The 120,000-nt window shown below is 40.0% G+C and overlaps 3 protein-coding genes across 8 annotated transcripts in view; 2 read left to right on the top strand and 1 right to left on the bottom strand.

The window, feature by feature from the left end:
* The first annotated feature begins 12,497 nt into the window (after positions 1 to 12,497).
* Positions 12,498 to 77,184, top strand: LOC133638233 (KAT8 regulatory NSL complex subunit 1-like). Of its 4 annotated transcripts, XM_062030621.1 has the most exons (16): positions 12,498 to 12,557; positions 13,007 to 13,051; positions 17,425 to 18,769; positions 55,193 to 55,334; positions 55,398 to 55,460; positions 55,531 to 55,604; positions 55,662 to 55,773; positions 70,032 to 70,191; positions 70,260 to 70,415; positions 70,498 to 70,644; positions 70,706 to 70,815; positions 73,785 to 73,909; positions 73,969 to 74,026; positions 74,088 to 74,200; positions 74,271 to 74,523; positions 76,319 to 77,184. In XM_062030621.1, exons 3-16 carry the CDS (start codon positions 17,493 to 17,495, stop codon positions 76,502 to 76,504), a joined length of 2,976 nt encoding a protein of 991 aa, XP_061886605.1. In that variant the 5' UTR covers positions 12,498 to 12,557; positions 13,007 to 13,051; positions 17,425 to 17,492; the 3' UTR covers positions 76,505 to 77,184. The 4 variants fall into 4 exon arrangements, with proteins under 4 accessions (XP_061886605.1, XP_061886606.1, XP_061886608.1 ...); XM_062030622.1 differs by lacking the exon at positions 12,498 to 12,557 and having other exon boundaries at positions 12,985 to 13,051; XM_062030624.1 differs by lacking the exons at positions 12,498 to 12,557; positions 13,007 to 13,051 and adding an exon at positions 15,716 to 16,128 and having other exon boundaries at positions 73,788 to 73,909.
* A 39-nt stretch (positions 77,185 to 77,223) lies between these two features.
* Positions 77,224 to 100,285, bottom strand: LOC133638238 (microtubule-associated protein tau-like). Of its 3 annotated transcripts, XM_062030636.1 has the most exons (11): positions 99,823 to 100,285; positions 98,823 to 98,895; positions 96,189 to 96,223; positions 96,067 to 96,127; positions 95,708 to 95,964; positions 93,614 to 93,706; positions 93,454 to 93,546; positions 87,731 to 87,812; positions 86,591 to 86,697; positions 79,498 to 79,598; positions 78,860 to 79,027 (listed from the first exon to the last, which is right to left on the bottom strand). In XM_062030636.1, exons 2-11 carry the CDS (start codon positions 98,881 to 98,883, stop codon positions 79,009 to 79,011), a joined length of 909 nt encoding a protein of 302 aa, XP_061886620.1. In that variant the 5' UTR covers positions 98,884 to 98,895; positions 99,823 to 100,285; the 3' UTR covers positions 78,860 to 79,008. The 3 variants fall into 3 exon arrangements, with proteins under 3 accessions (XP_061886618.1, XP_061886619.1, XP_061886620.1); XM_062030634.1 differs by lacking the exon at positions 79,498 to 79,598 and having other exon boundaries at positions 77,224 to 79,027; positions 99,823 to 100,281; XM_062030635.1 differs by lacking the exons at positions 79,498 to 79,598; positions 98,823 to 98,895 and having other exon boundaries at positions 77,224 to 79,027; positions 99,823 to 100,279.
* Positions 100,286 to 119,540: 19,255 nt separating this feature from the next.
* LOC133638231 (PH and SEC7 domain-containing protein 1-like) overlaps positions 119,541 to 120,000 on the top strand; it is a 50,634-nt gene continuing 50,174 nt past the window's right edge. The window contains exon 1 of the mRNA XM_062030619.1: positions 119,541 to 120,000. This exon is cut by the window's right edge and continues 957 nt beyond it. The gene's annotated coding sequence lies outside the window, so the exon portion shown is untranslated.

Raw genomic sequence — 120,000 nt, 5'->3', positions numbered from 1 at the left:
CAAACGCTGGGCGGGGTCAGGACTTGACTGACTATTACTCCCAAATATCATAGAACCAAACGCTGGGCGGGGTCAGGACTTGACTGACTACTACTCCCAAATATCATAGCACCAAACGCTGGGCGGGGTCAGGACTTGACTGACTATTACTCCCAAATATCATAGAACCAAACGCTGGGCGGGGTCAGGACTTGACTGACTATTACTCCCAAATATCATAGAACCAAACGCTGGGCGGGGTCAGGACTTGACTGACTACTACTCCCAAATATCATAGAACCAAACGCTGGGCGGGGTCAGGACTTGACTGACTACTACTCCCAAATATCATAGAACCAAACGCTGGGCGGGGTCAGGACTTGACTGACTACTACTCCCAAATATCATAGCACCAAACGCTGGGCGGGGTCAGGACTTGACTGACTACTACTCCCAAATATCATAGAACCAAACGCTGGGCGGGGTCAGGACTTGACTGACTACTACTCCCAAATATCATAGAACCAAACGCTGGGCGGGGTCAGGACTTGACTGACTACTACTCCCAAATATCATAGAACCAAACGCTGGGCGGGGTCAGGACTTGACTGACTATTACTCCCAAATATCATAGATTACCCACAATTCCTGCTGAAGATGACCCCTGCCCTAGGGCCAGGAGCTCAGGTAAAGACCAAGGACCAGGTCAAGGATTGAAGTGTCACAAGTGACTTGTGTCTGGGATGTACCTGAGAGATGGGGGCGGGGCTAACAGGTGAGTTAGATACAACACCTCCTGGACACCTGAGGAACATTAAACATTATATAAACATAAAGATAAACATTATATCATTTTGCAACCGTTTATATAAGTTGGTATGTGACACTTCTTATCTCTTAACATGCTACTGTTAGCATGCTAACATGCTCAAAACGGCATTCTATCTTTTTCCGCTATTTTGACCCTTTTTTCTCTAATTCCACAGCCTGAGAGTCACATACTGTACCTGGCTATGTAGCACATGCTAACTCTTTTGGGCTAATTCTGCAACCGTTTACCCCAAAGTCATGCAACTAACGTAAGCATGCTAGCATTAAAGAGCTAACTTGTTCCCAGCTAATTTGACACGTTCCTCTGTAATGACACTGTCATACACCTTAGAGTCATATAACATGCTAACTCTGTAATGACACTGTCATACACCTTAGAGTCATATAACATGCTAACTCTGTAATGACACTGTCATACACCTTAGAGTCATATAACATGCTAACTCTGTAATGACACTGTCATACACCTTAGAGTCATATAACATGCTAACTCTGTAATGACACTGTCATACACCTTAGAGTCATATAACATGCTAACTCTGTAATGACACTGTCATACACCTTAGAGTCATATAACATGCTAACTCTGTAATGACACTGTCATACACCTTAGAGTCATATAACATGCTAACTCTGTAATGACACTGTCATACACCTTAGAGTCATATAACATGCTAACTCTGTAATGACACTGTCATACACCTTAGAGTCATATAACATGCTAACTCTGTAATGACACTGTCATACACCTTAGAGTCATATAACATGCTAACTCTGTAATGACACTGTCATACACCTTGGAGTCATATAACATGCTAACTCTGTAATGACATTGTCATACACCTTAGAGTCATATAACATGCTAACTCTGTAATGACACTGTCATACACCTTAGAGTCATATAACATGCTAACTCTGTAATGACACTGTCATACACCTTAGAGTCATATAACATGCTTACTCTGTAATGACACTGTCATACACCTTAGAGTCATATGACATGCTAACTCTGTAATGACACTGTCATACACCTTAGAGTCATATAACATGCTAACTCTGTAATGACACTGTCATACACCTTAGAGTCATATAACATGCTAACTCTGTAATGACACTGTCATACACCTTAGAGTCATATAACATGCTAACTCTGTAATGACACTGTCATACACCTTAGAGTCATATAACATGCTAACTCTGTAATGACACTGTCATACACCTTAGAGTCATATAACATGCTAACTCTGTAATGACACTGTCATACACCTTAGAGTCATATAACATGCTAACTCTGTAATGACACTGTCATACACCTTAGAGTCATATAACATGCTAACTCTGTAATGACACTGTCATACACCTTAGAGTCATATAACATGCTAACTCTGTAATGACACTGTCATACACCTTAGAGTCATATAACATGCTAACTCTGTAATGACACTGTCATACACCTTAGAGTCATATAACATGCTAACTCTGTAATGACACTGTCATACACCTTAGAGTCATATGACATGCTAACTCTGTAATGACACTGTCATACACCTTAGAGTCATATAACATGCTAACTCTGTAATGACACTGTCATACACCTTAGAGTCATATAACATGCTAACTCTGTAATGACACTGTCATACACCTTAGAGTCATATAACATGCTAACTCTGTAATGACACTGTCATACACCTTAGAGTCATATAACATGCTAACTCTGTAATGACACTGTCATACACCTTAGAGTCATATAACATGCTAACTCTGTAATGACACTGTCATACACCTTAGAGTCATATAACATGCTAACTCTGTAATGACACTGTCATACACCTTAGAGTCATATAACATGCTAACTCTGTAATGACACTGTCATACACCTTAGAGTCATATAACATGCTAACTCTGTAATGACACTGTCATACACCTTAGAGTCATATAACATGCTAACTCTGTAATGACACTGTCATACACCTTAGAGTCATATAACATGCTAACTCTGTAATGACACTGTCATACACCTTAGAGTCATACAACATGCTAACTCTGTAATGACACTGTCATACACCTTGGAGTCATATAACATGCTAACTCTGTAATGACACTGTCATACACCTTAGAGTCATACAACATGCTAACGTTAGCTTGCTTGCATGCTAACATTAGCATGCTAACTTTTCAAGCTAGTTTTGCAATCATTTACCCCAGAGTCATATAACTTGGTATGTGGCACTTGTTAACTGTTAGCATGCAAACATTAGCATGTAAGTATTCTAACATTAGCATGCTAATTTTACACTGTTTTCTCTACTTTCACAGTCATACAATTTGCTATGTGACACATGCTAACTGTTAGCATGCTAATGTTAGCTTGCTGGCATGCTAACATCACCATGCTACCTTTTTGAGCGAGTTTTTTAACCGGTTACCCCAGCGTCATACAACTTGCTATGCAACATTTGTTGACTTTTATCATGCTACCATTAGCACGATAGCATGCTTACATTTTCTGCTATTTTTACACTTTTTCCTCTATTTCAGCAGACATACACCTTCGAGCCATATAACTTGCTCTGTAAAACATGATGACTGTTAGCATGCTAACGTTAGCACACATTCCCAAGTGTTAGTATTTGAAAGTAAGCATGTTAATGTTTTAGGCTAGCTCTGTAGCTCATTATGTACAGTTACACCTAATCATTATGTACAGTTACACCTAATCATTATGTACAGTTACACCTAATCATTATGTACAGCTACACCTAATCATTATGTACAGTTACATTACATTACATTATACATTATACATTATACATTATACATTATACATTACATTACATTACATTATTTACAGTTACAGTTACATTATGTACAGTTACATTACATTACATTATACATTATACGATATACATTATACATTACATTACATTACATTATTTACAGTTACAGTTACATTATGTACAGTTACACCTAATCATTATGTACAGTTACATCTAATCATTATGTACAGTTACACCTAAAACTCACGGATTCAGACACTCGGAAGCGTCTTCAAAGTACGCTGGCTTCCGGCCCATCAAAATTTCCGCTGTAATCTACAAGTTATTCTTATTTTTACACAACTGCAATATTAACTGATGTTATTCATGTCATTCTTAATATGTCAGTAAGTAGTATGCTGCATGTATAAGCAAAACAAATAAAAGATGACAACAACAACAGCAAAATATCAACTACTTGTTCAGCAAACTGTCTGCAGCGCTAGGCCTTCTGGGTAATGTAGTTTATAAACTTATACTTCTGAGTTGACATTCAACATTTATTTATGCAGAGTGAGACCATGAAGAACATATTTTCCTTTTTTAGCAAAGAGGCAGCATTGACATGTTAGAGATGTTGAAGTGTGATGATGTTTGCCAACCACAATGAGCGCTCTAGAGATGTTGAAGTGTGATGATGTTTGCCAACAAAAATGGCTGCCAACGCTGTTGTTGACGTTCGGCACTAAAAGTGTTGGACCATGAAGACGGTCTATTCATGTGACCTTGAGCTTTGCTTGTGGACCTTCACTGCCCCCTAGTGTCTACTGGTAGGTCTGCGCTATAAAACAAGTAAAACATCAACACAATATTTGTTTCCAAATTGTTTGCCAACAAAATGTTTGCAAGCAAATTGTCTGCTAGAAAAATGTTTGTTAGCAAAATGGTTTCCAGTAAAAATGTGTGCTAACAAAATGTATGCTAGCAAAATGTTTATTAGCAAAATGTTTTTTCTAGCTAAAAATTAGCTAACAAAATGTTTCCTAGCAAATTGTATGCTAGCAAAGTGTTTATTAGCAAATTAGTTACCAGCAAAAATATTCTAACAAAACGTATGCTAGCAAAATGTTTGTTAGCAAAATGGTTTGTAGGGTAAAAAAAAAAAAAGATGCTAACAAAATGTTTGCTAAAAAAATGTTTGCTACTAAAATGTTAGCTAAAGAAAGTTTGCTAGCACAAAGTGTAGCACTTGAGTCACTATTTGTCTGTGGCGCTCCTTGTGAGAAATAAAAGTGTTGCTGTCAATCATGTCTTCTTTTATTCGCCATCGACCTGCAGGACCCCAGAGAGCAGAGTCCACCTTCCAAGCCTTTTAGCATCCTCGGAAGCTTTGACTCCTTTTCTGTTTTCTGACCAATCAATGAAGAGAACAGCAGAAGACTTTTAGTCTGTCACTTCTTGCTGAACCTTCAAGAGGCCCCTGGGGGACACGGGGCCCCACTGACCACTTTTAAACTCATCTGGCTTATTCCTTATAATATTCATCATTGTTCTTTAAAGTCATTGTAATTATTGTTTCAAATAATTGTACTTATTGTTTGAAATAATTATGATTATTGTTTAAAATAATGATAATATTGTTTAAAATATTGATGACTATTGTTTAAAATAATGATAATATTGTTTAAAATATTGATGACTATTGTTTAAAATAATGAGAATATTGTTTAAAATATTGATGACTATTGTTTAAAATAATGAGAATATTGTTGAAAGTGATGACAATTTTTGTCTGCAATATTGTGGTTTTGAATAATTATTGTTGTAAATCATGCTAAGAAGTCTTCTTGATGGACAATCATTTGACGATGTGAAGCACGTGACAGGAAGAAGAAGCACGTGACAGGAAGTACAAGACAAAGGTGTTTTCATGTCGGCAGGAAGTAACAGGAACATTCTGTTTTTGTGTTTAGTTGTACATCACCGCCACCTTGCGTCACTTAGTGGGACTACATCATGAGTGACGTCATCGTTCATCTCAGCACAGTCAGTGACAACAAAAATAATCACAATAATTATTATTTGTGTTCATTATATTATATTATATTTAATCAACACTTTGTTTGTTTCTCTTATCTACTATAATATGTCACACATTGTAATATTACATGTGTATGTAGTATATATTTACCCTTTTATATATACCGTATACATATATATATATATATATATATATATATATATATATATATATATATATATATATATATATATATATGTGTGTGTGTGTGTGTGTGTATTAGCAGTACTGTGACTTGAAAAAGGCATTTGATTGAATAGACAGAGGTATAATGCTGAGAATCCTCAAGGCTTACAGGGTCCCCCCAGATCACAGAGGTCATGTACAAGGGCACAAGAGCCAAGGTGGTAACCCCAGATGGCATCAGCGAGGAGTTTGAAATCCTGGCAGGGGTGCAGCTTCCTCTTTATCATAGCTCTGGACTACACGCTCAGGAAAGCCATCAACAGGAGCTTGGCCTCACAATTCCACCAAGAAGGTCTAGAAGAACTCTGCTGTAGCCCTGGCAGACCTGGACTAAGTAGAGGACATGTGTCTGCTGGCTGATGGCACAGGAACTCCTGAGCAGAGTGCAGGTGGAATGTGCCAGGGTTGGCCTCAGACTGGAACGCCAAGAAGACGGAGGTAGTCACCTATAACCTACAGACAGACAATAACAACATCAGATGGCAACGCTCTGCCAGAGGTCAATGACTTCAAGTACTTGGGATCCTCCTGGATGAACTCCACAGAACAAGACCTTAAGGTCAGGAAGGCACTAGCATGGAGGCCCTGAACGGTAGGTATGTCAAGAGCAGACCTGGGCATTCATCCGGCCCTTTGTGCGTCCCTGTCCGGCCCGCGTGAGGCCAATTATAAATTACAAAATCAATTTCAAAAAGTATCTATGTCGAGTGTGCAATACAACGGTGCTGCTTTTGTTTTGAAAATCGTTATTTGTATTACTTCCGTGTGGACGTATGCGTGTGTGTGATTGTGAGTGAATGTGAACAACTGCAATTACAAAATAAAGTTGAAAAAACATCTATGTCCTGCGCGCAATACAACTGTGCTGCTTTTATTTTGAAAAGTATTATTTATGGGCGTGTGTCCGTGTGTAACCTGCGAGTGAAGGTGCACATGCAGCGACAAGTGATGCACGCTTTACACCCGAGACGCCAAAAAGAGAAAAGTTGATGAGGAATGGCGTGTTTTCAACAAGACATGGACTGCAAAGCAACGTCCCCTCACCTAAGGTGCGTGCCTGCGCAATTGCGCACTGCTCAAGCGTCCGCTGCGCGCAGCAAGTATATGCCGCGCACCAAATCAAATCCCATCTGAATTATAAACATCCATCCATCCATCCATTTTCTACCGCTTATTCCCTTCGGGGTCGCGGGGGGCGCTGGAGCCTATCTCAGCTACAATCGGGCGGTACAAAAGAAACATATTTATTCTATGTAATTTTGCAATGCAACTTTGAGTGACAGTGACAACAAGCGGCCCTAACGGTGTTCGTCAACACCGTTCAATTGAACACCGTTCAATTATTGTAACGTCTATCGAGATGCTTCGAGGACAGGAATTATATCGATCACTTTATTGAGCAAAACTGTTTATATTTGGACATAACCACACCAAAAACATGAGTAAAACACTTCTATCTGGAAAAACTAGTCATTTTCTGCCGTACAAAGCAGGCCAAAAGCAACTTGTCATCTGTCACCAACACGCATAGCACTAAACCACTGGTGCGTTTATGGCCACACAAAAAGTCGGACAACTCAAACACCACACAAAGTTACACTATGACTCCTCAGTCATACGTGTGCTTATTTTACTGTCATTTATTATTAATGTTAATTTATATATATTAGTAATGGAATGCTGTTACACACACTATGTTGAAGTATTACTATTATTATTAATTATTATTATTATTATTTATCTTACGGTATATATCAAAAATAATATTGAGCAAAATTTAATTGAAATATTGTGGATGTGGCCCTCCAGCAGTGCTCGGGTAGCTCATGCGGCCCCCGGTAAAAATTAATTGCCCACCCCTGGTCAAGAGTGTGGTGCTGGAATATCCCCCGACACATAAAGCTGAGTCTATTCCACACCACTGTGGAGTCTGTCCTCCTGTATGGCTGCGAGAGCTGCACCCTGACACCCACCCTACACCACAATGATACGAGCTGTGGACCAGAACATCCACACCACCAACAAAGACCTGTACGGGCAGCTGCCCAGGCTCAGCAAGAAGGTAACAGCTAGGATACGGGTAGCTGCCCAGGCTCAGCAAGAAGGTAACATCTAGGATACGGGCAGCTGCCCAGGTTCAGCTAGAAGGTAACAGCTAGGATACGGGTAGCTGCCCAGGCTCAGCAAGAAGGTAACATCTAGGATACGGGCAGCTGCCCAGGTTCAGCTAGAAGGTAACAGCTAGGATACGGGCAGCTGCCCAGGTTCAGCTAGAAGGTAACAGCTAGGATACGGGTAGCTGCCCAGGCTCAGCAAGAAGGTAACAGCTAGGATACGGGCAGCTGCCCAGGCTCAGCAAGAAGGTAACAGCTAGGATACGGGCAGCTGCCCAGGCTCAGCAAGAAGGTAACAGCTAGGATACGGGCAGCTGCCCAGGCTCAGCAAGAAGGTAACAGCTAGGATACGGGCAGCTGTCCAGGCTCAGCAAGAAGGTAACAGCTAGGATACGGGCAGCTGTCCAGGCTCAGCAAGAAGGTAACAGCTAGGATACGGGCAGCTGCCCAGGCTCAGCAAGAAGGTAACAGCTAGGATACGGGCAGCTGCCCAGGCTCAGCAAGAAGGTAACAGCTAGGATACGGGCAGCTGCCCAGGCTCAGCAAGAAGGTAACAGCTAGGATACGGGCAGCTGCCCAGGCTCAGCAAGAAGGTAACAGCTAGGATACGGGCAGCTGTCCAGGCTCAGCAAGAAGGTAACATCTAGAAGGATGAGGCAGGTCGACCACTGCCACAGACATGGGGAGGTGCCAGCCAGCAGGCTGCTCCTATGGCAACCAACACACGGGCATCCATCGCCAGGACGTCCTGCACTAAATGATTCCCGGGCGCGGCCACCGCTGCTGCTCACTGCTCCCCTCACCTCCCAGGGGGTGATCAAGGGTGATAGGTCAAATGCAGAGAATAATTTCGCCACACCTAATGTGTGTGTGTGACTATCATTGGTACTTTAACTTTATTTATAATGCAGTCTTATTAATGATAATATTTACTGTAATACAGGCTTTAACTTTATTTATAATGCAGTCTTATTAATGATAATATTTACTGTAATACAGGCTTTAACTTTATTTATAATGCAGTCTTATTAATGATAATATTTACAGTAATACAGGCTTTAACTTTATTTATAATGCAGTCTTATTAATGATAATATTTACAGTAATACAGGCTTTAACTTTATTTATAATGCAGTCTTATTAATGATAATATTTACAGTAATACAGGCTTTAACTTTATTTATAATGCAGTCTTATTAATGATAATATTTACTGTAATACAGGCTTTAACTTTATTTATAATGCAGTCTTATTAATGATAATATTTACAGTAATACAGGCTTTAACTTTATTTATAATGCAGTCTTATTAATGATAATATTTACTGTAATACAGGCTTTAACTTTATTTATAATGCAGTCTTATTAATGATAATATTTACAGTAATACAGGCTTTAACTTTATTTATAATGCAGTCTTATTAATGATAATATTTACAGTAATACAGGCTTTAACTTTATTTATAATGCAGTCTTATTAATGATAATATTTACAGTAATACAGGCTTTTTCAAACTTTTTTGAGGCAAGGCACATTTTTCAAATGAAGACATCCAGAGGCACACCACCAGCAGAAAACATTAAAAAATGAAACTCCACCAGGTCGTCGTGCCTTATTTGGAGTTTGTTGGTGTTTTCCTGTGTGTAGTGCTTTAGTTCTTGTGTTGCGCTCTTATTTTGGTGGCTCTTCCTGTTTTGTTGGTGTTTTCCTGTGTGTAGTGCTTTAGTTCGTGTCTTGTGCTCTTATTTTGGTGGCCCTTCCTGTTTTGTTGGTGTTTTCCTGTAGCAGTTTCATGTCTTCCTTTGAGTGCTATTCCCCGCACCTGCTTTGTGTTAGCATGCAAGACTATTTCAGTTGTTGCTATCCTTCTTTGTGTGGATATTGTTGGTTGTCATGTCATGTACGAGTGTACTTTGTGGATGCCGTAAGTTTTTGCTGTCGTCCAGCATTCTGTTTCAGTTTACTTTGTAGCCAGTTCAGTTTTACTTTCGTTTTGCATAGCCATCCCTATGCTCCGTTGCCTTTTCCTTTCTCTTTTGTTTATTTTCGGTTGAAGCATTACATACCTTTTTACCTGCACGCCATCTGTGCTCTGCATACTGGGATCACCACAAACCATCCTCGTCTCACCTGACACATTCTGACTTTTACAAGGCAATGAACTACCTGCTGCCACCTACTGACATGGAGTACTACGTGGTTACCCTGCTGAGCGCCACACCGCACAGACACTAAGCAACACCACATTATTTGTACATTAGAATTATTGATTTGCAAAAAATATTTTGTGGACCAATTAGGTGAAGTTGCATCATTTTCCACGGCAAACCAGACAATATCTCACAGTGGTTGAAAAACACTGCTGTAATATATATTTAAAATAACTATGTATACAGTCTAACTAATGTACATATTTCCTGTAATATATATTTAAAATAACTATGTATACAGTCTAATTAATGTACATATTTCCTGTAATATATATTTTAAATAACTATGTATACACTCGAATTAATTTACATATTTCCTGTAATATATATCGGGACCCGGGGTGGACCGCTCGCCTGTGCATCGGTTGGGGACGTCTCTGCGCTGCTGACCCGTCTCCACTCCAGATGGTCTCCTGCTGGCCCCACTATGGACTGGAATCTCACACTATTATGTTAGATCCACTATGGACTGGACTCTCACACTATTATGTTAGATCCACTATGGACTGGACTCTCACACTATTATGTTAGATCCACTATGGACTGGACTCTCACTATTATGTTAGATCCACTATGGACTGGACTCACACTATTATGTTAGATCCACTATGGACTGGACTCTCACACTATTATGTTAGATCCACTATGGACTGGACTCTCACACTAATATGTTAGATCCACTATGGACTGGACTCTCACTATTATGTTAGATCCACTATGGACTGGACTCTCACTATTATGTTAGATCCACTATGGACTGGACTCTCACACTATTATGTTAGATCCACTATGGACTGGACTCTCACTATTATGTTAGATCCACTATGGACTGGACTCTCACTATTATGTTAGATCCACTATGGACTGGACTCTCACTATTATGTTAGATCCACTATGGACTGGACTCTCACACTATTATGTTAGATCCACTATGGACTGGACTCTCACACTAATATGTTAGATCCACTATGGACTGGACTCTCACACTAATATGTTAGATCCACTATGGACTGGACTCTCACACTAATATGTCAGACCCACTCGACGTCCATTGCATCCGGTCTCCCTTAGAAGGAGGGGGGGTCACCCACATATGCGGTCCTCTCCAAGGTTTCTCATAGTCATTCACATCAAAGTCCCACTGGGTTGTGAGTTTTTCCTTGCCCTTATGTGGGCTCTGTACCGAGGATGTGGTTGTGGCTTGTGCAGCCCTTTGAGACACTTGTGATTTAGGGCTATATAAATAAACATTGATTGATATGTATACAGTCTTATTAATGATCATATTTACTGTGGCATATATTCCAAATAAGTCAATATTTCCAGCCACTTTCTACAGATGTTGTTATTTCTTGTCATTGATGGAACAATAACTTCACAGGTAAACAAACATGGCGGGCACCGCAACACCGTTGCCATGGAGACGGCAGCGGGGGTCAAAGTTGGCACACCTGAGAGGATGACGTCTCATGGTTTTTTGATGGAGACTTTTATTAGTAGGTTGCACAGTGAAGTACATATTCCGTACAATTGACCACTAAATGGTAACACCACAATAAGTTTTTACACTTGTTTAAGTCGGGGTCCACTTAAAGTGATTCATGATACAGATATATACTATCATATATACTATCATCATAATACAGTCATCACACAAGATAATCACATTGAATTATTTACATTATTTACAATCAGGGGTGTGGAGGGGGGGGGGGGGATATGGACATCAAGTAGTGGACATAGAGAGAGAGAGAGAGAGAGAGAGAGAGAGAGAGAGAGAGAGAGAGAGAGAGAGAGAGAGAGAGAGAGAGAGAGAGAGAGAGAGAGAGATCAGAAGTCATAATAAAAAGTATCTCGCATTTGATTGTTTACATTTGATTATTAGCAATCAGGGGAGGGTGTTAGTTTAGGGTTGTAGCTGCCTGGAGGTGAACTTTTATTGCGCTTTTGAAGGAGGATAGAGATGCCCTTTCTTTTATACCTGTTGGGAGCGCATTCCGCATTGATGTGGCATAGAAAGAGGATGAGTTAAGACCTTAGTTAGTTGGGAATCTGGCTTTAACGTGGTTAGTGGAGCTCCCCCTGGTGTTGTGGCATCTTGAAGGAAACAAAAGTAAGAATTGGTGCAAAATAATCAGTCAAACATGACACAGACACTAGCAGTCCGATCAATACGAGGTTGATTGATTGGAGTGCTTATCAATGAGAAACATTCCCAAAGTGTACATTTATGATGATGAAGTTTTGTACGAGCAACTTTCGTCCGCACTTCCGCTGTACGGCGTTATCAACAGATTGACATCCGCGGGGGCCAATAGGAAGCCTGAAATGTTGGCGCTGGCCAATAGCAGCGCGGGGGCGGGGCCAAGCAGTCGTAAAGCGTTAGTAACAGAGCGAGCAGGTAAGTAAGAATTTCTCCTGATTTTGTCCAAACAAATGAACAACACAAGTCTCACAGCGAGACAAAGCTTTGCATTTGCGAGCGTTGAACTGGCCGACTTCAGCATCTTTCATTCAATTCTCCACTTTTCAGCCTGCTTCGCCAGTCATTGAGGAGTCAGTGGAACAAGCTAACTAGCGTTAGCTTAGTTTAGCCTGCTAGCGAGCATTAGCATGCTAGCATTAGCATGTGGTTATTCCGTCAGAAAGTCTTCCGAATGTCCTTCAAGTCCACAAAGGAAGCATTAACCCCACACATGAATCACACATTAACCCACACATGAATCACACATTAACCCACACATGAATCACACCTCCAACTTGCTAGTCAACAACTTTTTCATCTCCATCATTTCTCACTCTTGTTAAAACATTTTGTGTGTGTGTGTCTTGTTGTTGTTGTTGTTGCAGGCTGACTGACTGACTGACTACCATCATCCTGACATGGACGTCAAGGTATTATTTACTACTCTAGTATTACTCATAACAACTAGTAGTATTACTCAAAACAACTAGTAGTATTACTTTTAACAACTAGTAGTATTACTAATAATAACTATTATTACTAATAACAACTATTATTGCTAATAACAACTATTAGTATATCTAATAACAACTATTATTACTCATAACAACTATTAGTATTACTCATAACAACTATTAGTATTACTAATAATAACTATTAGTATTACTAATAACAAAAATTTGTATTACTCATAACAACTATTAGTATTACTCATAACAACTATTAGTGTTACTAATAATAACTATTATTACTAATAACAACTATTAGTATTGCTCATAACAACGATTATTACTCACAACAACTATTAGTATTACTAATAACAACTATTAGTATTACTAATAACAACTTATTACTCATAATAACTATTAGTATTACTCATAACAACTATTAATACTCATAATAACTATTAGTATTACTCATAACAACTATTATTACTCATAACAACTATTAGTATTACTAATAACGATTATTACTCACAACAACTTAGCATTACTAATAACAACTATTAGTATTACTAATAACAACTATTAGTATTACTAATAACAACTATTATTGCTCATAATAACTATTAGTATTACTCATAACAACTATTAGTGTTACTAATAATAACTATTATTACTAATAACAACTATTAGTATTACTATCAATAACTATTATTACTAATAACAACTTGTATTACTAATAACTATTTGTACTCATAACAACTACTAGTATTACTAATAACTTTTATTACTAATAACTTATTACTAATAACTATTGGTATTACTAATAATAACTATTATTATTAATAACAACTATTAGTATTACTAATAACAACTATAAGTATTACTAATAATAACTATTATTATTGTGTGAATGCTCCAAAACATATAGTTTTCTACACCAAAATTCATCTATTTATTATTATTCTTCTCCAGATTTTGGCGCGCTCTACCTTCCACATGTTTCACCCGATTCAAAGCGTTCCAACTTCAAACTGTTCAGCCTATACGGGAATTGCGGGCTTTCCCTTGACTAATTCCAAAAATTCCCAGATTTCCCAGAATTCCAGGTTTTTCGGGACATTTTCCCCATTTAAAATGAATTGGCCATTTTTCAAACTTCCACCATTTCCAAATTTTTCAACCTATTCAAAGCATTCCACTTCAACACATTCAATTCATCCTGGACATTTAAACTATCATTTTTTACACATTCCACTCATCCTGCACATTCAAACTAGCATTTTTTACACCTTCAAAAAAATTCCTTAATACCATTGCTTAAAAATGGTACTACTTCCACATTTCTCGACCAATTTGAAAAAATCCAACATGATACTGAAGAAATCTGATGATTATAATGAATATATTGGTTAAATATTAAGATACGAGATCAATATAATCAAGAAGATAGTAAATCATTATAATTGTGAATATATTGAATGAATATAATCATAAAAATAATAGATACATACAATCATGAAGTTATTATATAAATATAATCATGAAGAAATGTGTTGAATATATATATATAATATATACTATAACCATGTTTACTATATAATATAATATATACTATAACCATAAGGTGATGATAATAACTGAATATGATTATGAAGATATTAGTGAATTACTTCATGAAAAAGAAGATATTGGATGAATATGAAGAAATTAGATGAATATGATCATGAGTTTACCATATAAGATGTACTAAGGTGATGATATCCAATGAATATGATTACGAAGATATTAGTGACTCGCATCGTGGTTGAGAATAAGTAGAATGAACATGATTATGAAGATATTAGTGACTTGCATGATGGTTGAGAATAAGTAGAATGAATATGATTATGAAGATATTAGTGACTTGCATCATGGTTGAGAATAAGTAGAATGAATATGATTATGAAGATATTAGTGACTTGCATGATGGTTGAGAATAAGTAGAATGAACATGATTATGAAGATATTAGTGACTTGCATCGTGGTTGAGACTAAGTAGAATGAACATGATTAAGAAGATATTAGTGACTTGCATCATGGTTGAGAATAAGTAGAATGAATATGATTATGAAGATATTAGTGACTTGCATCATGGTTGAGAATAAGTAGAATGAACATGATTATGAAGATATTAGTGACTTGCATCGTGGTTGAGACTAAGTAGAATAAACATGATTAAGAAGATATTAGTGACTTGCATGATGGTTGAGAATAAGTAGAATGAACATGATTATGAAGAGATTTGAGACTTGCATCGTGGTTGAGACTAAGTAGAATGAACATGATTAAGAAGATATTAGTGACTTGCATGATGGTTGAGAATAAGTAGAATGAACATGATTATGAAGATATTAGTGACTTGCATCGTGGTTGAGACTAAGTAGAATAAACATGATTAAGAAGATATTAGTGACTTGCATGATGGTTGAGAATAAGTAGAATGAACATGATTATGAAGAGATTTGAGACCAAGTAGAATGAATATGATCAGGGCCAAATGAATAGAGTGATTTCTTTAAAGGCTTTATGGCGTTTCTCCCCCTGGCGGTGAGCAGCGGAAGTGTCTCCCGCCTACTGGCAGTGGCAGTCGCGCATGCGCACATGGCTGACGCGCAGGCGGTGTGTTTGTCAGCCTCAAAGCCTCATAGCGCGAGCTGCTAGCCGCCATTTTCTCCGCGTCTCTCCCTAAAAGCCCAGAAAAAGACTGGCGTCGAGCCGCCCTCCGGACTGCCTTTCGCCCGTCGGAAATGGGGGATTGTGCCGCGGGTCGCCGCGAGATGTCGTCCATTTGAGCAAGTTAGTGAGGGAAAGCAGTGTTTGACGAGCAAGGTGGAGATCGCTGATTCGTCCATTGCCTCAATCCGGAACGAAGCCCTTTGGCGGCCCTTTGGCTCCCCACTGGCCTCTGTTGGGACACATTCATGGCATAGGAGGCCATCTCGCCACCGCGCACTTGTTTTCCGCCACCAAAGTGTCGGGGATTGTCAACCAAATTCCCTGGGATAGTGCGAGCTCGTCACGTGGTAGGTTCCTCCTTTTTCTTTGTTAGCAGCTAGCCTGTTAGCATCCCCAGCAGGCTCACAACACAAGCCGCGTCCCCGCGCCCTGTTTGCGGGCTTCCTGGCGAGGAGAACCATTGTCATAGTGTGGCTTCCACTGTGGGCGGGCTGAAGTGTTGGACACGCAGCCAAGCTAAACAAGCCTGTGTTGGTTGCATCAGCACAGCTAGCAGCGCTAACGTTAGCCTCCCTGACATGTCATACATGCTGTCATACATGTCCTCCGCAACACGCCTGGGAGACATTTCCATCAAAATGGACGCGGTGTCTCTTCTCATGCCAGCCGGTGTGTAGGACGAAGGTGTTCGGAGCTCAGATGCATTACATAATGTGCCTCGGAAATCCCAACATGGCGTAGTGGCGCTGACTAGAAACTGCAGTGAAATAGTGAGAGGCCCATTCACATCCGCCTTCATCTTTGCTTTGAATGTCCAGGACACACTCTTGTCTGCCTCCCTAGGAAGAAGACACACGTTTGACCTTTGCACACCTCCTGAAGACTGACCAACCCCTAGTTCAAGTTGCACGCCTTTATCTGACACTTAGACCCATATGACAACATGGCACCATTAGATTGTGGTACAAGGATAAACACACTTACTGTAATTGAACACAAACATATGTTTTTAAGCGTGAATAGTGTGGGAACATCCTCGTTGAGTGTCTTTAAAGTGACAATGTAAACATTTAGTGTAAATCAATGTTCAACGTTTACTTTCTGAGAAGCACAGTCCTCAGCAGTGGACATTTTTATATCCGTTTGGAAAATGCTGTTCCTCCGAAAAGTTAATTTCACTTATTTGATCATGTTAATACCTCGACTCGCTGGCTTCAAATATCTTTTACAAGTGATGGTTTATCAAGTATCCTCTCATATTTGTTGTGCCTTTGAAACTCTCGAAAGACTGTAATACCTCTGCCAAAGAGGTTATGATTTGGCCAGGGCGTGTCTGTTTTTTAGCAACACAACTCAAAATGTTTGTGATGAAATGTCCACAAAAACAGTTCCTTGAGGACACACTCGTCCTGGATGCTTCTCCCTATACGGCGTTCCACACCCCTATATAGCTGCGCTGAGGATTGTGGGAGATGTAGTTTATTTTCAGACTACAGTTTGATGGCAAGGACCTACTATACCATCACATCTCTAATACCATTGAACACACTTGCCCAGATGCTGCGCTTCAAAAAGCTCATGAGGGGTGTGCCAACGTTGCAATTGTTACCAGTGTTTGAACTAACTCTGTCTCTTGTACCCAGGCTGTCCTGCGGGGGGGCAGTAAGCGGGTGGTGTGGAGAAGGCCGCGGCGCCCGTCTCTCTGCACTGCATGGCTGCGATGGCGCCCGCTCTCACCGACGCCCCAGCCGAAGCTCACCACATCCGCTTCAAACTGGCTGCCCCGTCATCGAGTCTGTCCGCAGCCGGCGCCGAGAACAGCGGTAACGCCAACAGCATCCTCATCCACAGCGGCGGCCCCGCCAAGTGTAAGGTCGGGTCTGAAGAGAAGTGTCCCCTTGTTGAATTCTGCGGCGGAGACCAGGACCAGCAGCAGCAGTCCCAAGCCGACTCTGTGGCCCAGGCGTCGGCCCTGGGCAAGCTCCAGCCTCTGGTGGCGTCCTACCTCTGCTCTGATGTAACACCTGTCCCCACCACCAAGGAGTCAATCACTCTTCAAGGAGTTTTCCTCAAAAGCCACAGAATATTGCCCAGCTCCTTGCTCAACGGCGGAGACTTTCTGTTGAGGAAGCGGCACGCCATAGAACTCTCCGGAGGCCAGCTCAAAAGCCTCATGAGTGGCACTAACGGTGGGGGCCAGCCTATGGCACCCGTCAACGGCCTGGCCAAGAAGCTGGCCAACATGTCTGGCTCTGGCCGTGTGATGGCAATGAACGGGGATAAGCCTCCTGCCTCCACGGAATCCCAGACTTTGGACTCAGACCCCCTGACGGGTCATATTCCAGTGAAAGGAGCCCTCAAACACAAGCATTCCTCTGGAGTTTGTCCCAATACACAACCCTCAGATTGTCAGTCTGCGGCACTTTCCTCCTGTTGTCATGGCAGCGTAGAAGTGAAATTGGAGGAGACGGACACACAAACTACAAGTAGAAGTTCAGACCGGGAGAAAGCAGGTTGTAGCCAGCAGGGTTCCCCTTCTTTGGACATCCTTGACACTCAGGTCGGGGAGCGCACACGTCTCAGCAGCAACCGCCAAGTGGAAATCGAAAGTCGCCTACGGCGGCTGCGCAAGCGCCTTCAGGTGGTCCAGGCCAAGCAGGTGGAGCGACACATTCAGCAGCAGCTGGGCGGCTTCTTGGACACCGCCGTCAGCCGCCTGTTGGCGGGGAACCGCAAAGAGCAGTCCACGGCAACATGGAGGACAGGGCGCCACTCTTCTTCAAACAACAGAGACAGTTTGGGACGCTTCCTGAAGAGCGGCTCCATGCCTTTGGAGCTGGAGAGGTTGTATCTGAGCGGCTCAGCCAACCTGCACTCGGCAGAGACCGCCTTCGACTCGGATGTTACGGAGAGCAGTTCTGGGGGAGACTCGGACCTGGAGGAGGAGGAGCTGACCCGGGTGGACATTGATCAGCGCCATGTCAAAATGTAAGTAACAAGAAACATTCAAATCACATTCTGAGTCCATCCAAATGTTCAAAGGTGGATTTTCAAAGTGTTTTTCAAGCCATCGCTGTGCTTACAAGCTGCCTGTACTATGTCAGGTCAGCACCTCCACAGTGTTTAGTTTTACCTGGGGCTCATGTTTCTGCAGGAAGGCCAAAGAAATAGTCAGCACATAGGGTTTAACAATTACGCACAGAAATATAATCATCTCTAGAGCTTTGTCCAGAGAGTTTCATCCCAAAGTATTAAAACAATCCACATGTATCCTGCATCCTCACTGAGACACTTGGTAATCACAGTATGTCTTTTAAGGTGAAGCAAGAAAGAACAAGCACAACACAACCACTGTCAAGCCTGTTCCGGCCTTCACAATAAAAGCACTGCATGTTACATCCTCTCTGCCTGCGCTAATAAAAAGGGTTTCAGAAAAATTACCTACGGCATGTTTTCTATATTTTATATATATATAATATATCATCTCATACATACAGGGTTTCCCCTTAATGTAATTGTGTGGTGCACCGCCACAGCATTTTAATTACCGCCATACCTTGAAAGTAAGGGCTTTTTTTGTACTTGAAAAGAAATTAAAGTAATACAGTGCAGCCCCTAGAAGAAATCACACAAAGTTCCCAATTGTTATGATAATAAACGACGACACAATTCCAACAGGTGTTACCTGCCATGAAAACACTTTAGTCTCCTTGAGTCTTCACTTCCCCGGACACACAACACTTCATCATCCTCTGCCAATCACCTTTCAGACACGGTGTGTTTGTAAACGTGGGAAAAACTGACATCAAATCCCAACCACACAAACATAAAACATTAACATTAGCAGGTCGTTACAGTATGAATTGATATATATAGTCTATTTGTACTCTACTGACAAGTGATGTAGTGAAAACTTGACCGCCAAAAAAATACTTATCACCAATAACTGCACTACCGAGACCGGATGTAAACAAAACACACACCATTGTCTGGAGCGTTGTCAGCATGTCTGTGATGTTTATATATATTGCAGATATACCCGTGGACAGCCATCTTCAAAATGTGCAAATATTAAGTGGACAGTGGCGACTTTTAAGAAGACAAAGTCCAACTGGAGCAACAGCACCAAGCAAGTGTGATGTCATGCTATTAACACCAGAACAAGATGCAAGATTTGTTGCTAGTTATTTTTAGTATAAAACAGTCATTAAAAGTTTGTCAACACTTGAAAAAATTTCAAAAGTACCTTGTACAAAAAACAGCAACATTGAAAATATGTCAAAACAATAAGAAAAATATGTTAATACTGATGAATAAAAACAGATTTGTTTTAAATACATGTATACATTTTTTAGCCTTTTTGAAAAGAAAATCATAGCAAAATATGCAAATTGCTCAATGACGGCATTGTGACCACGCCTCCACCGCCACAGGTATCATGGCAGTTTTGGGGAAACCCTTATATATATATATATATATATATATATATATATATATATATATATATATATATATATATATATATATATATATATATATATATATATATATATATATATATATATATATATATATAGTATATATATATATATATATAGTATATATATATATATATATATATAGTATATAATGTACCTATAGATGAATCATCTAAATCATTACACCAACTTTAGAGCTGTTTATTTGAAGAGGGGAGTTTGCCAAATATGTAAACATACAGTACAACCCTCAAAGCCCTATTTTCCTGAAAAGGTGTCAATATGCTGTCATATGGTACACGCACACACACAATCTCACACAACCCTTTTTTTCCTCGCACAGCACCGCGCTAACCTAACTAATATTTTGTGTGGGCTTTTTATCTATTTTCTGGCTGTCAAGTACAGGAGACATAGTTTAGGGACCCCTGCTACGACCAACAGCTTGTATTCAGTCACCTGACTTTTGAACTAAGTGGTGGTCCACCAAACCAACATGGCTGCAAACAGTGAACACAGCGAACAGTGCGCAAACTATCCAAGTGCGCAAGGGGTCTAGATCTTACCACTAAAAGCAGATACGAGCAAAAAAAGCTAACAATGCAATGGAATAGATCCCTATACTTTATTAAAAAAGATTTGGGGAGTGATATCAAGGATCATTGGGGACGGCGTGGCGCTGTTTGGAGAGTGGCCGTGCCAGCAACCTGAGGGTTCCTGGTTCGATACCCACCTTCTACCAACCTCGTCACGTCCGTTGTGTCCTTGGGCAAGACACTTAACCCTTGCTCCTGATGGGTCGCGGTTAGGGCCTTGCATGGCAGCTCCCGCCATCAGTGTGTGAATGGGTGGATGTGGAAATAGTGTCAAAGCGCTTTGAGTACCTTGAAGGTAGAAAAGCGCTATACAATTACAACCCATTTATCATTTATTATACGTTGGTGGCGTTCCCAGACGTGGAACTATTGTGCTCCAGACATCATTCTACACCACAGAACAGATGGAAATGTGAAAAGCATGGAGGTCTACAACTTGTATGTGTGTGTCTGGGTCTGGGTCAGGGACATCAATCAATCAATGTTTATTTATATAGCCCTAAATCACAAGTGTCTCAAAGGGCTGCACAAGCCACAACGACATCCTCGGTACAGAGCCCATACGGGCTCTGTACCCATACGGTACTGTGCCCATACGGGCAAGGAAAACTCACCCCAGTGGGACGTCAATGTGAATGACTATGAGAAACCTTGGAGAGGACCGCATACCGTATTTCCTTGAATTGGCGCCGGGAATATAGTATTCGCCTGCCTAGAATTACAGCCGGGTCAAACTCGTTTCGCAAAATAATTAGCGCATGCTTGGCACTTCCGCCGGGTCAAATATGAGTCATTAAATGACTCCCGCCTCCAGGTGGTAGAGGGCGCTAGTGATCCTTCTTGCGACTACCAGTACTGCAGGAGACAGGTACTGCAGAAGAAGACAGCAAGCAGCAAGCATGCAGCAATTGTTTGCTTGCACTTTTAACATGGAGGATTACATATCTAAAATAAAACCGTTTACTAAACTGGACTTTCAATCGAAGCAGGAGGTAATAATTAAAGGAATATCTCCAGAGACTTTTAAAATTGAAGAAAGATGAGAAAGACTGCCTTTGATCAGAAGCAGCTGCACATGGACCCATCTACAAGTAAAGGTAAGATCATAATAACGTTTTTTTTATTAAATGTGTTTTTAATGATAAGGTATGCGCCGGAGTGAGAAGAGGTTTTAAAATAATTAGAGCATGCTTGCTCATTCCGCATGGTTTTGGTAACCGCAGGAGTGAGAAGAGGTTTTAAATTAATTAGCGCCCCTGCGGCTATTCAAGGAAATACGGTATGTGGGTAACCCCCCCGCCCCCCTCTAGGGGAGACCGAAAGCAATGGATGTGGAGTGGGTTTGACATAATATTGTGAAAGTCCAACACATCAGCGAAAGTCCAGTCCATAGTGGGACCAGCAGGAACCATCCCGAGCGGAGACGGGTCAGCAGCGTAGAGATGTCCCCATCCGATGCACAGGCTAGCGGTCCACCCCTGGGTTGGGAGCAGAGTAGAAAAGAAAAGAAACGGCAGATCAACTGGTCTAAAAAGGGAGTCTATTTAAAGGCTAGAGTATACAAATGAGTTTTAAGATGAGACTTAAATGCTTCTACTGAGGTAGCATCTCTAACTTTTACCGGGAGGGCATTCCATAGTATTGGAGCCCGAATGGAAAACGCTCTATAGCCCGCAGACTTTTTTTGGGCTCTGGGAATCACTAATAAGCCGGAGTTCTTTGAACGCAGATTTCTTCCTGGGACATATGGTACAATACAATCGTCAAGATAGGCAGGAGCTTGACCGTGTAGTATTTTATACGTAAGTAGTAAAACCTTAAAGTCGCATCTTAAGTGCACAGGAAGCCAGTGCAGGTGAGCCAGTATAGGCGTAATATGATCAAACTTTCTTGTTTTTGTCAAAAGTCTAGCAATGATAGACATTGCTATCAAGACTCTCCTGGGTAAATATGTATTGTTTTTGGAAGGGTCAGGTTGCATTTCATGATTTAACTTTGTGTCTTGCAAGGACGTGTCCTTGTAAACAAACTAGCACTTCATAGCCTTGATTGACTGTTTTTCATGTTGCCATTATGTTAAGCACTAGTAAAGAAAACAGACACCACTGAAGACCTGCAAGGCTGCTGACATTTTGCTTTGTTGTTGCATGCATCGTTATGACTACACATGTTTCCGGTCTTTATAAAAATATAACTATAGATGTCAACATTGTGTATGTGCTGATAGATTCACTTATGATTGTTTATCAAAATATAACTATAGATGTCAACATTGTGTATGTGCTTTGATTGATTGATTGGAACTTTTATTATTGGTTGCCCAGTGAAGTACACATTCCGTACAATTGACCACTAAATGGTAACACCCGAATAAGTTTTTCAACTTGTTTAAGTTGGGGTCCACTTAAATGGATTCATGATACAGATATATACTATCAGATATATACTATCATCATAATACAGTCATCACACAAGATAATCATCAGAGTATATACATTGAATTATTTACATTATTTACAATCCGGGGAGTGGGATGTGGAAGGGGGGGGGGTTAGGTTTGGTTGCTGATAGATTCACTTATGATTGTTTATCAAAATATAACTATAGATGTCAACATTATGTATGTGCTGATAGATTCACTTATGATGACTGCCTTTGGTAAATATTAACTCTTTTAGGTTTTGATCACATTTTATTTAGACTTGCCGATTTGGGGCTTAACGAAACACACATAGCAAAAATGTGTTAAGAAGTCTGAAAGAAGATAAAATACAAACAATATCAAGATGAACCTAAATGGGAAATACTAAACATTAAAAGTATATCAAACAAAGCTTTATCAAAGTGATCACTGCAAACTCTTGCGTTCTTCGTCTTTGCTCCCTTGGACCGATGTGTATGTTCCATATGGGGACACTTCTCATCGTTTTGTCAAATCTTGACATCTTTCACCCTTTTTGATTACCTCTCAAAGAACTCTAAAGAACCTTTTATCCTTTTCAGGATTTTACCACAATTTGTAGTATCACCTGTAACATGTTTAAGATATCATTAATATGACAAATAATATAATAACTACATGAGGCAATTCCTGAAGGAATTGCGTGTGAATGCTGAAGTTGAAGTGAAATGCTGACATAATGTAGTATGAATGTTGGAATGGATTCAATGTTGAGGAGTTTGAATTTCCAGGAAAACTGGAATTTGGTTTGGAACTTGGGAAAGTGTTGGTTTGAATGTCCAGGATGAGTGGAATGTGTTGATGTTGGAATGTTTTCAATATGTTGACAAACGTGGGAATTGTGCAACTTGGAAAAATGTCCCATTCATTTCAATGAAAACTTCTCGGAAATGTTGGGAAAACTGGGATATTTTTGAAAATGATTAGGAGTATGAATGTCCTGAATGAGCTGAATTGGTTGGTGTTGGAATTGTTTAAATCGGTCAAGAAATGTTGAAGTAGTAACAGTATTTGAATTGAAAAATGGTATTACGGAATTTCGGGGAAACCGGGAATTTTCCAAGTTCTTAAACAGAATTGTTTTTTTGTCCTGACTAAGAGGAATGTCTTGACAGTGGAATGGTTGAAATGGGATGAAAAATGTGAAAGGAGTGATAGTACTAAAAAAGGTTGGAAATAGGGTTAGTAAGAAACAGGAATTCCTAGAAATGTGTTGAATGTGGAAAAATGGTTGTTTAAATGTCCAGGATGAATTGAATGTGTTGAAGGTGGAATGGTTGAAATGGGATGAAAAATGTGAAAGGAGTGATAGTACTAAAAAAGGTTGGAAATAGGGTTAGTAAGAAACAGGAATTCCTAGAAATGTGTTGAATGTGGAAAAATGGTTGTTTAAATGTCCAGGATGAATTGAATGTGTTGAAGGTGGAATGGTTTGAATAGGTTGAAAAATGTGGAAATGGTGGAAGTTTGAAAAATGGCCTATTCATTTTAAATGGGAAAAATGTCTCGTAAAACCTGGAAATCTGGGAATTTTGGGGAATTTGTCAAGGGAAAGCCCGCGATTCCCTAATAGGCGGAACTGTTTGAATCGGAGAAGAAGAATAAATAGATGAATTTTGGTGTAGAAAAGTATATATGTGTGAATGTTTTGGGAAAACATTCACATATATATATATATATATATATATATATATATATATATATATATATATATATATATATATATATATATATATATATATATATATATATATATATATATATATATATATATATATATGTTATCACAGGAGGATGCAATAACATATATATGTGTGAATGTTTTCCAAAACATTCACACATAATATACAGTATGTTGTCACAGGAGGATGCAATAACATATATATGTGTGTGTGTGTGTGTGTGTGTGTGTGTGTGTGTGTGTGTGTGTGTGTGTGTGTGTGTGTGTGTGTGTGTGTGTGTGTGTGTGTGTGTGTGTGTGTGTGTGTGTGTGTGTGTGTGTGTGTGTGTGTGTGTGTGTGTGTGAATGTTTTCCAAAACATTCACACATATGTGCTGTCACAGGAGGATGCAATAACATATATATGCGTGAATGTTTTCCAAAACATTCACAGATATATATGTTGTCACAGGAGGATGCAATAACATATATATGTGTGAATGTTTTCCAAAACATTCACACATATATACAGTATGTTGTCACAGGAGGATGCAATAACATATATATATGTGTGAATGTTTTCCAAAACATTCACACATATATGTTGTCACAGGAGGATGCAATAACATATATGTGTGAATGTTTTCCAAAACATTCACACATATATATGTTATCACAGGAGGATGCAATAGGGCTGGGCGATGATATTATAGTTGGATGACAGTGATCGTCTGTTGGCATATTTCCTCCATCAAACATGGCGGAACTGTCAGAAGTTAGCAGTAAACAGTAGGGATGCTGGGTATAATCCTGCACGGAACAATCCACCTTTTATTGACCATGATCCTGTGTGTGTCTGTGTCCATGGCAAAAGTCAGGCTTGTCATGACAAACATAATGTTGTGGCTCGTCCCCTTACACGGATGGAAGTGCAGCCCAGAAGAAATATGACTAACACTAGCATAGAAGTTGAAACACAACATTGAGAAGAAGCTTTAGTTTCACTGCAGCACACCGGTAGTACTCCTGCCCTCAATGTGGATTTGCAAGCACTTTCACAATGTCTTTGTGACTGAACTGCGGTGTGGTAGAATAGACACACCCACTCATTTAATCAGAAAAAGGCTTTTTTTCCGTTTAAATATTTTAAAATCTGATTTTTTGTTTATGTCTGCAAAGATTCCTCTGACATGACATGTTGTAAAACATTCTGCACACTGACACTTGCTGTTCAAATCACTTTTAAAAAACATTTTGTTCCTGAAATAATCATTCAACTTGTTTTATGTGTTGCTACACATTATTTTGTAGTACCTCAAATTCACATTTCATGTTCTTTTATTAAATATAAGATACAGTAGTTGGGTTTGAAAAACTCCACAGTCTGAGTCACTTCTTGTTGTTTACCAAAACACTGGTGAGAAGTACTGATGTATACAAGTCATTAAATACAAATAATAAATAAAACACTGGTGAGAAGTACTGATGTATACGAGTCATTAAATACAAATAAATAATAATAAATAAAACACTGGTGAGAAGTACTGATGTATACATGCCATTATATACAAATAATAAATAAAACACTGGTGAGAAGTACTGATGTAAACAAGTCATTAAATACAAATAAATAATAATAAATAAAACACTGTTGAGAAGTACTGATGTATACAAGTCATTAAATACAAATAAATAATAATAATAAATAAAACACTGGTGAGAAGTACTGATGTATACAAGTCATTAAATACAAATAAATAAATCACTGGTGAGCAGCACTGATGTATACGAGTCATAAATACAAATAAATAATAATAATAAATAAAACACTGGTGAGAAGTACTGATGTATACATGCCATTATATACAAATAATAAGTAAAACACTGGTGAGAAGTACTGATGTATACAAGTCATTAAATACAAATAAATAAATCACTGGTGAGCAGCACTGATGTATACGAGTCATAAATACAAATAAATAATAATAATAAATAAAACACTGGTGAGAAGTACTGATGTATACATGCCATTATATACAAATAATAAGTAAAACACTGGTGAGAAGTACTGATGTATACAAGTCATTAAATACAAATAATAAATAAATCACTGGTGAGCAGCACTGATGTATACAAGTCATTAAAAACAAATAAATAATAATAATAAATAAAACACTGGTGAGAAGTACTGATGTATACAAGTCATTAAATACAAATAATAAATAAAACACTGGTGAGCAGCACTGATGTTTACAAGTCATTAAATACAAATAATAAATAAAACACTGGTGAGCAGCACTGATGTTTACAAGTCATTAAATACAAATAATAATAAATAAAACACTGGTGAGAAGTACTAATGTATACAAGCCATTAAATACAAGTAATAAATAAAACACTGGTGAGAAGTACTGATGTATACAAGTCACTAAATACAAATAATAAAACACTGGTGAGAAGCACTGATGTATACAAGTCATTAAATACAAATAATAATTTACTTGTTGAAAGTGTTGCATGTAAAGTTAGTATTCAGTACACCACTGATACTTGTTTTACTGCAGAATGTTTGTGATGACAAGCAAAAAAAACTAAAGAACTTTGAGAGGGGGAAAAAATTGTTCTTTACACCCACAAAATGTGCTGAAAAAAGTCAAACCGTGGTCCTAAAACCAAGTACGGACTGTAGACTGGGTTATCTGTCCTGTTGTTATAATAATAATATATATAAATAAATAATATAATTTAAAAAAAAAAAATAGAACATAATAATCCTGCACGGGACCACTCGACTTTAATTAAAGAAAAATAATCTGTTAATGGGGTGATATTTCAAAATGACCGGTGATAATGTTTTTGGCCATACGGCCCAGCCCTAGGCTGAAATATATATCACATTGTTAGGGATGATGTTTGATAAGAAATTATCGAGTCCAAGCCTATTATCGAATCCTCTTATCGAAACGATTCCTTATCGATTCTCTTATCTAGTCCAGATAGGTTGTTGTATATGGAAAAAAACACACAATATTTGGTTTAACAAAAGCTCACTTTTATTATATAAGAAAAAAATTAAATCTAATAAATAAATAAATATTGACTGTTACCACCCTAAAAAAATAAAATAAATAAATATTGACTGTTGTTACCCAAAGTATATTAAGTGGGATTTTTCAGAAAAACAAATATATACAGTAACACAAAAACAACCTGTCTCTGTGATCACTATAGGTGTATAAATAATAATACAGTGTTAAATAAAATCAGTCCCTTGGGCACAAAACTGAAAATATTACAGCTCTCCAAAAAGTGCACTTCTGCTGCTATTTGACATAACTGTTTGTTATGATGCTTTGACATTTTTGCACTTGATTTCTTTATTGAAAGAAAATTCTATGAAGAGAAAAGTTGTTTGCAAATGTGGTTACAATGCTAAAAAATGAAAAGTTAAAGCTAAAAAAAAGAAATACACTTAATTGAGTTAACATTATTTCTTTATAGGATAGATAGATAGATAGATAGATAGATAGATAGATAGATAGATAGATAGATAGATAGATAGATAGATAGATAGATGTTATGTTATGAGCTAGGGAATATAACAACTACATTACCCAGCATGCAACGGGAGTGACGAGCATGCGCGGTAGCCCCAAAAGTGTTGTTGCATGATGTCACCCGGCAGCTAAGAATGAGGTTATGAGCACGCTGTGAAAGTAAACGTCAAGAACTCAGCCAACACGCCTCGTCTGCATTATTTATAATTAGACAGACAACACATATACAGTGTGATTTTGTTTTGTTTACAAGGAAAGAAAAACAAAAGTTAAAAAGGGAGATGTCATATATGTATGTGCTGCGGTTGCTTTAAGAAGGTTGTGACAGCTGCCGTAAAGGAGGTGCGTTGCTAGCCTGGTTGCTATGTTTCCGCTTGGTCGTAAAAGTGTTCGTCATGTGTTTGTACCCTGCTCAAATCACTGAGTAAAGTTATTCATTGGATTATACCTTTTGTTTTGAACTTTATTACACCTTGGAGCACTTTTTCTGGTCCATTGTTTTTCCTGCTTTCCCTATCTGCGATTATGACTGAGCTACGTGACGTCATTTCTTGTGATGTCCCAAGGGACATTTCTGGTCGGGACGTGATTCGTTCCCAGCGATTCGAATAAAGAACCAACTCTTTTTCTTTACTATAGTGGTCTCGATAACGGGTACCGGTTCTCAAAAAAGGATTCGAGTCCGAGGACTCGGTTCTTTTCTTATCAAACAACCGGGAAAACCGGTTTCGAGTATCATCCCTACACATTGTAGATTATATGTCACCCATCACTAATGGTGAGGGTGGCATCCTCTTCAATGGTGAATCCATTCTGAATGGAAAATACCAGAAGATGATTTGGTACTAAATACTAGATGGGTGGTACAACGTCCACGCCAGTGGCCCTAACGGAAAAAGCCCAGTGTGGTTTATCAGCACAACATGTTTCCACAAGATGAAACCACAGAGGGTGGGGACATCATGGTCTTCAAGTAAAGTTACTCAACTTAGACAAGAATACTGCATTTTGTGATCACTTCTTTGTCAGTGTCTGACCCAAATATCTGCAGTGTATGTGTTGTGTACATGACCTACATCTGACTCTCTAACCAAAACACTTCATCTTTTTACCTCCACTGAAGGGTGATTTCAAGTAGAGATGTGCCAGTGCTTCAGTATGAATTCCTGCCCAAGGAGGGCTGGGTGACACAATCCATTAAAGGCCTACTGAAACCCACTACTACCGACCACGCAGTCTGATAGTTTATATATCAATGATGAAATCTTAACATTATAACACATGCCAATACGGCCGGGTTAACTTATAGAGTGACATTTTAAATTTGCCGCTAAACTTCCAGTTCGAAACGCTTCTGAGGATGACGTATGCGCGTGACGTAGCCCGGCGAACACGGGTATGCCTTCCACATTGAAGCCAATACGAAAAAGCTCTGTTTTCATTTCATAATTCCACAGTATTCTGGACATCTGTGTTCGTGAATCTGTTGCAATCATGTTCATTGCATTATGGAGAAGGAAGCTGAGCAAGCAAAGAAGAAAGTTGTCGGTGCGAAATGGACGTATTTTTCGAACGTAGTCAGCAACAACAGTACACAGCCGGCGCTTCTTTGTTTACATTCCCGAAAGATGCAGTCAAGATGGAAGAACTCGGATAACAGAGACTCTAACCAGGAGGACTTTTGACTTCGGTACACAGACGCCTGTAGAGAACTGGGACAACACAGACTCTTACCAGGATTACTTTGATTTGGATGACAAAGACGCAGACGTGCTACTGTGAGTATGCAGCTTTGGCTTCTAAACATTTGATCGCTTGACCGTATGTGCGCAACTTTTTTTTGCGTATGTACGTAACTTTTTTAAAATATATAAGCTTTATGAACCTTGGGTTAGGTGAACGGTCTTTTGGGCTGAGTGATTGTGTGTGTTGATCAGGTGTTTGAATTGTATTGGCGTGTTCTATGGAGCTAGGAGCTAGCATAGGAGCTAGCATAACAAACACGCAGGTGTTTTTATGCAGGATTAATTTGTGGCATATTAAATATAAGCCTGGTTGTGTTGTGGCTAATAGAGTATATATATGTCTTGTGTTTATTTACTGTTGTAGTCATTCCCAGCTGAATACCAGGTACCGTGAGTATGCAGCCTTGGCTGCTAAACATTTGATAGCTTGACCGTATGTGCGCGTCACGTACGTAACTTTTTAAAAATATATAAGCTTTATGAACCTTGGGTTAGGTGAACGGTCTTTTGGGCTGAGTGATTGTGTGTGTTGGTCAGGTGTTTGAATTGTATTGGCGTGTTCTATGGAGCTAGGAGCTAGCAGAGGAGCTAGGAGCTAGCGTAACAAACACGCAGGTGTTTTTATGCAGGATTAATTTGTGGCATATTAAATATAAGCCTGGTTGTGTTGTGGCTAATAGAGTATATATATGTCTTGTGTTTATTTACTGTTGTAGTCATTCCCAGCTGAATATCAGGTCACCCTCACAGCATCTTCCCTATCTGAATAGCTTCAACTCCCCACTAGTCCTTCACTTGCACTTTACTCATCCACAAATCTTTCATCCTCGCTCAAATTAATGGGGAAATTGTCGCTTTCTCAGTCCGAATCTCTCTCACTTCATGCGGCCATCATTGTAAACAATAGGGAACTTTGCGTATATGTTCAACTGACTACGTCACGCTACTTCCGGTAGGGGCAAGCCTTTTTTTTATCAGATACCAAAAGTTGCAATCTTTATCGTCGTTGTTCTATACTAAATCCTTTCAGCAAAAATATGGCAATATCGCGAAATGATCAAGTATGACACATAGAATAGATCTGCTATCCCCGTTTAAATAAAAAAAATTCATTTCAGTAGGCCTTTAAGGGTGGATATCTTTTGAAGTTTTAGCAAAATCCATTCTCTCAGCCTGATATCAGGTATTGATTGGTCTGCCAAAAACGTGTCTATCATTTTCACCACTAAGATACAGTAGACCCACCATCAGCTGTTGTTGTTAGTGGTGTTCATGTGGATTGCCACAACATGATAGATTAGAAGACCAATACTGCTTGTAGTACACATTACAAATCATTTAATACCAATTACTAGGGATGTAACAGTAACCTCTTGGTACGATATTACGTTATTAAGGCCACAGTACAATATTATTGCAGTGTATGTCCAAAATAGACTTAAAAATGTTATGTTGTGTCAGGAATTTTTATGATAAACACACTTACTGTAATTGAACACAAACATAACATCACTACAAAGTATTTGTAAGTGCAAATAATTGTTTAGGAACATCTGTTTACAGCAAATATTACAAATAATAACTTACAGTTGATGTCTTTAAAGTGACAATGTAAACATTGAGAATGTATAAAGTAGCTTTTTAGTTTACTCGTATTTCCCGCGTTTAACGTTTTTTTTTGTGATTTCCCGCCGTACAGCTCAGTCTCGCCTTGGAAATACTCCAAACAAAAGTGGTGCACTTTGCCTTGCAGAACGCAGACTTTTTTACCTTAGGTTATGTTTTGGCCTGTTAGCAACATAACTCTACCAGTTATGGACATATTTCACTTCTGCTTACAGCAGTCAACGCCCCCACCTTGCCGGTTTTGCGCTGCGCAGAGGATTCTGGGAAATGGTGTTTACAGACCCAATGCTAAAACGCCAGAAAAAACCTCCACTCAGCGAGTTTGGGTTTGATACGTCACAGTATTGTTGACAAGACTTTGAAACTGAGTGTTTATAATACTGTTACAATTACTACTAACACAGATTTTATAGGAAATATATGCATCATCAACACTTCTGCAAATGATGTAATGTCACATATTGGCAAGCTGGGGGAGCCCTGACTCGGGCCATGTGATTACTGCGTCAATGTAAAATGTAATAAAAGAGAATAATTATATTTGAAAGATTACAATGTGATAAAATGAAGACATGTGATTTGAATGGGCAGCATAAAACTTAGATTGGATTATGAAGTGCTAGTTGCATTTGAACTCTTTCATATATATATTTGATATGAATACAGAGTAGGATACAGGTGATATGGCAAAAAAAAGTAATCAATGAATTTTTTCATATAATTTGATCTGGATTAACATCACACATTTGTATTAAAGTAGGATTGTCCCGTGCAGGATTCTGAGTACTACTGCAGTATCTTGTAACAGACATCAAAGTAATTTATGCTAACATTTATTCATTAGTATGATTGTGTTTACTACAAAGTAAGCCAGGCTACAGTCTGTACCTTTGTTTTAGCCTCATGGTTTTGCTTCTTTTTGTATACCTTTTGTGAGGGGTAAACGCAACCATTTTTTCCTTTCAAAATTATTTTATTTTGAAGGTCATCACAAACTTCATTCTGCAGTAAACAAAGCGTCATGGTGTACTGAATACCCAAAGACTTGTATTTCCAATTAACATTTACTAAACATGACTTTCAAGTGGAAAATAATGATTATAGATCATTGCCAGCCCTAATACAGAGCAGGGCTGGGCGATGATATGAGTTGGATGATGGTGATCAGCTGTTAGCATATTTCCTTGATCAAACATGGCGGAACTGTCAGAAGTTAGCAACAATGCTCGGTATAATCCTGCACGGAACAATCCGATTTGAATTTGAAAAACAACCAAACATGATAGTAATGGAGATCAGATGATATGACAAAATGAATGGTGATCATGTTTTTGCCATATCGCTCAGCCATACTGTACATCACCAGCTGCATTGTGGGTAATACTGCTCCTCTCCTTCCTTTCCATACCTTTCAGCTGACTGTGTAGAACATCAGTGTGATGCTGAATGACATTGGAATAAAACACCTGCTTGTGGAGAGGAACTTGTCCTCCATGTTTGTGAGAAGATGATGCTCATGTCCAAACATTCCTGTTTCATGTAATGACTGCTGTGACATCTTGACTTCCATTTGGTCTTGTCTGCTACTGACACTTTCATTTTGTGTGTGTGCATGGAGTGCTGCACTTTGATGTTTTTACCCATTCCTTTCTCTTTTTCACCTTTTACATAGTTTTTACAAGTGAAACCTTTCATTTTAAAGGCCTACTGAAAGCCACTACTAGCGACCACGCAGTCTGATAGTTTATATATCAATGATGAAATCTTAACATTGCAACACATGCCAATACGGCCGGGTTAACTTATAAAGTGACATTTTAAATTTCCCGCTAAACTTCCGGTTGAAAACGTCTATATATGAAGACATATGCGCGTGACGTCAATCGTTGAAACGGAAGTATTGGTACCCCATTGAATCCAATACAAAAAAGCTCTGTTTTCATCTAAAAATTCCACAGTATTCTGGACATCTGTGTTGGTGAATCTTTTGCAATTTGTTTAATGAACAATGAAGACTGCAAAGAAGAAAGTTGTAGGTGGGATCGGTGTATTAGCGCCTGGCTGTAGCAACACAACCAGGAGGACTTTGACTTGGATAGCAGACGCGCTAGCCGACGCTAGCCGCCGACCGCACAGATGATCGGGTGAAGTCCTTCGTCCTTCCGTCGATCGCTGAAACGCAGGTGAGCACGGGTGTTGATGAGCAGATGAGGGCTGGCTGGCGTAGGTGGAGCGCTAATGTTTTTATCATAGCTCTGTGAGGTCCCGTTGCTAAGTTAGCTTCAATGGCGTCGTTAGCAACAGCATTGTTAAGCTTCGCCAAGCTGGGAATTATTAACCGTGTATTTACATGTCCATGGTTTAATAGTATTGTTGATCTTCTGTCTATCCTTCCAGTCAGGGATTTATTTATTTTGTTTCTATCTGCATTTGAGCCTGATGCTATCACGTTAGCTCCGTAGCTAAAGAGCTTCGCCGATGTATTGTTGTGGAGATAAAAGTCACTGTGAATGTCCATTTCACGTTCTCGACTCTCATTTTCAAGAGGATATAGTATCCGAGGTGGTTTAAAACACAAAACCGTGATCCACAATAGAAAAAGGAGAAAGTGTGGAATCCAATGAACCCTTGTACCTAAGTTACGGTCAGAGCGAAAAAAGATACGTCCTGCACTGCACTGTAGACTTTCCTCATCCACGAATCTTTGATCCTCGCTCAAATTAATGGGGTAGTCGTCGCTTTCTCGGTCCGAATCTCTCTCTCTGCATTGTAAACAATGGGAAAATGTGAGGAGTCCTTCCTCCGGTGACGTCACGCTACTTCCGGTATAGGCAAGGCTTTTTTTTTTTTATCAGCAACCAAAAGTTGCGACCTTTATCGTCGTCGTTCTCTACTAAATCCTTTCAGCAAAAATATGGCAATATCGCGAAATTATCAAGTAGGACACATAGAATGGATCTGCTATCCCCGTTTAAATAAAAAAATGTCATTTCAGTAGGCCTTTAACAATTCTATTCAACATTTGCGGTTGTTTTCTTTACTATATATATTAGGGGTGTAACGGTACACAAACATTTCGGTTCGGTATGTACCTTGGTTTAGAGGTCACGGTTCGGTTCATTTTCGGTACAGTAAGAAAACAACAAAATATAAATTTTTTGGTTATTTATTTACCAAATTTGTAAACAATGGCATAACATACATATATACACACAGGGTCCATTGCCAGGGTTAATGTAGTCAACAGATATAAAACAAAAACTAAATGAGATAAGGCTCAGAATGGTTTCTTAACAAAACCTTTCTACATATAAAGTGCTTTTTTTGATTGATTGATTGATTGAGACTTTTATTAGTAGATTGCACAGTACAGTACATATTCCGTACAATTGACCACTAAATGGTAACACCCCAATAAGTTTTTCAACTTGTTTAAGTCGGGGTCCACGTTAATCAACATTAAACTGCCTCAAGTTGTTGCTCAGATTAAATAAAATGACAAAACCTTTCTTCTACATGCAAAAAGTGCAACATTAAACAGTTTCAAGTCAACTCAGCCTCAGATTAACTTTTCTTCCCCCCCCCCCCCAGCCTGGCTAACTTGGCAGTAAGAGGATATATGGGGCTCATTGTTCTTCCACCATAGAAGTGGGTCAAAATCTAGTTTTTAATGCAATATGGACTTATATCTGCTGCTATAAAAACATTTGTTATTGCTTTAGCGTTGCCTGACTTGCCGAGTAGAGGCTGCTTGAATGCGGTGGTGGTGCTTCAAATGGGTTAGCATGTGTTACGAGAGTAGCGTGTGTGTGGCCCTTTAATATGTGACAGCATGTGAGGTGAGTGTGGGCGAGCGAGCGGTTGCATGAGTGTGGGGAGTGGACAGTGTTTTGTTGGATTGGCTGTGTGCAAGACCTCAATAAAGCCACGATTTGCAACTAATCGCCGGACTCGTCATTCACCCTGGAGTCCGGAGCTGTGGAGACCCACTGCCGGGTAGAGTGAAGGGTGTTGCCCCCGAGAATACATCGGCCCTGGAGGAGTGTCTCCCTTGCGCTCCTCGACTATGGTTGTATCGCGCAGCCAAAGTGTTCCCAAACGGGAGATCTTAACGAGGCAGGAGGGTCTTCCAGCTCTGGCTTTTACATGTTGTCCTAGCCCGGTCGCTGCTAGCATGTGTACTTGTTCAGTACACCTCCGAACCGAACCGGTTCAATACAAATACACGTACCATTACACCCCTAATACATTATTATTATTTTTTTCTTTTTTAAACGATATGTTCCGAAAAGATTGAGTGAGCTGAAATGGATTGTGTTACTTTTTATATCAACAAATCAAGCAGTGAGTGTAAAATAGATATTGGACACTGCAGGTAGGGGTGTAACGGTACGCAAAAATTTCGGTTCGGTATGTACCTCGGTTTAGAGGTCACGGTTCGGTTCATTTTCGGTACAGTAAGAAAACAACAAAATATAAATTTTGGGGTTATTTATTTACCAAATTTGCAAAATCTTACACCAAAAATATTTTTCTTAGTGTAATATTTGATGTGAAGTAATGGGAACCTTGGATAGGTCAATAATTCATAATAACATTGATTTTGATTCAATATTATGTTTTGAGCAATGACAGTTTGAAAGAAAAAAACCAGCTTTGTTTTATTAGTCAACATTGCAACTTTTTCTAAATTACATTTAACCTTTAAGCTTTGTTATTTCACTTTTGTTATGTTTGTTTATTTTAATAGTACTTTTAGAATGTGCCGTGAGCCTTTAAAACAGCCGTGGGCCTTTTTGAAATATTAGCTGTGGGCCGCAAATGGCCTCCGGGGCACACTTTTGACACCCCTGCTATAGATAATAAAAAATTTAATCTGATAAATCTATGGATAAAAAGCAGAGCCTGGCGACACATGCACATTTATCACAACTCTCTCTCGCTCTCTCTGTCTCTGCCCCTCCCTCACCAATGCTGCTGCTCACACAATTTGTTTTGTTTTTAACCCCTTCTTAACCCTGAACGTACATTGTTAATACACGCAACCCTTACTCAAAATGCCGGACATTTGAGGCATTTAAGAAACTCCGCCCTGACAGCTCCGCAAAAGAGGACATGTCCGGTGAAAAGAGGACGTATAGTCCAGACCTGGGCATTGTGCGGCCCGCGGGCCGCATCCGGCCCTTTGTACATCCCTGTCCGGCCCGCGTGAGGCCAATTATAAATTACAAAATACATTTTAAAAAGCATCTATTTCGAGTGTGCAATACAACGGTGCTGCTTTTGTTTTGAAAAGCGTTATTTGTATTACTTCCGTGTGGACGTATGCTCGTGCGCGCAGCGGCAATCTCAAATTACAAAATACATTTAAAAAAACATCTTTGTCGTGCGTGCAATACAACTGTGCTGCTTTTATTTTGAAAAGTGTTATATGTGCGTATGTCCTGCGAGGGAAGGTGCACAGCGACAAGTGATGCCCGGTTATCCCCGAGACGCTAAAAAGAGAAAAGTTGATGACTAATGGCGTGTTTTCAACAAGACATGGACTGCCAAGTAAAGGTAAAGCTGTGTGCTTATTTGTGGTACACACGTTGCTGTGTTTAAAGAATATAGTGTAACCACCTGCTGAAGTAGATGTTGTCTTCTTGAGTTGCGTAAATGAGGAGTGAGGAGACGTGCGTGTGGAAGGAACGAGATATGTTGAGCTGTGTTAGTATAGCTTGCTCAATAAAAGTTTAAAAAGAGCGTCAGACTTGATGTGCACTTCTGGACGCTACAATTGGTGGCAGAAGTAAAACTTTGCGCATACTGCACTGTTTGTGTGCTACGTCATCGGGAGGTACGTGCCACGTGAGGAGCTCGCCGCAAAGAGAGAGAGAGAGAGAGCGTTTACAGGTGCAGCCACGCTGCTTGCCACGGGGGGAATTCCGCCCTCAATGAAGACTCCCAGGTTTGATGGCAAGGCGAACTGGGAGGCATTTCATCCCACTTCTGACATCAATTGTAGCGTCCAGAAGAAGTGCACACCAAGTCTGATGCACTTTTTAAACTTTTATTGAGCATGCTATACTAACACAGCTCAACTTATCTCGTTCTTTCCAAAAGGAAAACCAATTCTCACTCCTCATTTCCGCAACAGCAACGCTTCCTCCTTCTTCGCCAATCACCTTACAGGCGTGCTACGTTCACAACGTTTTCTTATCTGGTTAAATAAAGGTTCTACAACAAAGAGGATGCAGGATAAAGTGACAGAAATTGAAATTTTTGTATTGTAATATACATCAGGAAGTGTTGTGTAAGAAAGTGTTAAAAATAAAACCATCAAAAGCCATCTGCTTTTGTATAAAGATAAGTTAGGTTAAATTAAAATATTATTATTATTATTATCTATCTTACGGTATATCAAAAATAATTTGAGCAAAATTTAATTGAAATATTGTCAGTGTGGCCCTCCAGCAGTGCTCGGGTTGCTCATGCGGCCCCCGGTAAAAATTAATTGCCCACCCCTGGTATAGTCAGTCTATCCTAGCCCGTTAGCTGCTAGCATGCCATGTGTTGTGCCTCGGTGTGCATTGTTTACACAACGTGCGTTTCGCTACTTAATATGTCCATGTGGAAACTCGTTCGGTACACCTCCGAACCGGAACCCCCGTACCAAAACGGTTCAATTCAAATACATGTACCGTTACACCCCTAACTGCAGGTGAAGTTTGCTATATTCTTGTTATTTCTCGTTAGGGAATGATGTTTAAATTAATGATGATACAAGTAAACAATATTAGTTGTTGTCGAAGAATGATGTATACATGAATTATGATACAAACAAGTAAACAATATTATTTCTTGTAGGGGAATTATGGATAAATGAATTATCATACAAACATGTTATTTCTTGTAGGAATGTTGTATAAATGAGTTACGATACAAACAAGTAAACAACAATGAATGTTATTTATTGTAGGAATGATGTATGGATGTATTATGATACAAACAATATTATTTGTTGTGGGGGAATTGTGTAAAAATGAATTATGATACAAACAAACAATGTTATTTCTTGTAGGAATGTTGTATAAATGAGTTATGATACAAACAAGTAAACAACAATAAATATTATTTCTTGTAAGGCAATGATATATAAATTAAGTATGATACAAACAAGTAAACAACACATAATAAACAATGCCTTCACATCTTATTTGAGGAAACTTTTCCTGAATACAAACAAGTAAACAACACATAATAAACAATGCCTTCACATCTTATTTGAGGAAACTTTTCCTGATCACATTTTCAATAAAATTACGGTGTACAACATTTTAACAGTACTGTATTTTCTGCACCATAGGGCGCACTGCCGATGAGCGGGTCTATTCAGGTCTATTTTCATATAAAAGGTGCATTAAAGGAGTCATTTATGATTTGTTTCTGAATGTAAAAGACTTCCTTGTGGTCTACATAACATGTGATGGTGTGTTGCATAGATGTTTTGCACATCTTCAAGTCACTTTTTGACAATCTTTTCAGGATGCGCCATTTTGTGAGGGGTCTTATTTATGTGCCTCCACTTGGACAGCATCTTCTCCCCGTCATCTTTGTTGTAGCGGTGTAGTGTGGAAGAAGTGTCAAAAGATGGAGCTAACTGTTTTAATGACAATCAGACTTGACTTCAATCAATAACGGAGCAGCATCTCCTCATCACTTATTGTGACCAAAATAATCATTATTATCCCAGTATTGTTGAATGTACTGAAAGTACTTTAACATTTTTAGTTAAGTTTCATTAAAAGTAAAAAAAAAGTTAAATATTCGCATAGAATACTTTTCTTAAAAGAAACTAACTATTTCTCTGGCTTCTCCAGCCATATTAATACTTTGTCTTCCATTTTGAATTTGTAAAAGTTTGTTAATGATTAAGACAAAATGGGTGTTTGGTTCCTGTTGTGTCCTAGTATACATTTATCACTCTACTAAAAGATCACAGCCTGTAGGTTCAATGTGCACAGTTCAATAGCTTAGTTCTGTGTGTTTACTTCCGTTGCCTTCCTCAAATCTTGTCCCTTTTTTGGAATGTTGCCTATGGTTCACAATCATCATGAAAGACATGAAAAATACACAGTTGACTTTTCTCTCTATTTCATTGTTGCTACCTGAGCAAACAACAGGAAATACCTGCTAGTTTTTCCAAAAATGTTTTGTTGACATCAAGATTATGGATTGGAATGCCTTGAACTGGATATTTCTATTTGCCCATAATTCATGTTTGGTATGCGTGTAATGAAAAAGTAAACATTGTTCTGACGTGATAACATTACATTTTCTTTTCACCATGCAAAGCTTCCATCTGCATGGCATGCTAATGGTTTAAAAAGTTGTGTTAGTGAATTGTATCGTAACCCAGGTATGGAGATTCATATGGAGTCGCCATTTATATATTAGCCCTGCAGTTAATACCGCTTTCTTTTGTTGTGACTTTGTTACGGCCGTTTGAGTCTGGTGTGGCGCGCTGCCGGCAGGCACCGTAGTCCACACCCGCACTGTTGCTCCTCTTTATTAACCAGAGTTAACAAAAGCCAGTGAAAAGATTCAACAGAACAGCCGTCAGACGACAAACTATACCTCTGCTAACTACTAAAGCTAACAAATACAGCTCAGCCGAAACCCTCGCTGACATCACACGTTGCTTGGCAACAGATACTGCCTTTTAAAGGTACACACGCTGCGCTCATGTCAATCTTCTCTCAACTGTAATGCATTAATTAATTTCTGTAGTAACTAATTACATTTGTTAAAGAGTAATTCCATTAGTAATTGAATTACTTTTTGGTTAAATAGCTGTAATTATTTTTAAAAGTTATTTTCAGTAACGGTAATGTAGTGAGTTTAAACTAAACACTTTGCAGGATTTGTTGAAAGTACTGACATATGTATCGCCATTCGGCCTAAAGATACTAAGATATCCCTTTTAAAGTAACTGTAACTATTTCTGAAAGTAATTTCAGGAACACTGGTAGTTACAGTAATGTGGTGTAGACACCATTTGTTTAAAATGCTGATATATATTGTACATCACCATTTGGCCTAAAAATAGGATATCAGTTGTGTAACTGTATATATGTGTGTGTGTGTGTATATATATATATATCTATCAGAATCATATATATATATATATATTAGGGGTGTAACGGTACATGTATTTGTATTGAACTGTTTCGGTACGGGGGGTTCGGTTCGGAGGTGTACCGAACGAGTTTCCACATGGACATATTAAGTAGCGTACCGCACGTTGTGTAAACAATATTCAAAATGCCGGACATTTGAGGCATTTAAGAAACTCCGCCCGGACAGCCCCGCAAAAGAGGACATGTCCGGTGAAAAGAGGACGTATGGTTAGTCTATCGTAGCCCGGTCGCTGCTAGCATGCTAGCAAAAGAGGACATGTCCGGTGAAAAGAGGACGTATGGTTAGTCTATCGTAGCCCAGTCGCTGCTAGCATGCTAGCAAAAGAGGACATGTCCGGTGAAACCGATCGCTGCTAGCAGCTAACGGGCTAGGATAGACTGACCATACGTCCTCTTTTCACCGGACATGTCCTCTTTTGCAGGGCTGTCGGGGCGGAGTTTCTTAAATGCCTCAAATGTCCGGCATTTTGATTTAGGGTTGCGTGTATTAACAATGTACGTTCAGGGTTAAGAAGGGGTTAAAAACAAAACATATTGTGCGCGCAGCAGCATTGGTGAGGGAGGGGGAGAGACAGAGAGAGCGAGAGAGAGTTATGATAAACGTGCATGCGTCGCCAGGCTCTGCTTTTTATCCATAGATTTATCAGATTTAATTTTTTATTATCTATAGCAGGGGTGTCAAAAGTGTGCATTTTTGTAACATTTTCCTTGTTTTATTTGACAAGTTGAAAGAACATGGCGCCAGTATGCTGTTTTTTTTCAATAAAATACTGGAAAGGATAGAAATGTAGTTTGTCTCTTTTATCCGATTATTAATCGAAGTAATAATTGACAGATTAATCGATTATCAAATTAATCGTTAGTTGCAGCCCTAATATATGTATATATGTATATGTGTGTGTGTGTGTGTGTGTGTGTGGTGCTTAAGGAACATGAAGCACCATGTTGCTACAATGATTTAGTGGGCCAATATTGGTGACATGCAAGCGAGGAGAGGAGATGAATGATCATGACTAATGTAGAGGGGAAGGAAGGGATGGGGGAGGATGTCTCCAAGCTGAAAGAGTCCTTTTCTCCTGGGATTCCCTCTCTTTCCTCTTGTGTTGATCCCACTCTGACCATGCTGGCTTATACTTGCTCCTGGCTGCACCAGAGACTGTCTATAGTCACCCATGATGTTGTTATTGGCCTGACTCCTCACAAATAGTCCTTTTAAGAACTCCTTCATTCCACACGCCATCCAGCTGTATAATCACTCGCCATACCGCAATAGATGACATCTGACTTGTTAGCTACTTCTCTTTGTTTATAATGTCTATTTTCTATTTCCTGCTGGATCTACTCTCTATTTTATGCTGCTGCTGTCACATATACTGTTTATACTGTAATATTGTACATGGTCATTGGTATATATTGTATATATGTTATAGACATGATATAATATATCTGTAGATATATTATTCTGTACACATATGTATATATTCGTATATATGTTAGATTTTTTATCGCTATATTGGTCTATTTATACCTGCATTGTCCTTTCCATCCTTGCACTTTCCATCATTGTAACTGAGCTACTGTGTTGAACAATTTCGCTTGTGGATCATTAAAGTTTGTCTAAGTCTAAGTTTAGTGCAAAGCAACTCATCCTTTTCTCCAAGCTCTTCACAGCAACACAACAGATGACATGTGTTGTGTGTGTGTTTGTACATTGATGTTACATCCATGATGTCCTTCACAACAACACAACAGATGACATGTGTTGTGTGTGTGTTTGTACATTGATGTTACATCCATGATGTCCTTCACAACAACACAACAGATGACATGTGTTGTGTGTGTGTTTGTACATTGATGTTACATCCATGATGTCCTTCACAACAACACAACAGATGACATGTGTTGTGTGTGTGTTTGTACATTGATGTTACATCCATGATGTCCTTCACAACAACACAACAGATGACATGTGTTGTGTGTGTGTTTGTACATTGATGTTACATCCATGATGTCCTTCACAACAACACAACAGATGACATGTGTTGTGTGTGTGTTTGTACATTGATGTTACATCCATGATGTCCTTCACAACAACACAACAGATGACATGTGTTGTGTGTGTGTTTGTACATTGATGTTACATCCATGATGTCCTTCACAACAACACAACAGATGACATGTGTTGTGTGTGTGTTTGTACATTGATGTTACATCCATGATGTCCTTCACAACAACACAACAGATGACATGTGTTGTGTGTGTGTTTGTACATTGATGTTACATCCATGATGTCCTTCACAACAACACAACAGATGACATGTGTTGTGTGTGTGTTTGTACATTGATGTTACATCCATGATGTGGTTCACAACAACACAACAGATGACATGTGTTTTGTGTGTGTTTGTACATTGATGTTACATTCATGATGTCCTTCACAACAGATGACATTTGTTGTGTGTGTGTGTGATTGTTGTTAGTGAGTGTGTGAAGTGACAGTTGTGTGTGTGTCACAGAGTGCTAGCAAGCAGATTATTTTACCAAAAATGTTTCTTCTCCTCACAATGACATCATTTCACTTACATTTATGTCAATTTTTTGATATTATTCTGCATTTATGAGCGGATTCCAATTTATTGGCCAATTATGTGACTCTGTTGGCAGTTAGGTGAATGCAGAAAAGATATTCTATTGATTATTGATTAGACATACTAGTGATGTGTCAAAGTATCTATCACAATGACAAACTTCTAGTAGACCTGATTTTTTTATTCATTCATTTTCTCCTCATCTGCTTTACTGCGAAGGAATTTGCAAGCACGTTGCACGGCCTATTCATCTTTTTCTTTTATTATTAAAATGTCATAATGGTGAAAAGCCATAATCAAAGTCTAAATTAAAATGTGATAAATGGTCCTGCCCTACTTTGCAGATGCTCTGTAACACCTTTGGAATATAAAGAATTTGTCTGGTGACATCCTGATTGAAGAAAGTGGAGAATGACATCCTTTCTGCTTGGCAGCTGTCTGCATTCATAACACACACACACTCTTACAATAACAATGTCACTACAGTTGGGTTATTATACAGGTTACAGAACGTAAATGAAGTATTGTTGCCCGTTTTTGAATACATTTTTGAAGTGATTTAGAGGTAACATTGATTGCTAACATTAGCTGCATTGCCAGCTGTCAAGAACAAGACCATTTTTATGTTAGAAAGCCTTTAGTCTTCTTGTCTCTCATGATTGTGAACGGGCAATAGTATAGTATATCTCCATATATTTGTACTTCAACTGGATATTCCATATATATCTCCATATATTTGTACTTCAACTGGATATTCCATATATATCTCCATATATTTGTACTTCAACTGGACATTCCATATATATCTCCATATATTTGTACTTCAACTGGATATTCCATATATATCTCCATATATTTGTACTTCAACTGGATATTCCATATATATCTCCATATATTTGTACTTCAACTGGATATTACATATGTATCTCCATATATTTGTACTTCAACTGGATATTACATATATATCTCCATATATTTGTACTTCAACTGGTTATTACATAAATATCTCCATATATTTTCCAGTGAAAGTATACATATAAAGATATTAATTTCTGAGCCAGATTCAGTTAAATTAAAGTGAAGGGCAACTACTGTAAACACTTTTATTAACCAGTTAGTCAAGATGGGTATTAACAGTACTTTTATTAACCAGTTAGTCTAGATGGGTATTAACAGTACTTTTATTAACCAGTTAGTCTAGATGGGTATTAACCGTACTTTTATTAACCAGTTAGTCTAGATGGGTATTAACAGTACTTTTATTAACCAGTTAGTCAAGATGCGTATTTAAACTCGCTTGTCGTCCGCATGTTAACAGTGTCTGTCCTTACGAGCAGATATTGGAAAACTACCTTGTCGTCTGCATGCTAACAGTGTCCATGATGTCATACGTGTGTGACAGTCCGTGACGTCATACGTGTGTGACAGTCCATTACATCGCCTACTGAGAATTAAAAAGTGCCTTTTTTGATACATGTTGTATTATTCGCACAGCTATGTTATTTCTTCTATGTGGAAATAATATTTTAATGTCAGGACAGACACTGTTAGCATGCGGACGACAAGCTAGTTTTCCAAAATCTATTTGTATTGACCGACACTGTTAGCATGCGGACGACAAGCTAGTTTAACAAAATCTGCTTGTAAGGACAGACACTGTTAGAGTGCGGACGACAAGTCAGAATGCAGAAAGGCATGCCTTTTTCCAAATCCCCTCCATCATGATGGAAAGTGAGAGGCAGCCATCAGTGCAGTGGAGGCTGCATGCATGCACACAGTGTTGTTTGAGCGTCTCCATGGAGACACAGATGGCATGCATCAAGCTGTGTGGATGAGGGAAGAGACATTGTGAGCAGCATGCCTTGATATGGAACATCCATCAACATCTGCTGGAAATAAATCATCTTATCTTCCCAAACAATGACTTTTGTATTGACATGCTAGTCAAGGAGACTCAGCTCATACCTGAAACTTGTATTGACAAACATGTCATCAGCACATTTGACCACAATAGAATGTGTACAAGACATCTGCTCCACACTGGGCACCATTACAAAGTAATACAAGTCATCAAAGAGATTGTGTGAAAATGAAGGCTTTGAATGGCATTGAAAGTAGAGAGGCAGTACATAGTCAAGTCAATGAATCCAACTAGGAATGAGACATTCTCAAAGTTTGCCATCAATTGTACGTCTATTGTTGCTTGGAATGGTGCATCCTGTCAACCTCCTGGTCTTTAAGCTCTTGACTGACTACGTATCATAACTGTCTGCATGAAATGTATTGGAAGACACATTGTGGCTGTGTCCACATTGTTGCTAGCTACTAAAGTCACTTCTCCTCAGTCAGCCCTGGACACTGTAAACACACCACATCATCATTTCACTATTCTTTCATATCACAACCTCTTTCATCAGGGACTGCACTTGTTTGGGAATGTTGCCTGTCATTCACAATCAATGTCAAATCTAATCCGTAAAATATGGCGAGTAGGAGGCAGCTAACAATGTAGCTAAGGGGAGTAGACTATTCCGCTCACAAAGCCCATTAAAAGACATCTGAGAAACAGCAATATACATGCCGTGACCTAAATATTAACACTAACACAGAGGAACTACTTTTAGCGGCGCTGTGATCACAGAGCGCTAACTAGCTTATGCTGCTATATTGGCATATTGAGCTGCTGCATGGCCTCTGAGTTGGTGAAAGTTAATTGTAGATGATAAATCATGCCTCCCACATGGTTGTGGACATAAACCCACAAGCCGGTCAACTTTGACATCCAACTTAGACCCGGAGATGGCTAGAAAGACACACTAATATATATTTTTAAACCTGCGTGAGGATTATAATGAATTGTTGATGTAAAAGGAAAGACATAAACATGCCATCAGGCTTTATCCCAGTGAGAGCAAACATTGTTTTATTATGTTTGTATATCTTGTTTAGCACTTAGCAATACTGCTACTTGATGCTTAGTGTTTAGCACACAGCTTCTAAAATGTGTACATCATCCTCCTTATATTCAGGCTTAAAAATAGAAGTTTGTGGATCATCATGTGTCCCCAATTAGTCTTTGTTGTCTCTCATCAAGTCTGCCATGATTAGTAGTCTTGTCGTTTTTGAAGGGTAAAGTGAATGTTGTGATGCGTCTGTGAAATTAATACGCTGCCGTATGCTTATAATGATCAAAATACGTAAATATTACATGTTATTATGAATGTTACTAGATATTACATACTGTATATACTTATTTAAATGTTACTAGATATTACATACTGTATATACTTACATCATGTATATATTATATGTTATTATGAATGTTACTACATGACATATATACTTACATCATGTATATATTACATGTTATTATGAATGTTACTACATGACATATATACTTACATCATGTATATATTACATGAATGTTACTACATGACATATATACTTACATCATGTATATATTACATGTTATTATGAATGTTACTACATTACATATATACTTACAGTGTGTATATATTACATGTTATTATGAATGTTACTACATGACATATATACTACATTACATATATACTTACATCATGTATATATTACATGTTATTATGAATGTTACTACATGACATATATACTTACATCATGTATATATTACATGTTATTATGAATGTTACTACATGACATATATACTTACATAATGTATATATTACATGTTATTGTGAATGTTACTACATGACATATACTTACATCATGTATATATTATGTGTTATTATGAATGTTACTACATGACATATATACTTACATCATGTATATATTACTTGTTATTATGAATGTTACTACATGACATATATACTTACATCATGTATATATTACATATTATTAATGTTACTACATTACATATATACTTACAGCGTGTATATATTACATGTTATTATGAATGTTACTACATTACATATATACTTACAGCGTGTATATATTACATGTTATTATGAATGTTACTGCATGACATATATACTTACATCATGTATATATTACATATTATTAATGTTACTACATTACATATATACTTACATCATGTATATATTACATGTTATTATGAATGTTACTACATGACATATATACTTACAGCGTGTATATATTACATGTTATTATGAATGTTACTACATTACATATATACTTACAGCGTGTATATATTACATGTTATTATGAATGTTACTGCATGACATATATACTTACATCATGTATATATGACATGTTATTATGAATGTTACTACATGACATATATACTTACATCATGTATATATTACATGTTATTATGAATGTTACTACATGACATATATACTTACATCATGTATATATTACATGTTATTATGAATGTTACTACATGACATATATACTTACATCATGTATATATGACATGTTATTATGAATGTTACTACATGACATATATATTTACATCATGTATATATTACATGTTATTATGAATGTTACTACATGACATATATACTTACATCATGTATATATGACATGTTATTATGAATGTTACTACATGACATATATACTTACATCATGTATATATTACATGTTATTATGAATGTTACTACATGACATATATACTTACATCATGTATATGTTACATGTTATTATGAATGTTACTGCATGACATATATACTTACATCATGTATATATTACATGTTATTATGAATGTTACTACATTACATATATACTTACAGCGTGTATATATTACATGTTATTATGAATGTTACTACATTACATATATACTTACAGCGTGTATATATTACATGTTATTATGAATGTTACTACATTACATATATACTTACATCATGTATATATTACATGTTATTATGAATGTTACTACATGACATATATACTTACATCATGTATATATTACATGTTATTATGAATGTTACTACATTACATATATACTTACATTGTGTATATATTACATGTTATTATGAATGTTACTACATGACATATATACTTACATCGTGTATATATTACATGTTATTATGAATGTTACTACATGACATATATACTTACAGCCTGTATATATTACATGTTATTATGAATGTTACTACATGACATATATACTTACATCATGTATATATTACATGTTATTATGAATGTTACTACATGACATATATACTTACATCATGTATATATTACATGTTATGAATGTTACTACATGACATATATACTTACATCATGTATATATTACATGTTATTATGAATGTTACTACATGACATATATACTTACATCATGTATATATTACGTGTTATTATGAATGTTACTACATGACATATATACTTACATCATGTATATATTACATGTTATTATGAATGTTACTACATGACATATATACTTACATCATGTATATATTACATGTTATTATGAATGTTACTACATTACATATATACTTACAGCGTGTATATATGACATGTTATTATGAATGTTACTACATTACATATATACTTACAGCGTGTATATATTACATGTTATTATGAATGTTACTACATGACATATATACTTACATCATGTATATATGACATGTTATTATGAATGTTACTACATGACATATATACTTACATCATGTATATATGACATGTTATTATGAATGTTACTACATGACATATATACTTACATCATGTATATATTACATGTTATTATGAATGTTACTACATTATATATATACTTACATCATGTATATATTACATGTTATTATGAATGTTACTACATTATATATATACTTACATCATGTACATATTACATGTTATTATGAATGTTACTACATGACATATATACTTACATCATGTATATATTACATGTTATTATGAATGTTACTACATGACATATATACTTACATCATGTATATATTACATGTTATTATGAATGTTACTACATGACATATATACTTACATCATGTATATATTACATGTTATTATGAATGTTACTACATGACATATATACTTACATCATGTATATATTACATGTTATTATGAATGTTACTACATGACATATATACTTACATCATGTATATATTACATGTTATTATGAATGTTACTACATTATATATATACTTACATCATGTATATATTACATGTTATTATGAATGTTACTACATTATATATATACTTACATCATGTACATATTACATGTTATTATGAATGTTACTACATGACATATATACTTACATCATGTATATATTACATGTTATTATGAATGTTACTACATGACATATACTTACATCATGTATATATTACATGTTATTATGAATGTTACTACATGACATATATACTTACATCATGTATATATTACATGTTATTATGAATGTTACTACATGACATATATACTTACATCATGTATATATTACATGTTATTATGAATGTTACTACATGACATATATACTTACATCATGTATATATTACATGTTATTATGAATGTTACTACATGACATATATACTTACATCATGTATATATTACATGTTATTATGAATGTTACTACATGACATATATACTTACATCATGTATATATTACATGTTATTATGAATGTTACTACATTACATATATACTTACAGCGTGTATATATTACATTGATGGATGTTTTATATTTGGATGATTTTTAGTACACTTTATAGGCGGAATAGAGCGACTCATTAACTCCATTGTTAAAGATAATAAAAACGCTTTCAAGATGCAGCTAATGGAAATGTTGTTTTGGAAGCCCTCTCAACCTGCGTCATGGTTTCATATACAAGTAGGGATGAACCCATTCCACCAGTAGAGAAGTGGTGGGTTCCAGCCTCTTCTATGGATAAGGTTGAGTTGTTAGCGTGCAGAAAGAGCCGTTAGGTGACTGGAGAGGTCATCTTTAAAAGAAGGCCAGAATCAGGTGAACACACTTTGTGCTGTGCAATATTGTAATGGACACTTTCTTTTTCATTTCTCACAATGCAACCTTCTTCAACCACGTGCTCAGTCACTTGCCATCCTTCCAAGTCCTTGTCCATCACCACTCTGCTGGAAACAACTCTGGGGATACATGTTGTATTAATAATGTGTGTTTTCAAATTGAAGACCTCACAAATTCTTTAGTCCAGCTCCAGTCTGCATGGTACTACAGGTCCACTACACTTTAGGGATGCACCATAATCAACATTGGATCATTTTCACACCTTCAAACAGACTAGGGTAGTGTGGTATACTGCTACTAGTATAGTATCACAGTACTAATTCATCATATTCAGTACTATACTCTGTTTGAAAAGTACCACTTCCCCATATTTATTTAGTTTTTTAACAGGCATGAAGGCCTGTCGTCGTCACGTGGTGACATTGCTGGTTTTACCAGCAGAGGAGCATGTTCACACACACGGAGTACTTACAAGCAGACACAGTGTGTAGACAGAAAAGGGAGAATGGACGCATTTTGGTGTAAAAAGTAAAGATAAAGGTGAAGTTATAACACTGAAACACCATCAGGAAGAGCTGCTTTAAGACATGGCTCGCTAGCTAGCAGCTAACATCCATCCACAGTGTTTTAGCTACTTCTAAATCACTAATCCTGGTCTCCATGGCGACAAAGTACGTTTTTTACAAGTAACATTATCACTGGAGGACGAGGAATAGCTAAACCATGCTTCACTCACAATCTTTTTTTCTTTAAAAAAAAAAATGTATATAAAGTCAGTAAACATGTCCCTGGACACATGAGGACTTTGAATATGACCAATGTATGATCCTGTAACTACTTGGTATCCGCTCCATACCTAAATGTGTGGTATCATCCCAAACTAATGTCAAGTATCAAAGAAGAGAAGAATAAGTGGTGGCTACAGTTTCCATGTTAAAGGTTTTAAAAGCAATCATTTAGAGACGTCCCATGGCTGTCGTAGGGGAAGAAGAGCACAAGTCTTTATTATCATTTTATCTCTTGACTTTTCATGACCACAATTATCAACATGACGTAGAGTTGTCCTGATACCAATGTGTTGGTACTGCTTCCAAAGTGTATTACAACACTCTTGGATACTTTTCAAAATAACAGACTGCCACAAAAACTGTCGTTATTGCTTAATTTGAACAGAACTGGTGCAATACATTAATTATGTGTGTTATTGCAATCAAAGAACAATTTAGTCCTTAAATAAAATACTAGACAACTTGTCTTTTAGTAGTAAGTAAACAAACAAAGACTCCTAATTAGTCTGCTGATGTATGCAGTAACATTTTGTGTCATTTTATTTTACTTTATCTACTTTCCTGTTAATATCTGCTTACTTCCTATTTGAACATGATTTATCTAGTAATAATCACTTCTTTGATACTTGACATTAGTTTTGACAAATGTGGTATGACCAAGTAGGTACAGGATCATACACTGGTCATAATTAAAGTTCTCGTGTGTCCAAGACGTCTCTCCTGACTTTATAAGCAATTAAAAATGACAAAAGATTTTGTGATAATAAAAAATATTGATGTAATCATTGATACAGCTCTTGTACTTGGTATCATTACAGCGGATATTTGTATCCACTGTACAATATTCAATCAATCAATCAATTCCTTTATTGTCATTGTCATAATAACACTTAAGTCATACTTGTCAACGAGATTTTGTTAGAGCTTTGTCTAGCGGCATAGAAACTGCATTGAAGTGCAGGTTGACCATAGTTTACAGTTTAGCATTGTCAAGAAGATTGCGAATAGAGAGGCAACAGTCAGATGTCTGACTGTTTATTTGACACAACAATCCCACACTGTAATGGTAAAATAAGTGTAAAGGGTATGAAAAAAGAATTACAACGGAAAAACTGAATAATTGTTTTTATATTGCTATTAATTTAAATGTATTATTATTATGACTATTGTTATTTTACTTGTTGTGGTTTATTTGTTACTAATGTTGGTGGTACAATAAATACTCATGTTTTCAAATGAATGGACAAGCGTGTTGTTAATCGTGATTACAATATCAATCCAAACATTCCTCATTAGTTTTGCCATAATTGTCCAGCCCTAAGATCTACCCATTCAGTGTTTCCCATAAACTGCCAAGATACCTGTGGCGGTGGGGGCGTGGCTATGGGCGTGGTCACCATGACATCATCGAGTAATTTGCGTAATTTACTACAATGATATGATTTTCTCTAAAAAGGCTCAAAAAATGTATATTTACTAATTAATAATAACAGTTTTGTTTTAAACATCCATCCATCCATCCATATTACAATATAATTACAACACTTTATGTACATATTTATATACAGATTTGAACAATAAGTTATTCACTGAAATATATTTTTTAATTGTGGTTCTTACAAAAAATATATCTTATAAAATATAAAAGCTGAAATGTCTCTTAAAGCTCTGCCCCTTTAATTAGTGCATACTAAATAATTTAACTTTAGCCTACTACTACAACCATATTATTTACCAGCAACATAAAGTGAAACAGAGGCAGAGGTGTCCTGCCACAGTCAGTAAAAAATAAACAGAAAACAGTAGTGGTCAAATACAAATAAGGCAACAAGAGAAGTATCCTACACTTCTCTTTTGTAAAGAAAATCTAAACAGCCTATATGGGCATCTACATCAACTATATGATCATCTACATCTACTATATGATCATCTACATCAACTATATGATTTGCCTGAGAAGCTGGACAGGACCAAAAAAAAAATAATAATAATAATAATTTTTATTTTCTTTTTTAAATTTGTGGCGGACGTAATTCTGTCGTGGCGGGCCGCCACAAATAAATGAATGTGTGGGAAACACTGCCATTAGCTTTTGTATCATTTTACGGTGTGTAGTGAAGCATGTTTAGCTAGTCCTCGTCCTGCAGGGATGATACTTGGAAGAAACATACTTTATTTGTCGCCATGGAGGCCAGGATTAGTGATTCACAAGTAACTAAAACACTGTGGACGGATGTTAGCCACGAGCTAGCTATGTTTAAAAGCACTGCTTGCAGAGCGGCTCTTGAGCGTTAATAGCTTCACCTTTATCCTTTACTTTTTAAGACAAAATATGTCTCTTCTGTCTCCACACTGTTTCTGCCTGTAAGTGGTCTGTGTGTGTGTGTGTGTGTCATCCCGGTGCCATCATGTCAAAAAAAAGTACCGGTCAAAGGCAGTATGGTACCTACCGTATTTCCTTGAATTGGCGCAGGGAATATAGTATTCGCACGTCTAGAATTACTGCCGGGTCAAACTCGTTTCTCAAAATAATTAACGCATGCTTGGCCTTATCGCCGGTTTATTATTGAAGCTGGATCAAATTCGTTTCGCAAAATATTAATTTTATTATCGCATGTCTGTAATTTTCGCCGGGTCAAACTCGTTTCGCAAAATATTTAGCATATGGCTAGAACTTCCACCGGGTCAAATTCGTTACGTCACGAGTGACGCATCTGTCCTCATTTTCAAAATGGAGGAAACTGCTTTCAGTAGTTTACAATCGCACAAAGGAAAAAAGATAAAGAGCTTTTCAGTAGGATTTAAGGTCCAAGCTATTGAATACCTGTACAGTATGCTAAAGAGAACAGTAAGCAGCTATGTTTTATTAATATACCGTAGCTGCGTGTGTGAAATACTGTATAAGTCATTAAATGACTCCCGCCTCCTGGTGGTAGAGGGCGCTGCCGCGCTAGTGATCCTTCTTGCGACTTCCGGTACTGCAGAAGAAGTGAACACACGCAGCAAGAGATTTTTTTTTCTGTCCTCTGCCTGAACTTTTAAAATGGAGGATTACATACATAAAATAAAACAGTTTTCTAAACTGGACTTTCAATCGAAGCAGGAGGTAATAATTAAAGGAATATCTCCATCGAAACAGAGACTTTTAAAACTGAAGAAAGAAAATAAGGAAGACTTCTATAAACAAGTTATCGATGCTTTTGGTCAGAAGGAGCTGCAAATGGACTCCATTTATAAGTACAGGTAAGACCATAATAACGTTTTTTTAAATTAAATGTGCTTTTCATGATGGTATGCTTACATCACACTCAAAGCGCACGCCTAAATTTTATGGATTCCTTTTGGTAAACGCCGGAGTGAGAAGAGGTTTTAAAATAATTACCGCATGCACGGCCATCCCGCCGGTTTCCGGTAAACGCAGGTGTGACAGGAGGTTTTAAATTAATTAACGCCCCTGCGGCTATTCAAGGAAATACGGTATTTTAAATCATTATTAGTACTGGTATATTGTACAACTCTAGTGAGGACTGGAGTTGTATTTGTCACCTTGGAGGCCAGGATGGGTGATTGAAGAAAAAAAAAAACAACAAACAAAAACACTGTGGTGAGACGTTAGCGGCTAGCAAGCTATGTTTTGAAGCACTGCTTCAGCGTTAATAGCTTCACCTTTATGGTTAGCTTGTAAGCCTAAATACGTCTCCACACTGACTGACATTCATATTAGCAGCATGAAATAGGACCACAAGCCTTACGTGCCGTCACGGGTTGATCATTAGCGTTAAGATGCTGTTGCTTGTGGTCCTCAGATGGAAGCGTGCGGAGAGTCGCTACACGCTGGAGAGGGCGGCCATCATCAGTCACTGGAACTGGCTGCAGGCTCACATCTCTGACTTGGAGTACCGTATCCGCCAGCAGACGGACATCTACAGACAGATCCGTGCTAACAAGGTGGGCTGTCGCTCGGCACCCTGCTGTGAAAGAAGGTGCTGATTGACCCACTTGACTCCACAGGGCCTAGTGGAGCTGGGAGGTGTCGGTCCTCAAGACGTCAAGACGGAGCCCGGAAACAGCCAAGTAATTCAAGTCTTGGTGGGCGGAGCAGGAAGAGGTCAGAGCTGTAAGATGTGTGCTGTGTTTGCCGCAGGACGCAGAGCACCCGGCCACAGCAGAACCTTGGAGAGGGCAGAACGGGCAGCCGGTCAACGGTGTCCTGAGCAGGTACAGGTGACATGACCATGACATCCCTTCAAGTCCTAGTTTGTCTTGTCACGGCAGGATGGCAGAGTGCGTGGACAGCAGCTGTGTGGCAGCACGCACACGCCCCCTCCTCAGCTGGCGCCGGCGAAGACTCATTCAGCCCAACACTGTGGCCAACCTGACCGCCAAGGTAAGGACAGCTTTCTTACCTTGCAGCTTCCGGGCTAAAAACTTTCAAAATAAAGTTCCCCCAACCCATAGAGCAGTGGTCCCCAACCACCGGTCTGGGGACCGGTACCAGACCGTGACGCATTTGCTACCGGGCCGCAGAGATGTCGTCTATAAAATAATTTATAGACGACTGCTTTTTCTCCGATTTAACTTTGGCCTGTCCCACTTGACACACCAATAAGCTCGTTTATAGATGTATAATACAAGTCCATTTGCCATTTGTTAGAACTTTGTGACATGATACAATGCACATTAATGAACATTTAAAATATAAATGTGACAGATTGTAGCCAAAAGCTGATTTCCATCCACATCTCATTTCAAAGAAACAAGCCCAGGGCTCCCACTAAGTCAACGTTATAGTGAGTTGTATTTTTCATGCACTTATTTTTGCTGTATTTATCTGGCACAAGTGGAAATAATGCCTACATAAAACCAGTCCGTAGTGCAAAAAAGGTTGGGGACCACTGCCATAGAGGAAGGTTCCATGTTTGCTCTCTCGCTTCCTGGGTTCATCCATCTTATTTATTTCTCATCTTCCTCTTCCTGCTCATTTCTTCTTCTGCTCCAGGCTCTCCAATATGTTTTTGTCTGGTGTCATTTGTGGGTACGAGTCGCTTTATTTGAAAGTGCAGCAGGCGAGAAAGCTCTCTTACACAAGAATGTTGCACGGGTCTTATCACAGCTTAGTGACACAGCCCAGACCAGGTGATTGATCATATATATCATTTATATTGATTTATTTATGAAAGAGAGGTTAACAGTGTTTAATGATAATACAAGCATGTTTCTTTCATGAAGACAAGAATGTGAGTTGGTGTGATTGTGATGACTTGCATTGATTGGAATCAGACAGTAGTGATGACAACCTCCACATTTTCAAATGGAGGGGAAAAAAAGTCCTCTTTTCAGTCCAATACAACATGAAAGTTTGTCCAGCTTTCATACTCCTTTGTATACACTTTACAAGAAATACAAACGCCCTAGCTTGATAGCTTGTGTGCGCTAGCTTTCTGAGACTCTTATTTTGTTAGCGCAGGCAAGATGAAGCAGTGCTTTTATTGTGAAGACAGGAACTGTGCAGTCAGTTGTGATGAGTCCGTTGAAATAAAAAGTGTTTCTGGCCTTCCTGTCGGTCATTTTTTCTTAATAATGATGTGGCAGCAGCCAGCGTCATCTCACAAGACCCTCGGGTGCCGTGAATGTCAATCAAGTGACCAAAGTCATGTCTTGGTGAAGATTGATGATGCATCATTTTTAGCTCTATTTTTTAATTCCTGGCTGGTGATGGACTGACACACCCTCCACCATCCACCTAATGGCCACCCAGAATATCATCCACATACCACTTGAAAACTGAACTCTGCTAAGCAATGTGCTCTACATACAACACACAAAGACAAAGATATGTTCCAAAGGCCAATTTATTTCAGGCCAGAACAAATCGACAAAAGTATTTTAAATAGCTGCAACATAACATACATAATTAACAAACAGCGTAATAACATCAAAGCTGTAAACCTGGCTTCATCTAAGGAAGGCACACGTGACATACACAAACCTGGCTTCATCTAAGGAAGGCACACGTGACATACACAAACCTGGCTTCATCTAAGGAAGGCACACGTGACATACACAAACCTGGCTTCACCTAAGGAAGGCACACGTGACATACACAAAACCTAACCAGGCAGATTTGAATTGTTGTTTTGGGCAGCAGACGGGATCTTTGATCAAAGACACAACTTATATTTAACTAAAATGTTTTTTTCTTTGTGCTCGACAAAAGAAAAGAAGTGAGAATATCTCATACTTGCCAACCCTCCCGAATTTCAGTGCCTCTCCCCGGGACAACCATTCTCCCAAATTTCTCCCGATTTCCAGCCGGACTTGAGGCACGCCCCCTCCAGGTCCATGCGGACCTGAGTGAGGACAGCCTGTCGTCACGTCCGCTTGGCCAACCAAAAAGTAACCACAGAACACTATACCGTGTAGTGTTCTGTGGTTACTTTTTGGTTGGCCAACGGTTTTGGTTGTATTGCGCACCCCCCTCCCCTCCGCTCCCCTTCCCACACCCACACCCAGAGCGTGCCTCTTGTGACACAAGAGATTCAGAAGAACGACACTGCAGCTCTGCAATAAAACACACTCAGATCTTCTGTTTCTAGCCGATACTACATAAAAAAAACAAAACGCAGTAACGCATCATGTAGTAACGGTAACTGAGTTACTGAATATAAAAAATAACGCGTTAGATTACTAGTTACCGCCGAAACTAACTGTGTTACAGTAACAGTGATGTAGATGATCATATAGTTGATGTAGATGATCATATAGTTTTTTTGTTGATTGATTTAGACTTTTATTAGTAGGTTGTACAGTGAAGTACATATTCCGTACAATTGACCACTAAATGGTAACACCCCAATACGTTTTTCAACTTGTTTAAGTCGGGGTCCACTTAAATTGATTCATGATACAGATATATACTATCAGATATATACTATCATCATAATACAGTCATCACACAAGATAATCACATTGAATTATTTACACGGGGGGGGGGGGGGGGGGGGGGGTGTTAGGTTTGGTTGTTATCATCAACAATTGAGAACAGAGAAATGGATATTGGAACAGTGTAGGTCTGACTTGGTAGGATATGGAGAGAGAGAGAGTTAAGGAGGTAGTTTGATTATATAGTTGATGTAGATGATTGATTATATAGTTGATGTAGTCAATGATATTTGCAGTTAGATACACATGTATTAGATGTAGTCAATGATATTTGCAGTTAGATACACATGTATCAGAGATGTAGTCAATGATATTTGCAGTTAGATACACATGTATTAGATGTAGTCAATGATATTTGCAGTTAGATACACATGTATCAGAGATGTAGTCAATGATATTTGCAGTTAGATACACATGTATTAGATGTAGTCAATGATATTTGCAGTTAGATACACATGTATCAGAGATGTAGTCAATGATATTTGCAGTTAGATACACATGTATCAGAGATGTAGTCAATGATATTTGCAGTTAGATACACATGTATCAGAGATGTAGTCAATGATATTTGCAGTTAGATACACATGTATCAGAGATGTAGTCAATGATATTTGCAGTTAGATACACATCAGTGTTTCCCAAACATTCATTTATTTGTGGCGGCCCGCCACGAAAGAATTACGTCCGCCACAAATAGATTTTTCGGCTTTTGACTCGCTCGACCGCTCATAAAAGCAATGGGACTCTGTCTGTGACTGTAGCTTGTAGTTACAATTCCAGTGCAGTAGGTGGCGGTAGCCTACTATGCATTGTAACTCCCCCAATAGCACTTAATTCACCTGGTGGGCCAGAAGAAGAAGAAGAAGAAGACTACGACGACGAAGAAGTAAAAGAAGAACGGACCGACCGGATCAAAATACGAGGGTAAGACGTCTTTGCAAACAAGTTCAAGTTTTCTGTTTATTTGTTACTTTTGTAAAATATTGTAGTATAGTTTCAAGTAAAAACTAACAAAAAGAGCTGAGCCGAGCCAATGCACCTTATCTGGATGACAAGGAGTGGTGGCAGCGCTCCTCTTCTGTCCAGCAATACACACTTGAAGCTTCTCTTTTAATACAGACTAACTAACGTGACTTTGTGAGCATAGCGAGTGAAAGAGTCGGAGCAAGAAGATGCGCCAGCAGTGTTGTATAGGTGCTGTATGGGACCGCGTGTGTGTGATGATCGCGATCGCGGCCTATTAGCGCGTTCAGCTTTTATTAGCTCCAGTGTCTCCCTCTTCTCTGGAGGAGGGTCTGGCGAGCGAGACTAGCTCCAGTGCGACCTGTTCAGCAGCAGCAGCAGGAGGAGGAGGTTGACTGACTGTGGCAGGACACCTCTGCCTCTGTTTCACTTTATGTTGCTGGTAAATAATATGCTTGTAGTAGTAGGCTAAAGTTAAATTTAGTATGCACTAATTAAAGGGGCAGAGCTTTAAGAGACATTTTAGCTTTTATATTTTATAAGATATATTTTTTGTAAGAACCACAATTAATAAATATATTTCAGTGAATAACTTATTGTTCAAATCTGTATATAAATATGTACATAAAGTGTTGTAATTGTATTGTAAAATGGATGGACTTTTAAAACAAAACTGTTATTATTAATTAGTAAGTATACATTTTTTGAGCCTTTTTAGAGAAAATCATATCATTGTAGTAAATTATGCAAATTACTCGATGATGTCATGGTGACCACGCCCCCACCGCCACAGGTATCTTGGCAGTTTATGGGAGACACTGCACATGTATCAGAGATGTAGTCAATGATATTTGCAGTTAGATACACATGGATCAGAGATGTAGTCAATTATATTTGCAGTTAGATACACATGTATCAGAGATGTAGTCATTGATATTTGCAGTTAGATACACATGTATCAGAGATGTAGTCAATGATATTTGCAGTTAGATACACATGTATCAGAGATGTAGTCAATGATATTTGCAGTTAGATACACATGTATCAGAGATGTAGTCAATGATATTTGCAGTTAGATACACATGTATCAGAGATGTAGTCAATGATATTTGCAGTTAGATACACATGGATCAGAGATGTAGTCAATTATATTTGCAGTTAGATACACATGTATCAGAGATGTAGTCAATGATATTTGCAGTTAGATACACATGTATCAGAGATGTAGTCAATGATATTTGCAGTTAGATACACATGTATCAGAGATGTAGTCAAATTATATTTGCAGTTAGATACACATGTATCAGAGATGTAGTCAATGATATTTGCAGTTAGATACACATGGATCAGAGATGTAGTCAATTATATTTGCAGTTAGATACACATGTATCAGAGATGTAGTCAATGATATTTGCAGTTAGATACACATGGATCAGAGATGTAGTCAATTATATTTGCAGTTAGATACACATGTATCAGAGATGTAGTCAATGATATTTGCAGTTAGATACACATGTATCAGAGATGTAGTCAATGATATTTGCAGTTAGATACACATGTATCAGAGATGTAGTCAAATTATATTTGCAGTTAGATACACATGTATCAGAGATGTAGTCAATGATATTTGCAGTTAGATACACATGGATCAGAGATGTAGTCAATTATATTTGCAGTTAGATACACATGTATCAGAGATGTAGTCAATGATATTTGCAGTTAGATACACATGGATCAGAGATGTAGTCAATTATATTTGCAGTTAGACACACATGGATCAGAGATGTTGGTTCTATGGAGGGATGTAGTCAATGATATTTGCACTTAGATACACATGTATCAGAGATGTTGGTTCTATGGAGGGATGTAGTCAATGATATTTGCACTTAGATACACATGTATCAGAGATGTTGGTTCTATGGAGGGATGTAGTCAATGATATTTGCACTTAGATACACATGTATCAGAGATGTTGGTTCTATGGAGGGATGTAGTCAATGATATTTGCAGTTAGATACACATGTATCAGAGATGGTGGTTCTATGGAGGGATGTAGTCAATGATATTTGCAGTTAGTGTGTGTGTGAATGTGGAAATAGTGTCAAAGCGCTTTGAGTTCCTTAAAAAGGTAGAAAAGCGCTAGACAAGTACAACCCATTTACCATTTAGATACACATGTATCAGAGATGTTGGTTCTTTGGAGGGATGTAGTCAATAATATTTGCAGTTAGATACACATGTATCAGAGATGTTGGTTCTATGGAGGGATGTAGTCAATGATATTTGCAGTAAGATACACATGTATCAGAGATGTTGGTTCTATGGAGGGATGTAGTCAATGATATCTGCACTTAGATACACATGTATCAGAGATGTTGGTTCTATGGAGGGATGTAGTCAATGATATTTGCAGTTAGATACACATGTATCAGAGATGTTGGTTCTATGGAGGGATGTAGTCAATGATATTTGCAGTAAGATACACATGTATCAGAGATGTTGGTTCTATGGAGGGATGTAGTCAATGATATCTGCACTTAGATACACATGTATCAGAGATGTTGGTTCTATGGAGGGATGTAGTCAATGATATTTGCAGTAAGATACACATGTATCAGAGATGTTGGTTCTATGGAGGGATGTAGTCAATGATATCTGCACTTAGATACACATGTATCAGAGATGTTGGTTCTATGGAGGGATGTAGTCAATGATATTTGCAGTAAGATACACATGTATCAGAGATGTTGGTTCTATGGAGGGATGTAGTCAATGATATCTGCACTTAGATACACATGTATCAGAGATGTTGGTTCTATGGAGGGATGTAGTCAATGATATTTGCACTTAGATACACATGCATCAGAGATGTTGGTTCAATGGAGGGATTTAGTCAATGATATTTGCACTTAGATACACATGTATCAGAGATGTTGGTTCTATGGAGGGATTTAGTCAATGATATTTGCAGTTAGATACACATGTATCAGAGATGTTGGTTCTATGGAGGGATGTAGTCAATGATATTTGCAGTTAGATACACGTGTATCAGAGATGTTGGTTCTATGGAGGGATTTAGTCAATGATATTTGCACTTAGATACACATGTATCAGAGATGTTGGTTCTATGGAGGGATGTAGTCAATGATATTTGCACTTAGATACACATGTATCAGAGATGTTGGTTCTATGGAGGGATGTAGTCAATGATATTTGCAGTTAGATACACATGTATCAGAGATGGTGGTTCTATGGAGGGATGTAGTCAATGATATTTGCAGTTAGATACACATGTATCAGAGATGTTGGTTCTATGGAGGGATGTAGTCAATGATATTTGCAGTTAGTGTGTGTGTGAATGTGGAAATAGTGTCAAAGCGCTTTGAGTTCCTTAAAAAGGTAGAAAAGCGCTAGACAAGTACAACCCATTTACCATTTAGATACACATGTATCAGAGATGTTGGTTCTATGGAGGGATGTAGTCAATGATATCTGCACTTAGATACACATGTATCAGAGATGTTGGTTCTATGGAGGGATGTAGTCAATTATATTTGCACTTAGATACACATGTATCAGAGATGTTGGTTCTATGGAGGGATGTAGTCAATTATATTTGCACTTAGATACACATGTATCAGAGATGTTGGTTCTATGGAGGGATGTAGTCAATGATATCTGCACTTAGATACACATGTATCAGAGATGTTGGTTCTATGGAGGGATGTAGTCAATGATATTTGCAGTTAGATACACGTGTATCAGAGATGTTGGTTCTATGGAGGGATGTAGTCAATGATATTTGCAGTTAGATACACGTGTATCAGAGATGTTGGTTCTATGGAGGGATGTAGTCAATGATATTTGCAGTTAGATACACGTGTATCAGAGATGTTGGTTCTATGGAGGGATGTAGTCAATGATATTTGCAGTTAGATACACATGTATCAGAGATGTTGGTTCTATGGAGGGATTTAGTCAATGATATTTGCACTTAGATACACATGTATCAGAGATGTTGGTTCTATGGAGGGATGTAGTCAATGATATTTGCACTTAGATACACATGTATCAGAGATGTTGGTTCTATGGAGGGATGTAGTCAATGATATCTGCACTTAGATACACATGTATCAGAGATGTTGGTTCTATGGAGGGATGTAGTCAATGATATTTGCAGTAAGATACACATGTATCAGAGATGTTGGTTCTATGGAGGGATGTAGTCAATGATATCTGCACTTAGATACACATGTATCAGAGATGTTGGTTCTATGGAGGGATGTAGTCAATGATATTTGCAGTAAGATACACATGTATCAGAGATGTTGGTTCTATGGAGGGATGTAGTCAATGATATCTGCACTTAGATACACATGTATCAGAGATGTTGGTTCTATGGAGGGATGTAGTCAATGATATTTGCACTTAGATACACATGCATCAGAGATGTTGGTTCAATGGAGGGATTTAGTCAATGATATTTGCACTTAGATACACATGTATCAGAGATGTTGGTTCTATGGAGGGATGTAGTCAATGATATTTGCACTTAGATACACATGTATCAGAGATGTTGGTTCTATGGAGGGATGTAGTCAATGATATTTGCAGTTAGATACACATGTATCAGAGATGGTGGTTCTATGGAGGGATGTAGTCAATGATATTTGCAGTTAGATACACATGTATCAGAGATGTTGGTTCTATGGAGGGATGTAGTCAATGATATTTGCAGTTAGTGTGTGTGTGAATGTGGAAATAGTGTCAAAGCGCTTTGAGTTCCTTAAAAAGGTAGAAAAGCGCTAGACAAGTACAACCCATTTACCATTTAGATACACATGTATCAGAGATGTTGGTTCTATGGAGGGATGTAGTCAATGATATCTGCACTTAGATACACATGTATCAGAGATGTTGGTTCTATGGAGGGATGTAGTCAATTATATTTGCACTTAGATACACATGTATCAGAGATGTTGGTTCTATGGAGGGATGTAGTCAATTATATTTGCACTTAGATACACATGTATCAGAGATGTTGGTTCTATGGAGGGATGTAGTCAATGATATTTGCACTTAGATACACATGCATCAGAGATGTTGGTTCAATGGAGGGATTTAGTCAATGATATTTGCACTTAGATACACATGTATCAGAGATGTTGGTTCTATGGAGGGATGTAGTCAATGATATTTGCAGTTAGATACACGTGTATCAGAGATGTTGGTTCTATGGAGGGATGTAGTCAATGATATTTGCAGTTAGATACACGTGTATCAGAGATGTTGGTTCTATGGAGGGATTTAGTCAATGATATTTGCACTTAGATACACATGTATCAGAGATGTTGGTTCTATGGAGGGATGTAGTCAATGATATTTGCACTTAGATACACATGTATCAGAGATGTTGGTTCTATGGAGGGATGTAGTCAATGATATTTGCACTTAGATACACATGTATCAGAGATGTTGGTTCTATGGAGGGATGTAGTCAATAATATTTGCAGTTAGATACACATGTATCAGAGATGTTGGTTCTATGGAGGGATGTAGTCAATAATATCTGCACTTAGATACACATGTATCAGAGATGTTGGTTCTATGGAGGGATGTAGTCAATAATATTTCAGTTAGATACACATGTATCAGAGATGTTGGTTCTATGGAGGGATGTAGTCAATGATATTTGCACTTAGATACACATGTATCAGAGATGTTGGTTCTATGGAGGGATGTAGTCAATAATATCTGCACTTAGATACACATGTATCAGAGATGTTGGTTCTATGGAGGGATGTAGTCAATGATATTTCAGTTAGATACACATGTATCAGAGATGTTGGTTCTATGGAGGGATGTAGTCAATGATATTTGCACTTAGATACACATGTATCAGAGATGTTGGTTCTATGGAGGGATGTAGTCAATGATATCTGCACTTAGATACACATGTATCAGAGATGTTGGTTCTATGGAGGGATGTAGTCAATGATATTTGCACTTAGATACACATGTATCAGAGATGTTGGTTCTATGGAGGGATGTAGTCAATGATATTTGCACTTAGATACACATGTATCAGAGATGTTGGTTCTATGGAGGGATGTAGTCAATGATATTTGCACTTTGATACACATGTATTAGAGATGTTGGTTCTATGGAGGGATGTAGTCAATAATATCTGCACTTAGATACACATGTATCAGAGATGTTGGTTCTATGGAGGGATGTAGTCAATGATATTTCAGTTAGATACACATGTATCAGAGATGTTGGTTCTATGGAGGGATGTAGGCAATGATATTTCAGTTAGATACACATGTATCAGAGATGTTGGTTCTATGGAGGGATGTAGTCAATGATATTTGCACTTAGATACACATGTATCAGAGATGTTGGTTCTATGGAGGGATGTAGTCAATGATATCTGCACTTAGATACACATGTATCAGAGATGTTGGTTCTATGGAGGGATGTAGTCAATGATATTTGCACTTAGATACACATGCATCAGAGATGTTGGTTCAATGGAGGGATTTAGTCAATGATATTTGCACTTAGATACACATGTATCAGAGATGTTGGTTCTATGGAGGGATGTAGTCAATGATATTTGCACTTAGATACACATGTATCAGAGATGTTGGTTCTATGGAGGGATGTAGTCAATGATATTTGCAGTTAGATACACATGTATCAGAGATGGTGGTTCTATGGAGGGATGTAGTCAATGATATTTGCAGTTAGATACACATGTATCAGAGATGTTGGTTCTATGGAGGGATGTAGTCAATGATATTTGCAGTTAGTGTGTGTGTGAATGTGGAAATAGTGTCAAAGCGCTTTGAGTTCCTTAAAAAGGTAGAAAAGCGCTAGACAAGTACAACCCATTTACCATTTAGATACACATGTATCAGAGATGTTGGTTCTATGGAGGGATGTAGTCAATGATATCTGCACTTAGATACACATGTATCAGAGATGTTGGTTCTATGGAGGGATGTAGTCAATTATATTTGCACTTAGATACACATGTATCAGAGATGTTGGTTCTATGGAGGGATGTAGTCAATTATATTTGCACTTAGATACACATGTATCAGAGATGTTGGTTCTATGGAGGGATGTAGTCAATGATATTTGCACTTAGATACACATGCATCAGAGATGTTGGTTCAATGGAGGGATTTAGTCAATGATATTTGCACTTAGATACACATGTATCAGAGATGTTGGTTCTATGGAGGGATGTAGTCAATGATATTTGCAGTTAGATACACGTGTATCAGAGATGTTGGTTCTATGGAGGGATGTAGTCAATGATATTTGCAGTTAGATACACGTGTATCAGAGATGTTGGTTCTATGGAGGGATTTAGTCAATGATATTTGCACTTAGATACACATGTATCAGAGATGTTGGTTCTATGGAGGGATGTAGTCAATGATATTTGCACTTAGATACACATGTATCAGAGATGTTGGTTCTATGGAGGGATGTAGTCAATGATATTTGCACTTAGATACACATGTATCAGAGATGTTGGTTCTATGGAGGGATGTAGTCAATAATATTTGCAGTTAGATACACATGTATCAGAGATGTTGGTTCTATGGAGGGATGTAGTCAATAATATCTGCACTTAGATACACATGTATCAGAGATGTTGGTTCTATGGAGGGATGTAGTCAATAATATTTCAGTTAGATACACATGTATCAGAGATGTTGGTTCTATGGAGGGATGTAGTCAATGATATTTGCACTTAGATACACATGTATCAGAGATGTTGGTTCTATGGAGGGATGTAGTCAATAATATCTGCACTTAGATACACATGTATCAGAGATGTTGGTTCTATGGAGGGATGTAGTCAATGATATTTCAGTTAGATACACATGTATCAGAGATGTTGGTTCTATGGAGGGATGTAGTCAATGATATTTGCACTTAGATACACATGTATCAGAGATGTTGGTTCTATGGAGGGATGTAGTCAATGATATCTGCACTTAGATACACATGTATCAGAGATGTTGGTTCTATGGAGGGATGTAGTCAATGATATTTGCACTTAGATACACATGTATCAGAGATGTTGGTTCTATGGAGGGATGTAGTCAATGATATTTGCACTTAGATACACATGTATCAGAGATGTTGGTTCTATGGAGGGATGTAGTCAATGATATTTGCACTTTGATACACATGTATTAGAGATGTTGGTTCTATGGAGGGATGTAGTCAATAATATCTGCACTTAGATACACATGTATCAGAGATGTTGGTTCTATGGAGGGATGTAGTCAATGATATTTCAGTTAGATACACATGTATCAGAGATGTTGGTTCTATGGAGGGATGTAGGCAATGATATTTCAGTTAGATACACATGTATCAGAGATGTTGGTTCTATGGAGGGATGTAGTCAATGATATTTGCACTTAGATACACATGTATCAGAGATGTTGGTTCTATGGAGGGATGTAGTCAATGATATTTGCACTTTGATACACATGTATTAGAGATGTTGGTTCTATGGAGGGATGTAGTCAATAATATCTGCACTTAGATACACATGTATCAGAGATGTTGGTTCTATGGAGGGATGTAGTCAATGATATTTCAGTTAGATACACATGTATCAGAGATGTTGGTTCTATGGAGGGATGTAGGCAATGATATTTCAGTTAGATACACATGTATCAGATATGTTGGTTCTATGGAGGGATGTAGTCAATGATATTTGCAGTAAGATACACATGTATCAGAGATGTTGGTTCTATGGAGGGATGTAGTCAATAATATCTGCACTTAGATACACATGTATCAGAGATGTTGGTTCTATGGAGGGATGTAGTCAATAATATCTGCACTTAGATACACGTGTATCAGAGATGTTGGTTCTATGGAGGGATGTAGTCAATAATATCTGCACTTAGATACACATGTATCAGAGATGTTGGTTCTATGGAGGGATGTAGTCAATGATATTTGCACTTAGATACACATGTATCAGAGATGTTGGTTCTATGGAGGGATGTAGTCAATAATATTTGCAGTTAGATACACATGTATCAGAGATGTTGGTTCTATGGAGGGATATAGTCAATAATACCTGCACTTAGATACACATGTATCAGAGATGTTGGTTCTATGGAGGAATGTAGTCAATAATATCTGCACTTAGATACACATGTATCAGAGATGTTGGTTCTATGGAGGGATGTAGTCAATGATATTTGCAGTTAGATACACATGTATCAGAGATGTTGGTTCTATGGAGGGATGTAGTCAATAATATCTGCACTTAGATACACATGTATCAGAGATGTTGGTTCTATGGAGGGATGTAGTCAATGATATCTGCACTTAGATACACATGTATCAGAGATGTTGGTTCTATGGAGGGATGTAGTCAATAATATCTGCACTTAGATACACATGTATCAGAGATGTTGGTTCTATGGAGGGATGTAGTCAATAATATCTGCACTTAGATACACATGTATCAGAGATGTTGGTTGTATGGAGGGATGTAGTCAATGATATTTGCACTTAAATACACATGTATCAGAGATGTTGGTTCTATGGAGGGATGTAGTCAATAATACCTGCACTTAGATACACATGTATCAGAGATGTTGGTTCTATGGAGGAATGTAGTCAATAATATCTGCACTTAGATACACATGTATCAGAGATGTTGGTTCTATGGAGGGATGTAGTCAATGATATTTGCAGTTAGATACACATGTATTAGAGATGTTGGTTCTATGGAGGGATGTAGTCAATAATATCTGCACTTAGATACACATGTATCAGAGATGTTGGTTCTATGGAGGGATGTAGTCAATAATATCTGCACTTAGATACACATGTATTAGAGATGTTGGTTGTATGGAGGGATGTAGTCAATAATATCTGCACTTAGATACACATGTATCAGAGATGTTGGTTCTATGGAGGGATGTAGTCAATGATATTTGCACTTAGATACACATGTATCAGAGATGTTGGTTCTATGGAGGGATGTAGTCAATGATATTTGCAGTTAGATACACATATATCAGAGATGTTGGTTCTATGGAGGGATGTAGTCAATGATATTTGCAGTTAGATATGTCAGACCCACTCGACACCGAGGATGTCGTTGTGGCTTGTACAGCCCTTTGAGACACTAGTGATTTAGGGCTATATAAATAAACATTGATTGATTGATTGATTGATTGATAGATACACATGTATCAGAGATGTTGGTTCTATGGAGGGATGTAGTCAATAATATCTGCACTTAGATACACATGTATCAGAGATGTTGGTTCTATGGAGGGATGTAGTCAATAATATTTGCACTTAGATACACATGTATCAGAGATGTTGGTTCTATGGAGGGATGTAGTCAATGATATTTGCACTTAGATACACATGTATCAGAGATGTTGGTTCTATGGAGGGATGTAGTCAATAATATTTGCACTTAGATACACATGTATCAGAGATGTTGGTTCTATGGAGGGATGTAGTCAATGATATCTGCACTTAGATACACATGTATCAGAGATGTTGGTTCTATGGAGGGATGTAGTCAATAATATCTGCACTTAGATACACATGTATCAGAGATGTTGGTTCTATGGAGGAATGTAGTCAATTATCATGAAGAATGGAATGGTTCCCTCCAAGAGTGGGGCCAAAGAGTGGAGTGAAAATGTCTGCCTTACCTGTGTGCAGGTGTCCAGAAGCATGGCGTGCACGTGCAGAGTCAACCCCAGCTGCGTCATGTGCGGTGGCCGGCCCACCCCCAGAGAAGACCCCCAGTATGAGCTGCCCACCCTGGAGCGCCTGTCAAGACTGGACCTTGGCGTCCACCCCGTCCTCTCCTTCCCCGATGGTGTGTGGGCACATGTTAGTGTGACACAGGTGAGGGTGACGCTGCTGATGCTTTCTTGTGCCCAGCAGACGTCTGTATCGGCCTGCGTCTGCAGCAGGTGATGAAGAGCTCCCTCAGCAGCCGCTCGCTGGAGAGGAGTAAGCCTCTGAAGAAGCTGTCGCTCAAGCACAAGCTGTCCTCGTCCAAAGAGAAGCACAAGTTTGCCAGCTCGCTGATGGCAGTCCGTGAGTGCAGGCGCTCCCGCAGCATGCTGGCAGACCCTGGCACTGACCTTGACCTTGACCCTGACCCTGCGCTCACTTGCAGGACTGGGACACTACAAGAGTCGTGCTGACAAGCTGAGGATGCTGGAGAGTGGCGCCGCCTGCAAGACGGAGCGACTACACGTCACGCCCTACGAGAGGAACTACAGCCGCAAGAGACTGCGAGAGCCCTCGTTGGACAGGAGCGACTGTGAGTGCCAGCCAGCACACCCTCTGTAATGTCAGGGTGCTGACCTTCTTTTCTTCTGCAGCCTCACCCAAACTCTATGTGGACACCAGCACTCCTTGTCCATCTCTGCACAGCCCCGTCACACGCCAGCTGTCCACCTCCTCAGACATCACCACGCCACTGGGCGCCGCTGTAAGACCTCTATCCTGACATGCACTCATAGCATGTGGCTTCTAGTCTGTAGTACACAACACACACTGTGGCTTCTAGTCTGTAGTACACAACACAATCTGTGGCTTCTACTTTGTAGTACACAACACAATATGTGGCTTCTACTTTGTAGTACACAACACAATATATGGCTTCTACTTTGTAGTACACAACACAATATGTGGCTTCTACTTTGTAGTACACAACACAATATGTGGCTTTTACTTTGTAGTACACAACACAATCTGTGGCTTTTACTTTGTAGTACACAACACAATCTGTGGCTTCTACTTTGTAGTACACAACACAATATGAGGCTTCTAGTCTGTAGTACACAACACAATATGTGGCTTCTAGTCTGTACTACACAACACAATCTGTGGCTTCTAGTTTACACAACATAATCTGTGGCTTCTAGTTTGTAGTACACAACACAATCTGTGGCTTTTAGTCTGTACTACACAACACAATCTGTGGCTTCTAGTTTACACAACATAATCTGTGGCTTCTAGTCTGTAGTACACAACACAATATGTGGCTTCTAGTCTGTACTACACAACACAATCTGTGGCTTCTAGTTTACACAACATAATCTGTGGCTTCTAGTTTGTAGTACACAACACAATATGTGGCTTCTAGTCTGTACTACACAACACAATCTGTGGCTTCTAGTTTACACAACATAATCTGTGGCTTCTAGTTTGTAGTACACAACACAATCTGTGGCTTCTAGTCTGTAGTACACAACACACACTGTGGCTTCTACTTTGTAGTACACAACACAATCTGTGGCTTTTACTTTGTAGTACACAACACAATCTGTGGCTTCTGGTTTGTAGTACACAACACAATCTGTGGCTTTTACTTTGTAATACACAACACAATCTGTGGCTTCTACTTTTTAGTACACAACACAATCTGTGGCTTCTACTTTGTAGTACACAACACAATCTGTGGCTTCTGGTTTGTAGTACACAACACAATGTGATAGGACAGCAATCTGGCTTTTAGTTTGTAGTACACAACACAATGTGACAGGACAGCAAAACATGATCATATTACAGCATGTGTCAAGTATTGTTTCATGTTTTATTACCTTTATTTCAGTTATGCCTAAAATGACCAAAACGTGGTCAATATTGTACAGATGACATATTGATGTGTGTTACTGTATGTATACACACATTTATGTGTATGCATTTATGTATGTATACACACATTTATATGTGTATGTATACACATTAATGTGTATGTATACACACATTTGTATGTATACACACATATAAATGTGTATGTATGTATACACACGTGTATGTATTTATGTATGTATACACACATTTATGTGTATGTATACACACATTTATGTGTATGTATACACACATTTATGTGTATGTATACACACATTTATGTGTATGTATACACACATTTATATGTGTATGTATACACACATTTATGTGTATGTATACACACATTTATGTGTATGTATTTATGTATGTATACACACATTTATGTATGTATACACACTTATGTATGTATACATATTTATGTATGTATACATATTAATGTATGTATACACACATTTATGTATGTATACACACGTTTATGTATGTATACACACGTGTATGTATACACACATTTATGTATGTATACACACGGTTGTGTATGTATACACACGTTTATGTATGTATACACACGTGTATGTATGTATACACACGTGTATGTATACACACGTTTATGTATGTATACACACGTTTATGTATGTATACACACATTATGTGTATGTATACACACATTATGTGTATGTATACACACATTTATGTGTATGTATACACACGTGTATGTATGTATACACACGTGTATGTATACACACGTGTATGTATACACACATTTATGTATGTATACACACGTTTATGTATGTATACACACATGTATGTATGTATACACACGTGTATGTATACACACGTGTATGTATACACACATTTATGTATGTATACACACGTTTATGTATGTATACACACATTATGTGTATGTATACACACATTATGTGTATGTATACACACATTTATGTGTATGTATACACACGTGTATGTATGTATACACACGTGTATGTATACACACGTGTATGTATGCACACATTTATGTATGTATACACACATTTGTGTGTGTATACACACGTTTATGTATATATACACACATTTGTGTGTGTATACACACGTTTATGTATATATACACACGTGTATGTATGTATACACACGTTTATGTATGTATACACACGTTTATGTATGTATACACACATTTATGTATGTATACACACATTTATGTATGTATACACACATTTATGTATGTATACACACATGTATGTATGTATACACACATTTATGTGTATGTATACACACATTTATGTATGTATACACACTTATGTATGTATACACACATTTATGTATGTATACACACATGTATGTATACACACGTGTATGTATACACACGTTTATGTATGTATACACACATTTATGTGTATGTATACACACATTTATGTGTATGTATACACACATGTCTGTATGTATACACATATTTATGTATGTATACACATATTTATGTATGTATACACACATTTATTTGTATGTATACACATGTGTATGTATACACACATTTATGTGTATGTATAGACACATTTAAATGTGTATGTATTTATGTATGTGTATACACATTTATGTATGTGTATACACATTTATGTATGTGTATACACATTTATGTATGTATACACACATTTATGTATGATGTATACACACATTTATGTATGATGTATACACACATTTATGTATGATGTATACACACATTTAATTGTGTACGTATAGACACATTTATATGGAGGGTTATTGGTGACTTTCATCAGCTAACAACAAGTCAATGATTGTGAGTGAGAGGCAAGATGACATGTGCTTGTGCTCCAGCAGCTACCCATCAAGAGGCGGCGGGGAGAAAGCTCCTTTGACATCAACAACATCGTCATTCCCATGTCGGTCGCTGCCACCACGCGAGTGGAGAAGCTGCAGTACAAGGAGATCCTCACGCCAAGGTATGTTCCATGGCCATCTTGACCGCTGCCCCCGTTGACCTGCTCCCCGCTGTGTGCAGTTGGCGAGCTGTGGATGTCCTGGCTCAGCCGGCGGCAGAGGACGAGGACGAGCGTGAGGTGAGTGGTTAGCGGGCGGCGGACGCTAACGAGGTCTCTGATGGCGTGTGTGTGCGTGCAGGTGGAGGACTTGTCGGACGCCGCCTTCATCCAGCTGCATCAGCCCTACGAGGACCAGGAGCGCTCTCGCTGGACCTGGATGGCCTTGGCTCCGGCCAAGAGGAGGGGCAGCAGGTGATGACACGCTGCGGTCCGCTCGCCGGTCCAGGTACGCCGCTGACGCCGCTGTCCTTGTCGCCGTCAGGTCCTACAAGTCTGTGGACGGCCGCACCACCCCGCTGTTCTGCGGCACCAACCCCTCCACCCCTCAGCCCGCCTCGCCCGACCCCAGCCACTACCCCATGCTGCACGACTACGGCCATGTGCCGTCACCCTTGAGTCCCGCCAGCCCCGACACCGCCTCCAACCCTCACACGCCGTGTTCCAGAGACTCCCATCGACTTCTGTCCAGCGAGGACACGCGCTGCTCAACGCCAGACTTCACCTTCGAAGAAAGGGTATGTCTCCAGTTGATTAGACCTGATCAGAGTCATTACATGGATTTAGCCTAAATCTAGGCCTAGTCCACAGGCCTTAAGAACTTCAACATTACAAGTTGGCCATCATTTTTCTGGTGTGACCAACGAAGCAACATTTGTTGTCGCCATCACACCACCACAACTGGCAGCTGCTGCTACCAATACAGAAAAAGCTGTTAAAGTTAATGGTTAACTATAATCTTCTTTAGAGGCTATCTTTTTTTTACGCGTAATTAACGTTTTGACCCTCGGCCCGTTCCGTAGATTGAGGAAATGTAATGTCGTCCAGTTGCTGTGGAGCCACTAGCACAGACATAGAGCTGCACAAAGAAAGAACTGGACCCACTAGCACAGACATAGAGCTGCACAAAGAAAGAACTGGAGCCACTAGCACAGACATAGAGCTGCACAAAGAAAGAACTGGAGCCACTAGCACAGACATAGAGCTGCACAAAGAAAGAACTGGAGCCACTAGCACAGACATAGAGCTGCACAAAGAAAGAACTGGAGCCACTAGCACAGACATAGAGCTGCACAAAGAAAGAACTGGAGCCACTAGCACAGACATAGAGCTGCACAAAGAAAGAACTGGAGCCACTAGCACAGACATAGAGCTGCACAAAGAAAGAACTGGAGCCACTAGCACAGACATAGAGCTGCACAAAGAAAGTGGGACATTGTAGACATGTCAGGTCCAAAGCCATGACAAGTCCTTTTAAGGACAAGACAATTTTATCTGCAATCACCGTGACGACGACGACATTGGAACAAACGCTGCTGGCGAACTTTGTCGCTTGTTCACGTCCATGTTTGCAGTCCAAACATTCAATGGAGATTGTTACTTGAACTGCTTTATTAAGAGGGAATAAAAGCTCTAAAGTCACTTTAATCGTCCAAATACGTCCAGTCTTTTCTCACACGTCCAGCTTCACAATAGTAGTGCTATGCGTGACGTCCGCTCTAACCAACAAAAAATAGTCTGTTTTGCAATATAATCTGTGATATTTCTACCTAAGTAAACGTAGATTGAAATAAAGTGTACTGTAATAGCTGCAGTAGACTGTCTTTGAGCAAGGCATTCTTTTATTTATGTGGACAAATAGCACTGTCCTACTAAACAGACAGAAGTGACATCCTCAAACACTTTCTCTTCTTCTTCTTCTTCTTCACTCCCACTGAGACTAAGTTTAATACTGCAGGCATGCCTGCTGCTGCCCTCTGCAGCCCACATGGGGTCATTACAGTTGACTACACAATATCACCATCACTGCAGTCGATTCTTTTAGAACCTGTTCTGATTGATGGTCCGTAATTACAAAACAGGATAAGCATGACATTTTATTAAAACATTGTCATGCAGAGATATGAAGACCATGAACTTGTACAAGATGTAATGTACACAAGCAGGTACATTAGCAAACCCCTTTGACACAGTACGATCGTAACAATGCACATTTTGTGTTATTAATGCCTGAAACTGCTATCTAAACATTGAAGCGTAGCTCCTCCTCTGAATGCAAGTGCTCCTACAGCAGGAATACAAATTTGCTATTCCTGCAAAATACAAAATCTAGCAGATGCAGGTATTTGTTCTAATTCTTTTTTTGTGTTGAGCTGTTTCAAAAACATTTAATTAAAGCAAACAAATTGTCCAGTCATGGTATTAAAACACACCTATCAATGATGAAAAGTGATAGTTATCTATAACAAATACATTCTCAGATGATGTCACATCATTTTCAGCTGTCTTGTTGTCATGAACTCCTGTTTCCAGACTGTGGCGCCGTGGGAGCGACGAAACTTCCCCTTGCCCGAAGACCCCGCCCCCGAGCCCGAGACGGAAGGCGAGCACCCCAGCAGGCCCAGGATGCGAAGCATCTCGGGCTGCCGAGCGTACGGCCGCACGGATTCGGACGAGGGCGACTCGCTCTGCGAGGACAAATCCTCGGGCCAGCGGTGAACCTGAGCGGACTCGGAGTGGCTCCTGTTGTTTGATATTCAAACATCAGTCTAATTCTTTCACAGTTTTTAGTGAACACGACGCAGATAGAAGCCTTTCCCGACATGTTACAGTATGGTTTGTGTAGTATGTACTTGGAGGCTTAGTGGTGTTCATACGTGCTGTGTACACGCCTAGCGCACTATGTAGCGACTCCTCCCAATATGGCCAAAGGGTGTTTTTCTATCATTAGTTTGCTTGTAATTCCCATGTACATTTTAGTGGAGTGACAAATAACAAAATAATAAAAAAAAACACCACATCCCTCCCCCTCATCTAAATAAACAGCTGCATTTAGGATGGTGCCCCGCCCCTTTGGAGGTGGCCTGACGTCAGAGCACTTGTTTAGTTTTCTTTGTCCACTTTGTGTAACGTCTTGGCCGTGACCCATTCCTCCCGTGATGCTCGCCATGCCACACCAGCGGAGTTCAGGTTGCTCAACCAAGGGAAATTTGCGCTCCCGTCAACTTATTACTATGCAAAACTTAAAAAAAAAAAAAATCCATCCTTTGCTTTTGCCACAGCCAATCACTGTTGTCTCGTCAGTTGTGACGTCACACCTTGATGTACCTGTTTGATTGTTGCAGCAGTAAATTACTATTTTCATTTTGTAAATAGTTCATTAAAACATTTATGTTTAACATTGCTCTGCTTATCTGTGCTGACAAAAGAAAGGAGGCTCAGTGACTTCGCCTTTATTTCCAAACATCCAGCAACAAGTCATTAGTGGAGTCACAACAATCACATTGGCAACACGCTGTGTACAAAAGGTGAGTCACGTTCCCAGGAGTCAGCATGCACCTCCTCTCTTCTAAACACTACTTTTGTCACCCATGCAGGAAGTGACGCAAGAGCGGGAACTTCAGTGGTTAAAAACGCTTTTTAGAAAGACCGACGAATATGCTTCAAATAAAAGGAAATGTGCCACACGGAACAGTAGGTAGCTCGTCAATTAGCCAGTGTTACTACAGGAAGTAACGCAAAGGAAGGTACCGCCCCCTGCTGGACGGAGAGGGAGGTTACTTTCGCTAGCGAGGGTGAAGTACTGCACCCTGCTGGACGGAGAGGGAGGTTACTTCCGCTAGCGAAGGTGAAGTACTGCCCCCTGCTGGACGGAGAGGGAGGTTACTTTCGCTAGCGAGGGTGAAGTACTGCCCCCTGCTGGACGGAGAGGGAGGTTACTTTCGCTAGCGAGGGTGAAGTACTGCACCCTGCTGGACGGAGAGGGAGGTTACTTTCGCTAGTTGGCATTCTCCGTCCACCCAAGTAGCACCGAAACACAAGTCAAACAACTTTCACCATAAAAACACTTTTTGTCGTCATGGCGACCTTAAATGTGCCCCAAGACGACATGCTCTTCAACACGTGTACACAAACTGGAGCCAACTTCTGCCCGCGGGATGCGTCTAACAGCTGGATGGCGCACAGTAGGACTTGATAGGGACAGTCGGGGATGCGTCTAACAGCTGGATGGCGTACAGTAGGACTTGATAGGGACAGTCGGGGATGCGTCTAACAGCTGGATGGCGTACAGTAGGACTTGATAGGGACAGTCAGGGATGCGTCTAACAGCTGGATGGCGCACAGTAGGACTTGATAGGGACAGTCGGGGATGCGTCTAACAGCTGGATGGCGCACAGTAGGACTTGATAGGGACAGTCGGGGATGCGTCTTAACAGCTGGATGGCGCACAGTAGGACTTGATAGGGACAGTCGGGGATGCGTCTAACAGCTGGATGGCGTACAGTAGGACTTGATAGGGACAGTCGGGGATGCGTCTAACAGCTGGATGGCGTACAGTAGGACTTGATAGGGACAGTCGGGGATGCGTCTAACAGCTGGATGGCGTACAGTAGGACTTGATAGGGACAGTCGGGGATGCGTCTAACAGCTGGATGGCGTACAGTAGGACTTGATAGGGACAGTCGGGGATGCGTCTAACAGCTGGATGGCGTACAGTAGGACTTGATAGGGACAGTCGGGGATGCGTCTAACAGCTGGATGGCGTACAGTAGGACTTGATAGGGACAGTCGGGGATGCGTCTAACAGCTGGATGGCGTACAGTAGGACTTGATAGGGACAGTCGGGGATGCGTCTAACAGCTGGATGGCGTACAGTAGGACTTGATAGGGACAGTCGGGGATGCGTCTAACAGCTGGATGGCGTACAGTAGGACTTGATAGGGACAGTCGGGGATGCGTCTTAACAGCTGGATGGCGTACAGTGATGGCGATGACAAAAAGTCCAGTGAGGAGACGAGGAGGAGGAGGAAGGCAGGCCGACGCTCACAGACCCTGCTGGGCCAGCGAGGCGCTCACCTGGTCGGCCAGCGTGGAGAGCTGCGGGGGGTCGGCCATGTTGAGACTTCCGGAGGAAGACACGGTGCTGAGCTGCTGGGGGGAGTCCTCCAACGACACGATCTCTGCGCCGTGGTCAGTGCGGGCCTTGGCGCTCTCACGGAAGGTCAGTTTGTGGCTCTCGATCTGTGCACAGGTATGGACACGTGACGCCATCTAACATCTACACTCTTCACTTCCACTGTAAACATCTACACAGGATCATACTCCAGACATAACACTTAGGGACGTATCAAAATGTCACACTATATGTATTCTAATACTGCTATACTGTACAACCCTGGTGTGTACATATATATATTTGTATATAGATATATAAATATGTATACATGTGTATGTATATGTGTGTATATATATATATATATATATATATATATATATATATATATATATATATATATATATATATATATATATATATAAATCATTGTATTTATACATATTTAAGGCATCCAACCTAGGTACTGCCCCCAACTGTCCAGCCAAGGAACTGCATGGACGAAGGTGTGTTAATGAAATGGAAGGACAAAGGCTGGAATGACAAAACGTAAGAAAAAGATGTCATGGGGGTGAAGTGAAGACACGTTGGTACTTACTGCTCTCCTCCATCTTTGGGGGAAGGGGGGGCTTCAGTCTGGGGTGACAGAGGGGGGGAGGGGATGGAGGGGCTGCACTCGCCTGGCGTCCCCTTCGCTCGCTACACGGCGCCAGGAAGGGGGAGGGGCGTGCAACAAAAACAAAACGTGATGGAATCAAACACTGACAGAAATCAACTGAAAGTGAAACTGAAAATAGAAAGTAGGACATGAAGAAATCATAACAAGTCATGCATGCTCATAGGAAGTGGTGCATGAAATAAACAATTAAAAAAGTGGTACATGAAATAATAGTGTTAGATGAAATAAACAATAATAAAAAGTGTTACATGAAATAAATCAACAATAAGTGTTAGATGAAATAAATAAACAATAAAAAGTGTTAGATGAAATAAACAATAATAAAAAGTGTTAGATGAAATAAATAAACAAAAAGTGTTAGAGGAAATAAATAAACAAAAAGTGTTAGAGGAAATAAATAAACAATAAAAAGTGTTAGATGAAATAAATCAACAATAATAAAAAGAGTTAGAGGAAATGCTAATGGTGAGTGCAGGAAGTGAGAGAGTCCAGTAGTGATGAACAAGATGAGGGAAACTTTTCCTTCTATGATGTAATCCTTCTTTAATGACTATAATATGATGTAGTCTTTACACTCACTCCTTCTTTAATGACTATAGTATGATGTAGTCTTTACACTCAATCCTTCTTTAATGACTATAATATGATGTAGTCTTTACACTCAACCCTTTAATGACTATAATATGATGTAGTCTTTACACTCAATCCTTCTTTAATGACTATAATATGATGTAGTCTTTACACTCAACCCTTCTTTAATGACTATAATATGATGTAGTCTTTACACTCAACCCTTTAATGACTATAATATGATGTAGTCTTTACACTCAATCCTTCTTTAATGACTATAATATGATGTAGTCTTTACACTCAACCCTTTAATGACTATAATATGATGTAGTCTTTACACTCAACCCTTTAATGACTATAATATGATGTAGTCTTTACACTCAATCCTTCTTTAATGACTATAATATGATGTAGTCTTTACACTCAACCCTTCTTTAATGACTATAATATGATGTAGTCTTTACACTCAACCCTTTAATGACTATAATATGATGTAGTCTTTACACTCAATCCTTCTTTAATGACTATAATATGATGTAGTCTTTACACTCAACCCTTTAATGACTATAATATGATGTAGTCTTTACACTCAATCCTTCTTTAATGACTATAATATGATGTAGTCTTTACACTCACTCCTTCTTTAATGACTATAGTATGATGTAGTCTTTACACTCAACCCTTCTTTAATGACTATAATATGATGTAGTCTTTACACTCAAACCTTCTTTAATGACTATAATATGATGTAGTCTTTACACTCACTCCTTTAATGACTATAATATGATGTACTCTTTACACTCACTCCCTTAATGACTATAATATGATGTAGTCTCTACACTCACTCCTTCCTTAATGACTATAATATGATGTAGTCTTTACACTCAACCCTTCTTTAATGACTATAATATGATGTAGTCTTTACACTCAACCCTTCTTTAATGACTATAATATGATGTAGTCTTTACACTCACTCCTTTAATGACTATAATATGATGTAGTCTTTACACTCAAACTTTCTTTAATGACTATAATATGATGTAGTCTTTACACTCAACCCTTCTTTAATGACTATAATATGATGTAGTCTTTACACTCACTCCTTTAATGACTATAATATGATGTAGTCTTTACACTCAATACTTCTTTAATGACTATAATATGATGTAGTCTTTACACTCACTCCTTTAATGACTATAATATGATGTAGTCTTTACACTCAACCCTTTAATGACTATAATATGATGTAGTCTTTACACTCAATCCTTCTTTAATGACTATAATATGATGTAGTCTTTACACTCACTCCTTCTTTAATGACTATAGTATGATGTAGTCTTTACACTCAATCCTTCTTTAATGACTATAATATGATGTAGTCTTTACACTCAAACCTTCTTTAATGACTATAATATGATGTAGTCTTTACACTCAATCCTTTAATGACTATAATATGATGTAGTCTTTACACTCAATACTTCTTTAATGACTATAATATGATGTAGTCTTTACACTCACTCCTTCTTTAATGACTATAGTATGATGTAGTCTTTACACTCAATCCTTCTTTAATGACTATAATATGATGTAGTCTTTACACTCAAGCCTTCTTTAATGACTATAATATGATGTAGTCTTTACACTCAATCCTTCTTTAATGACTATAATATGATGTAGTCTTTACACTCAATCCTTCTTTAATGACTATAATATGATGTAGTCTTTACACTCACTCCTTCTTTAATGACTATAATATGATGTAGTCTTTACACTCAATCCTTCTTTAATGACTATAATATGATGTAGTCTTTACACTCAACCCTTCTTTAATGACTATAATATGATGTAGTCTTTACACTCAATCCTTCTTTAATGACTATAATATGATGTAGTCTTTACACTCACTCCTTCCTTAATGACTATAATATGATGTAGTCTTTACACTCACTGCTTCTTTAATGACTAGTATGATGTAGTCTTTACACTCAATCCTTCTTTAATGACTATAATATGATGTAGTCTTTACACTCACTCCTTCTTTAATGACTATAGTATGATGTAGTCTTTACACTCAAGCCTTCTTTAATGACTATATAATGATGTAGTCTTTACACTCAATCCTTCTTTAATGACTATAATATGATGTAGTCTTTACACTCACTCCTTCTTTAATGACTATAATATGATGTAGTCTTTACACTCACTCCTTCTTTAATGACTATAATATGATGTAGTCTTTACACTCACTCCTTCTTTAATGACTATAATATGATGTAGTCTTTACACTCAACCCTTCTTTAATGACTATAATATGATGTAGTCTTTACACTCAACCCTTCTTTAATGACTATAATATGATGTAGTCTTTACACTCAACCCTTCTTTAATGACTATAATATGATGTAGTCTTTACACTCACTCCTTCTTTAATGACTATAGTATGATGTAGTCTTTACACTCAACCCTTTAATGACTATAATATGATGTAGTCTTTACACTCACTCCTTCTTTAAAGACTATAATATGATGTAGTCTTTACACTCACTCCTTTAATGACTATAATATGATGTAGTCTTTACACTCAATACTTCTTTAATGACTATAATATGATGTAGTCTTTACACTCACTCCTTTAATGACTATAATATGATGTAGTCTTTACACTCAATACTTCTTTAATGACTATAATATGATGTAGTCTTTACACTCACTCCTTTAATGACTAATATGTTGTAGTCTTTACACTCATCCCTTTAATGACTATAATATGATGTAGTCTTTACACTCAATCCTTCTTTAATGACTATAATATGATGTAGTCTTTACACTCAACCCTTCTTTAATGACTATAATATGATGTAGTCTTTACACTCACTCCTTTAATGACTATAATATGTTGTAGTCTTTACACTCAACCCTTTAATGACTATAATATGATGTAGTCTTTACACTCAATCCTTCTTTAATGACTATAATATGATGTAGTCTTTACACTCAACCCTTTAATGACTATAATATGATGTAGTCTTTACACTCACTCCTTCTTTAATGACTATAATATGATGTAGTCTTTACACTCAACCCTTCTTTAATGACTATAATATGATGTAGTCTTTACACTCACTCCTTCTTTAATGACTATAGTATGATGTAGTCTTTACACTCAATCCTTTAATGACTATAATATGATGTAGTCTTTACACTCAAACCTTCTTTAATGACTATAATATGATGTAGTCTTTACACTCACTCCTTTAATGACTATAATATGATGTAGTCTTTACACTCACTCCTTCTTTAATGACTATAATATGATGTAGTCTCTACACTCACTCCTTCCTTAATGACTATAATATGATGTAGTCTTTACACTCAACCCTTCTTTAATGACTATAATATGATGTAGTCTTTACACTCAACCCTTCTTTAATGACTATAATATGATGTAGTCTTTACACTCACTCCTTTAATGACTATAATATGATGTAGTCTTTACACTCAAGCCTTCTTTAATGACTATAATATGATGTAGTCTTTACACTCACTCCTTCTTTAATGACTATAATATGATGTAGTCTTTACACTCAACCCTTCTTTAATGACTATAATATGATGTAGTCTTTACACTCAACCCTTCTTTGATGACTATAATATGATGTAGTCTTTACACTCACTCCTTCTTTAATGACTATAGTATGATGTAGTCTTTACACTCAACCCTTTAATGACTATGATATGATGTAGTCTTTACACTCACTCCTTCTTTAAAGACTATAATATGATGTAGTCTTTACACTCAATCCTTTAATGACTATAATATGATGTAGTCTTTACACTCACTCCTTCTTTAATGACTATAATATGATGTAGTCTTTACACTCACTCCTTCTTTAATGACTATAATATGATGTAGTCTTTACACTCAATCCTTCTTTAATGACTATAATATGATGTAGTCTTTACACTCACTCCTTCTTTAATGACTATAATATGATGTAGTCTTTACACTCAATACTTCTTTAATGACTATAATATGATGTAGTCTTTACACTCACTCCTTCTTTAATGACAATAATATGATGTAGTCTTTACACTCACTCCTTCTTTAATGACTAATATGATGTAGTCTTTACACTCAACCCTTCTTTAATGACAATAATATGATGTAGTCTTTACACTCAACCCTTCTTTAATGACTATAATATGATGTAGTCTTTACACTCACTCCTTCTTTAATGACTATAATATGATGTAGTCTTTACACTAAATACTTCTTTAATGACTATAATATGATGTAGTCTTTACACTCAACCCTTCTTTAATGACTATAATATTATGTAGTCTTTACACTCAACCCTTCTTTAATGACTATAATATGATGTAGTCTTTACACTCACTCCTTCTTTAATGACTATAGTATGATGTAGTCTTTACACTCAACCCTTCTTTAATGACTATAATATGATGTAGTCTTTACACTCAACCCTTCTTTAATGACTATAATATGATGTAGTCTTTACACTCACTCCTTCTTTAATGACTATAATATGATGTAGTCTTTACACCCCATACTTCTTTAATGACTATAATATTATGTAGTCTTTACACTCAAGCCTTCTTTAATGACTATAATATGATGTAGTCTTTACACTCAAGCCTTCTTTAATGACTATAACATGATGTAGTCTTTACACTCAACCCTTCTTTAATGACTATAATATGATGTAGTCTTTACACTCAAGCCTTCTTTAATGACTATAATATGATGTAGTCTTTACACTCAACCCTTTAATGACTATAATATGATGTAGTCTTTACACTCAATCCTTCTTTAATGACTATAATATGATGTAGTCTTTACACTCAATCCTTCTTTAATGACTATAATATGATGTAGTCTTTACACTCAAGCCTTCTTTAATGACTATAATATGATGTAGTCTTTACACTCAAACCTTCTTTAATGACTATAGTATGATGTAGCTTTTACACTCAATCCTTCTTTAATGACTAAAGTATGATGTAGTCTTTACACTCAATCCTTCTTTAATGACTATAATATGATGTAGTCTTTACACTCAATCCTTCTTTAATGACTATAATCAGTTTTTAAAAATACTTCAATATTAGTCCCTTTTTACAGCCATTGGCAGGTCACAGGTCAGCAGCCAATCACAGCTGACTTGTGCTGAGAGGCGGGGTCAGCAGCCAATCACAACTGACTTGTGCTGAGAGGCGGGGTCAGCAGCCAATCACAACTGACTTGTGCTGAGAGGCGGGGTCAGCAGCCAATCACAGCTGACTTGTGCTGAGAGGCGGGGTCAGCAGCCAATCACAGCTGACTTGTGCTGAGAGGCGGGGTCAGCAGCCAATCACAGGACACATGTGTGAACAATCATTGACACATGCCAACTCCACACAGCTTCTCCTACATGCTAACATGCTAACCACTGGACCACCATGCAGACACTTCCATTTCCTGAATGGTTGTTATGGAATATATTACAATACTGTAATACATTTATGATATAATATAATACATAGAATATCTTACAATACTGTAATATATTTATTATGTAACATAATACATGGAATATCTTACAATACTGTAATATATTTATGATGTAATATAATACATGGAATATCTTACAATTCTGCAATATGATGTAATATAATAAATGTAATATCTTACAATACTGTAATATTCATCATGTGATACAATGAATGTAATATCTTACAATACTGTAATATGATGTAATATATTTATTATGTAATATTCTAAATGTAATATATTTTTATACTATCTTGTAGTATAACTACTATCTTTAAAAACTGTAATATGATGTATGCAATAAATAGAATATATATAAATATTTTAATATTATATAATATATTCAAATACTGTAATATGATGTTTCAAATAAATGTAATACTGTAGTATATGTATTCTAGTACAAATCTCTTTAAATACTGTAATATGAAGTACATAATACATGTGAATAATGTAATAAATATATCATGCTTTTCATCGGCAGAAGATGCAAGAAAATGTAACAACAAAACATTTTGTGTTGACATTATTATAATTATTATTATTATGATGTTTGGTAAATATGATGGTTGATATTACAATACTGTGCAGAAAACATACATTATTATTATTATGATGTGTGGTAAATATGATGGTTGATATTACAATACTGTGCAGAGAACGTACATTATTATTATTATGATGTGTGGTAAATATGATGGTTGATATTACAATACTGTGCAGGGAACGTACATTATTATTATTATTATTATGATGATGTGTGGTAAATATGATGGTTGATATTACAATACTGTGCAGAGAACGTACATTATTATTATTTTGATGATTATTATGATGACAGTGTGCAGAGAACGTACATTATATGATGATGTGCATGTGCAGAATACATACCTTCCTCTGACCGCCTCCAGGAACATGGCCGATGTTGTTGAGAGATCCCACCTTGGACTGAACACGGAACTCCAGCTTCTCATTCTTGATCTCCACGTTACCACCGCCTCAACAATAACGATCATAGTCATAGTCACCATCACAATCCTGATCATAGTCACAATCACAATCCTGATCATAGTCACCATCACAATCCTGATCATAGTCACAATCACAATCATGATCATAGTCACCATCACAATCCTGATCATAGTCACCATCACAATCCTGATCATAGTCACCATCACAATCCTGATCATAGTCACAATCACAATCCTGATCATAGTCACCATCACAATCCTGATCATAGTCACCATCACAATCCTGATCATAGTCACAATCACAATCCTGATCATAGTCACCATCACAATCCTGATCATAGTCACAATCACAATCCTGATCATAGTCACCATCACAATCCTGATCATAGTCATAGTCACAATCACAATCATAGTCATAATCTGAATCAGAATGATAATCAGACTCAGAATCAGAATCATAGTCATAATCATGATCGGAATTCTAGCCATAATCAGAATCATAATCGTAAAGATTGTCATAATCATGATCATAATCATAAACATGATCATAATCATAGGCATAATTGTAATCATAGTCATAATCAGTCATAATCATATTCATAATCAAAATCATAATCGTAAAGATTGTCATAATCATGATCATAGTCATAAACATGATCAAAGTCATAATTGTAATCATAGTAATAATCAGTTATAATCATAGTCATTGTCATAATCATAGTCAGTCATAATCGTAAAGATTGTCATAATCATGATCATAATCATAGTCATAAACATGAGCATAGTCATAATCATAGTAATAATCAGTCATAATCATAGTCAGTCATAATCATAGTTATAAACATGATCATAGTCATAATTGTAATCATAGTCATAATCAGTCATAGTCAGTCATAATCATAGTCAGTCATAATCGTAGTCAGTTATAATCATAGTCATAATCATAGTCAGTTATAATCATAGTCATACTCATAGTCATAATCATAGTCATAATCATGTTCCTAATGGTGATCAGAATGCTATGCAAGATATAAGTCTAGTGAGTGAGGTGTGTGGTCACCTGGTTTGTGACGGATGTTGTCTTTGGATCCACACTTGGACGTCACACTGCTCACGTCCACCTTCTTGTGCACGATGTGGACCTGAAAACAACAACACCCACCATCACTACCATGCACTCTTTACCTGACGCCAACACCACTCTTGTCACACTGGACTCTGTTCTACCCAGGTGTGGTGACAGTTTGTTAGGATGGACTGTGTTCTACCCAGGTGTGGTGACGGTTTGTTAGGATGGACTGTGTTCTACCCAGGTGTGGTGACAGTTTGTTAGGATGGACTGTGTTCTACCCAGGTGTGGTGACAGTTTGTTAGGATGGACTGTGTTCTACCCAGGTGTGGTGACGGTTTGTTAGGATGGACTGTGTTCTACCCAGGTGTGGTGACAGTTTGTTAGGATGGACTGTGTTCTACCCAGGTGTGGTGACAGTTTGTTAGGATGGACTGTGTTCTACCCAGGTGTGGTGACAGTTTGTTAGGATGGACTGTGTTCTACCCAGGTGTGGTGACAGTTTGTTAGGATGGACTGTGTTCTACCCAGGTGTGGTGACGGTTTGTTAGGATGGACTGTGTTCTACCCAGGTGTGGTGACAGTTTGTTAGGATGGACTGTGTTCTACCCAGGTGTGGTGACCGTTTGTTAGGATGGACTGTGTTTTACCCAGCTGTGGTGACAGTTTGTTAGGATGGACTGTGTTCTACCCAGGTGTGGTGACAGGTGTTTGTTAGGATGGACTGTGTTCTACCCAGGTGTGGTGACAGGTGTTTGTTAGGATGGACTGTGTTTTACCCAGGTGTGGTGACAGTTTGTTAGGATGGACTGTGTTCTACCCAGGTGTGGTGACAGTTTGTTAGGATGGACTGTGTTCTACCCAGGTGTGGTGACGGTTTGTTAGGATGGACTGTGTTCTACCCAGGTGTGGTGACAGTTTGTTAGGATGGACTGTGTTCTACCCAGGTGTGGTGACCGTTTGTTAGGATGGACTGTGTTTTACCCAGCTGTGGTGACAGTTTGTTAGGATGGACTGTGTTCTACCCAGGTGTGGTGACAGGTGTTTGTTAGGATGGACTGTGTTCTACCCAGGTGTGGTGACAGGTGTTTGTTAGGATGGACTGTGTTTTACCCAGGTGTGGTGACAGTTTAGGATGGACTGTGTTTTACCCAGGTGTGGTTTGTTAGGATGGACTGTGTTCTACCCAGGTGTGGTGACAGTTTGTTAGGATGGACTGTGTTTTACCCAGGTGTGGTTTGTTAGGATGGACTGTGTTCTACCCAGGTGTGGTGACAGGTGTTTGTTAGGATGGACTGTGTTCTACCCAGGTGTGGTGACAGGTGTTTGTTAGGATGGACTGTGTTTTACCCAGGTGTGGTGACAGGTGTTTGTTAGGATGGACTGTGTTTTACCCAGGTGTGGTGACAGGTGTTTGTTAGGATGGACTGTATTTTACCCAGGTGTGGTGACAGGTGTTTGTTAGGATGGACTGTGTTTTACCCAGGTGTGGTGACAGGTGTTTGTTAGGATGGACTGTATTTTACCCAGGTGTGGTGACAGGTGTTTGTTAGGATGGACTGTATTTTACCCAGGTGTGGTGACAGGTGTTTGTTATGGTTAAGCCAGAGACAGGTCTGACTTATGGTGCACTTTCAACCTTCAACGTGTCCCAGGCCAGGATGGCAGAATGTTCCACCAACAGGAACACATTACTGTTACATGCTGAGGTCATGTGGTTCATGTCAATCTAGAACAACAATGGTCCCAGAATGTTCTCTGTGGGACACCACAGCTCACCTGGACAGTTCACCTGTTCACCTGTTCACCTGTTCTCTATCCTCAAGGTGAGATTTCATCCACTTTGTCAAAAGCTCAACAGCATTGATTAGTAGTGGTTAACTGTGTGGAATAACTTACCCATGTCTATCTCTCTAGGATCTAGTCACTTAGGTACAGTAGGCATGTATCTAGGATCTAGTCACTTAGGTACAGTAGGCATGTATCTAGGATCTAGTCACTTAGGTACAGTAGGCATGTATCTAGGATCTAGTCACTTAGGTACAGTAGACATGTATCTAGGATCTAGTCACTTAGGTACAGTAGGCATGTATCTAGGATCTAGTCACTTAGGTACAGTAGGCATGTATCTAGGATCTAGTCACTTAGGTACAGTAGGCATGCATCTATGATCTAGTCACTTAGGTACAGTAGGCATGTATCTAGTCACTTAGGTACAGTAGGCATGTATCTAGGATCTAGTCACTTAGGTACAGTAGGCATGTATTTGGATCTAGTCACTTAGGTACAGTAAGCATGTATCTAGGATCTAGTCACTTAGGTACAGTAGGCATGTATCTAGGATCTAGTCACTTAGGTACAGTAGGCATGTATCTAGGATCTAGTCACTTAGGTACAGTAGACATGTATCTAGGATCTAGTCACTTAGGTACAGTAGGCATGCATCTAGGATCTAGTCACTTAGGTACAGTAGGCATGTATCTAGGATCTAGTCACTTAGGTACAGTAGGCATGTACAGTATCGCTGGAGTGTCATTTTCTCAATCCTGATTGAAATTGGAATAGGAGCTGGTGATTTGATAGTGTAGGATCTATTTGCTGATATAAGAACTTCTCTAGAACCTTTGAGATGGAGCAAAGGGTGGAAACATGGCGGTAGTTTCTTTCCTTTTTTATACAAAAGTGATATTCTCACTAGCTTCAATTCTTGTAGGACATGACACTGATTGATGGACAAGTTGAATTCTGACACTGATTGATGGACAAGTTGGTGATATGAGCAACCATTGGGGCAATGCTGGGAATATGATCATGTCCTGTGGCTTTGTTTCCGACTCTCTTTAACACATCGTCACTTTTAGTCCAGACTTAGACTGGACATGACTATAGTCCACCAGGAACACGGAGCCAGACTTAGACTGGACATGACTATAGTCCACCAGGCACACGGAGCCAGACTTAGACTGGACATGACTATAGTCCACCAGGCACACGGAGCCAGACTTAGCCTGGACATGACTATAGTCCACCAGGCACACGGAGCCAGACTTAGCCTGGACATGACTATAGCCCACCAGGCACACGGAGCCAGACTTAGACTGGACATGACTATAGTCCACCAGGAACACGGAGCCAGACTTAGACTGGACATGACTATAGTCCACCAGGAACACGGAGCCAGACTTAGACTGGACATGACTATAGTCCACCAGGGACACGGAGCCAGACTTAGACTGGACATGACTATAGTCCACCAGGAACACGGAGCCAGACTTAGACTGGACATGACTATAGTCCACCAGGAACACGGAGCCAGACTTAGACTGGACATGACTATAGTCCACCAGGAACACGGAGCCAGACTTAGACTGGACATGACTATAGTCCACCAGGAACACGGAGCCAGACTTAGACTGGACATGACTATAGTCCACCAGGAACATGGAGCCAGACTTAGACTGGACATGACTATAGTCCACCAGGAACACGGAGCCAGACTTAGACTGGACATGACTATAGTCCACCAGGAACACGGAGCCAGACTTAGACTGGACATGACTATAGTCCACCAGGAACACAGAGCCAGACTTAGACTGGACATGACTATAGTCCACCAGGAACACGGAGCCAGACTTAGACTGGACATGACTATAGTTCACCAGGAACACGGAGCCAGACTTAGACTGGACATGACTATAGTCCACCAGGAACACGGAGCCAGACTTAGACTGGACATGACTATAGTCCACCAGGAACACGGAGCCAGACTTAGACTGGACATGACTATAGTCCACCAGGAACACGGAGCCAGACTTACACTGGACATGACTATAGTCCACCAGGAACACGGAGCCAGACTTAGACTGGACATGACTATAGTCCACCAGGCACACGGAGCCAGACTTAGACTGGACATGACTATAGTCCACCAGAAACACGGAGCCAGACTTACACTGGACATGACTATAGTCCACCAGAAACACGGAGCCAGACTTACACTGGACATGACTATAGTCCACCAGGAACACAGAGCCAGACTTAGACTGGACATGACTATAGTCCACCAGGAACACAGAGCCAGACTTAGACTGGACATGACTATAGTCCACCAGGAACACAGAGCCAGACTTAGACTGGACATGACTATAGTCCACCAGGAACACAGCGCCAGACTTAGACTGGACATGACTATAGTCCACCAGGAACACAGAGCCAGACTTAGACTGGACATGACTATAGTCCACCAGAAACACGGAGCCAGACTTACACTGGACATGACTATAGTCCACCAGGAACACAGAGCCAGACTTAGACTGGACATGACTATAGTCCACCAGGAACACAGAGTCAGACTTAGACTGGACATGACTATAGTTCACCAGGAACACAGAGCCAGACTTAGACTGGACATGACTATAGTCCACCAGGAACACGGAGCCAGACTTAGACTGGACATGACTATAGTCCACCAGGAACACGGAGCCAGACTTAGACTGGACATGACTATAGTCCACCAGGAACACGGAGCCAGACTTAGACTGGACATGACTATAGTCCACCAGGAACACAGAGCCAGACTTAGGCTGGACATGACTATAGTCCACCAGGCACACGGAGCCAGACTTAGACTGGACATGACTATAGTCCACCAGAAACACGGAGCCAGACTTACACTGGACATGACTATAGTCCACCAGGAACACGGAGCCAGACTTAGACTGGACATGACTATAGTCCACCAGGCACACGGAGCCAGACTTAGCCTGGACATGACTATAGTCCACCAGGAACACAGAGCCAGACTTAGACTGGACATGACTATAGTCCACCAGAAACACGGAGCCAGACTTACACTGGACATGACTATAGTCCACCAGGAACACAGAGCCAGACTTAGACTGGACATGACTATAGTCCACCAGGAACACAGAGCCAGACTTAGACTGGACATGACTATAGTCCACCAGGAACACAGAGCCAGACTTAGACTGGACATGACTATAGTCCACCAGGAACACAGAGCCAGACTTAGACTGGACATGACTATAGTCCACCAGGAACACAGAGCCAGACTTAGACTGGACATGACTATAGTCCACCAGAAACACGGAGCCAGACTTACACTGGACATGACTATAGTCCACCAGGAACACAGAGCCAGACTTAGACTGGACATGACTATAGTCCACCAGGAACACAGAGCCAGACTTAGACTGGACATGACTATAGTCCACCAGGAACACGGAGCCAGACTTAGACTGGACATGACTATAGTCCACCAGGAACACGGAGCCAGACTTAGACTGGACATGACTATAGTCCACCAGGAACACAGAGCCAGACTTAGACTGGACATGACTATAGTCCACCAGGAACACAGAGCCAGACTTAGACTGGACATGACTATAGTCCACCAGGAACACGGAGCCAGACTTAGACTGGACATGACTATAGTCCACCAGGAACACGGAGCCAGACTTAGACTGGACATGACTATAGTCCACCAGGAACACAGAGCCAGACTTAGACTGGACATGACTATAGTCCACCAGGAACACGGAGCCAGACTTAGACTGGACATGACTATAGTCCACCAGGAACACGGAGCCAGACTTAGACTGGACATGACTATAGTCCACCAGGAACATGGAGCCAGACTTAGACTGGACATGACTATAGTCCACCAGAAAGAGTGAACCCTCCTGTCTCCTCACCTTGCCGCCTCCTGGCGTGTGCTTCATGTTGATCTTGGAGCCACACCGGGACTGCACCCCTGTTATGTCCATCTTCTTGTCCAGGATTTGAACCTGCAGCCAGAAGGAAGACGGGACTTAAAGTGGGCGGGGCCAGCTGGAGCTAGCGATGGTCACTCACGTTGCCGCCACCGGGCACGTGTTTGAGGTTGGCCTTGGAGCCGCACTTTGACTGCACGGTGCTGTAGTCCACCTTTTGGTCCAGGATATGCACCTGCCGAAAAGAGCAGGTTTGCACCAGGGTCCTCAGAGACCCGAGACCAGGGGTGTCCAACCTGCTGCTAACTTTTGAACGGCTTGCATGTTAGCTTTTCTGCTCATTTTGCAGCGTCAGATACATGATATTACTGTCACTTGACGTATGACATCTAGGTTAGCATGCCAACGTTAGCATGCTAACTTGTTTTAAACCTGGTTCTGCAGGTAAACACCTCAGTCATATTTTGCTACTTGATGCATGCTAATGTTAGCATTTTAAAGACATTTTTCAGCAACACATCTCAGAGTGATATATTTTGCTACTTAACGCATTCTACAGTTAGCACGCTAGTTGTTTTTAGCTTATTTAGCAGGTACACACCTCAGTGTGATATCATTCAATCAATCAATCAACCAGTATCCTTTATTTAGACAGATTGAAATCTCTTTTCCACGAGTGAGCTGGCCAAGAGGGCAGCAAAACAAAGTGACAACAACACCCGGACACAAATCTAAGTTCTAAGAACTTATTAGTGATTCCCAGAGCCCACAAAAAGTCTGCGGGCTATAGAGTGTTTTCTATTGGGGCTCCAGTACTCTGGAATGTTCTAGCAGTAACAGTTAGAGATGCTACCTCAGTAGAAACATTTAAGTCCCATCTTAAAACTCATTTGTATACTTTAAATAGACCCCTTTTTAGACCAGTTGATCTGCCACTTCTCTTTTTCTGCTCTGTGGCCCCCTCTCCTGTGTGGAGAGGTTATTAGATGACCACAGATGAAGCGCTAGCTGTTCAAAGTCTGGACCCAGGATGGACCACACCTTATGTCTCCATTCAAGATGATCCCCTGGTGGTCCCACTATGGACTGGACTCTCACAATATTAACTAGATCCACTATGGACTGGACTCTCACACTATTATGTTAGATCCACTATGGACTGGACTCTCACTATTTTGTTAGATCCACTATGGACTGGACTCTCACTATTATGTTAGATCCACTATGGACTGGACTCTCACTATTATGTTAGATCCACTATGGACTGGACTCTCACGCTATTAACTAGATCCACTATGGACTGGACTCTCACACTATTAACTAGATCCACTATGGACTGGACTCTCACACTATTATGTTAGATCCACTATGGACTGGACTCTCACACTATTATGTTAGATCCACTATGGACTGGACTCTCACACTATTATGTTAGATCCACTATGGACTGGACTCTCTCACTATTATGTTAGATCCACTATGGACTGGACTCTCACACTATTATGTTAGATCCACTATGGACTGGACTCTCACACTATTATGTTAGATCCACTATGGACTGGACTCTCACACTATTATGTTAGATCCACTATGGACTGGGCTCTCACACTATTAACTAGATCCACTTGAGGGGAGGGGGGTCCCCACATCTGCGGTCCCCTCCAGGGTTTCTCATTGTATCCCATTGGGTTGAGTTTTTCCTTGCCCTGATGTGGGATCTGAGCCCAGGATGTGGTTGTGGCTTGTGCAGCCATTTGAGACATTTGTGATTAAGGGCTATAGAAGTCAACTTTGATTGATTGATTGATTGATTGATTGATTGATTGACTTACAACATTAACATAAAAACTGGAGACTGGTCCAAAACAATCACGTTTAAGTACAAACAAGTCCCACGAGAACCGAGAGGAGTTCAGGTAAGCTCAGACCTTTTTGAAAGTCATTCCAAGACCATAGATTTTTAGATTTCACTCATGCTAACTGTAAGCATGCTAGCTTTTTTAGCTCATTTTGCTCATATTAACACTATCTGGCCATCGTGCTAACTGTTAGCATTTGAGTTGGGCGTTGGCTCTTCAGCATTGTTTATGTTCTAGGTCTTTAAAATCTGTATATCGTTCTGGTTTTCAAGGTGAAAACTATCAAAATGGCCCCCACATCCATTGATCTGGGGCCCTCAGTGAGAAACACTTGGGCACCCCTGGACTGGTCTGTTATGCTCCGCCCACAAGGTTACCTTTCCGCCGCCCGGCTGGTGCTTGATGTTTTCTGTTGATCCGATCTTGGACTTGACGCCTTTCAAGTCGGGTACAGGTGTGGTGGCGGCAGCCAGGGGAGCCGGGGGGCGACTCTTCAGGGAACCTGGTGACTTGGGTGTACTGCGGACAACCGCCACCTTCTTTACTTTGTGGGCGTCGCCCACTGACTTTCCAGGGAGTGCCTGACTGGAAGGGGACTTGGGAGTGCCGGGACTGCTTTGCCCACTGGTCACGTCTGAAACCCGGGACAGCAACAGGATTCAAAGAATGGAAAGTCCTGGATCAAGACTTGATTTTCTTTGCACTGAATGGGGTGGGCGGAGTCTAGTTGCCATACCTGGCTGAGGTCTGGCAGCCACCTTGCTTCCACAGGTTTGTGACTTGAGGCCTGCGACATTCTGCAAGACAACCGAGCTGTGAGTGGTCTTCCTCACCTCGCTGAAGGACCCAAACACGTACCTTGTCCACGGCGCCGTTCTCCATCTTGGCAGAAGCTGCACGGGGAAGACAAGACCAGAAGGTGAGTCCACCTCACCTGCACATTTACAAGCTGACAGGTGTGTCTGGCAGGTGTGTATGTGTCGCAAAGAACAAAAAGACCAGCTGACAAACTGGTCTGACTTCCAAAAACTGTCCTTCCACCTTCCAGAGCTTTGGCTGGATTGGCAGACTAGAGTCTCAGGTCTTCTTCAGGCTGGTGGTCGACCACTTGTGACAGTCATTGGTACTTTAATCTTTAATCTTAATCTTCTTCATGCACCTCAAACCATTCAAACACCTCTAAACTGTTACTCTGTCTGCCACAAGATGGCAGCAGCTTGACTAGAAGTTACTTGACATTTACTCTGTCTGCCACTAGATGGCAGCAGCTTGACTAGAAGTTACTTGACATTTACTCTGTCTGCCACCAGATGGCAGCAGCTTGACTAGAAGTTACTTGACATTTACTCTGTCTGCCACTAGATGGCAGCAGCTTGACTAGAAGTTACTTGACATTTACTCTGCCACTAGATGGCAGCAGCTTGACTAGAAGTTACTTGACATTTACTCTGTCTTCCACTAGATGGCAGCAGCTTGACTAGAAGTTACTTGACATTTACTCTGTCTTCCACTAGATGGCAGCAGCTTGAATAGAAGTTACTTGACATTTACTCTGTCTGCCACTAGATGGCAGCAGGTTGACTAGAAGTTACTTGACATTTACTCTGTCTGCCACTAGATGGCAGCAGGTTGACTAGAAGTTACTTGACATTTACTCTGTCTGCCACTAGATGGCAGCAGCTTGACTAGAAGTTACTTGACATTTACTCTGTCTTCCACTAGATGGCAGCAGCTTGACTAGAAGTTACTTGACATTTACTCTGTCTGCCACTAGATGGCAGCAGGTTGACTAGAAGTTACTTGACATTTACTCTGTCTGCCACTAGATGGCAGCAGCTTGACTAGAAGTTACTTGACATTTACTCTGTCTGCCACTAGATGGCAGCAGCTTGACTAGAAGTTACTTGACATTTACTCTGTCTTCCACTAGATGGCAGCAGCTTGACTAGAAGTTACTTGACATTTACTCTGTCTGCCACTAGATGGCAGCAGGTTGACTAGAAGTTACTTGACATTTACTCTGTCTGCCACTAGATGGCAGCAGCTTGACTAGAAGTTACTTGACATTTACTCTGTCTGCCACCAGATGGCAGCAGCTTGACTAGAAGTTACTTGACATTTACTCTGTCTGCCACTAGATGGCAGCAGCTCGACTAGAAGTTACTTGACATTTACTCTGTCTGCCACTAGATGGCAGCAGGTTGACTAGAAGTTACTTGACATTTACTCTGTCTGCCACTAGATGGCAGCAGCTTGACTAGAAGTTACTTGACATTTACTTTGTCTGCCACTAGATGGCAGCAGGTTGACTAGAAGTTACTTGACATTTACTCTGTCTGCCACTAGATGGCAGCAGCTTGACTAGAAGTTACTTGACATTTACTTTGTCTGCCACTAGATGGCAGCAGCTTGACTAGAAGTTACTTGACATTTACTTTGTCTTCCACTAGATGGCAGCAGGTTGACTTTAGTATAAATACTGTCATGACTATTGTGATTATATAGTACTATAAGTACTTTGATTAGTATAAATACTTTCAACATAGATACTCTGATTAGTATAAATACCTTCATGGGTATGAATACTTTCATGGTATAAATACTCTGATTACTTTTATAAGTATAAATCTTCTGATGAGTATAAATACTTTCATGCGATACAAGCAGTCCTGCTGCGTGTTCACTTGTGTGTGATATCATGTGCGATACAAGCAATCCCGCAGAGTGTTTACTTGTGTGTGATATCATGTGCGATACAAGCAGTCCCGCAGAGTGTTTACTTGTGTGTGATATCATGTGCGATACAAGCAGTCCCGCAGAGTGTTTACTTGTGTGTGATATCATGTGCGATACAAGCAGTCCTGCAGCGTGTTTACTTGTGTGTGATATCATGTGCGATACAAGCAGTCCTGCAGCGTGTTTACTTGTGTGTGATATCATGTGCGATACAAGCAGTCCTGCAGCGTGTTTACTTGTGTGTGATATCATGTGTGATACAAGCAGTCCTGCAGCGTGTTTACTTGTGTGTGATATCATGTGCGATACAAGCAGTCCCGCAGCGTGTTTACTTGTGTGTGATATCATGTGCGATACAAGCAGTCATGCAGCGTGTTTACTTGTGTGTGATATCATGTGCGATACAAGCAGTCCCGCAGCGTGTTTACTTGTGTGTGATATCGTGTGCGATACAAGCTGTCCTGCAGCGTGTTTACTTGTGTGTGATATCATGTGCGATACAAGCTGTCCTGCAGCGTGTTTACTTGTGTGTGATATCGTGTGCGATACAAGCAGTCCCGCAGCGTGTTTACTTGTGTGTGATATCGTGTGCGATACATGTCATTATGCAGGTGGTTATGATATCATTGTCGTTGTTGCACAGGTGACAAGCAAACTAAAGCATGAGATGGAAGTCCCGCCCACTCGTGGCCATCTGTAGTGCAGCTTTTAAAGGGGCGGAGCCTCATGGTCACATGACCTGTAAAGATGACTGACCTGTCACCTGCACGTGCTCGTTGAGGCTCATGGTGGCGCTGGCTGCGGTGGTGTAGTCCATGCTGAGCGAGGTCTGGCGTGCACAGAGGAGGCGGAGTCAGCGGGTGTGATGTCATAGTTGACAGACAGGTAGTGGAAGGGACACGAGGTGGAGCAACGCGTCGTGTTACCGCCGGACCTCAAATAGACACCAGCCCAAAATAAACTGCTCCACATGCTGGGGGGAGGGGCGTGTCATAGTGACGATGTCACTTCCTGTTTGCCTTGACGGTTGCCGTGGTAACCACGCCGGCAAACCTCACCTCCCACAAGATGGCTAAAGCGACCATCATGGCGCCGACGCCATCTTTGCCAACCACACGTCCTCCTCCTCGGCGTTGTGGCAGCTAACATGTGGAGGAGGCGGAGCTTCCTCTGATGACATCATCAACGCCATCTGACCACTCCCCCTTTGACCCCCTTTTGCTCGATTGGTTGTGACCCAGTTTGCTGTGGGCGGAGCCTAAGCTGACCTTTCACCCCTGCAGAAGCAGGAATCATGTCACGTGACCTCACGATGACGTCATGTTAGCAGCGAGCTAACAGGCTAGCTGTCAACAAAGGCGGGGGTGTTACGCGCCTCCATCACATTGTCGTCACGTGCACGTGCACCTGATCCTGTTCGCGTTCTAGAAGGAAGCAGCGCGTGCGTGAGACGAACACAAAGGCGCGACGTGCACGTTGGCGCGAGGATCGACGTGCTCGAGGGATGGAGACATTTTTTGTCGCGTGCACGCGCCGAGCGAGCGACGCCCGCGCTTCTTCAATAAAAGGCGACGTGCACGCAAACACGCACGCACCTTTTCACGCCAAGTGTGCGTGACACGTCCGCGCGCGACCTCTCCCGTGCACGTCAGGCGAAAAGATGCAGAGGCCGAGCTCATGCGCGTGCACGCGACCTCTTCGGCGAGTTCGACGGTTCGGTTCCGACTGGAGCGAATTAAGGTTCGGTTCTTCTTACCTGAGTGTGCACGCGGACGTGTCTGCTCTTCAGCGGCGGTCTCACCGGGCGCGCACTCGCTGCTCCTCGCCGTGCGCGCTCCGGCCGCTGGGGGGCGCGCCTGCACTGAGGCCGTGCACGCGCTTGGACTTGGCGCTCAACTGAGTCGGAAGATGATTATTATTATTTCTTTCTTTCTTCTTCCTCTTCCTCTACTTCTCCTTCTTCTTTTTCTTCCTCTTCTTCTTCTTCCTCTTCTCCTTTTTCTTCTTCTCCTTCTTCTTCTTCCTCTTCCTCTTTTTCTCCTTCTTCTTCTTCTTCTTCTCCTTCTTCTTCTTCTCCTTCTTCTTTTTCTTCCTCTTCTTCTTCTTCCTCTTCTCCTTTTTCTTCTTCTCCTTCTTCTTCTTCCTCTTCCTCTTTTTCTCCTTCTTCTTCTTCTTGGTCCCCTGCTGGACAACAAGATGGCCGCCGACGTCAAAGGACGTCTGTCTTCTTGGCCCCTGTGGCGCCTAGCACTGATGACGTCATCAGACCCACTATTCGGGAAGGAAAAAGGGGCGGAGACACTTTTGTGTGCATCATGATGACAACTTTGAAAAACAACAAGTACACAACGACACGCTTCTTACTGCACGATGCAACACCGTGATAACAATATCCTCCATCCATCCATTTTCTACCGCTTGTCCCTTTCAGGGTCGCAATATAACAGCAATAATACTAGGACACAACAATAATAGTGTAACACAACAACTATAATAACATGACACAACAACAATAATAAGATGAAACAACATGACACAACAATCATAGTATAACACAACAACTAAAATAACATGACACAACAACATTGTATAACACAACAACTAAAATAACATGACACAACAACATTGTATAACACAACAACAATAATAATAACATGACACAACAACAATAATAATAATGTCATGACGCGTGCCTGCCTGGTGCCGGGTTGGGGGGGCTGCTTTCCTCCCTTGTTGGGGCCCCGGCGGTGCTGCCCGACTGCCCTGCGGGGGTCTCCCTCCTGTGTTTTACTCCGCCCTTATTTATTTATTAATTTTATTTATATATATACTTATATATATATTTTTTTTTAATTATCTATTTAATAAATTGTATTTATTCTGTTAAATTATATACATGTATATATAGGTGCGTGTGTGTGTGTGTGAGTGTGTGTGTGTGTGTGTGTGTGTGTGTGTGTGTGTGTGTGTGTGTGTGTGTGTGTGTGTGTGTGTGTGTGTGTGTGTGTGTGTGTGTGTGTGTGTGTGTGTGTGTGTGTATGTATGTGTGGTGGAATCTGTGTGTATGTATGTATGTGTGTGTATGTGTGTGTGTCGCTGCCCCGGTGTGCATTGCCGATCGCGGCACCAGGCCTGCAGAGATGCCATGGCATGCCGGCTGTGGGTGCGGGGCTGGGCCCTTATGGCTTTTTGCCGGATGGGGTGCCTGGTGGGTGGTGGGCGGGGGGGCCTGGACGTGCGGGTATGGCTGCGGGGTTTGGTGGCGCTGGACACTGTTGGCAACCAGGCCTCATGTTTATTTTTATTTTATTTAATTTAAAGGGTTTATTTTATTTTATTTATTATTTTTATTTTTTATATTTTTTGTTTTTGTTTTGTTTTGGTGTATGTATGTGTGTGTATATGTGTGCATATGTATATGTATGTAGGTGTATATATGTGTGTGTATGTGTATATGCATGCATGTGTGTATGTGTATGTATGTGTATATACATATATGTGTTTGTGTGTATGTATGTGTGTATGTATGTGTAGGTGTGTGTATGGGTGTGGATGTCCGGTGGATCGATTGGCCTGTATGTGGACGAGTTGGGGTAGGTGGGTTGGCGGCCTCTGTGGTAGCTGGGGGTGTGCGTTGTTGTGGTTTACGGGGTAGGTCGCTTTTTTTTTTGTTTCAGGTTTCGGCGGCCGCGGGTGTTTGTACTGCGGACGGGCGGTGGTGGTGATGGTTGCTGTGGTACTGCCGGCGGTTGGCGTCGCTGTGTTGGGTTGGAGTGGTTGGGGGACTGTGGCTGGTATCTGTGCGCTTGTGGGGTTGTGGGGGCTGGCTGGCGTTGGCTTGGCGGCTGGTTTGGGGGCTGGCGTGCGGACGGGGTGCATTGACTTCTTCCCCAGTTGGGGGGCACCATCCCCTGGCCGGAACTCGTATGGGTGCGTTGCTGTGTGGATGGCCGGGATGCGGTGTTTGCATTGGGCATGGGGCTGTGCAGTTTTTCTGCGTTTGGTTGCTGGTATGGGCTCTGCGGGGTTGGGTTGGGGCGGGCGGGGGCTGGCTTTGTTTGGCGGGGGGTGGGCTCGCGTGACGTCACGCTAAAGTGGTCTGGTGTGGGTCACGGGCCGTGGGGGGGGGGCGGCTTCCTGGCCGTAGTTCCTGGTTGTCAGCCGCATGGACTGGGGGGGGATGTCCGGGCCCTCTACTCCTCCTACTTATAGCACACACAGTCACACAAATATAGGACTTTGGGGGATTGTCCTGCGGGGAGGCATGGCGGGGGGTTGAGGATGCCTCCTATGGGGCTCCGGTCCTCCTGTCTTGTCCCCTGCTCGGCCATCCCTCAATCTTAGCTGCATATTAGACACTTAGGATTTGGAGGGCTCGGCTTGGTTGGGACCCACCAAGACCTTGATGTCCCCCAATTTTAATCGCATTATTAGTTCCCACAAGCATACATATCTCACTCACGCTACAGTACACGCATCAATAGGGACTGGAGGTCGGCTGTAATGGCTGACCTCCTAATTTTAACTACACAGTAGACACTCTGGGGGCCTTGTACACATGCATGTGGGGGGGTTGGGGTTCGGCGCACCCCTCATTGCCTCGTCGGCCGGCGCGGATTCCGGGGACTGCGTTCTGGTGGCCTGCCAGGCTTTTATTAATTTTTATTTTTTTTAATTTATTTATTTTTTTATGTGTATATATGTGTATGTATATATATATATATGTGTGTGTGTGTATGTATGTATGTATGTATGTATGTGTATGTATATATATATATATATATTTTTTTTTTTAATTTTTTTTTTTATTTGTGTGTGGCGTCGCGCGGGTCTCGCTTCCTGTTGGGTGGGGTCCGTGCCCGTGTGGCCCGACCTTGCGCTGTGGGGTCTCTGTTGGCGACTTGATGTGGTGGCGGCGCGGCGCCCGTGTCTGGTCTGGATACTGTGTCTCGGTTGTTTGGGCGGTGGTGTGTTTGTGCGGGTTTGGGTTGGGGTGGTGGGGTCTCTTGGCGGGGGGGGGGTGTTGGTGTCTCTTGTTTGCGTGTTGGCGTTTGGGCTTGCTGGCGGGCTGGCGCTGGCTGGTATCTGTGATCCTGTTGGCGTGTGGTTGCCGGTCGCGGTTTATTTTTTGATCGCTTTGATTTGATTGGGTGGTGCTGGCTGTCTGTGGGTGTTGTGGCTGCTGTTTCTGCTGCCGTTTGTTTGTGGTGTGGGCGCCCGTGGCTGCTGGGTCTGGTGCAGGGGGGTGGCTGATGTTGTGACTGGTGGCAGCGCGCGCGCGTGGTGGTTGTCGGGGCTGACAAACTGTGTATATGTATGTGTATGTGTGTGTGTGTATGTATGTATGTATGTATGTATGTATGTATGTATGTATATATATGTGTATGCATGTGTATGTGCGTTTATGTGTACATGTGTATGTTTATGTGTATGTATATATATATGTATGTATATTTCTGGGGGTACGTTCTGGGCCTGCCTGTCGGGTGGGGGTCGGCGCCTCAGGCTACTGCATCCGGACTGCGTGTCTGGAGCTCCTGGGTCCCGCCGTCCATCCCTTCCGGGTGGCCGTCTTGGTTGGGACCTGCTAGGTCTGGTCCCTGCGTCTACTGTGGTGGCTTGGTGCTGCAGGGTATTCCGAGGTGCTGCGAGTCGGCCAGTTGTTGGGGTAGCGACCTTGTGTGTCAGCATGTCTGTGATCTTCTTTTAATTCTTTTTTTTATTTATTTATTTATTTAAAAAATTTTTTTTTTTTTTTTTATAAATAGATTTAATTATTTATTTATTTATTTTTTTCCCCTTTTTAAAAAAAAATATATTTTATTAATATTATTATTATTATTATTATTATGTATTTATTTATTTTATTTATTTATTCCCCTACCTCGGGGGGGGGGACTCGGCGGGGCGGTTGCTGGTTGTTCCATCTCCATCGTTGGGGTCCCTGCGGGTGGGGTGGGTGGTTCCTGTGGCCCTGTGCTGGGTGGTCCTGTGGCGGCCGGCTTGGGTGGGGTGGCCGTGGGCTGGCCTCGCCGCGCTCTCCGGGGGTGGGGGGGGGCTCGTGGGGGCCCTGTTGCCGGTGGGGCGGGGGTGGTCTTCCCGTCCGGTTGCGGGGGGTCTCCGGGCCCCTCGGGCGGGGCGTCCCGCCTTTCTGTCCGTGTGGGGTGTGGTCTCTCGCTGGCTTGGGGTCTGGCCGCCCCCTGTTTTTCTCGTGCCTTGTCCTCTGCCGGGTGCGTCTGTCTGCGGCCTGCTGCTGGCCCTTGTGGGCGGCACGGTGGGCTGGGCTCTGGGGTTCCTGTCGCTGTCCGGCTTGGCTGCGTGGGGGCGGTGGCCCCTGGTTCCCTGGGCACCACACATACTGTTTGTGGGATGGGTTCTCGGGGAGCGGCTGGGGCCGTACTCTGGCTCCCGCACACACTGGGAGTCAAATGTATTGTACATGCAAGTTCACATATACTCACACACATACATACACACATACATACATACTTAGGTACCTACGCTCCCACATACATATACAAATAAATACAGTACATATTTACACACTCAAAGTTCGTACATCCACACGCACATTCATTATACAAACATACTGTATACACATACTGTACATATACATTCACTGTACAAACACACACATACACATACTACACATGCATTCACTGTACAAACATACACATACATATACTGTACATATACATTCACTGTACAAACACACATTTACACATACTGTACATATACATTCACTGTTCAAACACACATACTGTATACACATACTGTACATATACATTCACTGTACAAACACACATTTACACATACTGTACATATACATTCACTGTACAAGCACACATACACATACTGTACATATACAAGTACATATGCACACATACACTCATGCACATAATCACGTTTCATCAAACATATATTAATGTTGTTGCCCTAGGGTAAACTGGGTATAACACATGGCACACTGCCAAGTGGATGGCGGTGAAAGTGGAGGCTCCGGACGGACCAATTCGGGGCAGCAGAGGCTGACTTTCGGGACGTGGAACGTCTCTACGCTGGTGGGGAAGGAGCCTGAGCTGGTGCGAGAGGTGGAGCGCTACCGGTTGGATCTGGTGGGGCTTACCTCTACGCATAGCAAGGGCTCTGAAACCACACTCCTGGACAAGGGATGGACCTTGTTCACTTCTGGAGTTGCTCAGGGTGTGAGGGCACAGGCGGGTGTGGGGATACTCACGAGTCCCCGGCTGAGTGCCTGTACGTTGGAGTTCACCCCAGTGGACAAGAGGGTCGCCTCCCTTCGCCTTAGGGTTGGAGGGGGGAAAACTCTGACTGTTGTTTGTGCATACGCACCAAACAGGAGTTCAGAGTATTCAGCCTTCTTGGATACCTTGCATGGGGTCCTGTATGGGGCGCCGGCAGGGGATTCCATAGTCTTGCTGGGGGACTTCAACGCGCACGTGGGCAATGACAGTGATACTTGGACTGGCGTGATTGGGAGGAACGGTCTCCCTGATCTGAACCTGAGTGGTGGATTGTTATTGGACTTCTGTGCTAGTCACGGACTTGCGATAACAAACACCATGTTCAAGCATAAGGATGCTCATAGGTGTACCTGGTACCAGAGCACCCTAGGCCAAAGATCAATTATCGATTTTGTAATCGTATCAGCTGATCTGAGGCCGTATGTTTTGGACACTCGGGTGAAGAGAGGGGCTGAACTGTCAACTGATCACCATCTGGTGGTGAGTTGGGTTAGATGGCGGGGGAAACCTCTGGACAGACCTGGCAAACCCAAGCGTGTAGTGCGGGTGAACTGGGAACGTTTGGAGGAGTCCTCTGTCCGGAAGGACTTCAACTCCCACCTCCGGCGGGACTTCTCTGCCATCCCTGTGGAGGTTGGGGACATTGAACAGGAATGGGCAATGTTCAAAGCCTCTATTGCTAAAGCTGCAGATGCGAGCTGTGGCCAGAAGGTCTTAGGTGCCTCAAGGGGCGGTAACCCTCGAACACCCTGGTGGACAGTGGTGGTCAGGGAAGCCGTCCGACTGAAGAAGGAGTCCTACCGGGGTATGTTATCCCAGGGGACTCCGGAGGCAGTTGCAAGGTACCGACGGGCCCGAAGGGCAGCGGCCGTGGCTGTGGACGAGGCTAAGCAGAGGGTGTGGGAGCAGTTCGGGGAATCCATGGAGAAGGACTATCGGGCGGCACCAAAGCTGTTCTGGAAGACCATACGGCACCTCAGGAGGGGGAAGCAGGGAACCATCCAAGCTGTGTACGGCAGGAATGGGACTTTGCTGACTTCAAGTGAGGAAGTCGTGGGGCGTTGGAAAGAGCACTTTGAGGAACTCCTGAACCCAAATACATCAGACACACCCTCCCTGATAGGAGCAGGGCCTGAGGATGATGGGGGATCGACGTCGATCTCTCGGAGTGAAGTCACTGAGGTAGTTAGACAACTCCACAGTGGCAAAGCTCCGGGGGTTGACGAGATCCGTCCAGAAATGCTGAAGGCTCTGGGTGTTGATGGGCTGTCTTGGTTGATACGCCTTTTCAACATTGCGTGGAAGTCTGGGACAGTGCCGAGGGAGTGGCAGACTGGGGTGGTGGTTCCCCTTTTCAAAAAGGGGGACCAGAGGGTGTGTGCTAATTACAGGGGTATCACACTACTCAGCCTCCCTGGGAAAGTTTACGCCAAGGTACTGGAAAGGAGGGTCCGGCCGATAGTCGAACCTCAGATTCAAGAGGAGCAATGTGGATTCCGTCCTGGTCGTGGAACAACTGACCAACTCTTTACGCTTGCGGGAATCCTGGAGAGTGCCTGGGAGTATGCCTATCCAGTCTACATGTGTTTTGTGGATTTGGAGAAGGCGTATGACCGCGTCCCTCGGGAGATCTTGTGGGAGGTGCTGAGGGAGTACGGACTGAGGGGAACCCTGTTGAGGGCCATCCAATCTCTGTACAACCAAAGCGAGAGTTGTGTCCGGGTGCTTGGATGTAAGTCGGATCCGTTTCCAGTGGGGGTTGGTCTCCGCCAGGGCTGCGCTCTGTCACCTATCCTGTTTGTGATTTTCATGGACAGGATTTCTAGGCGGAGTCGTGGCCATGGCGGAGAGGGTATACGTCTCAGGGGGCTAAAGGTTGCGTCACTGCTGTTTGCAGATGATGTGGTCCTGATGGCACCTTCGGTTCGTGACCTTCAGCTCTCACTGGATCGGTTCGCAGCCGAGTGTTCAGCGGCTGGAATGAGGATCAGCATCTCCAAATCTGAGGCCATGGTTCTCAGCAGGAAACCGATGGTTTGTACAGTCCGGGTAGGGGACAGGACTCTGTCCCAGGTGGAGGAGTTTAAGTATCTCGGGGTCTTGTTCACGAGTGAGGGAAAGATGGAGAAGGAAATCAGCCGGAGAATCGGAGCAGCTGGGGCAGTATTGCAGTCTCTCTGCCGCACTGTTGTGACGAAACGGGAGCTGAGCCAGAAGGCAAAGCTCTCGGTCTACCGAGCTATCTACATCCCTACTCTCACCTATGGTCATGAAGTGTGGGTAATGACCGAAAGAATAAGATCGCGGATACAAGCGGCCGAAATGAGTTTCCTCAGAAGGGTGGCTGGCATCTCCCTTAGAGATAGGGTGAGAAGTGCAGTCACCCGAGAGAGACTCGGAGTAGAGCCGCTGCTCCTTCGCTTGGAAAGGAGCCAGCTTAGGTGGTTCGGGCATCTCGTGCGGATGCCTCACGAGCGTCTCCCTAGGGAGGTCCTCGTTGCACGTCCCACTGGGAGGAGGCCCCGCGGCAGGCCAAGGACCAGATGGGGGGATTACATCTCCTCTCTGGCCTGGGAACGCTTCGGGATTCCCCAGGAGGAAGTCGCAAATGTTGCTCTGGAGAGGGAAGTCTGGGGGTCTTTGCTGGAGCTGCTGTCCCCGCGACCCGATTCCGGATAAGCGGTTGAAGATGGATGGATGGATGGACACTGACAAAGCTTAACCTATTGTTACTATAACAATCTACAAGGTTAAGGTTGCTTCTCTTTCCTCCCCTCCATTTTTCTGCATTCTTTCGTATCTCAAGTTATCATTACGTATATGTATTGTTGCATTTGAACAATTGTATTGTTGATAATAAAGGTAAAGTACTGGTATTGTTTATTATCAATAGCACTATTTCTATTGGTATTCATATTGCTCCATTTTTAGTGTAATAATGCTCATTGTCATTTCTGTATTTTTTTTTTTTGAAATTTTCGCTAACTGCTTATTTGCTATTACTTTTACCATCATATTTGTACATGTCCTATTTGCTGATGTTGCTCTGTTGTTGTTGTTGTTGTTGTGTTTGCTGTTGTTGTTTTTGTCTCTCTGTCTAATCCCCCTCTTGTCCCCACAATTCCCCCCTCTGTCTTCCTTTTTCTCTCTTTCTATCCCCTCCTGCTCCGGCCCGGCTGCACCAAATGATAATATAAATACATTTAATAAAGTCAAAATACAAGTAAGGCAACAAGAGAAGTATCCTACACTTCTCTTTTGTAAAGTAAATCTGAACAGCCGATATGGGCATCTACATCAACTATATGATCATCTACATCTACTATATGATCATCTACATCTACTATATGATCATCTACATCTACTATATGATCATCTACATCTACTATATGATCATCTACATCTACTATATGATCATCTACATCTACTATATGATCATCTACATCTACTATATGATCATCTACATCTACTATATGATTTGCCCGAGAAGCTGGGCAGGACATTATAAAAAAAAAAAAAAATAATAATAATAATGTCATGACGCAACAACAACAATAATAATAATGTCATGACACAGCAACAATAATAACATGACACAACAACAACAATAATAATGTCATGACACAACAGAATAATAACATGACACAACAACAATAATAATGACACGACACAACAATAATAAAAACATGACACAACAACAATAATATTGTCATGACACGACAATAATAATAATGTCATGACACAACATAAATAATAACATGACACAACAACAATAATAATGACATAACACAACAATAATAATAACATGACACAACAACAATAATAATGACATGACACAACAATAATAATAACATGACACAACAACAATAATAATGACATGACACAACAGATATAATAACATGACACAACAACAATAATAATGACATGACACAACAATAATAATAACATGACACAACAACAATAATAATGTCATGACACAACAACAATAATAATGTCATGACACAACAACAACAACAATAATAATGTCATGACACAACAGAATTAATAACATGACACGACAACAATAATAATGTCATGACACAACAGAAATAATAACATGACACAACAACAATAATAATGACACGACACAACAATAATAATAACATGACACAACAACAATAATAATGTCATGACACAACAATAATAATAACATGACACAACAACAATAATAATGTCATGACACAACAATAATAATAACATGACACAACAACAATAATAATGTCATGACACGACAACAATAATAACATGACACAACAATAATAATGTCATGACACAACAGATATAATAACATGACACAAAAACAATAATAATGTCATGACACAACAGATATAATAACATGACACAAAAACAATAATAATGTCATGACACAACAGATATAATAACATGACACAAAAACAATAATAATGTCATGACACAACAGAAATAATAACATGACACAACAACAACAATAATAATGTCATGACACAACAGGAATAATAACATGACACAACAACAATAATATTGTCATGACACAACAGAAATAATAACATGACACAACAACAATAATAATGTCATGACACAACAGGAATAATAACATGACACAACAACAATAATAATGTCATGACACAACAATAATAATAACATGACACAACAACAATAATAATGTCATTACACGACAACAATAATAACATGACACAACAATAATAATGTCATGACACAACAGATATAATAACATGACACAAAAACAATAATAATGTCATGACACAACAGATATAATAACATGACACAACAACAACAATAATAATGTCATGACAACGTATACATATATATATATATATGTGTATACAGTATATATATATATATATGTATACAGTATATATATATGTATATATACGTATATATATATATATATATATATATATATATATGTATACAGTATATATATATGTATACAGTATATATATATATATATATGTATATGCTGTATATATATATATATGTATATATATATATACATATATATATATGTATATGCTGTATACATATATATATATATACTTTATTACATATTGTTATGAAGGTGTCTGTTACGACATTATATATATATATATATATATATATATATATATATATACATATATATATATATATATACTTTATTTCATATTGTTATGAAGGTGTCTGTTACGACATTATATATATATATATACATATATATATATATATATACTAAGGCTGCAGCTAACGATTATTTTTCTATCGATTAATCTATAGATAATTTTTTCGATTAATCGGTTAATCTATAGATTATTTTTTTTCGATTACTCTGTAGATTGTTTTTCCTTTTACCGATTATTTTTTTATTCAAAATGAAGATGAAAAAATAAATGTAGGCCCGTTTTTTCAAAAGGCATGGCTTTTATTTACCAAAAAAAAGAAGTATGGCCACTCAGTCAACATTGACAACAACATGACTAAATATTCTGTAACAATGTAAACATTTAAAACTTTTAACATTTAACAAAATTAAAAGTAGCTTATTTGCTTTTTAATGTGCAAATATAAAAGTCAACATCCAGTGCAAATCTTAATATTCTGCAATAGTATAAGCATTTCAAAAGTAAAAGTATTGCTTATTTTGCTTTAAAATGTGCAAAAATAAAGATAAACATCCAATACAAAAAAGTGCAAAACGAAATATTCTGTAACAACAGTGTAAACATTTCAACAAAAGTGAAAGTATTGCTTATTTGCTAAAATGTGCAAAAATAAAGATAAACATCCAATACAAAAAAGTGCCAATCTAAATATTCTGGAGCACTGTAAACATTAAGTATTGCTTTTAAAATGTGCAAAATAAACATCCAGTCCAACACAGTACACAATAACCAATTCTACTCATTCCAGTGAGTGTCTAACAGTTGTAATGAAGAAAGGTTAGCATGTCTACATGCTCTGGTTCTTTTCTTGTTTACAATATTCCCAGCAGCTGAAAATAGCAAACAGAAGGGGTCGATGTGGCTGGAACTGAGAGCTAATTAGCCTTCACCTCAAGCCAGGACTGCGAGTGAGCTGAGCTGCAGTTTAAGTTTCTAGAAGGTCAACGGGCTCATAGTGATGTTACTAGTAGTTGACTGGGAGGTGTTTATTATCATTTGGGGAGAGTCCGCTGCCTGATGCTCACCTGCTAAACACCTATCTGCTCCACGCTGAAGCGCTGACTACATGCGCTCTGAATACGCACTGCTGATTGGCTGCTAACGCTCTGAATACGCACTGCTGATTAGCTGATAGCGCTTTGTGTGTACCAATCAGATGGTTGTGTGGGTGGGACAATGCTGCGTGCTGAGACAGAAGCAGAAGGAGCAAAGCAGCTTGTTAAGACTTTAGCTTTAGCTTAGAAACTCGTTCGGTACATCCCCGTACCGAACCGAAAGCCCCGTACGAAACGGTTCAATACAAAACACGTACCGTTACACCCCTAGCAGATACAAATGACACATTCATGTTTTTGTGTAATGATGACAACGTATGCTCACGCGGACGATTGACTAGTTGATGGTTGATGGTTTTCTTTTCAAATGTTCGTTCATAGCCGTTGTGCTGCTATGATAGGCCATTTCCGCTCGACACAGTGTGCATACAACAACATTATTAGGCCGTGTATTGAAATACTCCCACACTTTTGACCACTTTTGGCATGCTTTTCCCCCCTCGCTCGCACCGCTCGCATCGTCTGCTTTGATCGTCTGCTTTGATCGTCTGCTTTGCGCTTCGCCATGACGGTAGTGTGACGTCATTATGCGACGCGTCGACGCACAAAAACGGCGTCGACGTATTTACGTAACCGATGACGTCGACGCGTCGTTTCAGCCTTAATATATACTTTATTACATATTGTTATGAAGGTGTCTGTTACGACATTATATATATATATATATATATATATATATATATATATATATATATATATATACTTTATTACATATTGTTATGAAGGTGTCTGTTACTACATTATATATATATATATATATATATATATATATATATATATATATATATATATATATATATATATATATATATATATATATATATATATATACATATATATATATATATACTTTATTACATATTGTTATGAAGGTGTCTGTTACTACATTATATATATATATATATATATATATATATATATATATATATATATATATATATATATATATATATATATATATATATATATATACATATATAACACCCTCTGTGGTGATGCTGAACACCCTCTGTGGTGATGTCATCAAATGTCCATCCAGGTCCATCCAGGTCTATCCAGGTCTATCCAGGTCTAACCAGGTCCATCCAGGTCCATCCAGGTTTATCCAGGTCTATCCAGGTCCATCCAGGTCCATCCAGGTCTATCCAGGTTTATCCAGGTCTAACCAGGTCCATCCAGGTCCATCCAGGTCCATCCAGGTTTATCCAGGTCTAACCAGGTCCATCCAGGTCCATCCAGGTTTATCCAGGTCTATCCAGGTCCATCCAGGTCCATCCAGGTCTATCCAGGTTTATCCAGGTCTAACCAGGTCCATCCAGGTCCATCCAGGTCCATCCAGGTCTAACCAGGTCCATCCAGGTCCATCCAGGTCCATCCAGGTTTATCCAGGTCTAACCAGGTCCATCCAGGTCCATCCAGGTTTATCCAGGTCTATCCAGGTCCATCCAGGTCCATCCAGGTTTATCCAGGTCTATCCAGGTCCATCCAGGTCTATCCAGGTTTATCCAGGTCTAACCAGGTCCATCCAGGTCCATCCAGGTCCATCCAGGTCTAACCAGGTCCATCCAGGTCCATCCAGGTCCATCCAGGTTTATCCAGGTCTATCCAGGTTTATCCAGGTCCATCCAGGTCTATCCAGATCCATCCAGGTTTATCCAGGTCCATCCAGGTCTATCCAGGTCCATCCAGGTCTATCCAGGTCTATCCAGGTCCATCCAGGTTTATCCAGGTCTATCCAGGTTTATCCAGGTCCATCCAGGTCTATCCAGATCCATCCAGGTTTATCCAGGTCCATCCAGGTCTATCCAGGTCTATCCAGGTCTATCCTGGTTTATCCAGGTCCATCCAGGTCTATCCAGGTCCATCCAGGTCCATCCAGGTCTATCCAGGTCTATCCAGGTCCATCCAGGTCTATCCAGGTCCATCCAGGTCTATCCAGGTCTATCCAGGTCTATCCAGGTTTATCCAGGTCCATCCAGGTCTATCCAGGTCCATCCAGGTCTATCCAGGTCCATCCAGGTCTATCCAGGTCTATCCAGGTTTATCCAGGTCCATCCAGGTCTATCCAGGTCCATCCATCTTCCTCCTTCTTATGTATCTTCCTCCTCCTTTTGTATCTTCCTCCTTCTTCTGTATCTTCCTCCTCCTTCTGTATCTTCCTCCTTCTTCTGTATCTTCCTCCTTCTTCTGTATCTTCCTCCTTCTTCTGTATCTTCCTCCTCCTTCTGTATCTTCCTCCTTCTTCTGTATCTTCCTCCTTCTTCTGTATCTTCCTCCTCCTTCTGTATCTTCCTCCTTCTTCTTTGTCTTCCTCCTCCTTCTGTATCTTCCTCCTTCTTCTTTGTCTTCCTCCTCCTTCTGTATCTTCCTCCTCCTTCTATATCTTCCTCCTCCTTCTGTATCTTCCTCCTCCTTCTGTATCTTCCTCCTCCTTCTATATCTTCCTCCTCCTTCTGTATCTTCCTCCTCCTTCTGTATCTTCCTCCTCCTTCTGTATCTTCCTCCTTCTTCTTTGTCTTCCTCCTCCTTCTGTATCTTCCTCCTTCTTCTTTGTCTTCCTCCTCCTTCTGTATCTTCCTCCTCCTTCTTCTGTATCTTCCTCCTTCTTCTTTGTCTTCCTCCTCCTTCTGTATCTTCCTCCTCCTTCTTCTGTATCTTCCTCCTTCTTCTTTGTCTTCCTCCTCCTTCTGTATCTTCCTCCTCCTTCTGTATCTTCCTCCTTCTTCTTTGTCTTCCTCCTCCTTCTGTATCTTCCTCCTTCTTCTTTGTCTTCCTCCTCCTTCTGTATCTTCCTCCTCCTTCTATATCTTCCTCCTCCTTCTGTATCTTCCTCCTCCTTCTGTATCTTCCTCCTCCTTCTATATCTTCCTCCTCCTTCTGTATCTTCCTCCTCCTTCTGTATCTTCCTCCTTCTTCTGCTTCGTCTCCTTGTTGTGTGCACAGTTGTGCACTGCACTCTCTAAGAGCCATTAATGTTATTGTCACATATGTACAGTAAATGTTATTGTCAAATATGTACAGTAGATGTTACTGTCACATATGTACACTAGATGGCAGTATTGTCCTGTTTAAGAGTGTCACAACATTGCTGTTTACGGCAGACGAACTGCTTTACGGTAGAGGAAAAGGTGACGTGTGTTGTTGTGTGTTGTTGTGTGTTAATGAAAGTGCCTAACAATAATCCCACATAAGAAAGCAAGACCTCGCCCTCCATCATTCTGCAGTTATGATGTCATTGGCCATGCACGCTGTTTATATCGTGGGAAAGCGGACGTGAAAACAGGCTGTCCTCACTCAGCTCCGCCTGAATTTCGTGAGAAAATGTGTCCCAGGAGGTCTTCGGGAGAGGTCCTGAATCTCAGGAGGTTGGCAAGTATGTTGCTGGCACTACCAACCCAGCCATACCTGTTCAGTGTTTCCTACTTCAAGGAGAACACACTCTTATTGTGAAGGGGTGCAATGTACGGAGGGGGCGTGGCCTAAGTCTTATCAGCACTGAACTTTGCAAGGTTCGTCACCTGACACAATTATTGACAAATATACATTCCAATAGTTGAAACATTTTAAAAAGGACATTAAGAAAAAAAGGTGTCTGATCCTTCAAGCCACGCCCCTTTTATACCACGCCCCTTGTACGCCAGCCAATTGTGTGTCCACTTCTGAAATGTAAAATTGGTCCTTGAGTTAGGATTGAATGATCCAACATGTCAATCATCCATTGACTTATCAATATTCATATGTCAATCATCCATTGACTTATCAATATTCATATGTCAATCATCCATTGACTCAACATGTATATTCATATGTCAATCATCCATTGACTTATCAATATTCATATGTCAATCATCCATTGACTTATCAATATTCATATGTCAATCATCCATTGACTCAACATGTATATTCATATGTCAATCATCCATTGACTTATCAATATTCAATTGTATTTCCTGATGATGACGTATGTGACTGCTGACACCAGGTGAAAGGTCACTGCTTGTGTGCGCGTGAGAGTGGCGCCACCTGCTGGCTCAGCGTGTACATGACGTCATCATCGTCTTCCTCCAGGCCGCAGGTGCACGTGTCCGCCACTTCCCGCCAAGCAGCTCGCTCGTGCACTGCAGCAGCGTGCGCGTGACACGCACGCACTGCGCACGCTCCCACGGGCGTCAGCATCACAGTCTGCATGCACCTGACGCCACGTGCACGCGCACCAGGAGGACGACTGCAGCGTTGGTGCACGTGAAGCTGGTGGTGAGTCTCTTCATCATCATCATCATCATCAACTTCCTGTCACGCACACTTCACCTTGGCGCCAAAAGTTGTGTGACCTCTGCAGGCACATTTAGCATGCTAGCACACCTGTTAGCATAGCACATCATGCTACACTCAGCTAGCATCTTAGCATAGCATCACATGCTACACTCAGCTAGCATCTTAGCATAGCATCTCATGCTACACTCATATAGCATCTTAGCATAGCAGCTCATGCTACACTCATATAGCATCTTAGCATAGCAGCTCATGCTACACTCGGCTAGCATTTTAGCATAGCAGCACATGCTACACTCAGCTAGCATCTTAGCATAGCATCACATGCTACACTCAGCTAGCATCTTAGCATAGCATCACATGCTACACTCGGCTAGCATCTTAACATAGCATCACATGCTACACTCAGCTAGCATCTAAGCATAGCATCACATGCTACACTCGGCTAGCATCTTAACATAGCATCACATGCTACACTCAGCTAGCATCTAAGCATAGCATCACATGCTACACTCGGCTAGCATCTTAGCATAGCATCACATGCTACACTCAGCTAGCATCTTAGCATAGCATCACATGCTATACTCAGCTAGCATCTTAGCATAGCATCACATGCTACATTCAGCTAGCATATTAGCATAGCATCTCATGCTACACTCAGCTAGCATCTTAGCATAGCATCTCATGCTACACTCATATAGCATCTTAGCATAGCAGCTCATGCTACACTCGGCTAGCATTTTAGCATAGCAGCTCATGCTACACTCGGCTAGCATTTTAGCATAATAATATAGCAGCTCATTTTACACTCAGCTAGCATTTTAGCATAGCAGCACATGCTATACTCAACTAGCATATTAGCATAGCAGCTCATGCCACAATCAGGTAGCATCTTAGCATAGCAGCACGTGCTATACTCAGCTAGCATATTAGCATAGCAGCTCATGCCACAATCAGCTAGCATCTTAGCATAGCAGCTCATGCTACACTGGGCTAGCATCATGGTGGCGACGGGCACATGAACACATGACTTGTCGTCATGTGACGTGTTAGCAAGTAGAAAGCTAAAGTTAGCAACAAGCTACAAAGAGATCATTCTGTCAGAGGAAGAAGAAGGAAAGACCAGGAAATATGACATCATACATCACTCACTCATCTTTCATGTCTTTATTCATCTTCTCATTTCTTTACTCATGTCATCATGTCTAAACTCATGTTCTCGTGTCTTTATTCATGTTCTCATGTCTAAACTCATGTTCTCGTGTCTTTATTCATGTTCTCATGTCTTCACTCATGTCCTCATGTCTTTATTCATGTTCTCATGTCTTTATTCATGTTCTCATGTCTTCACTCTCGTCCTCATGTCTTTATTCATGTTCTCATGTCTTCACTCATGTTCTCATGTCTTCACTCATGTCTTTATTCATGTTCTCATGTCTTCACTCATGTTCTCATGTCTTCACTCATGTCTTTATTCATGTTCTCATGTCTTTATTCATGTTCTCATGTCTTCACTCATGTCTTCATTCATGTTCTCATGTCTTTATTCATGTTCTCATGTCTTCACTCATGTCCTCATGTCTTTATTCATGTTCTCATGTCTTTATTCATGTTCTCATGTCTTCACTCATGTCCTCATGTCTTTATTCATGTTCTCATGTCTTTATTCATGTTCTCATGTCTTCACTCATGTCCTCATGTCTTTATTCATGTTCTCATGTCTTCACTCATGTTCTCATGTCTTCACTCATGTCCTCATGTCTTTATTCATGTTCTCATGTCTTTATTCATGTTCTCATGTCTTCACTCATGTCCTCATGTCTTTATTCATGTTCTCATGTCTTTATTCATGTCCTCATGTCTTTATTCATGTTCTCATGTCTTTATTCATGTTCTCATGTCTTCACTCATGTCCTCATGTCTTTATTCATGTTCTCATGTCTTTATTCATGTTCTCATGTCTTCACTCATGTCCTCATGTCTTTATTCATGTTCTCATGTCTTTATTCATGTTCTCATGTCTTCACTCATGTCCTCATGTCTTTATTCATGTTCTCATGTCTTTATTCATGTCCTCATGTCTTTATTCATGTTCTCATGTCTTTATTCATGTTCTCATGTCTTCACTCATGTCCTCATGTCTTTATTCATGTTCTCATGTCTTTATTCATGTTCTCATGTCTTCACTCATGTTCTCATGTCTTTATTAATTTTCTCATGTCTAAACTCATGTTCTCATGTCTTCATTCATGTTCTCATGTCTTCACTCATGTCCTCATGTCTTTATTAATTTTCTCATGTCTAAACTCATGTTCTCATGTCTTCATTCATGTTCTCATGTCTTCACTCATGTCCTCATGTCTTTATTCATGTTCTCATGTCTTCACTCATGTCCTCATGTCTTTATTAATTTTCTCATGTCTAAACTCATGTTCTCATGTCTTCATTCATGTTCTCATGTCTTCACTCATGTCCTCATGTCTAAACTCATGTTCTCATGTCTTCATTCATGTTCTCATGTCTTCACTCATGTCCTCATGTCTTTATTAATTTTCTCATGTCTAAACTCATGTTCTCATGTCTTCATTCATGTTCTCATGTCTTCACTCATGTGCTCATGTCTTTATTCATGTTCTCATGTCTTTATTCATGTTCTCATGTCTTCACTCATGTTCTCATGTCTTTATTAATTTTCTCATGTCCAAACTCATGTTCTCATGTCTTCATTCATGTTCTCATGTCTTCACTCATGTCCTCATGTCTTTATTAATTTTCTCATGTCTAAACTCATGTTCTCATGTCTTCATTCATGTTCTCATGTCTTCACTCATGTCCTCATGTCTTTATTCATGTTCTCATGTCTTCACTCATGTCCTCATGTCTTTATTAATTTTCTCATGTCTAAACTCATGTTCTCATGTCTTCATTCATGTTCTCATGTCTTCACTCATGTTCTCATGTCTTCATTCATGTTCTCATGTCTTCACTCATGTCCTCATGTCTTTATTAATTTTATCATGTCTAAACTCATGTTCTCATGTCTTCATTCATGTTCTCATGTCTTCACTCATGTCCTCATGTCTTTATTCATGTTCTCATGTCTTCACTCATGTCCTCATGTCTTTATTAATTTTCTCATGTCTAAACTCATGTTCTCATGCCTTCATTCATGTTCTCATGTCTTTATTCATGTTCTCATGTCTAAACTCATGTTCTCATGTCTAAACTCATGTTCTCATGTCTAAACTCATGTCCTCATGTCTTTACTCACATCTTAATGTCAAAACTTTACAATGATTTAGTTCTATGTTGGTCTACAGATTTAGTTCTATGTTGGTCTACAGATTATTTAGTTCTGTATTGTTTGCCACAGGTGTAAACTGAGAAGGTCCGAGACCAAAAGGCGGCCATGTCCCAGTCAGAGAAAGTCCTCCATCTGTACCTGGAAGTGAGGTCAGCTTCTGATCCAAATGGAGGTAAGAAGACTTTTGGAGAAGATGAAAAGGGTGCTCCTCTGGACCATTCAGGACTTAAAGACAGCACTGAGGAGCTCATGTCCCAGCTCAGCAGGGGGACCACTTGTCAAACCTCCACTAGGTCCAGCGCTGCTCCTCATCTGCTCCAAGAGTCTGGCGGTTCTCAGCTCCAAGAGCCTGGCGGTTCTCAGCTCCAGCCAGCTAGCAGTTCTTCTACCGTCACACAATGCGAGAGTCAACAATATGGCGTGATTACGTCCTCAAAGGTTGCCTCCACCAGCTTCAGGAAGGAGGTCCCTGATGGGAAGAGTTCTGTAGTCACCTTTCGTTATGTGCACAAGTCCAATGTTAAGACTTTAGGCAGTCCTGCGTGTGATCCCCACAGCCGACAGCAGAGTCCAGGCTCTTCTTGCAGCTCCAGTCCCAAGCTGACATTCCCACCTTTAGGTTCTCCAGGAAGTCACCAGCAAAGGTTCTGCAACCTTCATCTGGCAGCCACAGACCCTCTAGACCAGGCCGTGACACAAAGAGATTTGGAGGAATTTGGATCACCACTACTGAGAATCAAACTGGCACATGCGCTCCAGAACTCATCACCATCACGGAACTATCATCCGACCCGCTGTCAG

The sequence above is a fragment of the Entelurus aequoreus genome, linkage group LG21 (genome assembly GCF_033978785.1).
Source record: "Entelurus aequoreus isolate RoL-2023_Sb linkage group LG21, RoL_Eaeq_v1.1, whole genome shotgun sequence".
In the NCBI taxonomy this organism is placed as follows: Eukaryota; Metazoa; Chordata; class Actinopteri; order Syngnathiformes; family Syngnathidae; genus Entelurus; species Entelurus aequoreus.
Note: the sequence above shows the minus strand (reverse complement) of the source record. Positions and strands in the feature narration are given on the sequence as shown.

What these genes read in the sequence shown, in the direction of transcription:
- LOC133638233 (XM_062030621.1), top strand. Translation starts at nt 17,493, where the DNA reads ATGGCTGCGATGGCGCCCGCTCTCACCGACGCCCCAGCCGAAGCTCAC. An exon ending in CGGAGCCCGGAAACAGCCAA is followed by an intron (nt 55,461 to 55,530) that starts GTAATTCAAGTC and finishes TGTTTGCCGCAG; the next exon opens with GACGCAGAGCACCCGGCCAC. An exon ending in CTCGTTGGACAGGAGCGACT is followed by an intron (nt 70,645 to 70,705) that starts GTGAGTGCCAGC and finishes TTTCTTCTGCAG; the next exon opens with CCTCACCCAAACTCTATGTG.
- LOC133638238 (XM_062030634.1), bottom strand. Translation starts at nt 98,883, where the DNA reads ATGGACTACACCACCGCAGCCAGCGCCACCATGAGCCTCAACGAGCAC. An exon ending in AGAACGGCGCCGTGGACAAG is followed by an intron (nt 96,128 to 96,188) that starts GTACGTGTTTGG and finishes GTTGTCTTGCAG; the next exon opens with AATGTCGCAGGCCTCAAGTC. An exon ending in ACACGCCAGGAGGCGGCAAG is followed by an intron (nt 87,813 to 93,453) that starts GTGAGGAGACAG and finishes TGTTGTTTTCAG; the next exon opens with GTCCACATCGTGCACAAGAA.